Source organism: Malaclemys terrapin, chromosome 23 (genome assembly GCF_027887155.1).
Source record: "Malaclemys terrapin pileata isolate rMalTer1 chromosome 23, rMalTer1.hap1, whole genome shotgun sequence".
NCBI classification, from domain to species: Eukaryota; Metazoa; Chordata; order Testudines; family Emydidae; genus Malaclemys; species Malaclemys terrapin.
In genome coordinates this window covers 8,331,826-8,456,889 of record NC_071527.1, presented here as the reverse complement: position 1 = coordinate 8,456,889, position 125,064 = coordinate 8,331,826, and the positions used below count along the sequence as shown (strand labels likewise).

The 125,064-nt window shown below is 59.2% G+C and overlaps 1 protein-coding gene across 2 annotated transcripts; it reads left to right on the top strand.

The window, feature by feature from the left end:
- Window positions 1-61,887: 61,887 nt before the first annotated feature.
- ITGA5 (integrin subunit alpha 5) lies at window positions 61,888-116,578 on the top strand. Of its 2 annotated transcripts, none has more exons than XM_054012384.1 (30): window positions 61,888-62,134; window positions 79,983-80,113; window positions 84,004-84,116; window positions 84,337-84,460; window positions 84,867-84,928; window positions 85,795-85,840; window positions 86,162-86,287; window positions 87,318-87,362; window positions 88,152-88,195; window positions 89,474-89,530; window positions 90,550-90,602; window positions 93,340-93,548; window positions 94,804-94,995; window positions 97,097-97,142; window positions 97,760-97,867; window positions 99,456-99,511; window positions 100,457-100,611; window positions 100,919-101,056; window positions 101,932-101,999; window positions 103,532-103,682; window positions 104,096-104,188; window positions 105,164-105,240; window positions 105,740-105,820; window positions 106,183-106,288; window positions 106,731-106,883; window positions 109,675-109,776; window positions 110,364-110,477; window positions 112,553-112,654; window positions 112,946-113,068; window positions 114,193-116,578. In XM_054012384.1, exons 1-30 carry the CDS (start codon window positions 61,965-61,967, stop codon window positions 114,274-114,276), a joined length of 3,129 nt encoding a protein of 1,042 aa, XP_053868359.1. In that variant the 5' UTR covers window positions 61,888-61,964; the 3' UTR covers window positions 114,277-116,578. The 2 variants fall into 2 exon arrangements, with proteins under 2 accessions (XP_053868359.1, XP_053868358.1); XM_054012383.1 differs by having other exon boundaries at window positions 79,980-80,113.
- Window positions 116,579-125,064: the final 8,486 nt, after the last annotated feature.

The window sequence follows — 125,064 nt, the reverse complement described above, 5'->3', positions numbered from 1 at the left end:
TCCTGTTCATAGCGGCCAAGGGAATGCTGGGAAATGTAGTTCTTTCCCTGCTCCAGGGCTGGCTCTATAGGCAGGGAGCTAACCAAGGAACTACAGCTCTCAGGGCCCCCTATTGGTTCTCAGCTCCCATGCTGGCTCCCTGCCGGCTGCCACCCCTGCAAATGGGCTGCCCCAAGCACCTGCTTGCTTTGCTGGTGCCTAGAGCCGCCCCTGCTGGCTCAGCCCTGGCACCCGCTGGAAGAGCAGCAGGCTCTCCGCAGACTCAGGGCTCCCCAGCTCTGTGGTGACCCCTGTTGGCCCCAGCAGCCCACATAGAAAGAGCCTGAAGTGTCCCAGAGCAGATGTTGGCTGATAGGCCCCATTCCCCAGCCAATGGGAAGTGGCTACAATTTGCATCATGGGCCCGTCCCTCTGCCCACAGGTTCCTGGCTCTTCATCAGTGCCTCTATTTCCGGAGCTGTCGGCAGCTGGGTGCTAGTCACTGCATGGCCTAGCAGTGAGAGCAAAAGGTCACAGATTCACTGAGTCACCTCAGGCAAGTGCGGGGAATCACCATGGGACCATCCACAGAGTCCTGGTGGCTCCTCCATCACTAACCATTTTTAAATGGAGACTGAGTGTTTTTCTCACAGGTCTGCTCTAGTTCCACATGAATTAACTCAGGGCATTGCCAGGGCCTGTGGTGTGCAGGAGGTCAGGCTAGATAACCACACTGGTCCCTTCTAGCCTTGGACTCTGGGAATCTCTAAGTTCCCAACCCCAACTCAGCCCAGAGGACTCAGGGTTCTCCTCCGCTTCCTGCCCTGAGCTCCTGTCTTGCTGAGCGTCATTGAATACCATCCCAGAGGTGGCTGCATCTTGGCGGTGGGTGAAAGGAAATGATCCCTGCATGGGTTAAAGGAGACTGATGGGGGAGTGCTTGTGCCCCTGCCATGGAGGAGGGGGAGTCATGGGGGCTGCTTGGCCTACCCTGGGAGAGGAGGGGGGCTGTGCCCCCCTAAAGCCCCTGCTTATGCATGGCCTGTGCCTCTGTAAAGATCTGTGCTGCCCTGTGCAGTGAGGCTGGGCCCTTGGAATTCAAATTCCTTATGCATTGAGGAGCAAGGGCTAGGTGTTTGAGCACAGTCCTGGGAGCCCGGACACTTGGGTCCTAATTCCTCATGCGCTCTGCAGCCTTGAGCACATCACATCCAATCAGACTTTCCAAAATGGCTCCCATCTCCAGTTGCCACCAGGATCAAGGACCCGCCCCTCTCCCATGTAAGCTGATCCCGAGCCAAGTCTAGGGGATTCTGCAAAAAGGGTTGGCGTGGGGGGGGGGGTGAGGGCTCTGGCTGGGGGTGTGGGCTCTGGGGTGGAGCTGGGGTTGAGGGGTTCGAGCTGTGGGAGGGGGCTCAGGGTTGGGGTGCAGGCTGCCGTGGGGCTATGGTGGGGAGAGAGGACTCCCACCAGCCCTCTCTTGCCACAGCAGCTCGAGGCCGAGTGACAGGTGCCTCTCCCTGGCTGCGGCAGCTCCGGCAGGGCTGGGCCGGGGAAGGGCTCCTCTCCCTGGCAGCTACAGCGGGGCTGGGCTAAGCTGGGGGAGGGGCTCCTCTCCCTGGCAGCTACAGTGTGCCTGGGCTAGGGGAGGGGCTCCTCTCCCCAGCAGCTCTGGCAGAGCTGGGTTAAGCCAGGGGAGGGGCTTCTCTCCCTGCCTGTATGGCCCTTGAGAGCCTGCTGCACGGCCAAGCAGCTTACAGGGAACTTAGGCTGCAGATCAGTTGCTTTTCGGGGCAGGGACCCGGCAGAGTGCATGCACCGCAGGAGACAATAGCATAGCAATGATGCCCCTGGCCTTTCCGGGCCATTGTTCTGCGCTGGTGCAGCGTGTGTGCAGGACAGAGCCAGCACCTGGGGACTGTTGGGTCACTAGGGATCATTGTCACCCTGCTGATCTGCAAGGGGGGACAAGCCGGGGAGTCCGGCGGCACTGGTTGTGAGTGCTGTGGGTGACTATGAACTCTGGACAGCCACATCGGACTGCGGTGGCCAGTTTGGGTGTGAGGCTTGACTTGACCTTCCCAAAGTCCCCACACCTCCAGCCTGAGCTGAATTCCAGAGCTGACCAAAGAGGGTCGTTGGCTTCCCGAGCTCTCCCATTGAGAACCAAGGGACGGTCAAACGGGTCTAGTGGGGTGAGGTTGCTTGACAACGCAATCACCCAGCAGGGGCCTGGAGGCTGAGCGGCTGACACCGTGGGCGGGGTTGGTGGGGGTGGTGGTCAGGCTGTCGATTGGTTGTTCTGGGTGTTGCTATTAAAGAGTACAAATGTGTTAGAGGTCAGTGTGTGGGAAGCATTTACAGCTGCCCGGTCCCCAGCAGCCCCGCCCCTTGGGGTGGAGTTCTGGGAGAGATTCTGGTTACGCTCTGGGCGTGTCTGAAGGGTCAGTGCTGTGCCCTGGGGATAGGCAGCTGGACAGCGGGGGCCGGCTCTCAGCAGAGGGCGCTAGACAGAGGGTCTGTGCCCTCAGCGGGGGCCTAGGCACCCCAAGACTGGGGCAGTGGCTGGGCTCTGTTCAGGGTCCGGAGGCTTAAAATACCCAGAGACCCAGCCCTGGGTTTCCTCCCAGCCATCCAGTGCGTGACCAGCACGGGGAGTTCAGCTGGGACCTGTTACAATGGGGTCTGGCTTAACAACTCCTGCCCCGGCCAGGAGCCCTCCCAGCTGGTGCTGAGCCAGAGATTGCTGTTCGCTGCACCTCTGAGAACCCATCCTCCCCCGCTCAGTGTGTGGGTCTGGAGCTCAGACAGAGAGCTGGGGGGGCAGAGCATGCTGGGTCCTTACCTGCAAACAGTGGTGCTGGAACACTTTTAATAGTGGGGGTGCTGCAAGCCAGCCCCCTTACCCCTTTCCGCCCCCTCCCCCCAGTTGGGGCCGGGAGCAGGGCTATGTCTCTGAGGGGGGGGACCAAGGCTGGGACCACAGCTGGGGGTGGGCATGGGGCCAGGAGAAGAGCCCCAGGCGCGGGGCTGGCAGCAGAGCCCTGGGCACGGGGCCAGCAGCCGGGAGGGACCCTGGATGCAGGGTGACAGCCAGGACCCCAGGCGCTGAGTGGCAGCCGGGACCCCAGGCGTGGGGCCAGCAGCCTATGTACAGGGCCGGGAGTGGAGCCCTGTGTAAAACCTGAGGTGCTGCTGCACTCCCGGCTCCCCTAGTTCCCGCCCCTATGCATGCAAATAAACATTCTCTCCCCTTCAGGAGCCCATGTCCCCCAGGGCCTTTCCCTGGGGCAAGGACTCAGCCCTCGGCATCTGATCCCCACCTCATCTGACACCACCTCCTGCCGGGGGGGGAGGGACCCCCTGCACAGAGTTCTGTCCTCCACAGCGGCCTGCCCAACCCGGCTGGGGCTGGGGCCAATGAAACCCAGGAACTGCCGGTGGCCCTTGGAGACGGGGGTTCCCAAAGGGGCTGTTCTGAAGGCATCGGCCGATGGAGGGAGTGCCCAGTTTTCATGGGCATTTTACTAGTGCCCTGGGTGCTGACCTTGGTCCGATCTGTGCTGGAGCCACAGCCGTGAACCAGCATGGAGTCTCCACTGGGCCTGCTGCCTGCCTGGCTTTCTTTGTTCCTGTGATGCTCCATTAGCCCCAGGACATCTTCCCCTGCCGTGATTAAATGGGAAACATCTGGACGTCTTTCCCAAGCCTTCATCCCTTTCTCCTACTAGAGGCACATCGCCAGCACTGGTGGAGGACACAGACCCCTGCTCCTCCGCAGCCTTGCCCAGCAGCCTGGCCCTGCCTTCACGGTCCTGCTGCAGCTGGTCCAGGAATGGTGTCAATGGGTCCCACGAAACCTCTTCCTGGGCTCTGCGTCAGGCGGAAGCAGGTAGAGTGAGGCCAGAAGGCTCCCTGCTGCTCCTTGCTCTGGTTCTGCATCACCAACGGGAGCTGCTGGTTCCTTGGACTCCCTCCACGCAGCAGCTGGGCTTGCTTAGCATCCACCACACCACAGGCTTCCCACTCAGGGTGGTCCAGGTGGGACAGCTGGGGATGGGGAATCTGGCTTGGATCAAATCAAAACCAATATGAACCTGTGGCCAGACCCCAGGGCTGTTCTTGGGAGCCTCTGGTAAGAGTTTTTGAGTCCTCTTCTCCTTTCTGGGCTTCCTTCCAGGACCAAACACTGCAGGGGCCGAGGGATGCTCTTCTCAGAGACGCCAACACTAGACGGGCCACTCGGATCATCTAGTCTGACCTCCTGCATTGCATGGGTCAAAGACCCTCCCCCAGGGATTCCTGCATCCAGCCCAGGGACATGTGGGACATTAGAGCAGATGTTGGAGGAAGATCCAGTCTTGGTGCCAAGACTCAAAGTGGAGAGTCTGGGGAAGTTGTTCCCCTGGTTGGTTCCCCTGGATGTGAAACACATGGGCTTTATTCCCAGTTTGGACCTGTTAAGGTTCAGCTTCCAGACATCAGATCTTGCTGTGCCTTTGACTGCTCGATTAGAGAGCACTCTGCTCCCAGAAATCTCTCCCCATGCAGGTGCTTTTAGACCAGTCACCTCTTCGCCTCCTCTTGGGCAATGTGCTTCAGTCTCCGCCGTCGGGCTGGTTTTCCAGACCTCAGATCATTCTTGTAGCTCTTTTCTGAACCTTCTCCAATTTTCCAACCTCCTTCTTACTGTGTGGACCCCGGCTTGCACGTAGAATTCCAGGCGCTTCTTCCTTGGCTCCTTCGAGGACGCAGCAGCAGTCTGACGAGAGCCGGATCTGGTGAGGCATGGAGCCCAGCTTCCAGAGCAAAGTGGAAAACCCACGATAAATCTACACAGCAATTCAACACCTGCGGCAGGCCCGGCTCTGCTGACTCGGGCTTGTGCTGCAGACATTCAGGCTGAGTCTGGAGCCCGAGATCTGGGACCCTGAGAGGAGGGAGGGACCCAGATCCTGGGCTCCAGCATGAGCCCGAATGTCTGCACGGCAACTTTTAGCTTTGCAGCCCTAGCCCGAGTCAGCGGAGCCAGCCAACTGCAGCGGTGGCCAGGTCTGTTATTCCAGTGACAGACCCTGCAGGCTAGAGTCACAAAGGGATTTAGGTGCCCAACTGCCACTTTACTTCAAAGAGGATGGAGCTCGGCTGTTCTCAGTGGTGGCAGATGACAGAACAAGGAGTAATGGTCTCAAGTTGCAGTGTGGGAGGTCCAGGTTGGATATTAGGAAACACTATTTCACTACGAGGGTGGTGAAGCACTGGAATGGGTTACCTAGGGAGGTGGTGGAATCTCCTTCCTTAGAGGTTTTTAAGGCCCGGCTTGACAAAGTCTTGGCTGGGATGATTTAGTTGGTGTTGGTCCTGCTTTGAGCAGGGGGTTGGACTAGATACCTCCTGAGGTCCCTTCCAACCCTGATCTTCTATGATTCTATGATTTAAGCACCTAAAAGCCAGAATCAGGCCCCACTGGGATTCACAAAGGCCCCGGTCAGCCGCCACTGAGGGCTGAACTCACTCAGCACCTACCTTTTTGGCAGTTCCCAAAGTGCCATTGTGCTGCCGCTGGGCACATGCCCTCCAGCCACATGCCTGGTGTGCGGACGCCTAAGCCCAGAGCCATGCATGTCCCAGGGGGAAATGGATCTGCCCTGCAGGGCCCCTCTGGCAAGTGGGCTCAGTGCTCGCCTACTGGATCGGGCCCCTGCAGAGAGCCTCAGTGCCTAATGCCAGGAGAGGGCTCACAGCTGAGAATGCCAAGCAGAGGGAGGCACCTCCCTGCAGCCAGGACTTAGGCACCTGGCTTGGGAGGTGCCTAAGTCCCTTGGATCAGCACCCCGCATGAGGGACCTTAGTGAGGAGCTGCCCGGCCTGCTGGCTTTTGGGATTCCCATTCAGAGACGCCCGTCACTGCACAGGGAGCCTAGAACGCCCAATTCCAGCTTTGTGAATTCCAGTGATTTTCTAGGCGCTGTGATGCTGACCATCACCCTGCCTAAGCTTCTCTGGGGACGCTAGCCTTGGGTAGCCACCCCAGCCGCAGCAAGTTCGGGACCTGGGACCTTCAGCACCAGTGCACAGACCATGGCCACTTCAGTTAAGCAAGTGACTCCATGGAGTTGCGGCACTAGTAGACTGGTGTCCTCGATGTGGATGAGCCACAAGAAGGAGCTGTGACTCAGAGACTGGCGGCATCGTCTCTGGGGTTGAACTGAGGGCGAGATCCACAAAGGGATTCCAGTGGGGCAGAGCCTGATGCTGAGGAGCCTGGTGCCCTGTGGAATGCTCACCCAACGCGAGGCAGACGGAGGGAGGAGAGGGAGGTGCCTAAGAAAGCGACTCACAGAAGCCAGCCCATAGGAAGTGCCTAGGACAGGGGGGTGGCCTACGCCCCATCCCTCAAGGGGAGGGAGACGCCGCAGGATGCACAGCTCTGAACACCTTTCCCATAAACACCAGAGTGAGGGGCAGACCCCCTGTTTTCAAATCCCTGCTCTGCCGCCTTGGAGAAGGGACTTGAACCTGGGCCTCCCGTTATGTAAGCAGGCGATTGGTACCCGCTATTGTGGGGAACTTTCCGGCTTATGCATGACCCCTGTGGAATGGGCTGGTGAAAGGATCCGAGTCCTCGCTCCCACTGCCTTTACTCATAGCCCTGTCTGACCTCGAGGACTCCCCTTGCACTCTCCTGTGGCAGAGTCCTCGTAACCCCGACAAGGCTGGGCCAGGATTCCTGGGGGGCTCCACCCCCAACCTTGTGGTGGTCACGTAGGGCAGGGGCGAGGGTGTCCCTGCTCCGGGATGCTCTCTCTGCTCTGGATGCTTCCCTGACCCACTGATCATCACATACAGTTCAAAGCAAATACAATTTATTAAACAGCAACCAATTTTTAAAAAATAAGGAAAAATCGGGAAAGGTAAAAGGAAAACCCGTTACCCCGCTCCATGGCACGGGGACATCACAACCAGCGTCTCTGGAATGTAAGGGCAGTTCACAGTCCGTCCCTCACACGTCCCAGGCCTCCTGCCCAGGCCCAGATTGTGCTGCAGGGATGCTGCGGGTCGGACACTTGCTCTGACGGTGGCCACACACCCTCTGGCTGTAGGTGGCCGGACCCTTCTTCCCAGCGTCGTCCCGCCCCATTGGAGTTACGATCCCCCTCCAAGTCTTGCCCGCAAGGCCCCTTGGCTGGGGGCATCTCTCCTCTGGCTCTGGTTGCTGCAGCTCTGCTCCCAGCACAGGTCTGCTCCCTGGGCTGCTTCTCTGGTTCTCTCTGGCCTGCGCGGAAGTTTAGGCAAATGGAGCTGGCTTTTCAGGTATTCAGGCACTGAACGATGCCGCTGGGCACCTTGTGGGATTTTCAAAAGCACCTATTTTCTGCATCTTTAGGTGCCTAACTACCCTTAAAGATCTGGCCATGCTCCCCAGCCCTAAAACAGCAACCCAGCCAGGTGCTGGCATCCCTCGCGGGGCAGAGGTGAGGCTGTGCAGAGGCGTTGTGTTGGGACCAGAGGGAAGGGGGCGCTGTTGTGCAGCAGCTGCCTGAACTCCACCTCAGTGAAGTGGTTGTAAGGGGACGTGCTCCTGATTGATCAGAAAATCAGAGCCTGAGGCCTGTGCCAACTAGTAGGCCTACTGTCACCCTCCCCCCACCTCACCCTCCGTTCCACTGGACACTAGATGTGGCATAGCTGCATGCTGCTACCCAGAATGCTCAGCTTGGCGTGCAGGGCCAGGCCAAAGAGGTGGAGTGCAGCCCAAGCTAAGCTGGTGTGTCTGAGCCTGGCCAGCTGGAGCTGTTCGAAGGGGCTTTCTCCTCTTCCCCTCCCTGAGTTTTAGTTTTATGGCCCCAGCCCAAGGTGCAGATGTGCATGTGGAGGCATCCAATGAAAAGTGCGCGGCTCCCTCTGCTCAGCACGCAGGCCTTGCTTAGCGCTCAGGAATTTCGCCCTGAGCCGTTTGGCTCCTCTCCTCCCGTCTCGTGACTCCCCAGAACGGAGCCGCTCAGCAGCGTGCTTTCCCAGCCGGGTGCTTGGGGCCAACACACAACACCGGCCATACCACTGAGTTCCTCTCCGCCAGCAGCCACCTTCCCTTCCCAGAAGGACATGCAGAGCCCTTGGCTCCCAGCTGGGCTCCAGGTGCTGCAGTTTTTGCCCATTTTTTGCTTCCTTAAAGGGATACAATCAATTAACGCTCACTCTCTCTTTTTACAGTCAGTTTCTTGCTGGCGAAAGGTGCCGGCTCTGCAGGGGCTTCCTCCAGCCACCCACCCCCACCCCACACACACACACTTTACAACACAGCAGCACCTGCAGGCCCTGAGCAGAATCGTGGCGCCCTTGTGCCAAGTGCTGCACAGACACAGAGTGAGAGAGAGTCCCTGCCCCAAAGTGCTACAGTCTGACTAGACAAGACAGCCACACACAGAATGATTATCCCCATTTTACAGATGAGGGACTGAAGCATCAAATGCCTTTGCCAGAATCACGCAGGGAGCCTGGCAGACCCAGGCAAAGTTCCAGCCTTGTACCTTAGCCCCAAGCCTGGCCTTCCTCTCTAATCCCTCTAAAATGCATGGGGCTCAGGCACCCCAAGCCCTTGGGGACAGGAATATCACATGTCCCAGGGGAACCCCTAGGAGTCTGGTGCCATTGGGAACACAATGTGTAGGACCCTACCAAATTCAGGATCCATTCTGGTCAATTTCACAGTCATGGGATTTTAAAAATCGTAAATTTCATTATTTCAGCAATTTGAATCTGAAATTTCACATTGTTGTAATTGTAGGGGTCCTGACCCAAAAAGGAGGTGGGGGGGGTCGCAAGGCTCTTGTAGGGGGAGTGCCCCGAAGACGCAGAGCGGAAGGACCCCGGCCACCGAATGCTCAGAGGAGGAGCGCTGCCGCCTAGGGCGGCAAAAACCATGGCGCTGCTCCTGTAAGGATGGCATGATATGGTATTGCCACCCTTACTTCTGCGCTGCTGCTGTGGAGGGGGGGGGAGGGCACTGCCTTCAGAGCTGGGTGCCCGGCAACAGCTGCCACTCTCCGGCCATCCAGCTCCGAAGGCACTGCAGAAGTGAGGGTGGCAATATTGCAACCCCCATAAAATAACCTTGTGACCCCCCTGCAACTGCTTTTGGCTCAAGACCCCCAATTTGAGAAATGCTGGTCTGCTCCATGAAATCTGTATAGTATAGGGTAAAAGCACAAAAAAGACCAGATTTCACGGTCTGTGAGGCATTTTTCATGGACGTGAATTTGGTAGAGCTGTAACAATGTGGTGTTTGCATTTGCCATATAAACTCCAGTCAGTGTACAGATACTTGTGCCCAGTGCACCTTTTGCACCATCTGTTTTCAGAGCATAAACTTCCCTGCCCCCCCCCCCCGAAATACCTAGTCCATCTGAGTCTTCCTGCTCAGTGAAGCTATGCTGGTTACACCACCTGGGAATCTGGTCCTTACAGACCGTGCAATGCTTCTCAGGAAAGAAAACAGGAAATTCCCAGACTAAAAACTCTGTTAAATGGAAGTGATGATTGTGACAGCAAATAATTGAACTTTCATGTTCAGTGAATTTTAGAAAACATTACAAAAGCAGAACACTGACCGATCAAGGTCATTTATAGAAAAATACTATTGGCCTTGAAGTGCCTTTATCTGACCTGTAAACACGGCCAATCTCACTTCACACGTTTCCAGAACAGCCTGCCCCAGACAACCTACATTTCCCACACCCACATCACTAATTACATCCTCCTACCGGATGGTTCTGCTTCTACCTGCCGCCCTTTCCCAGGGCTTGGCTTTGTGCTATGCAAATGCAGACACTTGCTCTGCTGGAGGTTTCCATGAGAAAACCCTGCAGGGAGGAATTTCCTTCTCCTGAGTCAGTAAGAAAGGGGCTGCGGATGCATTTGGGGCTCTGGTTTGCCCTGTGCTCCCCCTCTGTCCCTTTGTCCGTGCTCCCTCAAACCAAAGCCTTCATGCTGCTCAGCCAGATTTGTATTATCCAATAGGCCAGTTCCCAGTGTTTCTGTGCTTTGATTTTCCCCACTTGTGTCAGGCAAAGATTAGGCAGCTCGTTCTTGAGAATGGTAAATTTGCCTCAGCAGCCACCCCTCGCTCCACTCCCCTTCCCAGCCCGCCCCTCCCCCCAAGCTGGACTGAAACAAACAAAACCAGGTCTGTAGGAAACGCCACATGGAGGAAAGCAGGTTTGCTGCCTCCCAGCCCTAGCGGGGCATGTTTGTGAACACGTCTTTGTATGTGTTTACCTGCCTCTTTGTGTATACGTGTCTATGTATATGCACCTCTGCGTGTGTGTACCTGTATTGCTGGGTGTCTGTGTGTAGCTGACTGGGATGGGTCTGTGGGTGCGTGTTCATGACGTGTTCATGCAGCACTCACTCTCTATTCCCTGTTTATCCCCTGGTAAGGGGGGGGAGTGGGCTGTGGGAGGGGGATGCCCAGAATCCTGCAGTGCAGACTTGCAGCGCCTCTCAGCGACAGCGAGAGGCCAAACACAGATACATCCCTGCAGGGTCTCAATGAACTCTCCCTTGACAGCGAGCTGGGAGGTGGAGACACTTCAGGAGCAAACTGTATTAACATGAACATACCTACTCTGCGTAGGTGTCTGGCAGACAGGAGCTGAGTTACTCAAAAGTGATCAACTTTGGCTAGTGTTGGGTTACAACTCACTTTAGTACTGAATGCAGGGGTAGTGAAATGCTATTACCAATGTGATTGTCTTCATTGTATGAATAAAGGGGAGCAGAACTGTGCTTAACCTGGCCCAAATGAAGGGTTCACCCTCAGCTGAAAGGACCTCATTAAGCCAGGGGCTTGAATGCCAGAGCCCTGTAAAAGGGGGTGGGGACAGGTGTGTGAGTTAGGAGGTGTTGACTGTTCCCTAAGGGTCCCTGGTTTGGTTTGGTTTGACTTCAACTTCTTCCTTCCTACTGTTCAAAGACAGAGCTAAAGAGGTTTTATTAGGAACCTTTTGAGTACTCAGTAAGAGCTGAAAACACTTGTAATGAAGCAGTGTTTCTGCCCAGCCTGCTGAGTTTTAAAAATCACTGAGAGACTGACATGCAGAACTCACAGCAGAGAGGCAGGTGGCAGCTGCAGGTAACTGATGGGTAGCTGCAAGCAGTTGGCTGGTGGGCGTGGCTGTCAGGGAGGCTAGGCAGCCAGAACAAGTGCTCAGATGGTGCCTTCTTCCCTGGGTGGGAGGTGAACTCACACAGATGCACCTCTGAACCCTGGGTCCTCACTGACCAAGGACAACCACTGTGAGTGGGATGTGGTGCGGGAGCAGAGGCGGGCACAGAAAAGGAACTTTTGGCTGTAGAACTTAAGAACATGAGGTAGAAGACTCTGCCCCACACACTCTGGGGTGGGTGTTTTGCTCGTAGTTTTACGATTATGAATCCTGCTTGTGGCATTTTCCCTAATTAATGTTGGGTGACTTCCCTCCTTTCATTTAAAGTTTCTTTTCTACACTCAGATCGACGTGTAATTTTCCCAGGTTACTGGATGGGGGCTTGAACTGGTTCTGTGTTGTGTTGTTGAAAAGGAACCCCTAGATATTGAACCTGGCCCCTGGTTGCTGCCGGCTCCACCAGCCAGGAGAGTTACATCTGTAACTTGTCTAGACACTGAGCGGAAGCAGGAAGATATTTCCTCCTGGGTTCACAAAAAGAGCCTGGAAATAGTGTTTCAGGCAAAAGGAGGGGCCATGGGGAACCAGGGGCTGTCCCCATTGGGGGGTGCAGGAACCAGGGGCTGTCCACCCTGGGGGGTGCAGGGGCCAGGGTCTATCCCCAGTAGAAGGGGCCAGGGGCTGTCCTCAGTGGAGGATGCAGCAGGGAACAGGGGCTGTCCCCAGTGGGGAAGCCAGGGGGTGTCCCCACTGGAGGGTGCAGGAGACAAAGGCGATGGAGGAGTTGCAGGCTATCCCCATTTGGGGGGGAGGGGGGCGGGGCGGTGCAGTGGCTGTGGTCTGCCCCCATTGGGAGGGATGGAAAACTCCAGTCCTGGCAACTCACAACCATTAACAATGTCATGGCACTGTTCCCAGAATCCAGGGTGTTAACTCAGAGCCCTGGCCTGATGCCCACACTGCTCGTCATGTTCCTCCGCCTTCAAATTCCCCTTGCAGTGCCAGCTGGATACAGGATTCCTCTTGCCTCTCTGTTCTGCCCTGCTGTGCAGCACTGCTGTGCTGCTCCCTACAGTGGCTGTATTTCAGCCGCAGGTAAGAGGTTCATGTGAGCATTCTACATAGTGCTCTGGAGGCCCTTGAAAGATAGTGGAGAGATGATGCATTTGCTTGTCTGTGACTCCAAACCTGGGAGATGCTGGCTCTGTGAGCCTGTGATTTCTAGTGCTATTCATTTTCTGTATCACGGTAGTGCCCTGCAGCCCCACTCATGGACCAGGCTCCCATTGTGTTGGGTGCGGCACATTATTAGTGTGATGGGATCCCCGGGGTACAACCTGGAACTGGGGTACCCCTTAACTCTGCAACCTGGCTGTCTCTCACAATGCTTTGCTAGTGACAAGCAGTAAACCTCTCCAGGGGCTGTTACCACTCAGTACAACCACAGGTGGAGCCCCACACCCAGCTAGATGGCATGAATCCTTCTTGAGACACTCACAAATCACACAAAACAGCAAATCTCCCAAGCCCCAAGCCATGCACCCCTGGAATATATTGTCTTGCCGTGTTCAGAAGCTGACCAGTGTAAGTTTATCACCTAATCTGCTCCTACCTCGATGTGGAGAAGACACACACTAGCCTTTGTAAACTGAGCGGAGATTTCCCAAGCACTTAAAGCAAAACACACTGTTTTAGGTAAAATATAAAACAGATAGATTTTAAGTGGTAGGCACAAAAGGTCAGAGATAATTATCAAAGAAAATAAAAGGTAAGTGCATGGTTTAAATCTTAAACCTTATTACACTAGACAGTATTTGGATCAAGCAGTTTTTCTCACCCCACTGGATGTTGCAGGCAGGTTATAGTTCTTAATACACAGGCCGGGCCAGCTCCAGGGTTTTTGCTGCCCCAAGTGGCGGGGAAGAAAAAAAAAAAAAAAGCCGCGATCGGCAGCAGCTCTACCATGCCGCACCGCTTTCTTCTTTGGCGGCAATTCGGGGGCAGGTCCTTCCCTCCGAGAGGGACCGAAGTACCTGCCGCCGAATTGCCGCTGAAGAGCCCGACGTGCCGCTCCTTCCCCTTAGCTGCCCCAAGCAGCTGCTTGCTCAGCTGGTGCCTGGAGCCGGCCCTGTACACAGGTTTCCCCTTTAAGCCTCGGACCAGTCTCCTCAGTACAAGTCTTTGTCTTCCCAGCGTTCTTGTTGCTTCCAGCATAGGTGATGGAGGAGAAAGGTAAAAACATGATGCCACTGTCCCCTATTTTATAGTCTTGGTCCATGTCCCTGGAAAACACTAGCCCAGACATGTCCCAGTGAGCCTTGCGGTGTCACAGAGTTGAGCAATCCCCGTTGTGTGGTACTTCTCTTACAGCATTGTAAATGTAATGGTCACTTAAAACCTTCCTGGGAGTGGATCACCTCTTTTGTTGTGACTGGAGAACTAGCAGTGGAAAACTCCCAAACTTACAACATATTTCAGTAACAACCATACTGCAAAATCTCATAACTTCACACACATTAATGATATACACATTTTGACAGAACAATGGGTTTCAGCAGATCATGACCTTTCATATGATATCTTACATGGATGCTTTGTATGAAATATATCATAATCATATGACAGGAGTGAATATGGGGGTTCCAGGGTGCAGTTTTGAGGTACAGAGTGCCACAATTAGATATAATATGGTATGTTTTTAGAGAACTATCCACAATGACTCCAAGATCTCTTTTTTTGAATAGTAACCGCTAAATTAGAGACCACTATTTTATATATATAGTTGGGATTATGTTCTCCAATGTGCATTACTTTGCATTTATCAACTCTGGATTTCATCTGCCATTTTGTTGCCCAGTCACCCAGTTTTGTGGGATCCTGTGACGTTGCACTCCATATGATTTTATGAAAATATGCTAATGAGTGTGAATATAATGTAACTGGAATATGCTTCATGCAAAAGGTCTCTTGTAAGGTATCATTACAAAGATTATAATCTACTAAATGTGGTCATCCTATTTATATAACTGTATCGTTCTTGTATCTAAAGCTAGAAATATGAAGTATAACTCTGAGCTCCTATTGTAATTATGCAAAGTGTGGGCCATTAATGGTGGTTTGGAATCTTGATGGCTCCCATCAACTAGGACAACTGGTTGTAAATGGCTCTGTTTACTTGCTAGCCTTCCTGTGAGTCAGGCCAGGAAGAATGAAGGCTTGGGGTCCCACAGGACATGTGACCATGTCACCTGGTACTGGAATCCATCTTAAACCTGGTGCTTTTCCATTTAGAAGGAGGGGTGGGGACCCAGAGAGACAAAAGATTCCCGCCTTGTGCCAAAGCTATATAAGGAGGTGGAACAGAACAAAGAAGGCTGCAGTCATGAGAAATCCCCTAGCTACCACCTGAGCTGGAACAAGGACTGTACTAGGGAAAGGGTTGGGCCCAGACTAGAAAGGAGTCTAGTCTGTGAAAGAAGCTTATTGGAACATCTCTGAGGGTGAGATTTACCTGTATTCAGTTTCTTAAATGTATTCGGCTTAGACTTGCTTGTTTTATTTTATTTTGCTTGGTAATTTACTTTGTTCTGTCTATTATTACTTGGAACCACTTAAATCCTACTTTTTATACTTAATAAAATCACTTTTGCTTATTAATTAACCCAGAGTAAGTAATTAATACCCGGGGGAGCAAACAGCTGTGCAGATATCGCTATCAGTGTTATAGAGGATGGACAATTTATGAGTTTACCCTGTATACGCTTTATACAGAGTAAAATGGATTAATTTGGGGTTTGGATCCCATTGGGAGCTGGGTGCTGGAGACAGGAGCATTTCTTAAGCTGTTTTCAGTTAAGTCTGCAGCTTTGGGGTGCGTGGGTTCAGACTCTAGGTCTGTGTTGGAGCAGACTGGCATGTCTGGCTCAACAAGGCAGAGTTCTGGAGGCCCAAACTGGCAGAGAAAACAGGCTCAGAGGTAGTCTCAGCACATCAGGTGACAGTCCCAAGGGGGTTTCTGTGATCGAATCGGTCACAGATCCCTTTGTATCTCTTTGCAGTCAGCTTTGGAGATAATTATCTTGAGTAATTTTGTATCATCTGCAAACTTTGCCAACTCTCTGTTTATCCCATTTTCCAATCATTTTGAATACATTGAACAGCACCAGTCCCAGTAAAGATCCTAGAGGGATCCCTGCTATTTACCTCTCTCCACTGTGAAAATTGACCGTTTATTTCTACCCTTTGTATGCTATCTTTTAACCAGTTACTGATCCATGAGAGGACCTTCCCTCTTATCTCATGACTGCTTACTTAAGAGCCTTTGGTGTGGTTGTTATTTTTTATGTCTTTGCTAGTTGTTCTTCAGCCTCTTTTTTGGCCTCCCTAATTATACTTGGCTTGCCAGAGTTTATATGCCTTTCTTTTCTCCTCAGTAGGATTTGATTTCCAAATTTTAAAGGATGTATTTTTGTCTCTCACCACCTCTTTTACTCTATTGTTTAGCCATGGTGACATTTTTTGGTTCCTTTTACTGTTTTTTTATTATTACCGTATATACTCGTTCAGAAGCCGAATATTTTTGGCAAAAAAGTGACCCATTAAAGAGCAGGGGTCGGCTTATAAATGGGTCTACACCAAAATTTGATGATTTTAAACTCTGTGGAATCATTGAATTGAATATCTAATACCTTGTCATTTTGTTTACCTGGAGTGTCTGCAAGCATGGAGCACCTCAGCTCCCTGTGGCCATGGTTCGCCATTCCCAGCGCCACTTCCTGCAGCTCCCATTGGCTGGGAATGACGAACCGCAGCCACAGGGAGCTGAGGGGCTCCATGCCTGCAGACGCTCCAAGTAAACAAAACGTCCCGACCCGCCAGCGGCTTACCCTGACAGCCAGGAGCCAAAGTTTGCCAACCCCTGAAATAGAGGGTTAGGTTATGAAAGAGTCATACAATTTTTGCTATTTTTACCTAACCATCTTGGGGGGTCAGCTTATAAACGAACGGGCTAATGAACATGTATATACGGTATTTTATTTGGGGTATACATATAGTTTGAGCCTCTATTATGGTGTTTTTTTAAAGTTCCCATGCAGCTTGCAGGCATTTCACTCTTGGGACTGTTCTTTTTAATTTCCATTTAACTAGCCTCCTCTTTTTTGTGTCATTCCCCTTTATGAAGTGAAATGCTCCTGGGGTGGGTCTCTTTGGTATTTCCCCCCCTACAAGGATGTTATATTTAATTACATTATGGCCTCTATTACTAAGCAGTTCAGCTATATTCACCTCTTGGCCCAGATCCTGTGCACCACTTAGGACTAAATCAAGAATCGCCTCTTCCTATGTGGGTTCCAGGACTAGCTGCTCCAAGAAGCAGTCACTAATGGTGTCTAGAAATTGTATCTCTGCATTATGCCCTGAAATGGCATGTTCCCAGTCAATAGGGGGATAGTTGAAATCCCCCATTATTATTGGGTTTTCTGTTTTTGTAGCCTCTCTAATCTTCTTGAGCATCTCACAGCCACTGTCACCATCCTGGGTGGTCAGTAGTATATTCCTACAGCTATATTGTTATTATTCAAGCCTGGAATTTCTATCCATTTCTCTCTGTACATTGCTGGTGAGCCCCAATCCTGGACTAGGATCCCATTGTGCTGGGTGCGGTACATTATTATAGTAGGGCCCAGCCGCTCCAGCCATGGACCAAGGCCCCGCTGTGCCAGACACTGCAGAAATACATTGTCTGATAATCTCCCAGCATTCACAGCTCACCCGGTGCACTCTGGGTATTCGCGCCACACAACAGATTGTTCATGGCTAAAGCAGAGACCAGTCCCAGAGGGAAACAAAATGGGATCTGACTATCTCAACCTAAGCATGCGGTTGCTCGCTGAGCTTTGTATCTGCTCTCCATACCCGGCACCCATCTCCCAGCAGCCTGTTAGTGACATGTTCGGCTTTTCCCGGCTGGTGGCGTAAGTGGGCTGCAACTCTGCTTGAAACGGTTTAATGGCTATATTCTGTTCTGCACCAAATTGTGGGCAGACCACAAAGGCATTCATCTGGTTTTCAATTGCACTGTCAAATGAGCAGAACTGTCAGTCTGTTATTTAAGGGTATGTGAACCTCTGGGGCTGGGCAAGAGCGCATGGATTGAGCCCTGGTCTGCACTGCAAACCTGCATGGGTGTCACTCCATCACTCAGGGGTGTGGAAAATCCAGTTATATCGCCCCTAACTCCCGGGTAGACAGTGCTATGCCAACAGGGCCTGTCCCGCCAACGTAGCTACCGCCTCTCGGGGCAATGAGTTCACTGCACCAACAGGGGGAGCTCTCGCATCAGAGTAGGCAGCTTCCTCACGAAGTGTTACAGCTGCAGGCGCAGCTGTGCTGTAGTGTCTCGAGTCTGAACTTCTGCGGGGGGGTGAAGTGGGAAAATGTCTTAGAAACCCCACCAGGACCAGAAGAGACCTGCTACACACGCGCGTGCGCGCGCACACACAGACCTGCTACACACACGCGCACACACACAGACCTGCTACATACGCGCGCACACACACAACAGAGACCTGCTACACACGCACACACACACATAGAGCCAGACCTGCTACACAAGCATGTGCACACACACAGAGCCCAGACTACACACGCATACACACACCCACACAGCCCAGACCTGTTACACACCCACACTCACTCACACACCCACAGAGCCCAGACCTGCTACACACACACACACACACCAGACCTGATACACAAGCATACAAACACACACAGAGCCCAGACTTGCTACACATGCATACACACATACAGCCCAGACCTGCTACACACACATACACATACAGAGCCCAGACCTGTTACACACACACTCTCTCTCTCACACACACACAGAGTCCAGACCTACTACACACTCCCACAACCCAGATTTGCTACACACACACACTGAGCCCAGACCTGCTACACACACACAGCCCAGACCTGCTACACACACACACACCCACACAGCCCAGACCTGCTACACACACACACACACACATACACAGCCCAGACCTGCTACACATGCAAGAGACTCACAGTATAAACAAGGGTTTTTTAGATTGGGGGAAAAAATCAACATAAGCCAAAGTATCCTTGAGAGTGAGCAGGGCAGGCGTGTCTCCTGTGTAACAGTGTTTATGTGGGTGTGTTGTATGTTTGTGCACGTGTTCTGTAACATGCTGTGTCTCAGCATGTGTGAGTGTGCATGCGTGTGTGCTGTACGCACTTCCTCTGAAACACTCCATCAACTTGGCTTCACAAAATGGCAGAGCACATGGAAAACATATTCCCAGTAGTTGCATAGCTGCAGATGCACTAATTAACCCAACCCCAATGCCTCTCACAAGCGGACAGGTGGGGAAGGTGACCTAGTGGGCAGAGCACAGGAATGGGACTCCAGGGAGCTGGGCTCAGCATCTGGCTCTGCCACAGACTTCCTGTGCGGCCTTGGGTGAGTCCCTTCATCCACCCTGAGCCTCAGTTCTTCTTTAGCCAGGGAAGTGCTTCCCCTTCCCTCCCCTCCTCATGGAGCTGATGGGGATGCGGGGAACAGGGGCGAGATAAAAATGATCATTTTCATCACAATTTTCAATGAGGAAAAAAAATCAAACCTTTCCTGCCCAGCTCTGCTCATTACGAGAATCGTGTTGCAACAGGGCCCTCTATTGAACCAACTTCCACTGTGACAGAGCAAACAGCTGGCAGCTACTTGTGAGGAGCCCTGCCCCTGGAAGCTGTCTCCTCCCCAGATGTTCTGTTATGTGAGCTCTCTCCCTGTCCCCTCTGGCCTTGAGTCCAGCAGCCCACAGGCCTGGGCCCATGGTGGGAAGAGAAGATTCCTGATTTTCTCCAGGCCGGGTGTGACTCACAGCTGGAGTGTGTGAATGGGAACTGTCCCCTGAGCTGGGTGAGAACCCAGGAGGGCATGGGGGAGGGGCAGTGGAAGCCCCCTGCTTTCCCACGTGTAGCCCTGAGCACCTTTGCCAATGGGAAAAGGGAGGAGGTGATCTGCATCTCCCCAAGGCCTCTTCCTGCCCTGGGATACAGAGAGGGTCACGAGGAAGGGGTGAGGACACCTCTCTCCAGGGGGCTCTGCTGCCTGCGGGGACCCTCTGCAGCCTTCCTGCCTCAGCTCCTGATCCCCCAGTCACAGCTGTTTCCAGTGTTGTCTTTCCCCTCCCCAAATCCACAGGCAGGTCAGCCCCGCCATGGGTCGTGGGATCTGGGGACTTCTAAACTCGGGAGGCAGGGCCCAAGCAACTCTGGGATTGGTTTAAAGGTCTCGGCCCAGAATCCCCTCGGGGTCCAGCCTCTGAGCCTTTCAGTCCTGCTGGGGTCAGTTCTTCAGTCTGTTCTCCTCAAGCAGGCGACCTCAGCCCCTGCCTGGTCACACACAGGGGAAAGGGCTTGGAGTGACATGGGGAGGGTTTGGATGGAGTGTGGGGGCAGGGATTTGGGGGTGATATGGGGACAGTTTGGGGGGGAGTGCACAAGGAGAAGCGTTGGAGTAACATCTGGAGGGTTTGGGGCAGCATGTGAGGAGGGGGTTGGGGTGACATGTGGAGGGGTTTGGTTGGAGGGTTGGCATCAGTGCTTGGGGAGGGTTTGGGGTGAGTAAGTGGCAGAGATGGGGGAACATGTGGGGAGGGTTTGGGGGGCACATGGGGTAGGTGTGTGGGCACCGTATGGGAGGGATTTGGGGGATCATGTTGGAAGAGTGGGGGGCCTGTGGAGAGGGTGTGGGGGTACCATGTAGGGAGGGATTTGGAGGAGCATTGGGAGGCACAGGGAGGGTTGGGGGTTACCATGTAGGGAGTGATTGGGAGGAGTATTGGGGAGTATAGGGAGGGTGTGGGGCACCATGTGGGGAGGGATTTGGGGGAGCATGTGGGGAGGGTGTGGGGGTACTGTGAGGGGAGGGATTGGGGGAACACCCTTCCTCTGCCCCTGCTCCCCACACTGTGGCTCCCTGGAGCTCCTGTGGAACACTGAACTGGCCGTGACCCCACCCCCAATTCCCACTGCCCCGGCCTGAAGTCATCTTGGTTACCAGTGTGTTTGTTTACCCTCCTCTCTTAGGGCGGATGCAAGTCCTCCCCTTCCCTGCCCGTCCCCGCACCCGGAGCGGGGAGCAGGACGGTGGAGCAAGGGCTCCTGGTGTGAGTTATGTGGCGGCCAGGGGAGCTGGTGCTGAAGGGCTGGGAGGGGGAGTCCCAATTAGCCCCAGAGCCAGGGACTCCTGCCATCATTCCTGCCTGGCCACACAGAGCAGCAGGGTGCAGGCCCTGGGTCCCTTCCCCAGCTCCCACCCAGGCACTGGGGCAGGTCACCACAGCAGGGTCACTGGGGGATACAGGATTGAATCAGAGTGGATGAAACCCAGCGACCCACCCTTGTGTTTGGAATTCAGCACATGACCCTGAGCCTGCCTTGGAAGCCTCAGTGCTGGAAACGACCCTCCTGTTTGTGCAGTAGTGCCTAGGGTTACCATATTTCAGCAAGCAAAAAAGAGGATGGGAGGAGCCCTGCCCTAGCCCTGCCCCCGTCCTGCCCTAGCCCCGCCCCTGCACCTTCCACTCACTCCCACTTCCCGCCCCTCTCAGAACCCCCAACCCTCCCCCCGCTCCTTGTCCCCTGACTGCCCCCTCCTGGGACCCCTGCCCCTAACTGCCCCCCAGGACTCCACCCACTACCTAATCCTCCCTGCCTCTTGTCCCCTGACTGCCCCCTCCTGAAACCCTCCCCCCCATCCTAACTGGCCCCCTAGAACCCTACCCCCTACCTGTCCCCTGACTGCTCTGATCCCTCTCCCCACCCCTGCCCCCTGGGACCCCTGCTCCTAACTGCCCTCCAGAACCCCACCCCCTACCTAAGCCTCCCTGTTCCTTGTCCACTAACTGCCCCCTCCTAAGTCCTAAGACCCTACCCCCAACCTGTACCCTGACTGCCCAAAACCTTATCTACACACTCCCCAGAAAGCCCCCCCCCCGAACTCCCGACTCCCCCCCGTCTCTTGACTGCCCCCTCCAGAACCTCCCTGCCCCTTCTGCGACCCCCTGGCCCCCTTACCCTGCCGCTCGTCCCGGCACGCTGGGGAGCTGGGGAGGAGCTCCAGACTGCAGGAGGCGATCTGCGAACGCAGGGAGGGAGGGAGGGAGTGATCTCTGCTGCAGGGGAGAGGAGGAGGGGCTCTCTCTGGCTGTCAGAGACCCATGTAAGTGGCACCATCCGGCCAGCTGCCCTGTTAGCCACGTGCGCTCTGCATGGTGGGGGAAGTCCGGACATTTACAAATTCCCCCCGGACGCTATTTTTAGCTCAAAAAGCCGGACATGTCCGGGGGAATCTGGACGAATGGTAACCCTAGTAGTGCCTAAAGGCCATGGCCCACCCGTCTGTGTGTCTAGCACAGGCTGTGACTGCAGCGTGCTCAGGTCCCGCGGCAGTGATTGGTACCGAGTGACGGCTCACCAGCTAGCGCCACGTCTCCTCTCGAGCTGCAATGACATCCAGGGAAGCAGCCGGGGTGGTGTAAAGGCTGCCTGGGTCGTGGGAGCTCCCAACGTGCAAATCCAGGCTCCAGCCTGTTCCTGAGACTGCCAATCAAAGAGCTCGCACTGATTTGGGTGGGTTACCTGGGACCCTGAGCTCACTGCACCAGCTGAGCTAAGCCTGGGGGCCAGAAAGGAACCTCTGCCCCATTCCCTCCCCCACTACATACAAGAGCTCTGTGGCCCTGTGGGACGGGGCAGAGGGAGCAGCCTGGGCTGTGCTCTGATGGACGCACTAGGCAGAAACCCATGTGCATTGTCAAAATCTCTTGCCAGGCATTTTTATCACTGTGGGGCCGAGCCCTGGGTCTGCCCATGCCGGGAAGTGACGGCTCCAAACCTGCACTGCGGCTCCACCATTCCCAAGGGGCGGATCGCTAGCTACGTCCCCGTATCCCAAATACAGTATGAGCATGTGTACATAGCGGGGGGAGAGATCATGCTGCACCTTCTCCGCTGCTCTGCCTTTCTGCCTCTCACCCGGTGAGAAGGGGCCATCCTGCCAAGCCCTAATCCAGGCCTGTGCTCAGGCCCAGCCTGCATGGGGAGAGCTGCACAGCCTGAGCTGACTCCTGTGCAGCTTCAGGCACATCATGGCACCTCTGTGCCTCAGTTTCCCCCTCTCTATAATGGGGCCATCAATCCTGCATGGGGACAAGGTGGCTCTGCAATGGCTACAGTCACCTCTCAGATGCAGATACTGCCCCATGGCAGCAGGCTTCTGTCCCAACCATATGGGGCCTGCTTTGCACTATTGGGCCTGCACATGCAAATCAGCAGTGAGTGTGCACAGCCATGTGGAAAACTGGGCCGACTAATGGAATGTGGAGAGAGGCAGCTGGGCGTGACGCTTGGGGGCTGAATGTGTCCGTAGCTTGGTCAGGCAAGAGATGCCGGATCGGTCACCCAGCGTCCCCAGGGGGCTGGGCCTTCGCTCCCCTCCCCAGCCCCTGTAGCACCACCCCGGGTCCGAGCTAGGGCCTGGGGCTGCGAATGCAAACAGCAAGCCATTAAATGCGCTACACTCCTTAACTAGCCCGGTGGGAGCGCAGATTAATTGGGTAATGGATGTTAGCAGATGGAGCCCAGACCACAAACCTCCAGCCTATATATAGCCCCTTGTTAGCGGCTGCACGGAGGGAGCAAAGAAATCAGCCGCTCACATGAGCCTGCTCAGCAAGGACGTGGTGGGGCGCAAGTCTGCCCAGCCGTGGGGGAGGGGGTTAGTGGGGGCTGGCCCAACAGGCAGGAGGAGGAGGAAGGGCGCGAGTGTGAGGTGGGAGCCAGGGTTACAATATGCTCAGCCAGGTGAGGAGTCGCTTGCTCAGGCTGGGGGTGTCTGGGCTGGGCCCTGCTCCAGCCATGCCAAAACCATCAGCTCCCTCCAACATGCTTAGTGTGTGTGTGCACGTGTGTGTGTGTGTGTGTGTGTGTGTGTGTGAAGGGTGCACACAGCCCCCCACAGGCGAGAGAGGACAGCCTGTGTGGGTGTGCGCATATGTCGGGCCTTGGAATCTGTGACGCTATGAACCTGAGTGGAACATCCCAGAGTTGGGTGGGGTCAGACACGGGCCTTCCTTCTCTGGAACTGGCCCTGGGCCAGGGCTCGGGTGTGCCTGCCCCCAGCGTTCCCCAGTGTCTGGCTCTGCGGTTTCAATTCATGCCCATTTTAGTATCAGTTGAGAGCTACTGAGCCCTTTGGTGAATGCAGCTGCCGGGGCCGACTCAACACCTCCCCCCCTGCCACTGCCCGGCTGAACGGGGCTCTCCTTGGGCAAAGCAGCAGAGGCCGTCGGGGTGCCCCAAGGGCCGCACCCATGGACAGCGTTCGGGGCTAGAACACGTGTGGGCTGTAGCTGATGCCCGTGCGTTTACAGGGAGCATTGGTGGTCCCTGCAACGGGGCAGGTGTGCTCTCGGGGGCCCTCGCCTGTAGCCCGGCCTGTAACTAATCCCAGCCGTGCTCTGCTCCCCCCACTCCACCCCAGGATGAGCTGCCTACACGCCACCCAGAGCTGTCAGGGTGAATCCAAGCAGGCAGCACATAATACAAGTGTCAGGGGCCCTTTGACATCCCTCTGAGGGGCCCTGATTTCCCTCCCAAGTGCTGCACAATGCCTGGTGCAAGGTCAGCGACCACGGGGAGTCACGCTAGCGCAACAGTCCTTGGAGCAGACTATGGGCGTTGGATGATGATGCAAAGGATATTCCTGCCCACCGCGACCCCTCTTGGCACCATTTCCCCTATAGCTTTGCTGGGATGAACTCCCTCCACCTGCCGAGTCAGTGGCACAGTCCCTGTTACGCAGCTGGGGAAGGCCCTGGGGGGCCAGCAGCCTCTCCTGCTGCTCTGTCTCCAACACAAGGGAGCCAACAGGAGGTGAGAGGCCCCATGGTGTGACTGTGTGTGTGTGTGTGTATTTGCACGCACAGTAGTGTGTGTGTGTATCTTGGGTGGGGTGTCGCCCCCTAGTAGCCAGGTCCGCAGGGATACAAATAGGCCGTTCCAATCCCCAGTGCTGGCTGCTGTGGCTGTACCTCCCCCATCCCCCAAGGAGAGCCCTGCCTTCCCTTTTTGGGCAGTGAGGTGCTAGACATTGTGCTGCCTGGCAAGGGGCCAGCTCTCTCTAACGGCTCCAGTGCCACAGGTCCTTTTTGGGATGCAGCCCCTGGAAACGGTGCTCCCTGTTCTCTGGCAGACAAGAGCAGGGTGCCCAGCCAGCAGCCCCGGGGGGAGCGCAGCATGGGGCCTGCCAAGCAGGCCTCTCAGCAGAGAATCCCTGGCACCCGGGTCAGCTGTGTGCTCCAGCATGTTTCCCTAGCCCTGGGCAACACTCGGGTGCCCCACAGGTCAGACCCTGGTGTGAATAGTGCAGCTCACCCAGAGCAGCTTTTACTGGGGGAAACTGAGGCAGGGCCACCCGGGGGTCAGTGTCAGATCCTGGCCTGCCTGGTTCCCCATTGCGCTCAACCTACACCTTCCGCAGCTGCCCCGAGGGTCCCAAAATCCACATGGGGGATTCTCGTGAGCTGGCCTTTCCCACAAGCTCCCTGCTCCTAGCCAGGGCAATACCATGGGCATTCTCCAGGCACAGCCACAGGGCCCCCCAAACAGGAGAGCATTAAAAGGGACTGGACATACTGGGGGGGTCCCATTATCCACCGCTTCATCATCTGCCTGGTCACATAATCATCTGCCCCCAGGAAAAATGTTGCCGGACTGTGCCCAGCCTCCCTGAGGGGCAGAGCAGGTTCCTGCTGGGTCCAACTGCATAGAGAGATTGGCCTAATGCAGATCCATCCACCTCCCGCCCCGATCTAGGGCTGGACCCCAACTGGGCAACTGTCCCCAACCTGCCCCAATTGGCTGAGCCAGGACATCCCCCACACCCCAAACTCCTCGAGAAGTTGAACCGAGAGCCCAGCCTGCCCCCTCGGCAGGGGGGCCTGGACCGCCTGGAGCCCACGATGGTATTCCTGTGCGGCCCCCTGCAGCCACCCCCCGGTACCCGCACAGCCACAGGCAGCGCTGGGCACCCCAAAGCTGTAACCGCCCCAGGGAGCTCAGGCTGCAGCATCCCCTATGAGCCAGCTTCTGTGCAGGGCCTGTCCCTGAGCCTTGCAAAGCCGATGGCCCCACTACCAAGCACAGGGAACCCTGGTACCAGGGCACCCTCAGCTTCCTACCCTGACCCAGGGACATCCCCCTCCTTGGCCCAGGGGCTCCCTTAATCCCCCTCCCCAGCTCCCCGGCCCAGGGCTGTTCCCAGTCTCTTCCTCAGCCCAGGGCTAGAAAGAGTTAAACATCCTGCAAAATAAATAACCCACAGAAGGGGTGGGGGGGAGATAATGTTTGTGTTTTTGTGTATTTACATATGTATGGGTAGGGTCCACAATGTAATCAACAGTCCCTGTATTTTCCACTCCATTCATCTGATGAAGTGGGTTTTAGTCCACGAAAGCTTATGCCCAAATTTGTTAGTCTCTAAGGTGCCACAAGGACTCCTCATTGTTTTTCCTGTCTATGCTGTATTCTGATCATTCAGAAGATCCTAGCCTGTAAATGAATTGTAAACTCAGCTATCTCGGTGTCACCGCGATGCTCTGGAACTGCTCCCCACAAAGCCAGTCAGGACTTTGGGGAGCCTTCTCTCCCTCGGAGCAGACCATCTTCAGGGCAAGAAGCTCACATGGCTTCACCTCCTGGGTCTCTCCTGGGAGCATTCAGCATATGCCCCTCCGTGCGCTTCCCACAGCGAGTCCGCCCCGGCGGGGTCCTGGGGAAGCCAAAAGGTTCTGCACCCCCCACTTCGCAGTCAGACGTGCCTCTCAGCCAGCCAGTAAAACAAAGGTTTATTAGATGACAGGAACACGGTCTAAAACAGAGCTTGTAGGTCCAGCGAACGGGACCCCTCCACCGAGTCCATTCCGGGGCCCAGCGAGGCAGACCCCTGTCTGCCCTCCCTTCCAGTCCCCAGCTAGCTCCAAACTCCCGTCCAGCCCCTCCTTCTCTGGGCTTTGTCTCTTTCCCAGGCCAGGAGGTCACCTGATCCCTTTGTCTCCAACACCTTCAGTTGGCACCTTTGCAGAGGAGGGGCCCAGGCCACCAGTTGCTAGGAGACAGAGTGTCAGGCATTTATGTACACTGGCCCTTTGCTCTGCAGCAACCATACACCCTTATCCCATCGCCTAAATACTTAAGAACTGCATAGGGGAAACTGAGGAAAACATTAAGAACAGTCCCACTTCACACTCGATATTCATCTCTCTTTGAAATGTACTGTCAATGGTGGAGGAAAAAGCAAATGGCCTTATGTTAATTCGTATAACTAAGTACGGACCTCCTTCAAAGTCATCCTAATTCCCTTTTGTTCCCCAGGAAATCCCAACTTGTCAAAGAGGACATGAAATTGTATAAAAGATCGTTGGGTCCTGATTCTGTCATCTCACATCTGCTTAGACTTCATCAGGGGAAGTTTGAGTCGCAAGACTGAGGTCCCAGTTCTGCTGGGACGCCCTGACTATGAGATTTGGACATTGGACTATGACCTATGATCTGAACTCTAAAGGAACTCTTTGCAACTACAAAGCTCACCATCTCTGCTGTGAATCTGAACCTCAACAAATTGATCTCATGTCTGTCTGTATATTGAACTTTTAACCAGACTCTTTTGTTTTTTAATAAATTTTAGTTTAGTTAATAAGAATTGGCTGTAGCGTGTATTTGGGTAAGATTTGAAACATTCATTAACCTGGGAGGTAATGTGTCCGATCCTTTGGGATTGGTAGAACCTTTTCTTGTATATGATGAAATAAGATTTACAGAAATGTTCATCATATGTGATGTGGGTACCTGGATGGAGGCCTGAGGCTGGATCACTTTAAGTAGGGTTACCATACGTCCGGCTTTTCCCGGACATGTCCGGCTTTTTGGGCCTCAAATCCCCGTCCGGGGGGAAATCCCCAAAAGCCGGACATGTCCGGGAAAATAGGGAGGGAGGGACCGGCGGTGCTCGGCCGGGGACTGGAGCCGCTGAGGCCGGCGGTGCGGAGCCGGGGGCTGGCGGTGCGGAGCCAGGGGCCGGGGCTGGGCGGTGCTTGGCCGGGGGCCGGCGCCCCAGGGCCCGAGCCAAGCCGGGCGGGAGACTACTGGGCTGGCTGGCCGCCAAAGGGAGCCACTCAGCCGGGGGGGCCGGACTGGGCCGTGCCCCCCCGCCCCAGCTTGCCTGCTGCTTCAGGTTTCCCGCGAACATTTGATTCGCGGGAAGCAGGGGAGGGGGAGGGGCTGGTGGGGCGAACCGTCCTGGGGAGGGGGCAGAGTTGGGGCGGGGCCGGGAAGCGGCGGGGCTGGGGCAGGGGGCGGGGAAGGGGTGGAGTTGGGGCGGCGCCGGGGCCGGTGGAGTGTCCTCTATTTGGACACTTAAAATATGGTAACCCTACTTTAAGGAAACTGTGCTGTTTGGACTTCTGAGTAACAGGGCCGGCTCCAGGGTTTTGGCCACCCCAAGCAGCCAAAAAAAAAAAAAAAGAAAGAAAAAAAAAGCCGCGATCGCGATCTGCGGCAGCAATTCTGCGGGAGTTCCTTTGCTCTGAGTGGGAGCGAGGGACCGTCTGCCAAATAGCTGGACGTGCCACCCCTCTCTGGAGCAGCCGCCCCAAGCACCTGCTTGCCAAGCTGTTGCCTGGAGCCGGCCCTCCTGAGTAACCAGTAAGGTAATAAAGAAGCTGTTTTGCGCTGGCTGGGTAAATCTAAATATTGGAATATCCACCAGCTTTCTGGGGTTTGGCTGCCCCATTCTGTGCAGTTCACCCTAATTGAGTGACCACAGCTGGCTCCCCACTAGGACCCCGGACACAGTGGCGTAGTTGTGCTTGGATACACATTACCACATTAATTGGGTTTTTGGATCAGAACCACACACTTGTCAAAATTTAATTTTTATATTGGAGAGTTTAAGGGTTAAAAATCAGTTACAGTGAGTGACCCATGATTAAGATCCTGACAGAAAAAGCCGGGAAGAACTGTGCTTACAGAGGGGGTTGTGTTTTAAGCAAAAGGCCCCAGAGCAGCAACTGAAAAATCTATGAATTGCCAGTGATAAGGAAGCAGAGCCAGCGAATGCTTGTGGTGAGAAACCAGCACCTAGAACTTCAACAAAAGCAAAAGATAGCTGATATGGAAGGAGAAGCTGCTGAAAGAGAACGCCTGTGTTTTGAACATGAACAAAAAATGGCATATATCACTGGTCTACAATTTTTGAGAAGTCGTCTGCTTCAGAGATAAAATGTGCTATTTATTATGTATTGTGATGTGCTGAATTCAAATATGACAATTAAAACAACTGATTGGCTACTGTTTCTAAGATATTTAAGTTTTTACATTTTATGTCTATGTATATTGTGTAGATAGTAGAGTTTTAATCATAAATTGTAAACCTAGGTCTTTTCATGTGTTTACGGTTGCTTTACATGATAATATTTCACCAGTCCTGTTTATGTAACACTTTAAAAATCAGCAAAAGGGTTATATAAATAAAATTTATTATGAAACAAAAGGCAAAAAACTATTATGTACATAGTTTAGTCCTATTCAGTGTCTACTCGGCGCTTCTTGGCTTGTCTCTCGTATTCATTAAATGGAGCATCTCTTGTCACTGTCCAGCAATAGTCTGCAAGCATTGATGGGCTCCATTTGCCCTGATAGCTTTTCTCCATTGTTGCAATGTCCTGGTGAAATGGCTCGCTGTGCTCGTCGCTCACTGCTCCGCAGTTCGATGGAAAAAAATCTAGATGAGAGTGCAAAAAATGTATCTTTAGTGACATATTGCAGCCAAGGCTTTTGTATGCCTTGAGGAGGTAACCTGTAGTTGTCTGCTTTGTTGTTTCCGAGAAAATTTATTGCCACTAACTGGAAGGCTTTCCATGCCGTCTTTTCCTTGCCACGCAGTGCATGGTCAAATGCATCATCTCGAAGAAGTTCACGAATCTGAGGACCAACAAAGACACCTTCCTTTATCTTAGCTTCACTTAACCTTGGAAATTTTCCATGGATGTACTTGAAAGCTGCTTGTGTTTTGTCAATGGCCTTGACAAAGTTCTTTATCAGACCCAGCTTGATGTGTAAGGGTGGTAACAAAATCTTCCTTGATTCAACAAGTGGTGGATGCTGAAGACTTTTCCTCCCAGGCTCCAATGACTGTCGGAGTGGCCAATCTTTCTTGATGTAGTGGGAATCTCTTGCACGACTATCCTATTCGCAGAGAAAACAGCAGTACTTTGTGTATCCAGTCTGCAGATCAAGCAAGAGAGCAACAACCTTCAAATCGCCACAAAGCTGCGATGTTGGTCATAGTTTATGCACCTCAAAAGTTGTTTCATGTTGTCATAGGTTTCCTTCATATGGACTACATGACCAACTGGAATTGATGGCAAAACATTGCCATTATGCAGTAAAACAGCTTTAAGACTCGTCTTCGATGAATCAATGAACAGTCTCCACTCATCTGGATCGTGAACGATGTTGAGGGCTGCCATCACACCATCGATGTTGTTGCAGGCTACAAGATCACCTTCCATGAAGAAGAATGGGACAAGATCCTTTTGACGGTCATGGAACATGGAAACCCTAACATCACCTGCCAGGAGATTCCACTGCTGTAGTCTGGAGCCCAACAGCTCTGCCTTACTCTTGGGTAGTTCCAAATCCCTGACAAGGTCATTCAGTTCACTTTGTGTTATGAGGTGTGGTTCAGAGGAGGAGGATGAGAGAAAATGTGGGTCCTGTGACATTGATGGTTCAGGACCAGAAGTTTCATCCTCTTCCTCTTCCTCGTCTGACTCAAGTGAGAATGATTCTGGTGCATCAGGAACCAGCAGTCCTTCTCTGTGGGGTACTGGGCGTATAGCTGATGGAATGTTTGGATAATGCACAGTCCACTTTTTCTTCTTTGACACACCTTTCCCAACTGAAGGCACCATGCAGAAGTAACAATTGCTGGTATGATCTGTTGGCTCTCTCCAAATCATTGGCACTGCAAAAGGCATAGATTTCCTTTTCCTGTTCAACCACTGGCGAAGATTTGTTGCACAAGTGTTGCAGCATATGTGTGGGGCCCACCTCTTGTTCTGATCTCCAATTTTGCAGCCAAAATAAAGGTGATAGGCTTTCTTAACCATAGTGGTTATACTGCGCTTTTGTGATGCAAAAGTCACTTCACCACAAACATAGCAGAAGTTATCTGCACTGTTCACACAAGTACGAGGCATCTCTGCTCACTTTGGCTAAACAGAAATGTGTCCCTTTGCAAAATCAAACACTGACAAATAAGAGAGCATGACACTGTATGATTTCTAGAGCTGATATAGGGCAATTTGTTCAGCGGAGTGATGTAAGCTTCGTTATGATTGCATCATCCATGACTTCTAGGAATAACATGATGCAATTCATATCATGTATGACGCAATACCAGCTTCAGATTGCATCATTCATTGTTTTGCCTAAAAAGCAAGTACTGTCCAAACCCAGTCATAGATTTATTCATAGATCCAGTCAAAGATGTATTTGAGTCATTTCTGGTTTAAATTGAGATCCCTTCCCTTTATAACTCACTTATCCTCCGCCATTCCCAAGTCAAGGGTCGTATATACTGACCCAATAGCATATCTTGAAAACTAGAGCCAATCAACAATTTTAAGCATCATTTTCGTTCTCAGTGACCCAGAATTAGTAAAGTTTGACTACATTTATTTCAGAAGCATTTTGGCTGTAGAGCAGTGTATTCGATTGCAGGAACTAGAAGTTAAGGTAGAAGTATCTTTTCCCTCCGCAAAAGAATAAATGGACACAAATCGGACATCAGGAACGGTAACATACATAAGCCAGTAAGTGAACACTTCAATCTCCCTGGTCATTCTATTACAGATTTAAAAGTCACTATCATTGAACAAAAAAACTTCAGAAACAGACTTCAAAGAGAAACAGCAGAACTAAAATTCATTTGCAAATTCAACACCATTAATCTGGGCTTGAATAGGGACTGGGAGTGGCTGGCTCATTACAGAAGCAGCTTTGCCTCTCCTGGAATTGATACCTCCTCATCTATTATTGGGAGTGGACTACATCCACCCTGATTGAATTGGCCCTGTCAACACTGGTTCTCCACTTGTGAAGTAACTCCCTGCTCTCCATGTGTCAGTATATAATGCCTGCATCTGTAACTTTCACTCTATGCATCCGAAGAAGTGAGGTTTTTACCCACGAAAGCTTATGCCCAAATAAATCTGTTAGTCTTTAAGGTGCCACCAGACTCCTTGTTGTTAAGGTAGAAGTAGACAGACTTAAGCTCCTACTCAGGAGAATAAAGGAACAACAGGAACTGTATCATCCTGGAAAGCCAGCTCCTCTCAACAACAGAGATGGGGATAGAATCTATCCAGTTTGTAACAATGTTGCTGTGTTGTTTCACTCTAAGCAGTTGTCTGTGTGTAACCAAATTTACCCCAACACTGCCACCTTTTATGTAAATTCTTTTACTGTGAGCTCAGGTGATGGTAACCCCATAACTTGTGCAGAGAATGTAAAAGTCAATGGTAAAAGCTGTTTAGGGCAAATTACAGTGTGACGTTCCCCTCTGGGTGGTATCCAGACCGGTGATCTTCTAGGTCACTCCAATCCTTGCCTCCAGGAGCCAGCCTTATCCGGCTCTGCTGTGACAACCCCCACTCCGGGGCTGTTCACGCACAGCCTCTGGCATGGAAACTGCTCCTTGGATTGTGCAACTGAATGACACTAGCCTCTGGTCCCAGACACAACCCTAGGAACCTCCGTCTTGCAGTGTCCGGTTATGCCCGCTGGACGCTGCAAGCTTATATGAGTTCGTTAATTTAACAAAGAAACTGATATGCACCAGGCTTCAAACCAAGCGCACTGCTTCAGCTGGAATAAACCAACAAATTTATTCACTACAAAGATAGATTTTAAGTGATAGGCAAAAAGTCAGGGTGGTTACCAAAAGAAATAAAGTATAAGCATGCAGTCTAAACTCTCAACCCTATTAGTCTGGGCAGCAACTAGATGAAGAAGTTTTTCTCACCCCACTGGATATTGCAGTCCTTCATATACAGGTTTGTTCCTTAAACCTGGGCCAATCTCCTCTGTTGGAGTCTTGTCTTCTTCTCAGTGTCTTAGTTGCTTGCAGCGAAGGTGGGGGCAGGAGAAGGGCCCAGTATGTGTCCACTCTGCCTGTTTTATACCCTCAGTCCTGTTTTATACCCTCGGGGAGCACAAGTCCAGGCATGTCTGGGGGGCATTGCTGAGTCTCTCCCAGCAAGGTTAAACGATTCCCCTGGTGTGTTCTCATGCAGGTGAATCATTGAATTGTAGCTCCCTTGCTAGACAATGATTGTTGATGGGTTGTTTGACACCCCGCCTGGGTGTTGGTTACTTTCCTTGCTGTTGCCTCTGGGGAACTAATATCTGGCTGATTCCCCAACTTACAGCTGTGTAACCACCATACAACACAATGATCATAACTTTATATGCATTAATGATACACATATATGGATAGAGAAATGACTTTCAGCAGATCATAACCTTTCCCCTGATACCTTACAAGGCATGCTTTATATGTGAGATCACGATTATATGAAAATGAGGAATAAGGGGGTTACAGGATGCTCCCCCAAGGTATAGAATATCACATACAGCTTCTAACATCACTCTTGTTAAAGCAGATCTTGTCAAAGAGTAATATTATTTACCAAATAAGAGTGTGAATATTGTAATCTTCTATGAGTTTACTCTGTGTGTGCCTTTAGCCAGAATCCATCTTGAATGGAATGGTGTTAAACATGCAGTGTTATAGCTGGTGTAAGAAAGTTATTGCCTAAGGATCTTTTGATTGGGGATGATATTAAAGCTTTGTTCAGTCAAGTTGATGATATAAACCAGTCACAGGAAAGAAATAATCCTGAACCTGTGTCTACTAGGGGCAAAGATTTGCCTAGGGAGGGTTTCTCCAAATGTTTGTCTGGGGAAGATGGCTTTTTGTCTGTGCAAAGAAGCAGTGCATATGTGGAAGAAATTTCCGAGTGTCGCTCTGGTATCTCAGAAGTGAATCTGGCATTAAATAAGGCTCAGGAAGATGTTTCTCTAGAGCAAATTGAAATTGGTGATCAGGTTAAAGCCCTAACTGAGGAAGGAAGGGGTACATTGTTCGGGAGTGATACATTGTTGGCTAGAAAAGCTTGGAAAAGTAAGCCTGGCCCAGGTAAAAGTGATGTGTTTAAAGGAGCGCAGTGTAATAAGACACTATTTGTGGAAAACAGCAGTTTATCTGTTAAGGGAGGGGAAGGCAAAGAGAGTTTAGATGAGCAGAGGCAGACTTCTGAGCCGATGGCTTTGTCTAATCAGCAGTTTGGGAGGCCAGGTTAGTGGAACATGAGTATCCCTACACCTTACCTGTTACCAGTGTGGAGAATTGTGACAGTGAAGGAAATGTGCCTGTGTCTGTTGGGGGTAATGACTTGCCTATGAAGGGAGCTACCCCAATCTCCAAGCAATTGTCCGTGCACAGCCATGTGTGCTGGTACAAAGGAAAGGATATCCCAAACTGTGTGTCTGTTAAAGGGGAATGTTTCTCCAGCTCTTTTCTGTCTGTACAGCAGACAGAGGAAGCCTGTCAGCCTATGATGGTTGAAAATGTATCAATTGACCCACAGTTGATTCTGGATACAACTAAAACCCAGGAAGGAAGTGGTCCTAAATTTGTGTCTGCTAGGGATGATGCAACATGCTAGGTTGCATCCAGTTAATGTCATAAATAGCTCCCAGAAACCAAGTGATTCTGCTTCTATTTTGCCTGTTGCTAGTGTGTTGCTGGGTAAAGATATGACAACCTTGTCTGATCAGGGTGATATCATAGCCAGGGCACAAGGAAAGCATGAAGGTGATTTGACTGTTACCCACTGACAGTGTGGAAACTTGTAACAAGGAAGAGAATGCTTCTAATTTTTTGATTTTGAAGTCTAGCAGTTTACCTGAAAGGGAGTTTTGTGAAAATCCTCCTGATGGGACAGAGGTGATTCTGGATTTAAGGGAAACTCAGAAAGAGACTGTTGTTGCTCAGGAAAATGTTCCTTTAGAGCAAGACATATGTGAAAAGGATAAGGGCAGAATTTCTGTGAAAAATGGGTTGTTGCTTAGAAAGATTCCTGAAGAGAAAAATCTTCAGGGTAGTTTTTGCAAGCAGTTTGCTGCAACTGATGGGTGTGGACGTGATCTGATTGAGTTAACTCAGGGTGAATCACTGTATAGAGAAAGCAACCGTTTGTTTGGGAGACTTGTTTCAGTTCCTAACTGCCAGAGTCTTTCTGAGCTGTACAGATCCACTGACTTCACTTTGGAAAGGCCCTTTGTGGGTAGCTTTGAGAAGGTTTTAGATGGAATGAAAATTGTCAGGGAATTTGAACGGCCCTATGACCAAGTGGCTGTGCTTGACCAGCTGGTTGGGAAGACAATGTTGTTTGGACAGGAATGTCTCCATATTGATTCTTTGAGTAAGCAGTGTGTGACTCAGGTACTGAGGAAAGATTGGGTTACTGGCTTTTCAGAGCAGAACAGCCTCATGACTGAACTCACAAGGATGCAGGGGAGAGCAGGAAAACTCTCACCCTTAGACACTTTGAATTTGTTTGGTATCTCTTTAAAACAGAGTCCAGTCTCTAAGTTGCTGCTGGTGCTAAATTCACAAGCAAGCATGCAGGAGAGCATCTGTGTAGATCAGGGGTGACCAACCTGTGGCTCTGGAGCCACATGCAGCTCTTCAGAAGTTGATATGCGGCTCCTTGTATAGACACCAACATAGGCACTGACTCAGTGGGTGTTCCAGCCCCCACGGGGAAAAATTAGCAGGTGCTCTGCACCCACCGGCAGCCAAGCTCCCTCCTTCTCACCTCCTCCCCCCAGTGTGCCCTGTCCCCACTCCTCCCCCTCCCAGTGCTTCCCACTCCCCCGCCACCTAACAGCTGGTTTGGCGGTGCTTAAGACTTTCTGGGAGAGAGGGGGAGAAATGGGGATGCAGCGTGCTCAGGGGAGGAGGAGGAGAAGGGGCAGGGGTGGGGACTTGGGGGAAGGGGTTGAATGGGGGTGGGGCAAGGGCGGTGCAGGTGCAGGAAGAGGCGAGGGGAGTCAAGGGCGGGGAGTTGAGCACCCTCCAGGCAGAGGGGAAGTCGGCGCCTATGGGCACCGACTCCAGGGCTGGAGCTACAGGCCGCCAGCTTTCCAGTGTGCCAGGGGGTGATCACTACTCAACCCCTGGCTCTGCCACAGGCCCTGCCCCCACTCCACCCCTTCCACCCCCTCCCCTGAGCCTGCCGTGCCCTCGCTCCTCCCCCTCAGAGCCTCCTGCACACCATGAAACAGCTGATCCGGAGGTGCGAGGAAGGAGAGGGAGGCCCTGATCAGCGGGGCTGCCGGTGGATGAGAGGCGCTGGGAGCAGGGGGGAGCTGATGGGGGGCTGCTGACGTATTACTGTGGCTCTTTGGAATGTACATTGGTAAATTCTGGGTCCTTCTCAAGCTCAGGTTGGCTTGGTGTAGATGTTCATAGCACAGCGGGTCTGCAGTTGCTGAACACACCTAGCCAGCAAAGGAATTCCTGTGAGCAGGAAGTTTCAGTTTTCAACCTTCTAGGAAAAAGACAGGGGGAGAAAGACTTGCCTGTAGCTGTTAGCAAAAAGGACACACCCAGCCAGCCAATGGATTCTGTTAAGCAAAAAAGCTCAGATTTTGACCCTCCAGAACAGGAAGAAAGGGAAAAAGTTTATCATGATAATGAAAGCCACAAGTTAACCCTAAAACGCCAAAACCACAATGGTATTGAGCCAAAGGTGTGGCATGACACAAATGATTGTAAATGTACACCTGCAATACATTTGATGTTAATGCTAATGTTAACTTTTGTGACTGTGGTGCTGATACCAAGAACTGTAAAAATGTACAATGTGCAGGGTCTCTTGAAAAAACCCTTAAACGTGTTAAGAGGGGTGTGTACTAGAAACCCTTATGATTATGCTGTTTAAATCAACAAGAACACACTTTGTATGAAAAAGCCTAATAATGTTAAGGTTTCACAGCTAATGCATAGACACGTTTCTAAAACTTTCCACAGCAGAAAAACCACTACAAGCTTGAACTGCTGTGCACAAAGGGAAACTGAGGTTCAACACCTCACAGCCTTCATGGCTGAATGCCAGAGTAGTGCTCTCTAAAGAACATTAATGGCTATGTTAAGTTAACACATAGACCAAACCCTGGAATCACTAAAGTGTTTCACAAAGTATGGACTAAGATTTTGGCTGGGGCCAAAGCAGGCATCAATAAATTGGCCTTACAAAGAATTCAATGTAAACACAGCTCATATCAATGTTGGAAGATCCTTAAGGTGTATCCAGGAGCTCTAATTTCGCCTTTCCACACCAGTCTCACGTTGGGGGTGTGATGCATGGCTAGAAAGGGTTAAATAACCCTCAAAAGATGTGGGAAAATAATGTTTGTGTTTTTGTATATTTACATATGTATGAGTAGGGTCAGGACAATGTAATCAACAGTCCCTGTCTATGCTGTATTCTGATAATTCAGAGGTCAAGAAAAGATCCTAGCATTTAAATGAATTGTAAACTCGGGATATCTCGGTATTCATCTCTCTTTGAAATGTACTGTCAATGGTGGAGGAAAAAGCAAATGGCCCTATGTTAATCTTATAGCTAAGTACCAGTGATGGACGTCCTTCAAAGTCATCCTAATTCTCTTTTGTTCCCCAGGAAATCCCAAATTGTCAAAGAGGACATGAAATTGTATAAAAGATCGTTGGGTCCTGATTCCGTCATCTCAGATCTGCTTAGGCTTCATCAGGGGAAGTTTGAGTCGCAAGACTGAGGTCCCAGTTCTGCTGGGACGCCCTGACTATGAGATTTGGACATTGGACTATGACCTATGATCTGAACTCTAAAGGAACTCTTTGCAACTCCAAAGCTCACCATCTCTGCTGTGAATCTGAACCTCAACAAATTGATCTCATGTCTGTGTGTATATTGAACTTTTAACCAGACTCTCTCTCTTTTGTTTTTTAATAAATTTTAGTTTAGTTAATAAGAATTGGCTGTAGCGTGTATTTGGGTAAGATCTGAAACATTCATTAACCTGGGAGGTAATGTGTCCAATCCTTTGGGATTGGTAGAACCTTTTCTTGTATATGATGAAATAAGATTTACAGAAATGTTCATCATATTTGATGAGGGTACCTGGATGGAGGCCTGAGGCTGGATCACTTTAAAGGAACTGTGTTGTTTGGACTTCGGAGTAACCAGTAAGGTAATAAAGAAGCTGTTTTGTGCTGGCTGGGTAAATCTAAATACTGGAATATCCACCAGCTTTCTGGGGTTTGGCTGCCCCATTCTGTGCAGTTCACCCTAATTGAGTGACCACAGCTGGCTCCCTATTAGATCCTGGTCACAGCTCAGGACACCTTCAACCTCCTCCCTGGCCCAGGGTGCCCTCAGCCTCCTCCCCATCCCAGGGCTGTTCCCAGTCCCCTCCTCAGCCCACAGCTTCTCTGAGCCCCCATCCCTGCCCGGGGCTGAGCCCAGCTGGGGACGAGGGTCGGTGTGCTGGATGTGGACGGGGAAACGATGGGCTGTAACCCCATCCCAGTGCTGGGGTGCCCACCCTGTTGGACTGGGTCCCCCAGAGTCCCTCCTCTGCACATCCAGCCATCACCTGCCACTTGGGTGCTGTGCTAGCTGAGCGGTCCCACCACGGCTACAAAGGCACTGGAGCCTATCGGGGGATGGGTGGGATGGGTGGCTGGGGGTCTCCGGACGAGGTGAGTTTGGGGATGGAAGGAATGTACAGGGAGGGGGTGTCTTTTCCCAACCACTGGGCTGTTTGATGAAGCAGGACCCCCAGGATCTCACCTTGAGCCGCAGGCCCCCGAGCAGCCCAGCAGGTCTCACTCAGCAGCCAAGGTCTGTCCTGGCCTGGAGCCCCCCAGCCCAAGTGTTGTGAGGGCTGGGGAGACATGGAACTTCCTTGGGTCGCTCCAGGTCGGGCTTCCTGGGACCCTCAGTATAAATAGGATCCGGCTCGGCTCTGGGAGGATGTCCCCAGCCCTGACCGGTGGCTGCTGGGTGCTAGGAAACAAGCCACTCTGCACCCTAATTGCAGCTCTGCAGGAGGCTGTGGGCTCCCCACAAGCCACAGAGCAGCCGGCAGTGTCTCTGCCAGCGCTGGGGATAACAGCCATGCACCCAGCGCTGATCACGAGCTGGGCACCAGCTCTGAGCAACGCTGAGACGCCGGGGTCATTAACTGCCTGCAGTCACCCGGTTCCTGGGGGCAGCTGTGCCCAGACGACACCCTGCAGGGAGTGGGAGCAGGCAGAGGCCATGGAGTGCAGGCCTCCGAAGAGCATTGGGCAGAGAAACCCTGGGGAGTCCCTTCATGGCAGGGTATTCCCTCTGCATTGGTAACCAGCCACCTCTCCAGCCCAGTGCCGGGGACGCTGTGCTGTGCTGCTGGTATGAGCTGCCACCTGAGGTCCTGGCCTTGGCATTATTCAAATATCCTGGTGCTTTTGGAGAATGTTGGGACATGCACCAGGGGCATGACCTCAGGCCAGCTTGGGTCATCACATTCCATCTCCAGATCTCCCCTGGGGTACAGGGCTCCTTCACTTCCTGTCCTAAACTGTGCTGTTGCTGTGTGCTGTCAAACAGCTGCTGTGTCCCACCCCAGAGGTGGAAGCATTTCAGTGAGGGGTGGGAGGAGGTAGGAGATTCCTTGGTAAACACAGCCTGTCTGTTTTTTTGGGAGCCTTGGTGGGAGGGGGGCAACGGGCTGTAGAAAACAAAGAGAGGATTATCACAGTGAGACCGGTCCCCTGACCTAGAAACGGGGAAATGGTTTGAGCACACGACTGGAAGCCAGACTGATCCCGGCTCTGCCACCGGCTTGCGGGGTGACCTTGGGCAAGTCACGGCCCTGCTCGGGGCCTCAGTTTCCCCATCTGTAAAATGGGGATAATGATAGTGACCAATTCAGAAGGGGTTGTGAGGAGGCATCTGTCTGTCCCCATGAACACACATCATCTCTCTCTCTATCTATCCCCATACACACCCAGCAATCTATCTACCCATCCTGTGTCCCTCACCCTGGTGTCTGCCCCTGTGCTCTCTGTGCAGTGGTTGGAGGCTGCCCAGAATTGCCCCTTCAGCAGTGCTGTGGCATGTGTGTCTGGGCTCCTTAGTGGGGGGGAGTGGATGACGGGGGAAGAGAAGTGCCAGCAAGTGAGATAAATCTTGCCTCTCCCGGCCCCACAAGGCGCTGAGTAAGACTCCCTCCCTGGAGCCGGTCAGGCTGCTCCTGTCCTGCGCTCTGGATGTTCCACTGACTAAGGAGGGAAAGGGAATCACACATTCCTGGACTTGTATGGTAAAAGGCAGTGGGTATGGGGGGGCATATGGAGGGATCTGACTTCTGGGGACTCTGAGCAACCAACAGCAAAGCCAAGTGGCCAGAGACCCTTCCCCTGCTCCCAGCACAGGGGTTCTGGTGCCTGGGTACTTTGGGGACAGCAGGGTTTGCCACGTGCGTATGTGCCAGGGGAGTCCGATCTGACCCCTCTCCCCAGGGTCACAGATACCAATGGGGCACACCTGGCAGGTGGGTACTGGCCAGCTGTGCCCTAGATGGAGACGCTAATTCCTGAGACCAGATGGAAAAAACTTTCAGTCACTCCCAGCTTGGGCTATGTGTGAACCAGTGCCCCAGAGGGGAAGGTCCTGTGTCCCATTCCCCACCCCCCAGGGACAGCAAGTCCCCCCACCCTGGGGCCAGATTGGACGGAGGGAAAAGGCCCTGCCCCTGCCCTATTCCCTGCCCCTCTCAGCCAGCAGCGTAACTGAGGTGACGGTTACCCATAGTTAGGAAGGTCTCTTCTGAGCTGTTTGCTAATGGAGTGGGGGGCACAGTCACCCCCAGGCCTAGCCCAGCCCTCTCTGCCCACTGAGACAGGTGGGGCATATGTGTTTAGCATCTCAGGGACAATCTGTGCAAACACCAAAGCCAAAGCCTGCAGGCCCAGACCCTGTGTGCCTCCATGTGGGAGAGCTACAAACAGACTCTAGGGCACGGGGAGCAGCTGGAGACAGGGTCCCCATGAGGCTCTGACAGACCAGAAGGGGCTCAACAGATTCTAACTCCCTCCAGACTGAACCCCAAGGCAGAGCATCCCCGGGGCAAACCTTGGCCTCCCCCAGAAGCAGGGCTGCAAGCTATTGGGGTCCTGGACCCCCCTGCCTGGTACTTCCTGTTGCACAGCCATGGGGCTCTGCCCTTCAACAATAAATCTCACAGCACTTTAGCCAGGAGGTCTCTATGGTCACCACTGCTTTATAGATGGGGAAACTGAGGCATGGGGCAAAGAAGTGACTTGTCCAGGATTATCCAGCAAGCTAATAGCAGACCTAGGATTTGAACACACATCCCTAGGTTAGCTTCCGCTCCACTAGGCCACAGACTCACCACTGCCCCTCACCAGCTGCTGCAGATCGGCAGTGTAAGAACCCCACAGCACCAGGTGTGCAGCGATCTGCTCCCCACGGAGGGCTCCTCCTGACCCCTCACATTAGTAACCAGCTACAGCAGCATGGCTACTTGCCCCTCTCAAAGGCTCCAGTGATGGGTATGCTCCAGACCTACCCACTGAGACCCCTGGAATCTTGCTGAGCTCTTGGCTAGTGGCTCAGCTAATGAACAGCAATGCCCCAGAGCAGGCCAGGGGGCAGGCAGGTGGATTTGATCTGTTAATGATCGGCTAATTAGCAGCTGAATTCTCAGCCACCTAACCAGGCCCCAGGGAGGCACCCCTGAGAGAAACTGACTTGACTTTGCCCTGAGGAGCAGGGCGGGGATGGGGTCAGCAAGTGTGGGAAGGCCTGAGGCACAGGGCAAAGATGCGGCACTCCGGGAATGGACGAGTCGGCAGTCAGGGCCCCCAAGGCAGTGCCAGCCAGCAGGAAAAGCCAGTGATTGTACAGACGGCAAAGAAAAGCAAGAGCAGAATCTGTTCCAGGCCCGTGAGCCGGCGGCCGAGCACCAGCACGGAGCAGCCTTGGAGCTCCTGGCCGGGGCTTGATGTGACAAAGCAGCATTTTGCCCCAGGCTGGGGACCTGCAGCCCCAAAGGGCCTTTCCGGAAGAGGGGCAAAGCGTGGGGGCGTGACAGAGATGCTAGCGACTGATCAGGCTCCCGGCCTTGAGATGTGTCTCCAAACGCCTGGAGTCTTCTCTGCGGCTCTGGTCCCGGTGCCTGGGCTGGGAATTGGGTAAAGCCAGGCTCCCCCCTGGGGCGATGGTGCCTCCCAGAGCCAGGGGGAGGAGGAGCTGGAAGTGGAAGAGCCTGGCCAGAACAGCAAACCTGGCATTTCCAGACCGCCAGCAAGGGCCTGGCATCAGCTGCTGGCTCGTATGTCCCTGTGCTCCCCTTCATGGGTGAGCCAAGAAGCCTCATACGCCAGGATGGGAGCCCGGACGCCTGGGGTCTGTTCTCATTCTGCCACCAATTCCCTATGTCCCCTGGGGTGAGTCCTTTCACCTCCTGGGCCCCAGCCCCCCTCTGTGCAATGGGGAATGGGGATGAGATCTTCCTGGGATGGGTCATTTTTGCAAGAGGTTCCCTGGGGTGGGCCCATGCCCAGTACACACGGCCGGCTTTAGGAAGTGCGGGGCCCGATTCCAACAGTTTCGACGGGGCCCCGACAGGGATGACTTAAAAAAAAAAAACACGTAAAAAAACCACGTGGGGCTTGTACTCACCGGGCCACACTCCTAGTCTTTGGTGGCGGATCCTTCACTCGCTCCAGGTCTTCGGCGGCACTGAAGGACCCGCCGCCAAAGTGCCGCTAAAGACCCGGAGTGAGTGAAGGACCCGCCGCCAAAGTGCTGCTAAAGACCCAGAGCTCTGCCGGGTGAGTAAAAATTAAAAAGCGCCTTTAGCCAGGGAAGGGATTCTCTGCCACTTGTCCCCCACTCTGGGCAGCCCTGCCACTGGGCGTGGGGCCCTCTTAAGCGCGGGGCCCAATTCGGGGGAATTGGTGGAATTGGCCTAAAGCTGGTCCTGCCGGTACACGGGTGTGCTCAGTGTGTGCACGCTCCTACATGTGCAACCCTCTGCCCCGCAGAGCGGCGTGAGCCCCTGACACGAGCAGACAGCCTGGCTTCTGGGGGCTCTGCACCCCGGTGGAGCATGGGGCTCGGCCCCCCCGGCCCTCAGGGCATTCCCAGTGCTGTGGGCCGCCACATACAGACAGATCTCCCTCGCCACCCCCACCCAGCGCACACTGAGGGACATCCTGCCGTCTGGGCGGCGCGTGGCTGCCGGAGGGCATGTCGCCTCCAGTCGTAGCTGCTGGCGACATGAGGTCCTTATCTGGGGGCCACGCTGCCCCCTGCCAGCTTCCCGCCATGGCTATATAGGGCCTGCGCCAGGAGCAGTGAGTCAGCCGCTGTGATTGGCAGGGCCGGGGCCTGGATCCCACCACCGGGCTCTGCTCCGGCTGCAATGACTCAAAGGAAACTCTTTGTAAACACAGGCCGGGGATATGGCCATAATTAGCCGGGCCTGCAGGAGCTCCTGGTGACGGGGGTTCTCCTGTGCTTGTTTCCTTTGGCTGCAGCTTCACCTCCCGCCCCGCCGGCCCACGTCATACTGAGCAGCGGGACCAGGTCAGCTCCAGTCCCAGCTCTGAAGTTCCTGTGAAGAGCTGTTATAGGAGAGCTGAGCATAGCAGCAGACACCAATCCCCCCCTCCCACCGCTCCCCTGCCCCCACATGGCCTGCAGGACTGCTCCCTGGCATCCCACTGTGCCCAGCATAGTGTGACCCCCGGGCCCTGGGGACGGGACCTGGCCCCTGGGGGTCGCCCCCAGCACTGAGCCCTGCATCCAACTGACACATGTCCTAATGGGCATGACCGGCCGGGGGCATGGATCCCTCTGGGCACCGAGAGCAGCGCCTGGCTGGTCAGAGAGCTCAGTGCAGCAGGCCCTGGCTCGGACACAGCCCAGCCCCCTCACAGCCCCAGCCAGCAGGGTGGGCAACGCTGGGGAAGGGCCTTGCCCAAGGGATAATGACAGAGCTGGCTCCCACTGGGCCTTGCCCACCGGGCGATATGGCCAATGGCCTGGCTTCCCGAGATTGCTCTAAGCGCCCCACTCCACCCACCCCACATGTTGGGTAACCATCGGGGCCACTCCTAGGACAGCAGGATGTCCCCAGCTCCAAGCACCCCATGCCCTCCCAGCACGCTCATCCAGCCCCCCTGCACCACATGGCCCTCCAGCACCCTCATCGAACCCCCCTGCACCCCATGGCCCCCCAGCACCCTCATTCAACCCCCTGCACCCCATGGCTCCCCAGCACCCTCATCAAACCCCCCTGCACCCCATGGCCCCCCAGCACCCTCATCCAACACCTTGCACCCTAAGGCCCCCCGGCACCCTCATCCAACACCTTGTACCCTAAGGCCCCCCGGCACCCTCATTCAACCCCCCTGCACCCCATGGCCCCCCAGCACGCTCATCCAACCCCCCTGTACCCCATGGCCCCCCAGCACCCTCATCCAACACCTTGCACCCTAAGGCCTCCCGGCACCCTCATCCAACCCCCCTGCACCCCATGCCCCCCCGGCACCCTCATCCAACACCTTGCACCCTAAGGCTTCCTGGCACCCTCATTCAACCCCCTGCACCCCATGGCCCCCCGGCACCCTAATCCAACACCTTGCACCCTAAGCCCCCCCGGCACCCTCATCCAACCCCCCTGCACCCCATGGTCCCCAGCACCCTCATCCAACCCCCCTGCACCCCATGGCACCCCGGCACCCTCATTCAACCCCCTGCACCCCATGGCCCCCCGGCACCCTAATCCAACACCTTGCACCCTAAGCCCCCCCGGCACCCTCATCCAACCCCCCTGCACCCCATGGTCCCCAGCACCCTCATCCAACCCCCTGCACCCCATGGCCCCCAGCACCCTCATCCAACCCCCTGCACCCATGGCCCCCCGGCACCCTCATCCAACCCCCCTGCACCCATGGCCCCCCGGCACCCTCATTCAACACCCCTGCACCCATGGCCCCCCGGCACCCTCATCCAACCCCCCTGCACCCATGGCCCCCCGGCACCCTCATTCAACACCCCTGCACCCATGGTCCCCCGGCACCCTCATCCAACCCCCCTGCACCCATGGTCCCCCGGCACCCTCATCCAACCCCCTGCACCCCATGGCCCCCCGGCACCCTCATCCAACCCCCCTGCACCCCATGGTCCCCAGCACCCTCATCCAACCCTCCTGCACCCATGGCCCCCCGGCACCCTCATTCAACACCCCTGCACCCATGGCCCCCCGGCACCCTAATCCAACACCTTGCACCCTAAGCCCCCCCGGCACCCTCATCCAACCCCCCTGCACCCCATGGTCCCCAGCACCCTCATCCAACCCCCTGCACCCCATGGCCCCCAGCACCCTCATCCAAACCCCTGCACCCATGGTCCCCCGGCACCCTCATCCAACCCCCCTGCACCCTAAGGCCCCCCGGCACCCTCATCCAACACCTTGTACCCTAAGGCCCCCCGGCACCCTCATTCAACCCCCCTGCACCCCATGGCCCCCCAGCATGCTCATCCAACCCCCCTGTACCCCATGGCCCCCCAGCACCCTCATCCAACACCTTGCACCCTAAGGCCTCCCGGCACCCTCATCCAACCCCCCTGCACCCCATGCCCCCCCGGCACCCTCATCCAACACCTTGCACCCTAAGGCTTCCTGGCACCCTCATTCAACCCCCTGCACCCCATGGCCCCCCGGCACCCTAATCCAACACCTTGCACCCTAAGCCCCCCCGGCACCCTCATCCAACCCCCCTGCACCCCATGGTCCCCAGCACCCTCATCCAACCCCCCTGCACCCCATGGCACCCCGGCACCCTCATTCAACCCCCTGCACCCCATGGCCCCCCGGCACCCTAATCCAACACCTTGCACCCTAAGCCCCCCCGGCACCCTCATCCAACCCCCCTGCACCCCATGGTCCCCAGCACCCTCATCCAACCCCCTGCACCCCATGGCCCCCAGCACCCTCATCCAACCCCCTGCACCCATGGTCCCCCGGCACCCTCATCCAACCCCCCTGCACCCATGGCCCCCCGGCACCCTCATTCAACACCCCTGCACCCATGGCCCCCCGGCACCCTCATCCAACCCCCCTGCACCCATGGCCCCCCGGCACCCTCATTCAACACCTTGCACCCTAAGCCCCCCCGGCACCCTCATCCAACCTCCCTGCACCCCATGGTCCCCAGCACCCTCATCCAACCCCCTGCACCCCATGGCCCCCAGCACCCTCATCCAAACCCCTGCACCCATGGTCCCCCGGCACCCTCATCCAACCCCCCTGCACCCATGGTCCCCCGGCACCCTCATCCAACCCCCTGCACCCCATGGCCCCCCGGCACCCTCATCCAACCCCCCTGCACCCCATGGTCCCCCGGCACCCTCATCCAACCCCCTGCACCCCATGGCCCCCAGCACCCTCATCCAACCCCCTGCACCCATGGCCCCCCGGCACCCTCATTCAACCCCCCTGCACCCATGGTCCCCCGGCACCCTCATCCAACCCTCCTGCACCCATGGCCCCCCGGCACCCTCATTCAACACCCCTGCACCCATGGCCCCCCGGCACCCTAATCCAACACCTTGCACCCTAAGCCCCCCCGGCACCCTCATCCAACCTCCCTGCACCCCATGGTCCCCAGCACCCTCATCCAACCCCCTGCACCCCATGGCCCCCAGCACCCTCATCCAAACCCCTGCACCCATGGTCCCCCGGCACCCTCATCCAACCCCCCTGCACCCATGGCCCCCCGGCACCCTCATTCAACACCCCTGCACCCATGGCCCCCCGGCACCCTCATCCAACCCCCCTGCACCCCATGGTCCCCAGCACCCTCATCCAACCCCCTGCACCCCATGGCCCCCAGTACCTTCATCCAACCCCCTGCACCCATGGCCCCCCAGCACCCTCATTCAACCCCCCTGCACCCATGGTCCCCCGGCACCCTCATCCAACCCCCCTGCACCCATGGCCCCCTGGCACCCTCATTCAACACCCCTGCACCCATGGCCCCCCAGCACCCTAATCCAACACCTTGCACCCTAAGCCCCCCCGGCACCCTCATCCAACCCCCTGCACCCATGGCCCCCCGGCACCCTCATCCAACCCCCCTGCACCCATGGCCCCCCGGCACCCTCATTCAACACCCCTGCACCCATGGCCCCCCGGCACCCTCATCCAACCCCCCTGCACCCATGGCCCCCCGGCACCCTCATTCAACACCCCTGCACCCATGGTCCCCCGGCACCCTCATCCAACCCCCCTGCACCCATGGTCCCCCGGCACCCTCATCCAACCCCCTGCACCCCATGGCCCCCCGGCACCCTCATCCAACCCCCCTGCACCCCATGGTCCCCAGCACCCTCATCCAACCCTCCTGCACCCATGGCCCCCCGGCACCCTCATTCAACACCCCTGCACCCATGGCCCCCCGGCACCCTAATCCAACACCTTGCACCCTAAGCCCCCCCGGCACCCTCATCCAACCCCCCTGCACCCCATGGTCCCCAGCACCCTCATCCAACCCCCTGCACCCCATGGCCCCCAGCACCCTCATCCAAACCCCTGCACCCATGGTCCCCCGGCACCCTCATCCAACCCCCCTGCACCCTAAGGCCCCCCGGCACCCTCATCCAACACCTTGTACCCTAAGGCCCCCCGGCACCCTCATTCAACCCCCCTGCACCCCATGGCCCCCCAGCATGCTCATCCAACCCCCCTGTACCCCATGGCCCCCCAGCACCCTCATCCAACACCTTGCACCCTAAGGCCTCCCGGCACCCTCATCCAACCCCCCTGCACCCCATGCCCCCCCGGCACCCTCATCCAACACCTTGCACCCTAAGGCTTCCTGGCACCCTCATTCAACCCCCTGCACCCCATGGCCCCCCGGCACCCTAATCCAACACCTTGCACCCTAAGCCCCCCCGGCACCCTCATCCAACCCCCCTGCACCCCATGGTCCCCAGCACCCTCATCCAACCCCCCTGCACCCCATGGCACCCCGGCACCCTCATTCAACCCCCTGCACCCCATGGCCCCCCGGCACCCTAATCCAACACCTTGCACCCTAAGCCCCCCCGGCACCCTCATCCAACCCCCCTGCACCCCATGGTCCCCAGCACCCTCATCCAACCCCCTGCACCCCATGGCCCCCAGCACCCTCATCCAACCCCCTGCACCCATGGTCCCCCGGCACCCTCATCCAACCCCCCTGCACCCATGGCCCCCCGGCACCCTCATTCAACACCCCTGCACCCATGGCCCCCCGGCACCCTCATCCAACCCCCCTGCACCCATGGCCCCCCGGCACCCTCATTCAACACCCCTGCACCCATGGTCCCCCGGCACCCTCATCCAACCCCCCTGCACCCATGGTCCCCCGGCACCCTCATCCAACCCCCTGCACCCCATGGCCCCCCGGCACCCTCATCCAACCCCCCTGCACCCCATGGTCCCCCGGCACCCTCATCCAACCCCCTGCACCCCATGGCCCCCAGCACCCTCATCCAACCCCCTGCACCCATGGCCCCCCGGCACCCTCATTCAACCCCCCTGCACCCATGGTCCCCCGGCACCCTCATCCAACCCTCCTGCACCCATGGCCCCCCGGCACCCTCATTCAACACCCCTGCACCCATGGCCCCCCGGCACCCTAATCCAACACCTTGCACCCTAAGCCCCCCCGGCACCCTCATCCAACCTCCCTGCACCCCATGGTCCCCAGCACCCTCATCCAACCCCCTGCACCCCATGGCCCCCAGCACCCTCATCCAAACCCCTGCACCCATGGTCCCCCGGCACCCTCATCCAACCCCCCTGCACCCATGGCCCCCCGGCACCCTCATTCAACACCCCTGCACCCATGGCCCCCCGGCACCCTCATCCAACCCCCCTGCACCCCATGGTCCCCAGCACCCTCATCCAACCCCCTGCACCCCATGGCCCCCAGTACCTTCATCCAACCCCCTGCACCCATGGCCCCCCAGCACCCTCATTCAACCCCCCTGCACCCATGGTCCCCCGGCACCCTCATCCAACCCCCCTGCACCCATGGCCCCCTGGCACCCTCATTCAACACCCCTGCACCCATGGCCCCCCAGCACCCTAATCCAACACCTTGCACCCTAAGCCCCCCCGGCACCCTCATCCAACCCCCCTGCACCCCATGGCCCCCCGGCACCCTTATCCAACCCCCCTGCACCCCATGGTCCCCAGCACCCTCATCCAACCCCCTGCACCCCATGGTCCCCAGCACCCTCATCCAATCCCCTGCACCCATGGCCCCCCGGTACCCTCATTCAACCCCCCTGCACCCATGGCCCCCCGGCACCCTCATTCAACACCCCTGCACCCATGGCCCCCCGGCACCCTCATCCAACCCCCTGCACCCCATGGCCCCCAGCACCCTCATCCAACCCCCCTGCACCCCATGGTCCCCAGCACCCTCATCCAACCCCCTGCACCCATGGCCCCCCGGCACCCTCATCCAACCCCCTGCACCCCATGGCCCCCAGCACCCTCATCCAATCCGCCTGCACCCGATGGCCCCCCAGCATCCTCATCCAACACCCTGCACCCTAAGGCCCCCCTCCGCCAGCAACTTGATCTGACCCCCCTGGTCCAGGAGCCGACTCCTAGTGCGGTCAAGGACCCCACCACACCTGTTACTGCCTGGCTAGTGCAGGGCTGGGCACGCTGATAAGGTCAGGGATGGGGGGAGTGGAGCAGTGGGGGTAGGGGCTGCTTCCTGCTGTTTGTCTGGGTGGATCAAACAAAGGTTAAAGAGCCTCTGGCTGGGGGCAGCCAAGGGAGGGCTGTGCCCGGTAGGAGGGCTTCCTCGAAAGATGCTGTGAAATGCCCCTGCCCCATGGAACCTGGCCAGCTCAGATCCGCTACCCTCCCTGTGCAGACATGACCCCTCTGTTGTGTCGCCGGCGCCTGGGCTTTGATCCTGGCGACAGGGCTGCCCCCGCGGGACTTGGCTTGTGTCACAGTTAGAAGGAGACAGAGCCCGGGAGAGACACAGCGAGAGAGATGGACAGACAGACGAGCCCCAGGCAGTTTCCTGGCTCCTCTCACAGCTCTAGTGCTTTGCAACACGGTTCAGCTGAGTCTCTCGAAGCCCTTTGGCAGCAACTGTTCCCCATTTACCAGTGGGGAAATTGAGTCACATGGCTCCCGCAGCTCACCTTGCAGGGCAGTGGCAGCCCTGGGTCCAGAGCCCAGCAGCCTGGGCTCAGACGCTCAGGGAAACACATACAAGCTGCGTGCGACATGCGGGACGGCTGAGTGAGCTACAGACAGGGCCCTGGTCATGTCTGAGGGCACAGCCTGATTGGGCAATTTGATCACAACACAACCAGCCCCTGGATCAGCAGCCCTGGTGAGAGCCACCGCCACTGCCAGGGACATCAGGAGCCGCCCGTCTGTGAGCCCCCGTGTCCCCTGCAGCCTATTAACAGCCAGGAAATACCCGGAGCAAGCGCATTGTTCCCACCCGTCCCCATCCCTTCCCTTGCCAGGCCCTGCAGGAAACGCTCCCATTGTCTGCTGGGCAGGGGGAATCCGGCTGCCGGAGCCCTGTCTAACGCTGCTTGGAGCCGTCTGTCCCCCAGCCAGGCCAGGGGCCAAGTCTGCCCAGCTGCGGGGGTGGCAGCCACCTGTGGCATTGGCACAGAGAGGAGAGCTCCTGGGAATGCTGCACCCCACCTGAGTTCTGGGCAGCCGCTGCAAGTGTGTAGGGGTCCCCGGGTAGCCATGGGCCCAATGCCCCCGTGTGCCTCAGTCTCTCTCTCCTCCCCGAGGGGCGTTGGGTGAGGCGGAGTGCTTTGTTTTGTAGGGTTTTGTTTATGTTCCTGCAGCCCTTCTGCAAACAGACATGGCACCATATGCCAGGGCCATGGCCCATGGGAGCTGGGCCAACACCTTCATTTGTAGCCCCACTGTGTCCCGGGGCTGTGAGTTCAGGGGGGGCAATTCCACAGCTGGGGGAAAGGAAAGATGTTTCTAGGCCCAGCTGTTTCACCCAGCAGTGGGCTCAGAGGTGGATGTGGCCAAGGGACCAGGGCGCTGGGAAGCAGACAGGGAGGCCTGATAAATACAGCTCCCCATGCAGCTCGGCAGGGAACCCCCTCCCCCGCACTGCCGCATTGCGCATGTGGGAGGAATGTCGCCACCCCAGCCACGCGTGGCTCCATATGTGAGGCTGCCACACCCAGGTGTTGTGGGAGGCCCAGGCCAGGCATCTACAGCCAAGGGGAAAATCTGATATCCCTAGTGCCAAACTGGAGTCAGCAGCAACTGCTCCCCTTGCTGAGACCCACCCTGCTTCCTCCAGCACAGTGCCCCCTACTGCGCCCCCAGCCTGTTCCCTGAAGCACAGCGCCCCCTAGCACCACACTGGGGACTGCAAGGTGCATCCCCAGAAGAATTCACGCAGGGGATGGCAGCAGCTTCAGGGTGTGAACAGCCCAGACTCCAGAGCAAAGGAAGGGCCCATTGTGCCTAGGGCAAGGAGGGACACAGGGCGCTGGGCCAGAGAGACAGGGAGGGGAAATGTCTTGCAGAGAAATCACCCCTGCCCACCTCTCTGAGGCTCCCCCTGCCTCCTCCCCCACAGGCGTGCTCTTCCCCTGGCTCCCCCTAAATAAATTAATGGAGATATCCTATCTCCTAGAACTCGAAGGGACCTTGAAAGATCATCAAGTCCAGCCCCCTGCCTTCACTAGTAGGACCAAGTACTGATTTTGCCTCAGATCCCTAAGTGGCCCCCTCAAGGATTGAACTCACAACACTGGGTTTAGCAGGCCAATGTTCAAACCACTGCACTATCCCTCCTCCTGCCCTACCTCCCCATCCCCCAGCTCCCCCTTCCCTCCCTCCTCCTCCCCTTCAGGTCCCCCTGCCCGCCCTCCCCCAGCTCCATCTCCCTTCCCTCCTCCCCCTCTCCCAGCTCCCCTCGCTCTTCCTCCATTACACCCTCCCATTACATCACACTCCAGCCATGCATCTCCTGCTGTCCAGATTCTTTCCAACCACAAGGCTCATTAGGAGCCCCCCAGAGGGGCTGACCTGGCTGAGGCCAGATTCACTCTCATCCCAGGTGCACGGGCCCATTGGACCCGGTGCCAGCAGGCAGCCCCCAGGGCAGCCCTGGAGAAGTTCAATCACTGAGGTGGAGGGAGCCCAGAGCTAGGGTTACCATACGTCCGGATTTTCCCGGACATGTCTGGCTTTTTGGGCTCCAAATCCCCGTCCGGGGGGAAAGCCCAAAAAGCCGGACATGTCCGGGAAAATCGGGACATGCCGGCCGGCGGTGCGGGTGCTCGGGGATCGGGCCGGGGGCTCGGGCCGGGCCCGCGGTGCGGTGCCTGGCCGGGGGCTCCGGGGCTGGGTGCTCGGGGGCTCCGGCGGGGCCGGGTCGGGTCGGCCGGGCCGGGGCCTCCGGCGGGGCCGGGTCGGGTCGGCCGGGCCGGGGCCTCCGGCGGGGCCGGGTTGGGTCGGGTCGGCTGGGCCGGGGCCTCCGGCGGGGCCGGGTTGGGGCCTCCGGCGGGGCCGGGGCCGGTCGGGCTGGGTCGGCCGGGCCGGGGCCTCCGGCAGGGCCGGGTCGGGTCGGCCGGGCCGGGGCCTCCGGCGGGGCCGGGTCGGGTCGGGCTGGGTCGGCCGGGCCGGGGCCTCCGGCAGGGCCGGGTCAGGTCGGCCGGGCCGGGGCCTCCGGCGGGGCCGGGTCGGGTCGGGTTGGCCGGGGCGGGGCCGGGTCGGGTCGGGTTGGCCAGGCCGGGGCCTCCGGCGGGGCTGGGTCGGGTCGGCCGGGCCGGGGCCTCCGGTGGGGCCGGTCGGGTCGGGTCGGCCGGGCCGGGGCCTCCGGCGGGGCCGGTCAGGTCGGGTCGGCCGGGCCGGGGCCTCCGGCAGGGGGGATCGGGGGCGCCAGCCGGGCCGGGGACTCGGGGGCCAGGCCGGCGGTGCCAGGCCGGGCCGGGGGTGGTGGGCCGGGGCCGGCACCCCAGGGCCGGGGACAGCCTGGACCGCGCCTCCTCCCCCCACACTCCCCCTTACCTGCTTCAGGCTTCCCGCGACTCAAATGTTCGCGGGAAGCAGGGGAGGGGGCGGAGACTTTGGGGAGGGGGCGGAGTTGGGGCGGGGCTGGGGGCGGGGCCGGGCCCCCGTGGAGTGTCCTCCTTTGGGAGGCACAAAATATGGTAACCCTACCAGAGCAGCACTGGGGCAGTCGCGTTTACCCACTTCTCATGGGGGAGTCGGGCCTTTAGTTCAGGTTAGGAGACCCACTTCTTTTTTACGACTGCCTCACTGGCTGGCAGGGGCCTGCGGGTCGGGATTGAGGGGCACAGCTGAGCTGTGACTGAAGCTTGGCTATCTCTAACCTGTGTTTCCCCCTCCCTTTGATGCATTGACGCTTCCTGAGCCCCAGCTGCAGGGTCTGGGGCAGGAGCAGGGCTGAGACCTGAACCCAGGTCTCCTGACCCCCAGCCCCGCACCTGAACCAGCTAAGCATCTGTACAGCCCTGCCCACCCCCACCCCAACATCTCCTACCCCCTGCACCTCCCCATCCCCTACACCACATCTCCTACCCCCCCGCATCTCCCCTACCCCCACATCTCCTACCCCCTGCACCTCCCCATCCCCTACACCCCATCTCCTACCCCCCCGCATCTCCCCTACCCCCACATCTCCTACCTCCTGCACCTCCCCATCCCCTACATCCCATCTCCTACACCCCCGCATATCCCCTACCCCCACATCTCCTACCCCCCCGCATCTCCCCTACCCCCACATCTCCTACCCCCTGCACCTCCCCATCCCCTACACCACATCTCCTACCCCCCCGCATCTCCCCTACCCCCACATCTCCTACCCCCTGCACCTCCCCATCCCCTACACCCCATCTCCTACCCCCCCGCATATCCCCTACCCCCACATCTCCTACCCCCTGCACCTCCCCATCCCCTACATCCCATCTCCTACACCCCCGCATCTCCCCTACCCCCACATCTCCTACCCCCTGCACCTCCCCATCCCCTACATCCCATCTCCTACACCCCCGCATCTCTCCTACCCCCACCCCAACACCCCCACATCTACATCTCCCCTACCTCACACATCTGCTACACCTCCATCCCAACACCCCCCAAATCTCCTACCCCTCCGCCCCACTCCACCCCATCTCCTACACCCCCATCCCAATACCCCCCCAAATCTCCTACCCCTCTGCCCCACCCCACCTCCTACACCCCCATCCTAACAGCCTCCAAATCTCCTACCCTTCTGCCCCACCCCCATATCCTACACCCCCATCCCAACACCCCCCAAATCTCCTACCCCTCCACCCTACCCCACCCCATCTCCTACACCCCCACCTCAACATCCCACACATTTCCTACACCTCCCTCACACACACCCCAACATTATTTGATCAAGTTGGGATCTTTCTCCCTTAACCCCAGAATTCCCACCAGAGATGCCCTCCTGCCATTGACCCTGCTCCAGGGCATGGTGGGACGGAAACATCTGCAAGTCAGCCGAGCACTTGGGGCTCTCCCTGCAGCCCAGAGATGTGGGCCAAATCCTCCCCTCCCCCACCGTCCGGTTCTGTTCACAGTCAGCCTTTCCTGTCTGGTAATAGCTCCAAGCATTGTGAGCAGAGCTGGGCCTCTCCCATTGCTGCAGCCCTGGCCTGTGAGCTGTTGGAGAATCCCCATTGGTGGTGGCAGTATGGGGTCTATGGCACATGGCAGGGCCATAGTAATTCTGCCCAGCAGGGGCCTGCACGGTGACACACACAGCATCTCCTGCTGGGCTGCAGGGGGAACATGAAGGGGCAGGATGCAGTTGCTGACATGTGACTGTGATGGGGGCTGGGCTCAGACCCCCACTCCTGGGGGAGCCATGGGGAAGGCCTTGTCCCCCCAGCAGGCAGGGCCGAGGAGAGTGGGAGTCCCAGGACTCTGTAGCTCAGCTGGGCAACACAGACTCCCCCTCAAAACACAGCCTGGGCGGCTCTGGGGCTGCCCGGCCCAGGAACCCCCACAGCCCGGAGTGGGGTGGCCTGCTCTGGGGACGGCAGTGAGTCCTAGGTGCTGTGTATGGGCCCAGCCTGGGGGCCCTGTGCTGGGAGTGAGGAGGGGAGGCCCTGAGGCCAGGGGGTCAGCAAGGCACCTGGAAGCTTCTCCAGAGCCCGGTGAGGGACAGTGCAGGATGGGAGCCCTGTGCTGGGGGGCTGTGGGCAGTGCAGGGCTGGGGGCGGGGGGGAGCTGGAGGCAGTGTGGGCAGGGCTGCCCAGAGGATTCAGGGGGCCTGGGGCAAAGCAATTTCAGGGGCCCCTTCCATAAAAAAAAAGTTGCAATACTATAGAATACTATATTCTCGTGGGGGTCCCTGCAGGGCCTGGGGCAAATTGCCCCCCTCCCCCCCCCGGTGGCCCTGAGTGTGGGGCTGGAGGCAGTGTGGGGCAGGGACCCTGGGGCCCTGGACTGGGGGAGCTCTCGCTCTGTCCCTGACCCAGGCCAGACGAACCATGGGGCTGAGCTCCGGGCCAGACTCTGGGCAAAAGCCTTTGAACCCAGCAGGCGCCTGCTGATCAGAGACTCATCCGGCCCTTTCGGGTTGGGAGACACGGCCAGCCCCTGTGGGAACGGACCCTGGGGAGGCCTGGACTCCCCCTTAGCAGTGAGGCTGTTCCTACCAGGAAGGTTGGGGGGATGAGGGGGAGGGGTGGGGATGTGGCAGGGGACATAGCGATGGGGCTAGAGCTGGAAGGGACCTTGCAAGGTCATTGAGTTCAGCCCCCTGCCTTCACTAGCAAGACCAAATACTGATTTTGCCCCAGCTCCCTAAGTGGCCCCCTCAAGGATTGAACTCACAACCCTGGGTTTAGCAGGCCACTGCTCAAACCATTGAGCTATCCCTCCCGCTGCTACCCAGTCCTGGGCTGCCCCCATCCCACAAGTCTGCCAGTTCCCCTCAGTCCCGACCTGCAGCCCCTTGCTACCCAGTCCTGGGCTCCCTCAGGGAGTGGGGACTGGGGCACCACACAGGGGCTGCAGGTCAGGATTGAGGGGCACTGGCAGAGCTAGGGGGGGAGGGAAGCTCCAGTGTTGGGTCCAAGGGAGGCTTCTAGACTGAGCCCGGTCAATAAATCAAGGTCCATATAAGGCCCCTGGTTCCTGCTGCCCAAGGGCCTGGGACCAGGGCATGGAAGAGCCACTGCCCGTTGCTAATGATTAAGCCCAAAGAATGCGTCCCTCTTGCAGAGGGGCAGGGGTGCCCCCCCCCCCGAGCTTCCCACGGTCTGAGCTCACATCCCCCCCCCTCCCCGTGTTGTCCTGGCTCCCAGCCTTCCCCACCCCCAGCTCTGCTGAGCTGTGGTGCAGCTTGTGGGGGTGGCGCTGGGGACGGTCCCAGTGAACTAAGTGCCAGGTGCCCAGCCCCCTTTGATCTCCCCTCCTGGCCCCCTGAGCCGTGTGGCTGCGGGAGGCCGAGCTGGCTCCTTGCTCCCTCAATGGGGCTTTGTTCAGGGCCCCCCCGTCACCCTGAGCACAGAGCAGTATTGATCAACCCGCCGCTTTCCCAAGCCCTGCACCCCCCCACCACTGCCTGGGTGCCACTCCCACCCGCCGAGGCTGCCTGGCACCCTCAGCGCAGCCCTGCAGCGTGGGGAGAGGCTTTGGCCCCAAGGGCAGAGAGCAAGGCCCTATCTAGTGCCCTGGATGCAGAGTACAGCCCCAACATGCTCCTTCTCCAGCCTCCCTGCAGTACAGCGCCCCCTACTGAGTCTTACCCCACTGCCTCCAGCACAGAGCCCCTTAGCACTGTGCTGGGGAATTGGGGTCAGCTATGACTGACTGAGAGAGGAGAGAGCGCCCCCTGCTGCGCCCCCACCAGCTCCCTCCAGAACAGCCCCCCCTACTGAGCCCCTCCTCGCTCTGCAGCACAGCACCCTCTACTGAGACCCCTCCCCACTCCCTGCAGCACAGCCCCCCCTACTGAGCCCCGCCCTTCTCCCTGCAGCACAGAGCCCCCTACTGAGACCCCTCCCCACTCCCTGCAGCACAGCGCCCCCTACTGAGCCCCCACCAGCTCCCTCCAGAACAGCACCCCCTACTGAGCTTCCTCGCCACTCCCTGCAGCACAGCACCCCTAGCACTGCACGGGGGCTGGCTCTATCTGCAGCGCCTGGAGGACAGCGTGAGGTTCACCTGGGCTATTTTGGTTCCATGAAGTCATGGGGCCGCGCGGCTGCTGCTGCTCTCTGGCACAGAGCGTTCCCTGCTCTGCAGCCCGGGCTCCCCCTTCCCGCCCCCAGATGTGTGCACAGAGCCCATTGCATCAGTATTCCAGGAATGCAGCCAGCGGTGAGTAATTCCCCCAGTACCCCTCACCCTCCGCAGCTGTGTGTCAGTGCCCCGAGGTCGCCAGGGGTCGCTGGCCCAGACATCCTCTCACAGCCAAGCCCAATGGGGAGGGAGGTGCATGGGGCAATCCCATGCGAGGGGGGGGGCAGGGGTTGGCTGTGGTCTGCCCCTTTCACCCCACTGTTTCCTCAGGAAGAAAACTCTGGCGGGTGAGTCTCCCTGACTGGGCCATCTGGGGCAGGACAGGGGCAGTTTTATTTACTATAGGGTCTTTCCCCCTCGCCCTCCAGGGAGCTGAGCCCTGCCCACTTCTGGGCTTTGCCCTGGGGCTGAGTCCTCGTTACCCACAGAACTGGGCTGAGACCAGCCATATGTCCCTGAGCGGGCGCCTGCTGCCATAGCAACCCCCAGTAACACCCCAGCAGAGGGGAGCCCAGGCCGTGAGCCCCCACAGCCCTTTTAACCCCTGGTGCACCAGCTCCGTGGCCCTGCTTTGACACCATTGCTCTGTGTGCCAGGTACCATGACTGGCTCTGTGGCATCCTGTAGAGCTGAGCTCCCTGGGGTGTTGGCAAAGGTGGGTGGGGGGACCCCTAAGACTTGGCAGTCGGAGTCATTTCTAGCTGTGAAATAGTGATGGCACCAACACACACACACACAGGCAGATGCACAGACATACATAGGCCACTCCCGACACACACTTTCACATCCTCTTGCCCACTATTGCTGGTTGCTGAGGGATACATGTGAAACAGAGACGTTTCCTGCTGTGCCCATGGCACTGCCCTCCCATAACCCATGGGCGCCACAGCCTGTCCGCCTCCTGCATGGCGCAAGCTGATTGGGCGTCCAGTCGAAATAGGCTGGGGGGGGGGCCAAGGCAGATAGGGAATCAGCATCTTCTTCACCCAACGGCAAAACACAGACAGACAGAGTGACGGATGGGCTGGGTGGGGTCTGTCCCTCCTGACGGGGACCCTGGCCTGGAGGTTTCTCTCTGCTCCAGTGCTCGCCCCCCAAGTTGGCACTGCTGCCCGGCGGACTCCGTGCCGCCCTGATGCTGATGCCGGGTTGATTTTCACTGGCAGCCGCTGCAGGGGGAACTTTTTGGGCCCCTTGGCACAGCACAGCCCCTCCAAGGGACTCCCAGCCCCCCTGCTCCCTGCTGGGCTGCGTATCCCCTGAGACCAGCCTCTGCTCAGACAGACAGATGAACACTCATCTCCCAGGCAGAGTAATGCTGAGCAACTTCCCATGTGGGGGTGGGGGGAGACCCGGGTGTCTGTGTCAGCCCTGGTCAGTCTGGGGGGGAGGGGAAGGCAGGATGGGTGGGACGCAGACATGATGGAAGAATGAACTGGGGGAGGAGAAGGGTGGAGGCAACGCCAGAGGGGTGAGGGATGACTGAAGCGAGGGGAGCCCCTGGGGCAGGGATGGGGGCAGTGGCTTTTTGAGGTGGTTTTGCCCCCAATTCTGGGTGAGCTCGTTCCCGTCCCTCCCGCTGGGGCAGCTGCTGCATGGGGAGTCAATGGGGGAAGGGGTACAGCCCCCTCCCAATTGAATCGCTTTTCTAGTTCAATCCTCCCTCCCCCAAACGGGCCATCCCAGAGAGGATCCAGCTGTGACAGGAAAAGCCCTGCAGCTGGCAGCTTGCCCTGCAACTGAGCATCCCCTGCCCCTGCTCCACCTGAGAGCCCCCTGTTGCCCCTCCCCTCTGCCACCTGAGAGCCCTATGCCCATCCCCCCTCTTGAGCCCCCTCCCCCACCTGAGAGACCCCTGCTCCCTGCCCCTCCCCTACCTGAAAGCCCTGTGCCCCTCCCCCTTCCTGCCGCTGCCCCCTCCCAGCACACCCCTCACCATTTGCCCTGCTGCTGTGCTACGGTTGGATGTGCCCCGAGAAACTGGGCCAAAAGGCTGATTCTGCTGCCAGGGGGTTCAAAACCTCATCAGCTGTCCCCTGCTTGTGGCGAGGGCCCAGATTCTGCAGGGATCCCTGTGCCAGGCCCAGGCGGGGCCCCCAACATGTCCCCCCACATAGGTGCTGGAACTAGGGGTGCTGGGGCTTGAAATGGTTTCCATCCTATACAGGATATACAGTTTGGTTAAATAGCTCTCAGCCCCCACACTGTACAAATTGTTCCAGTCCCCCCGTCCCCCCATCCATTATATCCCCCTGGCCACCCCATGGCTATTTATGATGCAGTGGGGATATGGGAATGGGTCATGCCCCTGTGTCGGCTGAGTGCATGCCTGGGCGTGTGCCTGGCTGGGGGAGGAGGGCTCAGTGCCAACAGAGGAGAAACAGATGGGCATGAGGCGGGGAGGGGGCACTACAATTCCACCCCTCTCTTGACCTGGAGACACTCATTGCACGGCCTTCCCTCCCCATGCCCACCAGACCACTCCCCAGCGGGGTCTGGGACTTGGCCTCTGCCCCAGCCACGTTCCCACCTGGGGCATGGCACTGACCAGCCCCACCTTCCTAGCCCATAGTGCAGTGAGCACACCCTGCCTGTCACTGCCAGACTGTTTTCATGGCACCTCCCTTGGTGCAGCTTGCCAAAGGGGCTGGCACCCTGATTTGTTATTGCAGGGTTGCCTGTGTATACTGGGCCCTGCGTGCTGGTTTGTTAGTGTAGAGTCGCCTGTGTGCACTGGGGCCCTGCGTGCTGGGTTGTTATTGTAGGGTTGCCTGTGTGCACTGGGGTCCTGTGTGCTGGTTTGTTAGTGTAGGGTCGCTTGTGTGCACGGGGTCCTGCGTGCTGGTTTGTTAGTGTAGGGTCGCCTGTGGGCACGGGGTCCTGCGTGCTGGGTTGTTATTGTAGGGTTGCCTGTGTGCACGGGGCCCTGCGTGCTGGATTGTTATTGTAGGGTTGCCTGTGGGGATTGGAGGTGTCAGGCTGGGTGCCTGTGCCATTTCCCTTCTTCTAACTCAGAACCGACTGGATTCCCTTGGAATTTCCCTGCAACCGACATCACCTCTGTGCTGTGAGTGGAGACATTCCAGCCCACTGGCTGTCCTGGGGGAGTCCAGAGGTGGGGCTCACCCGCCAGCCAGGAAGTCATGGGGAAATGACTTCTAGCACAAGATTTCTGGCACTTCCTGTTTCCGAGGGGCCAGAAAATAGCACAAAAGCAGCTCTGCTGAGGGCACGGCTCAGCCCTGCTGCCTCTGCCTCCCCAGCTCGGTGGGACTTTGGGGAGTGCCTGGAAAGCCTGGGGCGCCTGCTCTGGGTGCAAGTCAGGGCAGCTTCCAGTAGCCCCAGAGTGTGGGCTCATTTTTCACCCAGCCACCTCCCCTGATCCCTCCCAGGGTCCTTTCCCTTCGTACCCCCTGGGACAGGCTGCCCTGCAGTAGGGGCTCACACTGGCATCATGGGCCCCTGAGAAAAGAACTCCCTTCCCTTCAGCCCCAGGAGAGCTCTCCAGGTGCCTGCCTTTGCTCCCTGTTCATGGCAACCAAGTGAGGCCAGGACAGGCTGCAGCTGCTGAATTCATCTGGACTGAGCTGGCACGAACAACCCTACAATAACACACCAGTGTGTGTACAAGTGACCCTGTGATAACACACCCATCTGTACAAAAACAATCCTGCAGTAACACACCTGTGCCTGTGCAAGTGGCCCAACAATAACACAGCAGGAACTGACTCTTGGGTTCCTGTCCCAGTTATGGGAGAGGTGTGGGGTCCAGCAGGGCAGGCAGAACACCAAGACTCCTGGGTTCTGTTCCCAGCTCCTATTGCTGAGAATTTAAGCAATCACTGACATTAACTTTTGCATGTCCTCCCCTTTGTTCTCCTCTCTGGTTCACACCCTCCTTCACTGGCTGTGAGGGCTACTTGTTGCTTGTGTCAGCGGTGGAGCCCGGGGGGACAGGGGCTGGAGGGCTGGGCTCCCTGCCCCACACTGACTCAGGCCGGCTGGAGTGGGATGTCAGTGGAAAGCTAGTGGGTGGTGGAGGCCTGGCGAGCGCTAGCCTCAGGGCGTTTCTCACCCTGGCCTCCTGTACTGGGATATTGTGTGAGATTTCCAAGGCTTTTGCCTAAGCAAATGTTTTGCACATTGCAGGGTCACCTCTTTCCATGAGCTCAGCCGGGCCGGAGCCGCTAGGACGTGCCCCCAGTGGCCATTCCAGGGGGTCTGGCAAGTGGAGAGGCCACTGGGCTGGGAGCCAAGAGACCTGGCCTCTACCCTGCTTCTGATACGTGCAGTGGTGGGTGTGTATGTGGCCCCCACACTGCAGCTGTCTCTGGGCATTGCCCCAAACCCGGCTGGGGCAGATCCTTAGCCCCAGGCTACAGCCTGGAACTGAGGCCCAGAGAAATGCAGTGGCCCGCCCAACGCACACAGGAGGCTGTTGTTTGCAGTGTTGCTGTAGCGGGCTGGTCCCAGGATGAGAGACAGGGTGGGGCATGTAACAGCTTTTGTTGGACCCACTTCTGCTGAGGACAGAGGCCAGCCTTTGAGCTACCCAGAGCTCTGCCTCAGGTCCCAGGGAGGCTGCAGCAAAGCCGAGAATCGAGCCCCGCTCAGGGCCTCAGTTTCCCTGTTTGTACCATAGGATAATGACCCCAGGGGAGCCATCAGGGATAGAGTCAAAGGGCTTTTCCTCCTCTCTGCCTCCTGCCAGCCTTTTCCTGCCTTCTGCAAAGGACCTTTCCAGGGAGCAGCCCTGTGAGGGGCCCAGCTAGCTGCAGAACCACCCCCAGACATACTTCCTAGGGGCGCGGGGATCAGGTTTTTGCTCACTTGGGAGGGGCTGCTGCTCCCCACAAGTGTGAGTTCCCCCTTTTGTTACTTGCACTCGCATAGAAGCCCCCTATTGTTGAACTCAAGAGCCCAAAGCCGGGCCCGCAGCTCTGACCCTTCCCGGCCCATCGCTGGGGTCCCGGGCTTGCCCCCGGCCCGGCCCATGCCAGCGGTGTCGTGTTCTCCAAAACCGCCCCATCTTTGCTCCGCGAGATCCACCCCGCAGGCAGGGGGTGGGCGCAGCCGCGGCTGGTGACTCCTCCCTTTGGGGGGGTGGAAACACCCCGCGGGCGCTTCCAGGAGGGGTCTCGGAGCCCTGCTCCCGCAAGGTCCTGCCTGCGCGTCGGGAGCGGGGCAGCCAGCGCGCCGGGCTCCGCCATGCCGCCCCCCGGGACCCTGCTGCCGCCGCCGCCGCTGCTGCTGCTACTGCTGGCCCTGCCGCCCGCCCGCGCCTTCAACCTGGACGTGGCCGAGCCGGCGCTGTTCCGCGGTGCCCCGGGCAGCCTCTTCGGCTTCGCCGTGGATTTCTACCTCCCGGAGCCCCAGAGGTGAGCTAGCGGCGGGGCCGCGCTCCTCCCTGGGCTTCGGAGTCTTGGCACCTTGTTGAAGAACAAATTGTATCAAAGGGTCGTTGGGGGCGGGGGGGAGTTCGCGGCCCCCGGTTAGCGCCGGGACGGCTGGGAGTGGAGGGTTCGCGGCCCCTTGTGTGCGGAGGATATGGGGGGGATTGCGGCCCCCTGTTAGCACCGGGGCGGGGGGGATCCACGGCCCCCCGTGGGCGGGGATATGGAGCGGGTCACGGCTCCCTGTTGCCCCCGTGTGTGCCGGGGGGTGGGGGGGCGTTTGCTTCTAGCCCAGCTCTGACTTTCCGGGCTCTGCTCCTAGTCCCCCTGGCGGGACCCCGCCTCTTTCCGCCGGTCTCGGCGCGCGGCCCCGGCGCTGTTTGCACCGTTACCCGTCCTGTCCGGTCCTGGCTCGCTCCTTGGAGCCCCGGCCGCGGCGCTCAGGTTCCCCCGAGCCCCCGCCTGCATTCCTCGCGCTCCCGGGCCCGATCCTGTTCGCGGGATCCCCCCACGGGGAGGGCGCGCGTGGGGACCCGGGGCCGGGTGGGCGACGCTGCAGCCCGAGCCCCGCGCTCCGGTGGGATCCCCCCGCCCCTCGGCCCCGCACAGAACAGGCTGGGAACTGAGCGTTTCCTGTAATCAGAGCTGGGGATCGGCTCCTTCCCTTGTAACTCGGAGCAGGCGGAATTCCAGCGCTGGCGGCGCTTTCTCCTGGCGGCGCAGGGACCGGTGTGTGTGGGGCTCCCTGGGAGAGGGCAGCTGGGCGGAACACCGCTGGGCTGGGGACGTTATTCGTGCTCCCCCGTGGCAGCCCCGAGGGGGGCATAGGAACTGCGAACACTGGGGGAGCTGGAGTCCCTGGCGAGCTGCTAACACGGAGCGATGGGGGGCTGGAGGTGGCGTCTCCCGGACCAGGGCTGAACCGCCCCTGCATTTCCCCATCCCCCTCCTGAGCTGGCCCGTGGTCCACGCCCATCAGGGTGGGGGCGAATCTTTCTCCCCCGAGGTCCTGCTGGGTTGCGTGCGGAGGAAGCAACCAAGGGCTGAATGTGCCAGGGATCGGGACCCTCGGGCCAGTGAACGTGGCAGGGTTGAGGGCAGGACCCCTCCAGAGCTCAGCCGGCTCTGGTTCATGGTGCTGTGTCATCAGGGGCGGGGGGAAGTGGGTGACGCTGGGTATCTTGATACCTAGCCCTGTGGGGTGAGCCACAGCCGTGTTCCCAGGCTAAGGGTGTTAGGGTTTGTCTACACTGGCACTTTACGGCGCTTCAACTTTCTCGCTCAGGGGTGTGAAAAAACACCTCCCTGCAAGTTTCAGTGCTGGAACGTGCCCGTGTAGACAGTGCATCAGCGCTGGGAGCTACGCCCCTCGTAGAGGTGTTTTTTTAGAGCGTTGGGAGACTATGCAAGTCACATTAAAGCGCTGGTGCAGCAGAACTTTAACGTTGCCAGTGTAGACAAGCCCTTAGTCTGTTCTTCTCAATGCCAGTCAGCTCTGACTAGAACCCAGGAGTCCTGGCTCCCAACCCCGCCACTCAAACCACTAGACCTGTCCTCCTCCAGAGACAAGAATAGAACCCAGGAGTCCTGCCTCACAGCTCTGCTGCTTGAACCCCTAGACTCCACTTCCCTCCTAGAGCTGGGGAGAGAACCCAGGAGTCCTGGCTCCCAACCCCCCTGCTCTAATCTCCAGACCTGGGGAGAGAACCCGGGAGTTTCACGCCCCTGCTCTAATCTCCACACCACACTCCCCTCCCAGAACTGGGGATAGAACCCAGGAGTCCTGATTCCGAACCCCACTAGGTCCCCCAGGGACACAGAATTCCCAGATGCTGCTCCTGGGAATCCCACTTATCAAAAAGAACAGGAGTACTTGTGGCACCTTAGAGACTAACAAATTTATTAGAGCATAAGCTTTCGTGGACTTCAGAAGTGGGCTGTAGTCCACGAAAGCTTATGCTCTAATAAATTTGTTAGTCTCTAAGGTGCCACAAGTACTCCTGTTCTTTTTGCGGATACAGACTAACACGGCTGCTACTCTGAAACCACTTATCAAAGCCCCTCTCTTCCCTGCCCTGGCGGTGCTGAGTGGGTGTGGAGCCTGGTGGCTCTGATCCAGTGGGGAGGGTGGAGTTGGGGAGAGCTGTGTCCCGTGGCCTGTGGCAGGCAGCCAGCCCAGGGAGCTTTCCCCTGGAGATGCCCCTCATGAGTGTGCTCTGTTCCATTCATGGTCCCTACTTGCTCTGACTCCAGGAGCTCCCAGCACTAGTCAGACTGAGCTTGTTAAAGCCCCAGCATGGATCAGCCAAGGGGCAGCTGAGAGGGTAAAGCCCAAAGAGCAGCTGTTGCCATTTGATCCTATTGGCCTAACCACCCTGTTCTCCCCCCTAGCCCCCCCATCTATTGGCCAGGAAAGTTTTTCCAGCCCCTGGTATCACTGGGCTGATTGGCCTGAGGGTCTGCCATGTCCAGCCCTGCCCTGGTGGCTCATCCCCTGCAGCAGGGGCTGGAGGTGTAAGAGCCACTTCCCCTCTAGCGGGGTGTTAACCTTTTCAGCTGCCAAGCAAACTGCTTAGAACCCACAGTGCGATTACTGGGATGTGGCATGTTGGGACACCAGGCGCAGACCTCGGGGTGCTGTCAGGGCGAGTAGCAGTCTAGCCCCCATTATCTTCAGCCGAAATCCCTGCCCAGTGGCTGGCAGGTGTGCTGGCTATTGTGCTCTACCCCAGAGGTGGCTGCATTAGAATGGTGCTGGGTGGGTCCCTTTTGGGCCATGTCCAAGCATTCTGCAATGAGAGAGCAGCCCCCAGTGTGACCTGAATCTGCAGGCTGCTGTGCACCTAACTCCCTGTCTGCTCATGGGGTCAGAGAGAGAGGGCCCAACCCAACACCCTAGCTCTGAAACAGCCAACACTCTGGGGCTAAAATCACACCCATCTCTGATCATTCCCAGATACGTGTGCTTGGCTCCTTAGGAGCACATGGTCTGGTAGCTAAAAGTACAGTGGACTGGAAGTCAGGACTTCTGGGTTTGTTTCTGGGTCTGGGTGGCGTGGGGTCTAGCGGGTAGGTTAGAGCAGGGGGGCCGGGAGTGGGGTCTAGTGGGTTAGAGCAGGGGGTGGGACTCAGGACTCCTGGGTTTGTTTCTGGCTCGGGACGGGGGGGGGGGGGTATCTAGTGGGTTAGAGCAGGGGGTTCGGGTTCTGGCTCTGGGGAGCGGGGGAGTGGGATCTAGTGGGTAGGTTAGAGCAGGGGGCCTGGGAGTCAGGATGCCAGGGTTCTGTCCCCAGCTCAGCTCCTAATTCACTGTGTAAATCATTCTTCTGGGCATCTGTTTTCCTCCTCCGTGCCGTGGGGCTATTGGTACTGACCGAGGTGGGGGGTGGCTGATTGTGAGGCTCAATTCCCCCTCCTGGGTAATGCGCTTTGGGTGGCAAGCGTGTTGTCATCCTGAGGTCTAGTTTGTGGATTCCAGGGTTCTGTGATTTTTTTTTTGGGTGGGTCCCATGTCCGGTGCCGCCAATTCTCCACCCCCTTCACGCCCAGTACCACTGTTTCCCAACCCCCTTGCAGCCAAATCGGTGCATCCTGCAATGAAACCTCGCAAATGTCACTGATTTCCTTTCCTCGCTCAACACGTCATCTCTTTCCTGGCCCGGATGTCCTGGTCCCTCACACAGCGCTGATCTGGGCACCGCCTGTTACAGGGGAGGCAAAACTTCCACCTGGCTCACTATTTTCCCCTCCTCCTATTGAAGAGGCTGGCAGAGGCTGCCCGTGGCACTGGGTCTGGGGAAGGGTGTGGGGCTGGAAGCGACTGGCACTGGGATGCTCTGTCCCGGGCACTGGTTTCCAGAGAGGGGGATGTCTCTGGTAGCATTTCTGCTTCACAGCCCTGGGTAATTATCTCACTTAATAGAAGAGGAAAGTGAATATCAGAGCTGGGAAGGGACTCGCTCAGAGTTACACAGCAAGGCAGTGCCAGAGCTGGGAACAGAACCCATGAGTCCTGATTCCCAGTCCTGCCCTGCTCTAACTGTAGAGCTCGCTGCAGAAAGCAGCAGCCAGCTCTGGGAGTCCCCAGCAGCTTTGCCGGGGGAGGGTCTCTGCATGGGGATCCCAGGAAGAGGCCTTGTCGGGCTTGGCTGCAGCAGACATTAGTGCTCCTGATAGCAAGGAACAGATTTCACAAGGTTGGTCTGCTGGATTGAGTGTGGGGCTGGGAGGCAGAACTCCTGGGTTCTGTCCCCTGCTCTGTCAATGACCTCCTGTGTGACCCCACTCTGTGCCTCAGTTTCCTCATCTGTTTCAGGGGGATAATGGTACTGCCCAGTGCAGTGACTCTGTGGCCTCCCAGCCTTGCTGTCCTTCCTGTGTTCCCTGGGGGAGAGGGTGGCAGCAAGCTACACACCCTGCCCCCTTGGAATGGGGGGCATCAGCTGGCTATGCCGGGGGGCTAGCCCAGAGCTCCCTGATACAGAAAGGGGCGGCCCACTTAGCACAGGGTTAAATACACAACTGGAGCCATTAGCTTATTGCCCAAGAGCTCTGCCTGGCCATGGGCCAGTCCATGCCAGTCAGATTTCATAACCCATGTGACCATCCAGCCTGACCTGCACAGCACGAGCCGCAGACTGCGCTGGGCTCACTCCTGCGTGAGCTGGTCCAAACGATTTAAAATGGCTAGTGATGGAGAATCCACCACACCCTCATTAAACTGCTCCGATGGCTAATGCCCCTCGCGGTAACCCATTCACATCTTATTGCCGGTCTGAGCTGATCTGTCTTCAGTGCGTTAGACTTTCTCTGCTAGACTGCAGAGGCCGGGCCCATCAGCCCTGAAATGTCTCTTTGCTAAACTCACTACACTGAGCTCCCAGAGCCTCTCGCTCTCGGGCCCCAGAGGCACACCAGAGAGGGGCTCTTGTCCAGGATCCCGGGGGGAGGGGGAGGCAGGGTCTGGGAACCCCCCAGGCAGGCAAGGCGGGTGCAGGACCCAGCTGCAAGCGGTGGGGGGGGGGGGGGGGGGGGCTCTCCTTGATCTTCCAACCAGAGCAGCCCAGCCCGGAGCTCAGCCCATCTCTGCTCTGGTGTTCACACCCCTTCCCGCGCAGGGGAGAGGGGGGCACTTCCTGACTGACCATAGCACCCCAGCAGAGCCTATTCTGATACTGACTATGGGCACTGAATCACTCCCAGCCCCTCAGCTCCTGGCTGGAGAGCCCCTGTCTCTCTCCATGGACCATAGAGCCCCCATAGTCTCTCTGCTCTCTCCCAGCAGCTCCATATACTCTGGCATCATCCCCAGCATGCCTTGCTGCCCTGCATGGTGCCCAGCTGATGGCAGCCTGCTCCTCCCCAGCACAGTGTGCCTCTGGACAGAGTGGGTTTACCTGCTGGCCCCTGCAGATGGGGAGAGCAGGTCGGCCTGCCAGCCCCCTTGGAAGAAGGGTTGTGGTTACGATCAACTGCTAACCCACAAGGTCCCGGCTGGGGACTGGGTCAGCTGATTCAGGGCAGAGGCTGGGCGGCATCCGGGCTGGGATTCTCCTGGGAAAGCAGCATTCGCTCACACATTGCTCCTGCTCCGTGGTTTGGGCCGGCTGGGAGCCAGGGCTCCGGGAACAGCCTGACTCACTGCGCGGCTTCTGCTGCCAGCCAGAGTGCGCAGAGACGGGAAAAGGGAGAGACAGACAGGAAAGGGATTGCACCGGGGAGCCGTGCCATGGGCAGCCCTGGCTGCTCGGCCATTCCTGTGGGCAGCAGGGAGAGAACCAGGATCCCCCTGTTCCGAAAGCCCCAGTCCCGACTAAGGGAGAATCCCACCCTAGGACGGAGTCAGGGTGAGCAGTGCCGCGCCAGGCAGTGAGGGGCAGTGGCACACACGGGCACACCCGAGCGCTACAAGCCAGACTTTTCCTAAACCCAGGCAAGGCCCTGATGGCTGCATCCTGGTCAGCTCTTTCCACCCCCGCATGCTGCTGCGCCGTGGGAATCAGCAGGCCCATCCCTAGACGTCACAGCTTGCTCCGCACAGCAAAGCCCAGCGGCCATGGGTCAGGAGCCCACCCCACTGGGCACAGCCAAGGACTGGGGGCGGGGCGGGGGGGGGGCGGACAGCCACAACCCTGAGGCTGATGAGCCAACACCAGCTCCTGATGCTGCCTCAGTCCCTGGGAAGCTCAGCTCCCTGGAAGGTTGCGGGTGCAGGGTGTCAGGGGGACGTCACACAGGAGCTCTCTGGGGTCTCAACCCTCCCTGTGTTCCAGGGGGCGGGTGTGTGTGTAGGGTCTGCTCTGGGGTCCCACTACCCAACATGCTGCTTCCATGGCCCAGCTAGCCTAAGCTGCCCCACATGGGATCCAGACCCTCTGCCCCGGGGCTTGGCTGGTCATTTGCCCTCTGGGGCTTTCCACTCTCTACTGAGCTGCTGGCACCCCTGAGCACTGTTGCCAACCCATGAAGCATTCTCTGGCCCCTTTCTCCCAGCTTTGTGTAGATACTTCCCCTGTGCTGCTGGGGACGGGCTCTGTGCCTGGGTGTGAATGGGTTAATAGGCGGTAGGACTTGGAGCAGTGAAAGAGGCAGAGAGGCCAGCTGTGTGTGATGCTCTGAGGGTGTCCGGTGTGTCTTGTGTTCACAGTGATCTTCCAGCTCTCATGAATCCTCCAGCCCATCAGGGAAGGGGAGGGGGAGGGTTATCAGCCCTACTTCGGAGGGGAAACTGAGGCAGAGAGTGGCGGGGACTTGCCTGTGCTGTGAGTGATTCAGTGTCAAGAGTCAGGATCAGAACCCAGGAGTCCTAACACCCACCCCCACCATCCTGCGCTAACCCACCAGACCTCACTTCCCTCTCTCTCCTCTCCACTAATGGGAGATCAGGCCCAAAGCAGAGCCACGGTTCTGGTCCTGGATCACCTTTAAGCTGAGATCTGTCTCCATGACAGACACCTCCCAGGGTGCTGGGTCTGGTTGGGCTGGGGATCCCCGTGTGTCAGCATGGGCGGAGACGGGTTCTGGTGGGTCCCATTCCAGGCGGCTGAAGCCTGGATCCTGGGCTTGGTTTGGGCTGTGGGGCAGTCCTGGGCCCCTCTAGAGCCCCACGGCGAGGACATGTTAGCAGAGGGCATGAGCTGGCGGGCAGAGACAATCGGGCCTGGGTAAGAGGCCAGATGGGGGGTGTAACATCCCCATCCCGCAAGCTGCAGCACCGGAGCCCAGCCTGGTGCCCATGGGCCGGCTGTAGGGTCCAGGCCCTGGAACTCTGCCCCCCAAACCCAAAGGTGCTGTACAATCTGGGCCTGAGCCCCCCATCTGTGGGTGCTGGGGGGCAGCTCTGTCTCTCGCCCCCATGGTGCCTGTGCCCCCCAGTCCAGGGATCCTGCCTCTTGCCCCTTCCCACATCCCCTGTCTCTTGGGGCAGATTCCCCCCAGCCCCTTGGCCTGCCCTTCTCCCACCAGCTCCTGGAGCGAGGGTGTGGGGGCCAGCAGGAGCTTGGGCTGCCTTTGTTCTCCAGGCTAGCTCATTCCCAGGGGGCGGGGGAGGGGGCTCCAGGGAAAGAAACAACAGGTGCCCCCTCCCCCTTCAGAGACATGCGGAGGGCTCAGTCTGGGCCTTTGATGGCCTACCCACCCGCCTCCGGCCCCTTGCTGTGCCCAGCCTCTGCTCTGCTGGATCTCCTGCCTTGGCCAGGCCTCCAGGGTCTTCCCCTCCTTCGCCAGCCAGGCAGGCTCAGCCCAGCTCCCCTGGCTGGGGGAGAGTGAGGGGACAGGCTCCCCAAACCCCTGCCTGTCCCGGGCCGGGTTCGCTGTGCTGCCTGCAGCTACCCTGGGATAGCTGGGCTGAGCCCCCACAGGCTGCAGGGCAGGAGGGGCTGCATCCCCCAACACACTTCCACAAAGGTCCTGGCACCCTTGGGTCACCCTCTATAACTTCCCCAAAGCCACTGCTGGGGGCCCCTGGCTGCTCTTTGAGGGGGTTTTACTCTGAGGGGAGCGGGTCTCCCTCCAGGTCCAATTCCCCCCGGGACCTGCAGAGCTGGGTGGGGCTTGTGCCTGGCCTGGACTTGTGGCATCCTGGACTAGTTTGGCTGCATCAGACACCAGCTGAATTGCCGTTGCCTTTAGGGCCCTCCCCATCTCAGCCTGCCCCATCTGTGGGATCTGCTGGATCTCCGAGCCCTCGGCCCTGCCGGCCTGGATCCCAGCCCCTTTGCGCCAGCCCCGGCCCGTCCACACTACCCTGTAAATGTGATCCCCACTGTGAGGATCCCTGCTGGGCCAGGAAGGGCCCATGGGCAGCAGAGACCCTTCCCCTTCCCTTCTCAGCTTTGTTCATTTTGTCACCTGTTGTCTCCCCAACCCCCATCTGTCTCAACCCTGCTGTACCCTGTCTGCCCTGTGTATTGCAAACCCTGGGGTGGGGACTGTCTGTGCAGCCCCTGGCACGCAGGACCCTGCTCCTGACTGGGGCCTTTGGCACCGTAACCCCAGTGCTGATAGCAATGCCAGGCAGCACGGGTGCAGAGTCGGGCATGTCCCTTTAGCTCCTTGGGTGACAAACATTCTCAACGTGCAACACCTCAATTCACTGCTTCCTGGTTACTGCGCGAGGCCCCGATCTGGAGGCTGGGGGGCAGGACTGAAGGGCATTGGCAGGGCTGTGTGTTCGTGGCCAGCGCAGGGACTCTGTCATGGGGCAGGATCCACGTTGGCAGAGTGACCAGCTCTTGCGCTACCTGCCTTGGCTCTGTGCAGGAGGGACCCATGTAAAGCACAGGAGGGCGTGGCAGGGCCTGTGGTCTGAGTGCTGTCAGGAGCTCTGCTGGGCCCTACCCTGTCTCGGAGGGACTAGCTGAGGGGGCAGCATGTGGCAAGGACACAGGGGAGAGCGGCTGGGGTGGGCTGGGCCTGGTTAGCTGCTGCGGATGGGAGCTGTTCTCCAGGGCCGAGGGTCCTGTTTGCAGCATGCCCAGGAAGGCTCAGTCTGCTGTGGCCTGGTCTCCCTGCCAGCCCCCGACCCCTAGTGGGAGCAGTGGAGGAGCTGCCTGCCCAGGGTGATGCCAGAGCATAGGCACCAACTTCTCCTGATGCTCAACCCTGTCCCTGCCCCGACTCCACCCCTGCCCCACCCCATTCCAACCCCTTCCCCAAAGTCTCCGCCCCAACTCTGCCTCCTCCCTGCCCCTATTGGACTCCTTCCCCAAATCCCCGCCCCGGCCCCACCTCCTCCCCTGAGCATGCCGCATTCCCGCTCCTCCCCGCTCCCTCCCACAGCGATACAGCTGTTTTGCAGCGGCAAGCGCTGGGAGGAGAAGCAGGGACGCGGCGTGCCCAGGGGAGGAGGCGGAGGTGAGGTGATCTGGGGCAGGGAGCTTGGCTGCTGGTGGGTGTAGAGCACCCATCAATTTTTCCTCGTGGGTGCTGCAGCCCTGTAGCACCCCCCGAGTCGGCGCCTATGTGCCAGAGCACTCCCCATCCACATCGGGTGTGAACAGGCCAAGCTCTGGGGCTCCCTGACGGGGAGGGGCAATAGGGGCTCCAAGGGCACATGGGTCGAGATCTCTGCCTATGGGGGCCAGCAGCACTGCCCGGCCCTGCGCCACCCTGAGCAGAGTGTGGGTGCTGGTGCCATCGCCGCGGGGTGGGGGCAGGGCCTGGTTCTGACGGGTTCAGGTAGCTGCCTGGCTCGCTCCGTACAGGAACCCTGAGGCCAGCAGAGGCCCGAGAGCACCAGCCGGAAGAACCGTCCACTGGTATCCTCGGCTGCGGGGCCCTGGGCCGGCTCCAGCTAACGTCGTCTCTCCCTCCTGCCAGCACCCGGCTCAGCCAGGTCCCAGCTCCCCACCAGCCAGGAACTCCCGGCTCAGCCCACGCCAAGGAGCACCCTGCGTGGCTGGACTCCCAGCCCCGGCCCGTCCAGGGATGCAGCTGGAGTCGGCTGCCCCCAGACTCCCTGGCTTCCCAGGAAGGTGCCCAGCCATTCCCTGCACCCCGGCTCTGGAGAGAGCCTGATGTGGGGTTGGAGGGGAGACCCAGAGTGATGCCCCCTCCGCAGCCAGCAGGGGAGCCCTGGTCTGGTCCAGAGAAGGGGGGACAGGCTGTGCCCTGGGAGTGTGCCCCCAGCAGCTGGGATTTTACATGGGGCATTGCCACTGTGCCATGGCCCCCTGAGCTCTGCGTTGGGGGACCCCCTACCCACCAGATCCTGGAGGGGTCTGCTGCTCCTGGGGCCTGGCTGGCAAAGGCAGGGAGCTTCCCCTGGTGCCCAGCTATGAGGAAGAGGGAGGAAGAGAGCTGTGTCTGCGTCTTCTGAGTGCCTGTGTGACTCCCTGCCCTGCGAGGCAGATCGACACGGGGCGTGGCTTTCCTGGGAGCACTGATTGCGCCCTCAGCACTGCAGGGTGGCCGGGAGCCTGCTTCGTGCTCCAGGGAGCAGCCAGTTCTTGCAGAGCTTTCCAGGGGAGGCCCACACTGCTTCGTTTGGCCTGAGAGTCTCTAGCTGCCTATTGTGTGCAGAAAGCCCAGGAGCTGCATGTCCGTTTCCTTTCAGTATAATTATTACATGGCACCCAAGGGTCCCAAAGCACAAACCAGCTGTGAACTAAGCCACACGGCTGCTTGCTAGAGGCTAGTAGAGGTGGGGCCAGCTCATGGGGGAGAAACTGAGGAGTAGTGAGGTGCCCAAGGCTATGGAGAGTCTGTGTCAGTCAGGGCTAGAACCCAGGAGTCCTGGCTCCTACTTCCCCCTGCTCCAACCTACTAGACCCACCCTCCAGAGCCAGGGCTAGAACCCAGGAGTCCTGACTTCGTCTCTAACCAGTAGGCCACTCTCACCATGTCTCAGGTCTTGCCCAGTCAGATTCTCCCTTGTGAAGTGCCCTCCCTTACTGCAGGGCCATGGTCACTAGTGAGGGAGGAGCCTGGTGCCCTGCAAGGGCTGGATGGCACCTCTCTGCCCTGCCCCTTTGCCCTGTGGGGCGCCCTCTCGCTCTGCAGGGATTGACCCAACACTCACAGCTGCAGACAGAAGCTTGTTGCTTTTAACCCCCTTTTCTGTGCCCTACGTGGGGGAGGGGGCAATAATTAGGGGGGCGCCCTCGCCAACAGCAAGTCAGTTGCCTTTTACAGACCAAACCATTCACCCCGGGAGTTGGAGCTGGCCCTTCCAGGCTGGTAGCTTCCCCCTGGGATTAGATGGAGCAGCTGCTCTGTGCCTGGACCCCCAGCCCCTGCTCCACTGAGGTGCTGCCAGCCCACTGCAGCGCCAGCCCCGTTTGTGTGGTGATAGGCCCAGAGCCCCCAGCACTGGGGCTTTCGTGGCCAGCATGGACCCAGCCAAGCTGGACCTGCTTTCCCTGGCTCCGGTTAGAAGGTGCTTGTCTAAGGGGAGCGCCCAGCAGCCCCAGCTGAGCTTGGGGCCCCTTCGTGCCAGACGCTGCATGGACAGACACAGTCCCTGCCCCAGACAGTTCACAGTCTACAGAGACAACAAGTAGGGTGGAGACAAGAAGGATGGTTCTCCCGCGTTACTGACGGAAGCCGAGGCCCAGGTTGTGACGTGCCCAAGGTCACAAAGGGAGGCCAGGCAGAGCCAGGAATTGAACCCCCGTCTCCTCATCCTCCCACCCACACCTGAGCCCTTGGGGAGGTGGGGGTGCATGTTGGGCTGAGGCTGGTGCAGGGTGGGATGTGCTGCTGGTTGATGTTGAGGGTTGCCTGGCATCTCCTGCTGTTCCGGGCACTGTGTTCTCTATCTGACCTGTTGGCATGAGTGCCAGGGGGCAGGTATTGCCCCAAGGGGTCCCGCAGCTTCTCGGTACGAGTTCCCATGGGGAGGCTATGATGGGATCCCCGGGGTACAACCCGGAACTGTGGGACTGCTGTACCCCCTTAACTCTCCTGCCTGAGCTGTCTTTCACACTGCTATGCCAGTGACAGTGCAAGCTCATTAATTCATTTGCCACTGTGACTAAGGGTATGGATCTGCAACAGCCCTTGTTAACCTGAGCTGAGATTCCCTGAGCACTTCAACCGAAAGAAACTACACCGTTAGGTAAAATATAAAACAGATTTATTAACTACAGAGGGACAGATTTGAAGTGATTATAAGTAGCAGGCATTGAGATCAAAGTTGGTTACCTAAGAAATAAAACTAGAAACACAGTTTAAATCAGGGGTGGGGAACCTCTGGCCCATGGGCCGGATCTGCCCCCTGCTTAATTTCGTCCGGCAAGTATCTGCACTGTGGGCTGGAAGCCCTGAGCCTCGGTGCCCCACATGGGGCTGGAGCTGCGAGCACCGGCTCACCCTGCTGCGGGGGAAGCGAGGGTGCCCCTGCAGCCACTAAGTGCAGGGGCGATCAAGAAAGCTCTGAGTCTGTGTCTGCCTATCCCAGCTCGCAGGCACCGCCCCTGCAGCTCCCATTGGCCGGGAACCGTAGCCAATGGGAGCTGCAGGCGGGCATGGTCAGCGCGCACAGCGCAGAGCCACATGGCCACATCATGGCTGCTTCCGGGAGTGGCATGGGGCCAGGGCATGGGGGGGAGCCTGCCTTAGCCCTGCCACTGACCGCGAGACCGGCCGGAGCCCAAACCCCAACCCCCTTCCCCAGTCCTTCCGCTCCCGCACCCTGAACCTCTCATTTCTGGCCCCACCTCGGAGCCTAGGGGAAGCCCCACGCCTCCACGTGACTGATTTTTTTTTGTGGGTCAGTGGCCCCCAATAGAATAAAGGTTCCTCACCCCTGCTCTAAATTCTAATTTTAACAGACTAAGCAAGATTTGAATCAAGCAGTCTCTCATCCTAAGAGATGTTACAGCAGCTCACAGTTCCCAGTACACAGGCTGGATTTCCTTCCCAGCCTGGGACCAATCTCCCCAGTTCAAAGTCTTTGTCTTCCAGATGCTGAGATGGGGGAGGAGAGAGGAAAGTGATGATGTCACTGTCCCTCTTTTAAACTTTCCTCCAGCTGCTAGGAAGATCCTTGCTATGGCGTGGGTGTAAATGCCCTCTCTGAGGAGTCTCTGGGCTGGCCACTGGGAGAGTGGTTTCCCCTTATCCGGCCAGAGACACATGTCAGGCTGGTGCTGATGTAAATCTGTCTCACTAGGTGCTCCTTTGTTGCCACTGAAAGGCCTACTGTGGGCGTTCCCAACCTCACAACATATTTCAGTAACACACACATAGCAAAACCTCATAACTTCCCATACAATGCTAGCACATTACAATCCAACAGGATAGTAATGTTCAATCGATCACGTTTCAATCACACCTCCCAAGTCAGACTTTGTACCAGACACATCACACTTAAGGCTAAGATTTTATCATGTATATTTTTTGTAAAAGTCACAGACAGGTCACAGGCAATAAAGAAAAATGAACCGAAGCCGTGACCTATCCCTGACTCACTAAAAATATCTGTGACAAAATGGGGACCTGTGGTGCCCACACCGCCTGCAGCGAGGCAGCTGCGTGGGGGCTAGGAGCTTCGGGGCCCCCCCAGCCATGACTGGAACTGCCAGGGCCCCTGCTGCCTGCAGCAGCTGGAGGCTGCAGGGTACCCCTGCCGCCCACAGCTCTGAGGTCCCCTCATCAAGAAACTACCAAGCCCAACTATTCCCATCTCTCCAAAAGTCCACAAACGGGACCAATTGTGTCCTGCATACAAAGAGACAGACGATGTCACAGAATATTTTACTGCTTTTGAGAGACTGTGCACAATTCATGAGATTCCCGATGACAAGAGAGTCCCCACCCTGATTGCAAAGTTAACTGGTAAAGCTCTGGATGTATTCAATGAAATGCCAATTCAGGATGCTTTACATTACTGCAGGTTCAAAGAAATAGTTGTGAAACGATTTCAGATCACCTCTGAAACGCAGAGGGTGAAATTTAGAAACCTTCAGAGGGGTGCTGGTCTGAGTAATGGGGAATATGTAAACAGGATGAAAGATCTGATGGGAAAATGGGTGAGGGGAAAAGGTGTTGAAAGTTTTGAACAAGTGTTTGGCCCTGCTGCTCAGGAGCGTTTCCTAAGCATACGTAAAGATGATGTGAAACAGTGTCTATGGGACAACAATATGAAAACTGTGGATGAGACGGCGTCTCTAGCTGATGCCTTTGAGCAGACCCAGGCATCTATTGAGACTAAACCACAGAAAGAGGATGTTTACAAGTATCTTTGGTGCTACTGTTAAACCTCATAATAAAAAAATGTGTTGTTAATGTTAAACCTGATGACAAAAAAATGGGCACTGTCAAACCCCAGAAAAAGAGTGCGATATGCATGATTTTGGGGGAAAGATCTTGCACATGCTAGGAGTGGTAAATAAAAGCTCACCCTGTGTTAAGAGGCCATATGTAATGCTGCTTCTCAGCTAGTACCTGTAAGAAGGCTTGAAGTTTATCACAACAGAGAAACCATAATAAACCTGGTCTGCTGCATGGAAGGGGAAACTGAGGTACATCACCTCATCGCAGGTGGTGGGGGTACGCAGTTGGGTGTTTACAAAGATCTTTAGACTGGCTGGTTGTTCAATATCCCTTGTGTCTTTCAGCTCCTTCCGGAACCTTAGCATGTGTTCAGTTACTGGTTTTTCTTTCCCTTCAGTGTTCCCTTCACTATGGGTTCTCGAGCCTCTCGTACCTTGGGGATTTGGTACTGCAGGGTCTGGTGAGGTGAGGATGTAGGTAGGGCATTCTGCCTATTGGCTGGCCCTCTGTGGAGATGTCTCCCAACCCCAGGACTGTACATATGCAAGGAATCCATCTTCCCTCTCGGGCTTGCCCTGTGTTTGCCACTCCCAGCACTGAGACCTCCCCCACTCCTTTTCCTACAGGGCTGGGACCTGTGCTTTCTGGGTTACAAGTGTTTACTGTTTGGTCAGACGCATCTTGTCCTAGCAGCTTTCCCTCAGCTACTTTTTGTGTCTTACGAGCCTGGAGGAAAACCCCTCCCCTCTGCCAGCCGGGTCCTTTGCATGCTCACAGACAACGCTCCCTGGACTCAACTTCTTGGCTGTTCCAGGCATGGGAGCTGCATCTTGACTTAAAGAGACACAATTCCTTTCCACAAGCATGTTAAGACCAGTGTCCTGGAAGACTGGGGCATGGATTGGGGAACTCTCTGTCACCCCCTTCTCTGTCCCCGAGAAGTTAGCTGTGTGACTGCTCCCCTCCGTAAAGCCAGTTACACAGTTCCCTCTCTGGACCTGAGTTACAGGCTGTGTGTCTGGGTGCACAGATCTGAATCAGCTACTCTGCCGAAGTGACCAGTGAGGAGACAGTCCCATATGTGCTCCCATATTCTTTCCCCATTTTCCTTTTCTGGGTCCAATAGGCTATTAATATTCAATGGATCAAGACTTGGTAAACGGTACCTCCTAAGGCAGACTTTGTACCAGAAACATCACAGTCATATCACCGTGGGGAATATGGGGGTCCAGGGTGCTGCTTTGAGGTACAGAGTGTCACAGAGGCTGATTCTGCATTGTGTTGGGCAGGGCCTAAGCTGACCCTTCAGACTGATGGGACCGGGGGATAACCTGGGTCTGAGTAGGGAGGATACTGGCCCCACAGCCCTCTCATGCCACCCCCTACAGAAGATAGAGGGTCCAGCCATGGGGAGTGGGGTCAGGCTGCGCCCCAGCACCTGCAGGCAGCGCTGCCCAGCCAGTGGAGTTTAGGGAGCACTTGGCTTAGAGGTGGCCTTGCTGAGAGTGTGGTTTTTTTTTTTTGGGGGGGGGGGGGGAGCTGAGCTCATGGCATTGGTGCAGAGACCCATCCCGAGGAGTTGGAGGTGCCCGATCCAGATGTGGAAGTGAGGTGGGAAAGGCCGGCATGTCCCTGCGAGTCGGGAATCGTGGCCGCACCGGAGGACGGAAGTCTCCTGTTGAATGTGGGGGCCTTGGACTTGGAATCCAGGGAATCGGGTTCTTTTGGGGTTCCTGGGGCAGGGATTCTGGTGCCTTGGTCCCAGCTGCAGCCGGAGGGCTAAGTGGTGGGGACCGGCAGCCAGTCGCTGTCCCAACGGAGGCAGTGGTTGGGACCAGTTCTGGCGGTAGTGGCCCGCCCCTCTTCCTCACAGGGGCCTGCGGTCTGGGGTTGGTTTCAGCTCTGTCCCAGGCCTGGCTGGACCCTGGCGGGTGAATCGCAGCCACGCAACTGCTCTGTGCACACCTGGATGCCCACAACAAGGGCCCATTGTTCCAGGCACTGACAAGGGTCGGCTATAGACCCTGCAGCTCAGTGCGGGGGCCCCACGGGGAGGGGGTGTGCAGAGGGCGATAGAGCTGGGGAAAGGGGAGGGGCATGAGGAGTGGGTTTGGGGGGCATGAGGAGTGGGTTTGAGGGGGAGCTCTGCTGCAGGGAGTAGGCTGGGCCATTCTATAAGTGATGCACCCCTCACAGTCGGTGCTGGCCCCAGCGCAGTGGCTAGGGGGCGCTGTGCTGCAGGAAGCAAGCTGGGGTGTTCAGTGGGGGGCGCTCTCCCCTTGCGGTCAGTGCTGGCCCCAGTGCAGTGGCTAGGGGTCCCGTGCTGTTGATTTGCCCCTTGTTGAAGGAGAGGTCAGGCCTGGGAAATCCCTGCGTCTTCTCACAAGAGCACTTCCGCCCTACCCCTCCAGCCACCTGGTCATTGCAGCGGTTCAGCCCTGTTTCAAAGCAGGGGTCCGGGCCCCTGTCGATGCTGCCATCCCCCAGTGGTCCTGCTTCTCCAGACCCCAGCGGGTACCGGTGCTGCTCTGGAGTCTCGTCCCACCCCCACAACAATTCTCTCCCCTCTCTTAAAAGCAAGTCCCTTTTTAAATAGCTCTGGTCCTTCTGCTTTCTGGCCCTGTGCCCTCCTGGCCTTATCAGGAACAGGCAGCCAGTGTTTGCGGAGACCGTGGCTGGTTGTTTCCTTCCTGCTGGCTTTTCCTTAATGAACGAACCCCATCACTTTCCCATGGGATCGTCCCAAGGACCAGCCCCCCACAGCGCTGCTCGGTGACTGCAGCACAGCTCCGACCCCCACCCCACACACACAGCGCTGCTCAGTCACTGCGGCGCAGCTCCGACTGCTTGGTCACTGAAGCACAGCTCCAACGCCCCCACAGTGCTGTCGATTGCTGAAGTACAGCTCCGACGCCCCCATAGCGCTGTTCGGTCACTGAGGTAGAGCTGCAAAGCCCCCACAGCGCTGCTCGGTCACTGCGGCGCAGCTCTGACGCCCCCACAGCGCTGCTTGGTCGCTGCGGCACAGCTCCGACGCCCCCCACAGTGCTGCTCGGTCACTGCGGCGCAGCTCCGACGCCCCCCACAGCACTGGGGCCAGGGAGCTGGTGCCATAGCTGTGCTGAGGGGCGGTATCAATCTCCTGGGGAGAAGATGGGTGGTGCATCCCAGGGGAGGGACAAGCCTCCTGGATGGCACATTGACATGCGGTGAGTCTGCAGCCGGTACCCAGTGAGGCAGCCCCAGCCCTTGCGGGAGCAGGGGAAGAGATGGGGCATCCCCCAGCCCCTGTGCTGTCAGCTTGGTTATGCTAATTCCTGCAGTGATTCCAGGGGGCTCACAGTGGGGATACCGGGGGCAGGGGGTCTCAGGCATGCAGACAGCGACCTCACCTGCAGAACAATCACCAGCGCTCTGCAGACAGCTCCCACAGTCCCTTGTACCAGCCATGCCCATGGAGCATGCGGGGGGCATGGCGGGCGCTGGAGCAGTGGCTCATGGCCCATCTGCAGGGAGCCTGGGAACTGGGAAGGGACCCTGGGGTGGCTGGGGGAGAGGGGCCCAGCTCAGCTGCCGTCTCCGACTCACGGCCCTTTCCTCCTCCCTTTCCCAGCAGTATCAGCATCCTCGTCGGAGCTCCCAAGGCCAACACAAGCCAGCCCAATGTCACGCAGGGCGGGGCCGTCTACTACTGCCCCTGGCACCGGGGCAACAGCAGCTGCACCCCTATTGAATTTGACCAGACAGGTAAGGGGCGCATCTGCCTCATGGGGGGAGGGGCCAGTGTGTTCAATCCAGCAGCTGGGGGGGGGGGGGGGGCTGTCAGCTGTGCTCCTCCCCTTGGGCAGTCTCCTGTCAAACAGAACTGATGGACATCAGCAGAGCTGGGTGTGGGGGAGCCCAGGGCTGGGATAGCAGGGGGCTGAGGGTCAGGATTGAGGGGCACCAGCGGAGCTGGGGGATGGAGCCCAGAGCTGGGATGGCTGGGGCTGTGGGTCGGGATTGAGGGGCACCAGCGGAGCTGCGGGGTGGAGCCCAGGGCTGGGATAGTTGGGGCTGCGGGTCGGGATTGAGGGGCACCAGCAGAGCTGGGGGGTGGAGCCCAGGGCTGGGATAGCTGGGGCTGCGGGTCGGGATTGAGGGGCACCGGCAGAGCTGGGGGGTGGAGCCCAGGGCTGGGATAGTAAGGGGCTGTGGGTCGGGATTGAGGGGCACCGGCAGAGCTAGGGGGTGGAGCCCAGGGCTGGGATAGCAAGGGGCTGTGGGTCGGGATTGAGGGGCACCGGCAGAGCTAGGGTGTGGAGCTGAGGGCTGGGATAGTGGGGGCTGTGGGTCAGGATTGAGATTCTCTATTGTCCATGAGATGACCTATGTAGGGGTGATGCCCTGAGGCCCTAAGCAGGATCGGGGGATCCCATGGGGCTGGGGCATGGAGAATTCCGCTTCCCCCCAGGGTTTGTGCCCTTCTGAAGGTGGTCTGTCCCTTAGGTCAGCCCCCTCTGGGTTCGAAAGCTGCCACATGAGACTCCCCAGCCCAGGCCCATCTCCTCCCGCCCCAGCCAGGCGGTTTCTGTTGTTACCCAGCCCAGCGGCGGTGCCGAGGGGGATCGGGCCCCGTTCTGCTGGGTGCCCTGGCCTGCCTGCGCAACGGGAGCTGAGAGCTGAGGGATGGTTTTTGCTCTTGGTCAGCTCCATGTGGGGCCAGGAGCTGGCCTGCAAGCTGCTATTGCAGCCGGAGTTGACCTGGGACTGAGCCCCTGCGACCCCCACCAGCCTGTCAGAGACTTTCTGCCTTGGAGAAACCTGAGCTGGGGGGAACCTGCTACCGTCTCCCCGCCCCCTCTGCTGGCTGGGCCCAGGGACCTGGCAGTGCAGCCCCACCCTGGGGCCATGGCACCCGACCCTCATCCCAGTGCCGTCTGCCACGCATTCCCATCCAGTCTCACAGCGCCCCCTGCTGGAGAGGCTGGGCTGGAGTAGCTGCGAGCTCCCCCCACAGCCAATGCTCCTGCTCTGCTCCCTACAGCGCCCCCTGCTGGAGGAACAAGGTGGCTCTCCTCACAGCCAGCACTTCCAGTCTGGTTGTTCCTTGCTGTGCCCACCTCCGGTAGGCCCCAAAGTGGATTTTTCTGCTGCTGTAGCTGTACAAGGCTGTTCCCCTCTGGGGTCTCTTGCTCCCAGAGTGCACTGCGCCTGCCTCCACCCAGAGCACTCCATCCCCTTGGGAGGGAACAGCCCTGGTCCCATGGGGCATTGCCCTAGTCCCCGTCCCCCCCCCCGGAGGGAGCGTTGCCCTCCCGGCCAAGCTCCCAGCCCCCTGAGCACCTGCTACAGGTGGAGCTGGGGGTGGGGATCAGGTTGGGGTGGGAGGCAGGTTTGGGGAGGGTGTCAGCCCCAGGCTATCCCAACCCCTAGCTAGGGGAGGCTGAGCGGCCTGGCAGTCAGTGCTCCTGGTAGGGGAGAGCCCAGATAAGCTGTAATCCCAGCCACAGGGGGTGGCTCCTCTGGCCAGCCCAGCCCCCCAGCGCTGCCAGGATGGGGCTGTGCTGGAGTGGTGCTGGCCCCTCCCAGCTCAGATGTTTCCTGTGCCCCCCACGTCTCCCGCTATGTGTTTCCTCGCCACTTCCTTTCCTAAACAACCATCTGCTGTCACCGCGCCCCGCCAGAGGCGGCTGCGTTCCCATGGCAGCCAGCCTGTTCCCAGCATCCTCCTGGTTTTAACTGGGTGATTCCAGCTCAGGCCCTGGCATCACTTTGCGTGGGGACAGGTGGGGTGCAAAGTCCTGGTCTTGCCATTGTGATGGGCACATCCATCCTGCTGTCGCTCCCCCAGGGGTGACGTGCTGGGTCCTACGGCAGTGATCAGTGCAAGGCCGGGGGACCGAGCCATGGGCCGGGGGGCAGGAGGGGAGCTTGTGGCACAGTCAGTGCCATCAGGGGGAGCTGGGATCCCGGGCTAAAGGCTGTGCAGGGGTGAGGGACCCCCTGCTCCCACCCACGTGGGCAGGGCTCTGGCTGCCTCTCACTCTGGCCCAGGACAAATATTTACCCAGCTTTGCAAAGGGAAGCGAGGGCTTTGCGGCTGGATTGCAGAGCTGGCGCCTGGCTGGGGTGACCTGGAGCGGGGTTTCCCGGCTGCAGGAATGCCGGTGCCCTGGAGGGGCCGGCTTGGATGGGGCCCTGGCTGGCTCGCAGCTAGGGGATTTTCCTTGGCTCGTTGGTTGGGCCGATCACGTTACGGCCGGAGAGCAGGACGCGGCCCAACGGGAGCTGTCGCCCCGCGCAGCTCGCACCAAACGTTGTTCTCGCTCCAGCCAGACGTGGCCCGTCTGGCTCCCGGCCCCGCTGACGGATCCGTCTCCAGAGGCTCTCCTGGCTCCGCTCCCCCTCGGCACCCTGCCAGCAGCTGGAGCCACATGGCCTCTTGCTCTGGGGCCGTGATCCCTCACCCTGAGATAAGTAGTTAATGATGAACCAGGTGGCTCTGGGCTCATTCACTCCTGGAGCCAAGATGGGGCAGGGCCCAGGGGAAAGAAGGGGGGATGCAGGAGACATGTGGGGTGGGATTGGGGATGCCCCCCCCAGGAAGTGTGGCAATGTGGGGGGCAGTGGGCAAAGGCAGGGGGTGCGCTGCAGGGGAGGAGGGCTATGGGAGGGGGAACGGGGCAGATGGGGGAAGAAGTCCTGGGGGTTACAGTACAGGAGGTGGGGGCAGGGTGGGGCTGAGGGGGCAGAGTGAGTTGCAGCACAGTTTGTGGGGGGCAGTGGGTGGAGGTAGGAGTGCAGGGGAGGGGGCAGGTGGTTGCTGTGGGTGGGGGCAAAGGTGCAGTGGGGGGGTTGCAGTGTGAGCTGTGGGTGGGAGCAGGGGCGCAGTATGGAGGTGCGGTTGCAGTGTGGGCTGTGGATGGGAGCAGGGGTGCAGTGCGGGGGTGGGGTTGCAATGGGCTGTGGGTGGGAGCAGGGGTGCAGTGTGGGGGTGAGGATTGCAGTGTGGACTGTGGCTGGGGGCAGGGGTGCAGTGTGGGGATGGGGATTGCAGGGTGGACTGTGGCTGGGGGCAGGGGTACAGTGCAGGTAGTGGAGGGTACATGTAGTGGGAGATGGGGTTCTTGCTCTTCCAAGAATTCATCTCTGCTTGTGTTTTTCCTTAAAGCAAAGCTGAGCGAAGCCCCCAGCATGTGGGACCCACCCAGGGAGGAAGTGGGGGCTGCGGGTGGCAGGTGGGACCTGCCAGGAGGGAAGGGGAGGCTGCGGGTGACAGGCGGGACCCACCTCAGGGGGAGGGGGGCTGTGGGCGGCAGGCGGGACCTGACTGGGGCTGGCAAGGGCTGCGGGGAGGGGAGAGACTGTCCCTTCCTGGGACACTTTGGCCAAATGCCCTCTTTCGAGACAGCTCGGAACACGCTGTCCCCTCCCCCGTGCCAACAGCTCCCTCCCGGGTGACAGGGCCCCTGGGCCTCCGGGCCGTGCTGTCCCACAGAGTTTGCACCCATTAGCTGGCTGGCGTGTTGGGTCAGCGCTGCCCTCTGCGGGGCCGAGCTGGCAGCTCAGCCTTGTGTCCTAGGCCCCCGGCGGGGGCAGCAGCTGGTGCCAGTCGTGGAGCCCGGCAGTGACCACCACCACGCTCCTCCCCACAGGGTCCCGCCAACACGACTTCAGCGGGAATGGCACGGACGGGCAGACGCCGGTGGAGTTCAAATCTCTGCAATGGTTCGGAGCGACAGTGCGGTCCCACGGCAGCTCCATCCTGGTGAGAATGGCCCGGGAGGACCCCGGCTGGGTAGTGCCCCCCAGGGGTGGGCTGGGGCTGATTTTCTGCCTGGTTATGGGGCAGGGGGGTTCCCGCCTGGCCCCACGATGTGCTGGGGTAGTTAGTAGGTGGGTGGACACCATCAGGTAACGGGGCCTCCTATGCCTCGGTCGCTCGGTCTCCCCTGTCCCCAACTGTTGCTTGCTTTGTCCCTGCCCAGGCCTGCGCCCCCCTGTACAGCTGGCGCACCCTCAAGGAAGAATCTGGCCGAGACCCCGTTGGCACCTGCTACCTGTCTGTCAGCAACTTCACCAAGTTCGTGGAGTATTCGCCCTGCCGCTCAGGTACCGGCTCAGGGAACGGGGAGAGAGTCCCTTAATGCCCCCTCCTGGGGCTGGGCTGGGGGGCAGTGGGCAGGAGACCCCAAACTCCTTGGCTCCCCCAGCAGCAGATAACCCCTGCTTTGAGGGGTAACCAGGAAATCTTTCCATCCCAGGCCTCCCTCACAGCCCCAGCGCTGGGCTGGGCACACGTTCCCAGAGGATGGGATTAGAGTGAGTGGGGACAGCGTTACCTGGGAAGGCAGGGAGAAGAGCCTAGTGGCTGGTGCAGGGGGCTGGGAGCCCAGAGTCCCACCCCAGGGTGCTGGTGTCCAGAGCCCCCTACCCCCCTCCCAGTCCCGCTCCCCTCCCCCCCGAGTCCCTGGCCTCCGTCCCACTGCTCCCCCCTCACTGGTGTTTCTCTCTGCAGATCTGAACTCGGTGGCGGGTCAGGGTTACTGCCAGGGTGGCTTTAGCGCTGAGTTCACCAAGGTGAGAGGCCCTGATGCCATGCGGCTGCGCCCCTGAGCTCTGGTAGCAGCAGAGTGCCCCCTGCCTGCTGCCCCCAGCATGTGTATGGGGGAGAGCTGGGTTCCTCACCGGGGCCTCCTGCAGTCAGACCCCCCTGAGCGGGGCTGGGGGGCTGGGTCCCGGACTGTAGGCTCTCATACCTCCCGCCCCACAGAGCTGCGCCTCGAGCCCAGACCCACAAACAGGCACCTCCTACGGGAGCGCTCCCCTAGCTGGTAGCAGTTGCAGGTCCCTTATCCTATCTGTGGGTGCCCCCTAGAGGGAGCATGTTCTTATGTGCAACACCTTGCGTGTTGGGAGCTGCTGGATGCTGGGAGTGGGGCCTTGTGAGGAGCCCCCCCAATACCTCCGGCCCATCCCGGTCGCATCCCCCGTGCCCCACAAGCAGGGCATCGCCCTGTTGGGCCAGCTGGGCGGGTCTCTGCCTGCTTCTCTCCCCCCCTCCCCCCCCCGGTGCCAGGGCAGGTCTACGGTGGTGTCACTCATGCCCAAGGGGACACAGAGAGCAGCAGCCCTTCCCGTGTCTCCCCGACTCCTTAGGGGGCAGCACGGGACCCCTCTCTGCCCGTCGCAGCTGGGCCTGCAGACACCAGCCCTGCCCCACTCTGCTATCCCTCTGTGGGAGCCCTCCCTCCCCAGCTCTGGGGTCGGGGGACACTGAACCTGCTCATCCCAGCTGCCTCCCTTGTGGCCAAGGGGGGAGCAGTAGGGGTTTGGTGGGGGAGGGGTGAACCCAGCGACACCCCACTGGGGATAATCTGTCCCCTGCCCCCCAACTCCCAGGCAGGATCTTGCCTTGTGGCTCTGACTGGCTCTTTGCTCTGCAGACGGGGCGAGTGCTGCTGGGAGGCCCTGGAAGTTATTTCTGGCAAGGTGAGTGCCCCCACCCTCAGCTACTGCCCTCCCCACTGTCTTTTCCCTCACCCCACCCCCAGTCACTGCCCTACCCCACCGTCTTTCCCTTCCTCCCTCCCCCTGCTACTGCCCTCCCCCACCGCTTTTCCCCTTCCCCCACCAGCGGCTACTGCCCTCCCTATAGTCTTTCCCCTCCCCCACCATCTTTCCTCTCCCCCCCCTCCCCTCCCCGCTACTGCCCTTCCCATCTTCTCCCTGTTCTACCCCTCCCTGGGGTACCACTCCTTCCCCTGTTCCCCCAGTGCTGGACTCTCAGCCACCCGCCCCATCTCCCCCCAGGCCAGGTGATCTCAGCCACGCAGGAGCAGATCAAGGAGGCCTATTACCCTGGGTATTTAATCCTGGACACCCAGGGGCAGCTGCAGACACGCCAGGCCGCCCCCAACTATGACGACAGCTATCTGGGTGAGTGCCCCGGCTGATGGGGGAAGGTACCCTCTGGGTGGGGGAGGGGGATAGCTGAATGTAGAGAGAGGGCCCCCAGTATTTGGCGGGTTACCCCTTCTAGGTGCCTGTGGGAAGCGAGCCGGGGGTCTTGTCCCAGCTCCCAGCAGACCGAGGCTCCTCACTGCAGGTTCATGGGCAGTCTCGCCCAGGGAAGACGGGGAACTGGGCCTTGCCCAGGGCGGTCCCTGCTCCCCAGGCTTGGGCATAGGCATTGCACCTGGCTGTGCTGCCAGCTTCAGGAGCTGAGACTTGAGTGCTGCTCCCCAGGACCAAACGGAGAGACGTGCCCAAAGCCGGTCTCGCTCGCCGAGTGCCCCCCCCCGCAGGGGTGCATGGTGACACCTGCTGTGGGCTGGGGGAGATGGGGCAGGGGTATTCCTCATGGGGGGGCTGGGGGCGTTCCTGTTTATAGCTGGGGAAATGGAAGCTGTACTACTCCCAAGGACACGCAACAAAGTCAGGAATAGAACCCAGGAGTCCTGCCTCCCAGCACTTCCCACAGCTCCAACCACTAGATCCTACTCCCCGCCCAGAACTGGCAATCGAACCCAGGAGTCCTGACTCCCAGCCCTGCCCTGATCCAACCACTAGCTACCAGTCCCTGCCTCCCAGCCCCCTGCTGCTCCCTGGTGCTTTACAGACAGTAACTAAGGGAACTGCTCCGGGGAGCTCCTCTAGTGCAGACTCGGCCTGTGCCTTGGCGCAGATGGGTGAGTGAGGCATGGAGAGGGACTGAGGCTTGCCAAGGTCACGGAGCCCCCAACCCCGTCACCCAGGGCCCCGTCAAGGAACTAACCCCTCTCCGGGGCAGAGCAAAGCAGCTGAGGAGTGTTTCTGTGTGGTTCCCTTTTAATCCATCAGCCTGTCACTGAGAAGCCAGCTCCTCTTGCCCAGTGTTGATATAGGGCCTAACCAAAACAATTGGGACAGAAGGGCCAGGGGCTGAGTGGTGCGGGAGCCAAACCCCTCTGCTCCTCTCCCCATGCAGGGTATTCTGTGGCCGTCGGTGAGTTCAGCGGGGATTCTACCGAAGGTACTGCCGTTCTGGGCTCTCTGGAGGGGGGGAAGGGAGAGTAAATGCTGAAGGCCCCCCCAAGTTCTGCCCCCGTAGACATGGCAGGGTCAGGCCTGGGGCAGAACAAGTGTTGGTTGGAGCCCAGGTGCTCTGAAGATGCAGTTGCTATGGAGGAGGCTGAGCTGACGCTCCTGGGTCTGGCCAGCCGGGCTAGGAAGCTGCACAGGGCAGGCTGGCTCCCACCGTGGGGCCTGGCTGGGCCCAGCGTAAAAGGCAGAAATGAGCATGACATGCCGCCCTGGGTGGGGTTCGAACCCAGCATCTCCAGCGCCCTGCCCTTAGAGCAGCCGGATAGGCTGTTACCCTGGTGGGCCAGCCGCTATGACATGCTCGCCCCAGGTTACGTGAGCAATAGCCGGACAGCTGAGCTGGGGGTACTTGGGGGGTTGGGGTCCAGGGCTCTGGTTCGATCTGCCAGTCCTCCCGCCCTGAGACAGTGAGTGAGCCATCAGTGGGTGCAAGGTGGTGGATGGATCGATGGACTCTGTGCAGATCTGAACCCTGGCTGGGCTGGGGCTTCAGCCCCCTGGAGTTTGGGCTCTAGAATTCTTCCCCCCACCTCACTCCCCATGTGGGTGAACTGCTTTACCGTGGGATGTGGCGTTGGACAGCCCAGGGTCACACCTGCCTGGGGTGCTGGCCTGGCTTTGTCTGTGTCGTCCATCCCACCCCAGCATCCCACAGGCTGAGCTGCCCCCAGGAACCCGCCTGGAGCTAACGGACCCGTATCTCTTTGCTCCTTTGCAGACTTCGTGGCTGGCGTTCCCAAGGGAAACCTGACCTATGGCTACGTAAGATCCCGAGCTGGGGCAGTAGGGTGGGGGGGTTCCTCCCCTGGGGGCCAGGGGAGTCCCCCGTCTCTGTGCCTGGCTGCACCCAAATGCTCTGGGTCTCTTCTTTTCCAACGACATCGCTGCTAGACTGGGCCCTCCCTCCACCTGCCCTGGGAGCTCACACCCCAGGGGTGTCTGCAGGGCGGGGGGTGCGGTGCTCATGTCATCAGCAGTTGCTTGCAGGATGGCGGGGCGGGGCGGGGTCCACAGTACAAGCTCCCCTACCCCCCAAGCTAAGCCCCACAATCCTGCTGATTTGGTCGTTTCCATAGTAACTAACACACTGCCCCGGGCAGGGCTGAGGGCACGTCTACACTGCAATTAAACAGCCACGGCCGGCCGGGCCAGCTGACTCAGACTAAGGGGCTCTTTAATTGTGGGGTAGATGCTGAGCCCTCCTACCTCACTGGGTCCTAGAGCCTGTGTGCCAGCCCAAGCCCTGACATCTGCCCCATACTGTGATGGAGCGAAGCCTGAGCTGAGACCGGGCGTGAAGAAACGGAGGGTGGAGATGGCGTGGAGGAAGTAGCGGCCCGGCCCGGCCCACCCAGGGCTTTGTGGTCACCCCCACGCATGTGACCTCATCGCCCGCTCTGTCAACATCACAGGCCTTTCCTGTGACCTGCCCAGGAATCCTGCTGTGCGGCAGAGTGACTGCCCGAGTCCTGCCAAGGATCCCAGACTCCCACTGCTTAAAGATGACTGGAGGTTTTAGAGGAGAAATGGGACTTAGCACCCTGGATTCTGCTCTCTGCTCTGGGGGGAGTGGGGTCTAGTGGTTAGAGTGTGTGTGTGTGGCGGGGTGCGCGCTAGGACTCAGGACCCCTGGATTCTGCTCTCTGCTCTGGGGGGAGTGGGGTCTAGTGGTTGGGGGGGGGGGGGATGAGGGCTCAGGACTTCTCTCTGATGTGGTTTCCCATCTATAACGTGGGGAGGGCGCTTAGCTGCTGTGGGCATCGGCCGTAGAGCCCCTCAGAGGGGAGGTGCCAGAGAAGTGGGAGTTGGATTTTCCACCTGACGAAGTTGCAAACACCAGGTGAGATCCCCCGGCTGGGCTCTGGGTCAGCAGAGCAGTGGAGTGAGCAGGGGCCGTCTGGGCCAGAACTGTCCAGAGGAGGCGAATAGAAACCGCCTGGGGGCTGGGATGGGAGTGAGTCCCAGTCAGAGCAGTTCTGCACTGAGGGCTTGGGATGGGGTCTCGGCAGCCGAGCTGTGACCTGGGTTTTCTCTTGCCAGGTCACTGTCCTGAATGGATCAGACATGAAGTCACTGTATAACTTCTCTGGAGAGCAGGTGAGCAGGATGCGCCAGCCACATAGGCCAGGTCCATGTGCTTGGCAGGGGCTCTTCTGACGTCTGAGCAGAGCTTTGGAACAAGGCCAACCCGAGGGATCGAACGAGCCCCATGGGCAGTGGGTGATGCCCACTAGGTCCCTCGCTGGGTGGGAACTGCTAGCTCTTTCCAGGGGGAGGGGCACGGCCCTTACCCAGACTGGGTGTCACTGACCCAGAGGGCCCCTGGGTAGCACCATGGGGGTGCTAGAAGTGCTTCCCGTGTTGGAAATAACCCTGTCAGTGAGGGGAGGAGGGTGAATAATCTCCTGCAGCATGGGGAAAAAGCCCCTTCCCCAGCATTTGTGCCAGTGCCCGAGAAACAGCAGACATGCCACCCGAGCCAGCAGGCGAGGGGCCTGTTGCTGTCTTGGCACGTGGGTGGCGTGTTAATAGAAAGATCGTCTTGCGAGCACTCTCCCCGGGCTGGTGGCCCCACGGCCCCAGCAGCAGTGGCTGCCTCGTAGAGGGGTGACTTTGGCTGCATCCCTGGCTGCAAAGGGGCAGAGCCCAGGGCAGCGATATTGGCCCTTTGCATGGCCCTTAGCAGCTGGGGATGAGATGGGGAGCTGACGCCGTGCGGCGTTGGGTCCCCGCAGGCTCGGGGTGTCTGCGCCAACACTGGGGGGGGGGGCTTTGTCCCCTTGAGGGGAGTGGGGGATTAGAAAGGGAAGTTTTGAAAATCCCTTTGTCCTCCTGGCAGCGTCCCTGTCTCAGGTCAAGGATCGGACACACCAGCTCCCTGCCCCAGCCCCCTGCTCACCACGGGGAGTCAGCCTGGAGCCCCTGTTTCACCCGGCCTGCTGCAGAGCCGGGACCAGCCCATGGCCAGGCCCAACTGGAGGGAGTTCCTGGCCCCCAGCCTCTCATGTGGGCCCCACCCTGGGAGGTTTCCCCACTTGTGGCGGGGATGAGGGGAGAATCCATCGGGAATCTGCAGCCTAATTGCTGAACCCGGCGCTCCCTTTCTCCCCCCCCAGATGGCATCCTACTTCGGCTACGCGGTGGCTGCTGCTGACGTGAACAGTGACGGGTGAGTGCAGGGTCCTGCTAGGGGTGTGTCGGTGCCGTTATTGGGGGTTCGACGGAAAGGGGGCAGTTGGGTCAAGCAGGGAAGGTCTGGGCTGTGTTGAGGGGGTGGGGGTCTGGCATCATAGCAGTGTGTGGGGGAGGGGAGGCACATGGGGGCCTGTGTAGTGCATGGAGGGGTTGGGGGTGGGCAGGGCTCGGAGCCTGCTGACCCAGCAGCATCCCCTATCGTAGGGGATGGGACAGAACAGCATCCCTGAGCCCAGTTCTCCCCTGCCCCCACGTTCTGGGTCACACACTGGGAGAAATCCCTCCACGTCCAAAACCCTTTCGCTTCATTGCAAGATATGGCCATCCTCTCCCCCGCCCCCACCATGGCCATACAGTCACTGCCGTGGCTGCTGCGGGTCTAATGGAGCGGGGCCTGGGCGAGAGCGGGGCCTGGAGGGGTGTGTGGGTGGGGGCCCGGGGGGCTGCGTGGGAGTAGGGTCTGGGGGGTGTGGGTGGGAGTGGGGGCCCGGGGGTTGTGTGGGGAGCGGGGCCTGGGAGCTGTGTGGGAGCGGGGGCCGGGGTGTGTGTGGGCAGGAGCAGGAGCCAGGGTGTGGGTGGGAGCTGGGCTCCGGGGGTGTGTGGGTGGGGGCGGAAGTGGGGCCTGGGGTGTGGGTGGGTGGGAGTGGCAGCTCCTCTCCCCTCTGAGGAAGTGGCTGACCGCAGCCCTTGGCTCCTGGCACCTCCCCCAGCAGGCCCAGATCTGATTCAAACACACACACCCCGCTCGTGCGCACACACCCCCCACTCATCCCCCTGTGTGTGCACCCCCTCCACACACAACTCATCCTCCTGCGTGTGCACACACACACCCCACCCTGCCCTCCCGCACATACCTATGCACACACCCTCTGAGTGTACACACTTAAAGGCTATTTGAGCCCCAGAGGATCCTAGCCCCTGGGTCTCACTAGGTGAAGGGGATAGAGCCAGATGGCAGCATTGGAGCCAGGGGGTCGGCTTCTCCCCAGCCCCGGGGGGGAGCAGGGAGCTCAGCCGGGGCTGTGTGGCCAGTTCTGCCTAGGTCGAGCCTGCCAGCAGGGACAAGGTTAGCACCGCGTGTGACGGGGGGTTGGATGCAGATATCTTCCCGCTGGGCTGCACCCTCGGTTCACCCCTGGCAATGACTGTTGGTGTGTCTGCACTGCAGTCCGATAACCGCCCCTGCCGCTGTCTCAGGCTAAGGGGCTGTTTCACTAGGTCTGTGACCCTCCCACCTCGCAGGGCCCTAGAGCCCAGGCTCCAGCCCGAACCCCAGGGTCTAACCCGCAATGAAACAGCCCCTTAGCCTGAGCCAGCTGGCACAGGCCAGCCATGGGTGTTTAATTGCAGTGTAGACATACCCTGTGGGGCCAGGTGACCCTGCTCTGTGCCCCAGCCCCATAAAGGGGCCTGGTTCCCATGGCTGGAGGTTTCATCTGCCACGGGCAGGTGCCTGTGGCCCCAATCCAGCTACCTTCTCAGGGCTCAGGCAGGGCAACCTCATGGTACCTCCAGCAGGGGCTGGGCTGGCAGAGACAATGTCTGAGCTCCCACCACAACACGCTCTGCCCACACATGCCAGCATGAAACACACGTGCAGCTGTTGCCATGCAGCTGCCCTCTCTGTCCTCTTCTGCGGGTATTAACTGGCTGTGGAAAAGCTTTAAAAACTCACATTAAGTGGCCATCCTTAGGTTTCAGAGTTAACGTGACACAGATGTTTTTTTAAAAAAAGCTTTCTTCCCAGCTTTCAGGGTGAGAGGCTTTATAGCAAACAGCTGTTCGGGTTCTCCAGCACGTAGGTCGCAAGCCCGGGGCAAATGACACCTTGCCCAAGTGGGCACTGGGAAATCAGGGCTCCAGGGTTCTGGTCCCAGCTCTGGGAGGGAGTGGGATACAGTGGCTTGGAGCAGGAGTCTCGTGGAGCGTCAGGACTCCTGGGTTCTAGTCATGGCCCCGTCGCTCCTGAACACGTAGTGAGTTGGGGCGGGAGGGAGGGGGGTTCTAGGTGGCTCGTGGGCCCGGTGTGGGGGAGGGATTATTGGCGAGTGAGTGCACCCCTCAGTGGCAGCTCCTCTCCCATGGGGCTGGGCCTGGCTCCCTGCTCCAGCATGCGGGGTCGCCGCATCATTTGGGTCTGGCCTGGCTGCCCCTCCAGCAGGTTGCGAGGCCCAGAGGGGGAGCCAGCAGGGCCGGCTTTAGGAACTGTGGGTCCCGATTCGAATACCCGGCGGCATTCTGGGGCTTCCGTGGCACTTCGGCGGCGGGGGTCCTTCACTCACTCCGGGTCTTCCATGGTGCTGAAGGACCCCCTGCTGCCGAAGTGCCGCCGAAGACCCGGACCGCCGCCAGATGAGTAAAAAAAATGTAAAAGGTGCCTTAAGCGCGGGGCCCTCTTAGGCGTGGGGCCCGATTCCAGGGAATCAGGGGAATCAGCCTAAAGCCAGCCCTGGGAGCCAGGCTCAGCCTTTGGGGCAGGAGCCCCCACTGTGGGGTGAGTGCGAGGTGAGCTCACTCTCCAAACACCCACGGACACCCCTGGCTGCTGGAGCGCCGCCACCAAGCATCCGTGTGCAGTGAATGTCGCCCCCTGCTGAACATGTGGTGGAAGGGCGAGTTACCCACCGGCTTGGGAGCCCTGTCGACTGCTCTAGCATGAGCCCAGATTCTAAGCCCTGGTCGGTCTCTCTCTCTCCCCCCTCCACTCGAAGCCTGGACGACCTGCTGGTGGGCGCCCCGCTGTTCATGGAGAAGACAGAGGACGGGCGGGTTCAGGAGGTGGGCAGAGTCTACATCTACCTGCAGCAGCCCCACGGCATGGAGCCCAATGCCTCCATGGTGCTGACCGGGCACCAGGAGTTCGGCCGATTTGGGAGCACCATCGCCCCGCTGGGAGACCTGGATCAGGATGGCTATAACGGTTAGCGCAAGCGTGTGTATGATTTTCGCCCCCTGCTGGCTGCAGCCGATGTAGGATTTAAGCTAGGCGTGTACGCCGGTTTAGTTTGACCCCTCCCTGCCACATGTCAGGGGCCTGGTGCTGGAGCCAGAGCGTGCAGGGTCTGGGTTCTGGGATGACATGCCCCCTGCAGGGTGGAATTACCAACTCTCCTGTTATTTCAACCCCGTCAGTAGCTACCAGAGGCAAAAATAGCTCAGGGAAAATTGTAAACACAAGTGCAGACACAGGGGCCTGAATGCTAAGCCTCTTGGGGCGGGGGTCAGCAGCTGCTTGGGGGGTCACAGTCCTGCTAACCTCAGAATCCTTTGCAGGTCTCCGCTGGTGTTGGAGCATCAGCCACACGTTGCAGCTGATGCTGGGGGTTCATTTCATTAGGCCCTAAAGGGGCTGCTCGCCCCGTGTGAGGGATGGGATGGGAGTGGGCACCTGGCTGGGCAGCACCTGGTCCTGCTTGGCATGGCTGGCCTGCTCTGCTAGGCTACGAATGTACAGGAATCCGGGTGCCTGATGCCCACTAGCCTGGAAAGGAGACGCTGCTGGCCTGAGCCGGGGCGTGGCAGGGGCTGGCCTCCAGGTGCTGTTGCTCTGAGTACAGGGGATTCCTGGGCTGCCTTAGACAAGCAGTTGTCAGGGGTGGTCTAGTTCTTACGCAGACCTTCCGTGAGTGCCGGGCACTGGACTAGGAGACCTAGTGAGGTCCCTTCCAGCCCTGTGCTTCCAGGGTTGAAAAGCTGCTTATCACACACTGAGCTGTTCCACTGCCCCCGCCGGACCCCTGAGCTGCCCCCCACCTGTGGGCCAGCCTGGGAGCTAGATCTGGTCTGTGGCGACCGGAAGTCCCTCCCCAGCCAGCCATTCGGGGTCCCCCGGGTGAAAAGAGTTTGATGGGTCTTAGCCTTGTTCTCTTCCATGGCAGCTTCAGCGCCCTGTGGAGACCCAGCGGCCCTCGCCCACCTAGGGCTGGGCAGGGAGGGCAGGAGTGTGAGATAGAAACCAGGGGAAGGGTGAGTCCCTGCAGCCCTTGCTGCCCAGCATTGAAAGGGATGGCTCCACGGATGAGCTTGGCTCCTGGTTGCAGGCTGTCTTCCCCAGCCATGAACCCCCAGGCCCGTTTCCCTGCTGCCTGTGCTGGGGGCGACGGATGGGAGCGGGGTCCGGCTCTTCTAGGGTGCCTCACGCTCCTCTGTTGACCTTGGTGTTTGCCTCCCCCCAGATGTTGGCATCGGGGCGCCCTTCGGCGGGGACGAGCAGCAGGGCATGGTGTACGTGTACAACGGCCAGGCAGGTGGGGTGAACGCCCAGCCCTCCCAGGTCCTGAAGGGGCACTGGCCGCCCAGCAGCTCGCCCGACTTCTTTGGGTTCGCCCTCCGCGGAGCCAAGGACCTGGACGGAAACGGCTACCCAGGTGAGGGCTGGTGCAGGGGAGACTTGGCACCGCCCCCTGTGACTGCCTGGCCCTCCAAGTCCACACGGGGGGTGGGGTGTCAGCCACCTGGTCCCCGGGAGACGCGGCCAGCATCATGGCTCTGAGCACAGATTGTGCCCAGTGCCTGAGCTGGCTGCTTGGAGGCTGCAGTGCTCCCTGTCTCCAAGAGGAGGCGCTGTTCGTCTGTCTCTCCATCCCGGGTTGCCTCTGGGCTCCCCGTTCTTACCTCCTGCACCCTCCCCTCCCCCAGTTCTAGCACTCAGTGAGCATCTGGGACGAGTGCTGCTTCTAGCGCCTCCTGCTGGGATACAATGGCTGACTCTCCCCAGGGGAGAGAATCCACTCGACATCCACTGGGCTATCGCAGCCTGGGTGGGTCCCTGGGCTGTGCTGAGGTGCTGTGGGATAACTTAATGCCAGTTGGAATGGTGCTGAGTGCCGTGGGATAACCTGCCACTCGCCTGCCCCCTTACTCCCATCCCCCTGGCAGCGAGCTCCCTGCTCGCTCCCCCTGGAGCAGACCCCACCCCGTCGCCCTGGCAGCGAGCTCCCTGCTCATTCTCCCTGGAGCAGACCCCACCCCGTCCCCCGGGCAGCGAGCTCCCTGCTCACTTCCCCTGGAGCAGACCCCACCCCATCCCCCGGGCAGCAAGCTCCCTGCTCACTCCCCCTGGAGCAGACCCCGCCCCGTCCCCCTGGCAGCGAGCTCCCTGCTCATTCTCCCTGGAGCAGACCCCACCCCGTCCCCAGGGCAGCGAGCTCCCTGCTCACTTCCCCTGGAGCAGACCCCACCCCATCCCCCGGGCAGCGAGCTCCCTGCTCGCTCCCCCTGGAGCAGACCCCACCCCGTCCCCCCAGCAGCGAGCTCCCTGCTCACTCCCCCTGGAGCAGACCCTACCCCGCCCCCCTGGCAGCGAGCTCCCTGCTCACTCCCCCTGGAGCAGACCCTGCCCCCCTGGCAGCGAGCTCCCTGCTCACTCCCCCTGGAGCAGACCCTACCCCGTCCCCTGGGCAGCGAGCTCCCTGCTCACTTCCCCTGGAGCAGACCCCACCCCGTCCCCCCGGCAGTGAGCTCCCTGCTCACTCCCCCTGGAGCAGACCCTACCCCGTCCCCCGGGCAGCGAGCTCCCTGCTCGCTCCCCCTGGAGCAGACCCCACCCCGTCCCCCCAGCAGCGAGCTCCCTGCTCACTCCCCCTGGAGCAGACCCCGCCCCCCTGGCAGCGAGCTCCCTGCTCACTCCCCCTGGAGCAGACCCCACCTCGTCCCCCTGGCAGCGAGCTCCCTGCTCGCTCCCCCTGGAGCAGACCCCACCTCGTCCCCCTGGCAGTGAGCTCCCTGCTCGCTCTCCCTGGAGCAGACCCCGCCCCGTCCCCCTGGCAGTGAGCTCCCTGCTCGCTCCCTCTGCCCCCTGGCAGTGAGCTCCCTGCTCACTCCCCCTGGAGCAGACCCCACCCCATCGCCCTGGCAGCGAGCTCCCTGCTCACTCCCCTTGGAGCAGACCCCGTCCCCCGGGCAGCGAGCTCCCTGCTCACTTCCCCTGGAGCAGACCCCACCCCGTCCACCCGGCAGCGAGCTCCCTGCTCGTTCCCCCGGAGCAGACCCCGCCCCCCTGGCAGCGAGCTCCCTGCTCACTCCCCCTGGAGCAGACCCTACCCCGTCCCCCGGGCAGCGAGCTCCCTGCTCACTTCCCCTGGAGCAGACCCCGCCTCGTCCCCCTGGCAGCGAACTCCCTGCTCACTCCCCCTGGAGCAGACCCCGCCCCGTCCCCCTGGCAGTGAGCTCCCTGCTCACTCCCCCTGGAGCAGACCCCGCCCCGTCCCCTTGGCAGCGAGCTCCCAGCTCACTCCCCCTGGAGCAGACCCCTATCCCCTTGGCAGCGAGCTCCCTGTTAGCTCCCCTCTGGCGCACATCTACCGTCCCCCTAGCAGTGAGCTCCTGCTCGCTCCCCCGGCACAGGGGACGCACAGTGCTGATGGAGCCCTGCCCGTATGCTGCTTCCCCTTCTCTGTGGGCTCTGGCTCCTAGGGGTGCTGTCCTGCCACGAGCTCCAGCTGATCTGTGTGTGTGTTTGCCCTGCAGACCTGATTGTGGGCGCATTCGGAGTGGACACGGCCGTGGTGTACCGGTAGGCGCTGTTCCTCTCTGTGGGCTTTCCTGAGGATTTGGGGGCTGGTTCCGGGAGCCCACACCGTGTGGGTCAGCAATGCCAGGCCTGCCCTCAGCCACGGGCTGTGGGAATCTAAAGGCACCGCTGCCCCAGCCCACCATGGTGTTTCTGCACACCAGGGCCCTGTGCCCACCTGAACTTCTGCCCCTGCCCCCGGCTGGAGGTTACCCAAGCGGCGGTCCTCTCCAGCCAGTTTGGAACCCCTTTGCTAGAGTGTCAGTAACATTGGGGGATGGCATGGGAGGCAGCCTGAGCCATGGGCATCCCCAGCTTTGGGTATGGTGGGGAGGGGAAGCGGCTGCTCCGGGGGATTCCTGGCCCAACTGGAACAATCTGGAGCCAGATCCTCTCTGGTGTGAATGGCCCAGCCCCGGAGAAGCACAGGGCTGATTGAAGCCAGCCAGGGAGCCAGCCCCTCTGCAGGCAGAAGAGGCAGCGTCCAAGCTCTCTGGCCCCATTTCCCGCCACCCCTTCAGGGTCAGCCCAGGTCCCGACCCTGCTTCGGTCCCTCCAGGCTGTGAATGTAGCATGTGACCATCTTCCCTGTCGTTCCTGGCGCCTGCTGCCCTACACAGAGGCCGCCCCATCGTCTACGCCAGTGCCTCCCTCAACATCTTCCCCACAATGTTCAACCCTGAAGAGCGATCCTGCACACTGGAGGGCACCGACACCCACGTGGCCTGGTAGGTAACGCGCCCCCTTCGAGTCTGCCCTGCCGGCGGGGGCGGAGAGCGCCGGGCGGGACTCAGAGCCTCCCTCCGGACAGGCGCCGCTTCCATAGGCTTGCCTGGCTGTGAGTCCTGGCTGAGGTGACTGGCTGTTGGGTTCTCCTTCTCTTCTTACCCTGCACAGCCATGTCTGCTGCCTCCCAGCCCAGAGGTGGCTGCACTGCAGCTTGGGGTGGCGGAGGGCGCATTCCCTGTGCGTACCGTGCACGAGACTCCGGCAAGGCAGACGGCCCCAGCCCCATCAGAGGGGCTATGCGGGTGGCGGGCGAATAGCGTCTGCTTTTAGCCTTTTTTATGAACTCAACTGCTGGAGCTGGGCTTACTGAAACACTGCCAAGGAACTCAGCTCTGGGGGACCCCCCCCCAATAGACAGCTGGGTGTAACCCCATGTAGCTGGATCTGGTGTGTGTGAATTGCCCTCTGCGGCTCGTTGATCTCACTCCAGGGGGCTGTGGGGGGCATGGGGGGTTAATGTCCCCTGGGGCCTGCTGGGGGTTTGTTTATAGCAAGCTATTTATCTGTTGCTCAGCAACAGGGGCTGCTGGCCGCCTGCCCTCCCCTTCCATGAATGAGCGATTGTGAGGCACTTGCAACCGGCTGGAGGGAGCTGGGTGGCTGGCTATCCCGGCTTGGGGGCGGCAGCTTCAGGCACTGGGTTGGGGGTGGATGGGGGGAGAAGGTGGGGAGGGGGATCAGCACTGTGGGTGGGGAGGGTTCAGGGGGGATCGGCATTACAAGGGGTAGGGCGGCAGGAATGCCTCAAGGGGCCAGTCAGGTGCTGCTCCTGATACCCTTCTGGGTTGTAGCAGCCCGCCACCCCCGCACCCTGGGAAGGATTTGACCTGAAGAATCCGCTCACTCTGATTATGATCTTGCTCCCACCTCCCGGGGTTTGCTTGCCTTCTGTGTTAACTATTAACCGGGGCTTGCTGGTGGTAGCCGGCTCACAGCTGCACCGGGCTTGCTGGTGGTAGCCGGCTCACAGCTGCACAGGGTAGGGTGCGAGATAGGGATAGGTCGGTAACTCCATGGGGGGCTGGAATCTAAGGGCTATTTGGAAGCAGGTGGGGCCCACCAGGAGGCCGCAGCCCTGGAGCTGTCACTGGCTCTGGGGTAACTGAAGATCCTGGGGTCTGGGTTCAGGGCGCCAGGGCAGCCTAGGTCTGTGGCCATAGCGTAGTCCAGGCCCCCTCCCCCCCCCACATTCCCAGCCCTGCCAGTGACTCTGGCCGGATCAGTTCCCTGCTCTGTGCCTCAGTTTCCCTGTTGCACCGTGGGGAGGGCATCTCTCTCCCCCCACCTTCCCAGAGGGGTGGGTAACTAAGGGGAGGGCAGAGTGTGGGACTTGGGGTCAGGACTCCTACGCCACTGACCATCTGCACTGACAACGGGTTGCCGGGTCCGTGCAGGGCTCCCACGCCATTGCCCCCACGGTGGGTCAGCCCTGCCCCTGCACTGGGTCTGGCAGAGCTCTGGCAGGCTCTGCCAGGTGTTGGCCTGCCCCAGGCCCATTGCATGTCTCTCTCTCTCCCGTCTCGGCAGCATAAACCTGAGCTTCTGCCTCAATGCCTCGGGGAAGCACGTGCCCGACTCCATCGGTGAGTAGTGAGCTCGGGCGCCAGTCAGAGCAGCCAGGAGCCCGGTGCTGTCCCCGATCTTCCCAGAATCCCCTGGTCTGGGGAGTCTCACTGTCCTGGGGCACTGGGGAGCCAATGGGGGCGTATCCATCCTACTGTGGGGTAGGTGAGCGAAGCAAGGTCAGGTCTTGGGTGGGAACCCAGGGGGAAGCACATACTGCTGTGGGTGAGTCAGTAGGGGGCGCTTGTCCCCCTAAGGGAAGGTGGCTTCACAGTTGAGGCATGATCCTACACTCAGCTATTCTGCTCCCTTGGGGCAAGTCATGAACCCACTTTCCCTGGGGGGTTGGAGCTCAGTTTGTCGCTGTTCATGAAGTGCTGGTAACTCACTGTCAGTCATTTATTATCTGATTGATTTCTGAACCCATACCCCAGCACGGTGATGGGGCGCTGTGCTGCAGGGAGTGGGGTGGGGGCTCAGCAGGGGGCGCTCTCCCTACACAGTTGATGCTGACCCCAGTACCCCAGTGTGGCACTTGGGGACACTGTTGTATTTCAGATGAGATGTAACACAGGTCCTGGCTATTCGTGGGTATTAAAGATGCTCTGACCCGTTTTCCCGGGTCGGGGTGGCCTGTTTGGTGACCTGTGTCCTCGTTCAGTTCAAAACTTGGGTAATTTCTTTCTGTCTGTAAATTCCCCTTAATTCCAGTGGGACACAGGATTCAGCTTTACTTCCTAAACTGCTTTGTAAGGTTGCTGTGCGCTGTTAAACAGCTGCTGAGCCCCGCCCCAGAGCTGGCTGCATGTCAGTGGTGGATGAAGGGCTCCCTTCTGAGGCCAGCTGGTGCCTCTGTGAAGCAAGGGGGGAGTTAGTGGGGTGCTGCTGAGGCCTGGAGCCGTGACTGCAGCACTGCCCTGGCCCTTGGGCTTTCCACTCACCCTGGCCTCTCCTCCCCCTGACAGGGTTCACTGTGGAGCTGCACCTGGACCACCTGAAGCAGAAGGGGGCCATCAAGAGGGCGCTGTTCCTGCAATCCCGCCAGCCCCACCTGGCGCAGACCATCCAGGTGCACAACGGAGCCCTAGAGGAGTGCAAGGAGATGAAAATCTACCTCCGGGTAAGTGGGGCCAGCCCAGCCGAGAGCCGCAGCCCTGCACTGGGGTGACCCACCTGATCCCCAGGGGGCTCAGAGCCAGCCCTCGCCTCTGAGGAGGGTACAGGGGGCTCGTTGGGGAGGCTGCCAGACCTGTGGTTCTCTCTGGCTCCCCAGCCCACGCTGCCCAGTGCCCCAGGCTCTTGCGGCCACGGAAGGTCTGCGCTGGCCAGGCTGCCATGGCAGTGGGGTGCCCCGGGGGTCCCGGCCAGCACCAGTCCTGGGCCGAGAGCCGCGTCCGTGCTGCCCCTGAGCACTCTTCTCTCCCCAGAACGAGTCAGAGTTCCGCGACAAGCTGTCCTCCATCCACGTGGCGCTGAGCTTCGGCCTGGACCCGCAGGCCCCGGCAGACGCCCACGGGCTGCAGCCCATCCTCAACTACCTCACCAAGAACTACATCGAGCGCAAGGTGCCGGGGGGGCTGCTGCTGCCTCCCAGGGGGCTGGGGCCGCACTGCCCGGGCTCCTCTGTGGCGGGCGCTGAGGGCTCCCTGCGGGAGGCTGGCAGACTCCTGGCTCTGCTCTGGTGGCAGGGCCTGGCCAGGGGTAGGGGAGCCCCAGCTTGGATCTCAGAGGCAGGGGGTTGCCAGCCCGGCTTTGTCAGCAGGGCCAGGCCCTGGGAGGGAGGGATCAAATCAGGACCCCCCAGGGCCATTTCCCAGGGGCTTTTCTGCCTGCTGTGCCCCTGGGAGGTCCCCTGGAGCCAATCTCACCGCGAGAAGGTGCCTCTCCCCAGGCCGCAGGCTCCTTAGCACCCCTCTTTGGAGCCCGCAAACCAGCACCCAGCTGCTCCCTGCCCTGTTCTGTCTCCAACTGGCCCTGGGGGTAGGGCAGGCAGAAATGGACAACCTCCCCTGCCCCCAGCGCTGCCATCCCCACCCCCAATCAGAGGCCGATGCATCAGTGGAAGTGATGGGGCCCAGGAGGGCAACGTGTGTGCACCAGGGGTCTTGGCTTTGTGGTCCCCCAGCTCTCTGTGGGGCTCTGGCTGGCTGTGCTGTGCCCACCCCTCTCCCTTCGTGCCCCAGGGACTGAGGGGCAGAGCGCGGGGGCAGGGCTTTGAGTGCTAAGCTGGGCAGCTCCGTGGTCTGCACCAGGCTCTGGGGTTCACCCTGTGCCGCCCGGGGGGGAGTGGGGGCAGGCCTGGGGCATGGAGGGGGCATACCCCATGACCAAAAAGTATAAAGGGGTATAAAGACAGCAGGGGAGGGGGTACCCCATGACCAAGGGGCACAGGTTGGAGGGCTGCTCACACAGACCCTCACCCCTTCTCTCTGACCCCCAGGCCCAGATCCAGCTGGACTGTGGCGAGGACAATATCTGCGTCCCCGACCTGCAGCTCAATGTCTTTGGGTAAGGCTGGCGGGAGGCGCCTCGGGCAGGGGCGATGCCGGGGGGCATCTGCAGTGACCAGCTCAGAGTGTGGGGTGAGCTGTGAGCAGCAGCCTGGCCAGGGGGAGCAGCCCTGCACTGGGGGGGTGTGGTCTAGCGGTGCTGGCTGGCAGAGACGACTGGTGCCTGCTGATAGCGGGGGGGCACAAGTTAAAGGTCCCCCCCCAAACAACTTGAGTCACACACACCCTCCCCGAGCCTGCAGGCTGGGAGCTAGGACTCCTGGGTTACATCCCTAGCCTCCAGCACCCTGCCCAAGGCTCAGCGAAGGGTCCATGCTGGGACCAGCGCTGAGGATGCGCTGGGAAGCCCGGGCCTACAACCCCCATCAGGCTGAGGGTGCAGAGGGCTGGGAGTGAGGATCAAGGCCAGCCGCCCAGGTGGATGAGACCAGGGCACTGTGTGTGAGTGGGGCGGGGCAGGGCGGGAGCACAGTTAGGGCGAGGGAGGGTCAGCTAGCGCTGGGGGCAGTGCAGGGAGGGGGCCATGAGTGATGATGCTCCCCCGAGCTGGGTTTCTGGGCTGCAGCTCCATCTTTTCTGGGTGCTTGCATGTGGCAGAGGCCCTGGGGAGTCTCTTTTCCCCACCACGAGGTGGGACTGTTCCTCAGGGCACCCGCTCCCTTGGGCTTTGGGGCAGGCCTGCCCAGATCTGGCTGGGACAGCGCAGGAGCGGTGTCTGGGGGGCATGGCTCAGGTACCCTACAGCAGGGTGCCAGCCCTCCCCACCAGCTTCCTTTCCTTTCACCTCCCTCCCTCTCCCCTCTCTGCTGCCCAGGGCACCCAGCGGCCGATGGTGCCCTGCTCTCTGGATCATGGGGTGTGAGAGGAGAGCTGCCCCCTGGGGGTGGGGCTGGGCAGTCCCCAGAGGCCCCAGGTCAGTGGGGTGGGTTGGGGATCACCCCTGTTTGGTGTGGGATGGGAACCTGGGGATGCTGCCCAGAGTGTCCCCCTTTGCTCTGGACCTGCTCCAGTTTCTCCCGGCCCCATGGGCCTGAGGTGGCTGGGTCTGGTGTGGTGCTCCCCCTCCTCCTGGCAAGGCCCAGATGTGGTGAGAGGAGGGCAGGAGCTGATGCCAGCCCCTCCCTCGCAGAGCTCTGAGCCCGGCCTGGAGTAAGCCCGTTGCAGTACCCCAGCTGCGTGGGCGACGTGACTCCCCCCCCCCACACACATGGCCTAACGCAAAGCAGCTGCACCCGCATATGGAAGCCCTTAGCCTGGCACTGAGTGTAAGCAGAGCTGGGCGGAGCACAAGCAGTGCTGGCACAGCCGTGAGATTAACAGGGCCACCCCCCACTAGCTAGTGAATGGGGGCTCTGGCTGGGCGGCGCTGTGCAGGCAGCAGGTAGACTGGCCGGAGCCCCTCGTCTGGCTGTGACCAGCAGGCGAGTCCTGGCCATGCCATGCCGGGGCGGGAGGGGCCGTGTCTCCAGTTGTGGGCAGCGCCAAGGCCAGGATGTGCCCGCTGGTTCTCATGCCCGTTGTGCCCTGCAGGGAGCACAGCGTGGTGTACCTGGGGGACAAGAATGCCCTGAACCTGACCTTCAACGCCCGCAACCGTGGGGAGGGTGGCGCCTACGAAGCCGAGCTCTACGTCATCCTGCCCACTGAGGCCGACTACTCCGGGGTGATCCGCAACCATGGGGTAGGTGGCAGAGACGCCTGGGGATCGGAGCACCCCGCGAACCACCTGGCTCACAGCTGGGCAAGGCCCTCTGCTCTGGGAGTGATGCAGGCTCCAGGGACATTGCTCCTGGCTGCTCCCTCGCAGTGCCGTGGGGCCCAAGTCCCTGGCTTGGGGCTGCGGCTCCTTGGCATGGGCCCCGCGGTGCTGGTCTGAGCCCCCGGAACAGGGTGGCCAGGCGTGTGCTGCCTGCTGTAAGGGGACCCCTGGGGATGGGACTCCTGCAGGGGAGCTCAGGGGTGCCCCCGCTCCCCACAGCAGGGTGGTCCGGGCAGAGGGCCCAGTATCTCCTCTCCCCTCCAGTCCCCCTCCCGTGCAGACCCCCTCCCCCTGCAGCCCTGCTCTGATCCCAGCTTCCTTCCTTTCCCCGACAGAACTTCACCAACCTGAACTGTGCTTACGAGTCGGTGAACTGGACCCGCATGGTGATCTGTGACCTCGGCAACCCCATGAAGTCGGGCACCAGTGTGAGTAGCTGTCCCACACCTGGAGCACCCTGGAAAGCTGGCCAGTGCGGCCCTCACTGGGCAGTGCCCTCTGCCCCGGGAGTGGCCACCTAACCGAGACCTGCTCTGCTGAGAGGCCGGGCAGGACTGTTGGGTGCCCTGGCACTGAGGCATCTGGCCAATTCCCGGGGGCATTGGGGAGGGGTAGGTGTTGGGGTGCCAGGCCTGGGGAGGCCCCTGGGTGTGGTTGGGTGCTAGGGTGGGTGGGTGACTGGGGGAGCTGGGGAGTGGGGCTGGGATGGTGGGGTGCCAGGGCTGCAGGGGGCTGGGGCAGGCAGGGAATGGGACTGGGATTTCCCTTTGTCCCTGGTAAATCTGCTGCTGGGAGTTGCCAACCACCCCAGGAGGGCGACTCATCACAGTCCTAGCCAAGGCCAGCAGGGGTGTCATTTCCTCGGGTTTTCCCTGCATGTGTTGGAGTTGCTGAGGACCCAGCTCCCCCATATGATGTGCGCAGGGGCCGGGGGCACATCAGGGGCGGGCAGGGAGCTGAGCTGTCATGGGGCAGGGGGCACATCGGGGGAGAGAGGAGGGCAGGGAGCTGGGCTATCACAGGGCAGGGGGCACATCGGGGGAGAGGGGAGGGCAGGGAGCTGGGCTGGCAGGGGGCACATCGGGGGGAGAGGGGCGGGCAGGGAGCTAGGCTGTCACGGGGCAGGGGGCACATTGGGGGAGAGGGGAGGGCAGGGAGCTGGGCTGTCACTGGGCAGAGGGCACATCGGGGGAGAGGGGAGGGCAGGGAGCTGGGCTGGCAGGGGGCACATCAGGGGGAGAGAGGAGGGCAGGGAGCTGGGCTGGCAGGGGGCACATTGGGGGAGAGGGGAGGGCAGGGAGCTGGGCTGTGACGGGGCAGGGGGCACATTGGGGACGGATGGGGAGCTAGGTCCTTCCAGGGAGCTGGGAGAATAGAGCCATTAACCCTCCTCTGTCCCTCAGCTCTGGGGGGGCCTGCGCTTCACCGTTCCCCATCTTTGTGACAAGAAGACCATCCAGTTTGAGTTCCAGATCCGGAGGTAATGCCAGGCATCCCCATCCCCTCCCTTCCCCCACATGCACTCTGGGACCTGCCCCCCCTAGCTATGGGGTGGGGTCAGGGCTCCCCACTCCCATAGCCCCATTGCTCCCTCAGGGAGGATCCCAGGCTGGGCCACTCCCACGCAGGAGCCCAGATGCACCCAGTGCTTAATTTGCAATGAAAGAGGTGCTGAGGCTCAAGCAATTTTTTTACATTCTTAACTGATGTGGCAAGTCCAGAGGTGCCGGGGCTCTGACCGGCCAGGCCCAGAGGTGCCGGAGCTCTGACCGGCCAGGCCCGGAGGTGCCGGGGCTCTGACCGGCCAAGCCCAGAGGTGCCGGGGCTCTGACCGGCCAGGCCCGGAGGTGCCGGGGCTCTGACCACGGAGGGGAGCAGGGAGTGAGCCGTGCATGGGAGCAGGCCATCCCATGCAGGGAGCCATGCGGGAGGCATTAGGGAGCCGGGCTGCTCTGTGACGCACTCTGCTCTCTCCACAGCAAGAATGAAAACAACTCCCGCAGCGAGGTGGTGGCGTTCCCGCTGCGCGTCGAGGCCTCCGCCAGGGTCTCCTCCCACGGGTGAGTGCGCCCAAGCCTCAGCCTCCCTGAAGGCCCTGCAGTGCCACAGCCCTGAGCCAAGGGGGCCTGGCCTTGGGCGGGGGGGGGCCCAGCACTCAGCTGGTCCTGCTAGCTGCTCCTTTGTAGCCCCCCAGTGCCCCTCCAGAAAATGGCCCCCTCCCCCAGTCACTAATTCACATCCCGCCCAGGCCGGCAGGGAAGCCATGGCCCAGCTGTGGCTGTTCTGTGGCCCCTGCATGACACGAGCTCAGCAGCTCTCAGCGCAGATCGCCAGTGGCCCCTCGCTGCAGAGGCTGTCTGCAGAGGCTGTGGGGACTGATCCCCAGGGCCAGCAGCCAGTGACCATCTGCGCCTGCCTGCAGGGTCTCCAAGCCTGAGGCCGTGTCCTTCCCCATCTCGGGCTGGAAGCCTGGCAGGAGTCCGGAGAAGGAGCAGGACGTGGGCCCCGAGGTGCAGCATGTGTATGAGGTGGGTGTCATGCGCAGCACAGCTCCCCTGGCTGGCAGCATCGGGGCAGGGAGCAGCGCCATCCCCCCTGCAGGCTGGGTAGGATCAGTCCAATCTTCCAGTCCCTCTTCTGGGGGATACCGGGGGGCCAGGGGGCCAGGACAGCTTGGAGAGGGGGGTTCTGTGGGGCCAGGATGGGAGGAGAGGGGCTGCCTGATCGGGAGGCCCTGGGGGCCCATACTGAGAGGGGATGTTTGGGGGGGTGCACACTCCACCGGGGCACTCCGTCAAGGCCAGCTGGAATGTCCCATTCCCTGCTTTCTCCTCTCCTCTTGCCTGGGGGTCATGGGCACCGAGGCCACTGCACAGCCAGATGGGCTGCCCCATTCCCGGTGAGCCCGGCACCCCGTGGGACACTGCAGACTGGGGCACAGACCCTCCCTTTCCCTCTCCCCCCTTGCAGCTGGTGAATGAGGGTCCCAGCACCATCAGCCACGGGGTCCTGGAGCTGAGCTGCCCTATGAGCTTCCAGGGGAAACCGGTGATGTACGTGACCCGCTACTCGGTGCCGGCCAACTGCACCTCCAGCCAGCCCGTCAACCCGTTGAAGCTGCAGGTAACTGGGACAGAGGGCTGGCCCCGGGCAGGGCGAGCCTTTGTGTGCTGCGATGGGCTGGGGCTCTCCACAGTTCCCTCACCACCCTGTCTGCACAGGGTCCCATGGGCCCAGGGTGACATTCGCAAGGTTGGGCCAGCCACGTGCTGAGTCGGGGTTTCCAGGGGCTGGCAGTTGGGTGGGGGTTGGAGTTTGTTTCAGGAATCACAAAAATTAGTGAGTTGGGAGGGGCAAGCACAGAGGAGGTGAGAACTGCTGGGAAACCTGCTAATGCCCCAGACCCGACCCGACCCGCAGCCCCTGCTCTAGCAATGACCAGGGCCGGTTCCAGGCACCAGCCCACCAAGCATGTGCTTGGGGCGGCGCCTGGAGGGGGCGGCGCAGCGGGGCCCCAGCCGGGCTCGCCGCCCTCCCCCCGGCGCTCTGGCCACCGGGGGCTCTCCACCCTCCCCCCGGCGCTCTGGCCGCCGGGGACTGCGGAGAGCCCCGGCCGGGCTCGCCACCCTCCCCGCCCGGCTCTCTGGCTGCCGGGGAGAGCAGAGAGCCCCGGCCGGGCTCAGCGCCCTCCCCTGCCACGGTGCCGGGGGGGGGAGGGGGGCGGCTAGGCAAAAAAGTCAGATCCAGCCCTGGCAACAACCAATGGAGTTGAATTGTGTCGTGTGTTTCTGTAAGGGGGATGCCGTCCCATGCCCCTTCCTGGCTCCTGTTGCCGTTGTCGCTTCGTCTGGAGCGGCTCATGACAGTGAGTGCCAAGTCAGGGCAGACTGTCAGCAGGGCAGACGTCCCAAGCGGGTGGTATGTTCTGTAATTTGATTTCACCAAGCCAGTAACAACTGTGAACTGGATCGCTGTACCAGCCTTACGATGGAGTCACAGACCGTCCCCTGAAACACTCCAGTCTGTCTTGCCACTGGACTTAATGATCACACACACCAAAAATCACACCACATTCAGGTTGCGTCCAGCCCCAGAGACCAGTCACTTACCCCAGATCAACTGGTGTTCTAGCTCCTCCTCCAAAGACAACAGCTGTAGCCAGTTCTTTACTTAGCTGTCTAAAGGTTTATTAATTAGGAAAAAGCAATAAGAGAATTATTTACAGGTTAAAGCAAGCAAACGTACACACCCCATGAGTTACCATCTCAGTCCTAAGAGTGATAGAATTGTAGTGATCTGTCTTTTCCAAGTGTCTTTGAATCCCCTGGGGATCTCTGGCCTCAGTTTAGAGTATCTGGCCAGAGTTCAAACGGCCAAAAAGATGCTTTTTCTTCTTGTCAGGAATGTTTATTCCCTTCCCCCAGAGTTCAAGATGATGGGATGAGTCCAGGTGCATGTCTCCTCTTCCTGGGTGAAGGTGCAAAGTCTTTTGTCTCTGACGTACCCCAGTGGTTTGTCTGGTGTCTATTGGCAGTTTCAAAGCAAACACTTTTACATTACAGAGCAGACACTGAAATCTTACCTTATACCATGGGACCCAGACATTATCAGTGAGATGAATACATTACTCCTGGGGCAATTCTGCGCCAAAAAAATTAAAGTTCTGCACACAATATTTTAAAATTCTGCAAATTTTATTTGTCAAAATAACACAGTATAATCAGATTAGTTCCAATATTTTGGTAATTTATTCCAAAATACCTGTCAGCAAGTCTGTCTGTAACAATACAGACAAAAAAAAACATTTCCTGAATGTTTTTTGACAAATAGTTGCCTTACTAGGCATATTAATACAGAATTTTGAGTAATAATTCATTTAAACTACAATACAGAACTGTATTTCCTGCCCTCCTCAGAAGCAGTGCAAAGGCTGGGGGGAGTCGGGGTAATAGAGGAGCTGAGGGGGATGGAAGTAATTCCTGGGAAAGAGCCTGGGTGTGAACTTGGAGGGTTGTTAGGTGTGGGTAGGAAAAGTATGGAATAGGTTTTTTCTGGGGGTAAGGAGGATTGTTAGGGAGCCTTCCCCATGCAGACACTGGCTGACCCCTTCCCCCCATGTGTCCCTGCACCGTTTGTCCCCCATGTGTCCCTGCACCCTTTGTCCACATGTGTCCCTGCGCCCTCACTCAGCCACCCCCACTCCCATTCAGCCCCTGCTCCAGTCTCCCCCCCCCACTAGCCCATCTAAATCCCAGTCTGAGGGCCCCACCCAGCAGCCCCATGTGCCACACATTGTCCATCCCCCCATAACCCATGCCTCCTGGCCTGGCCCCATAAGGCAGGGCGCTGGAGGAATGCAGCCTCTTCTCTTCCCTATCTGCAGCTGGGGCTGCTCCTGCCTGGGAGCAGCTGCTCTGTTCTCGTGCCACAGCGGCCCCTGGTTCTCGTGCCACAGCACTTCTCAGCAAAATGTATTTTATGCTGAGAAAAAAAATCTGCGCGGCACATGAATTCTGTGCATGTGCAATGGCGCAGAATTCCCCCAGAAGTAATACATGCAGCAACATACAAGTATTTCATAGAGTCTAGACACTAAAAACATTCTTATAAGACTAATAACTATTTTGAGCAAAACTAACATACAGGTGACCTGGTCTGGTCTCCAGCTACAAGGCCGTCAGTTAGTGCCTGCAGCCTGGGCAAGGGCTGGCATCTCTCTTGCAAGGGTCACAGCTGGATTGCAGTCAGAGGGGTTGGCAGCTGTGGGGCAGGTCAGAAGTGCTTGCCTTTACTAGTGGGGGTGGGATTTAACACTGGCCTTGCAGGCCTGGCATCCCCACCCTGCCCCTCCCTTACACAGGGCACGTGGGGGGCCACGCTAAGGTGACTGACTCTCCTTGGAATGTGTTCGCAGCTAGAGAAGAATCCCACCACCTCTCCCAGCCCGGAGCAGCATTACCTACAGAGATGGGACGCGGCACGGAGCAGTGGAGCCTCCGGGAGCCCCCACACCCTGGTCAGTGCTCTCTGAAGTCTGCACAGCCCAGGCCAGGGGTCGCTGATCTCCGCGTGCAGCTGCGCCTAGGGTGCCCTGTGACTGCTGAGGGCACAGTGCACAAGAGTCAGTCTCTGCTCGGCCCTGGGAGTTGAGAGTCATCAATCAACACCCACTCCCCAGGGCCTACGGGCCTGGCACGCATGGGCAGAGTGTTACCCGTGTCCTTGCCCTGTTCTAATTCAGGAGCATTTGGTGCACCCAGCCCCCTGCCATTGCACCTGGATTCAGATACTTCTCCCATTCCCACGCAGCACTGCTGTGTGCTGTCCCACCCCAGAGGTGGCTGCATTCTGGTTCTGCCACTGCTACCAGCCTCCTTTTCCATGCAGAGTCTGGCGCCAGCAATGGTCGCTCTGCCTTTCAGAATGCCGAGGCCAACCCCAGTCATTGGGCTGGGCTGTCTCTGCCCAGCCCCCATTCCTAGGGCTGCTTCCCAGTGGCCGCCGGTGTCCCAAGGTCTAATGTTGGAGATGGTCACTTCTATTCTGCTGGGCCCCAACCCCTGCTGTGTCACTGACCCTCTGTCCAATGGTCTCTCCCCACAGAAGTGCCCCGAGGCCGAGTGCTTCCAGCTGACCTGCCAGGTGGGGACGCTGCAGAGGCAGCAGCGGGTCAGCCTTTGGCTTTACTTCCGGATATGGGCCAAAACTTTCCAGCAGGTGAGTGCTGCTCTGCCCCTTCCCACCTCCATCCCCCAGCTCCCTGCCCCCAGGGCAGCCATGTCTGGGAGGCCCCACACATGCTCCCCATGCGGGCCTGGTCTGGGGCCTCAGCTTTCCTGTCAGCAGGGGCCTCCTGCGTCGCTGTCTGTCCCCCAGGGCTGCCGGCCCTTTTTAGCACGTCAGTCCTCTCCAGCTCTGGGTGTCTGCGTGGCTCCCCGTCTGCCAGTGTTTGGCAGGCAGGGGGTGGGGCTCCCCTTTCCCTGCTCTGAGCAGGTGGGCTCCGCCATCTGCCTGTCTGCACGGAGGCCCCACGTTGCAGCTCCCATTGGCTCAGCCCTGCCCTGGGGTCTCTCTAGGATTCTCCCCCACCTCCCAGGGGAGCCGTGACCTGGATTGCAGCAATGTGCGGGTGGCACATGGCACCAGCCTGCCCAGCCCCCAAGTAATCCCCAGCAATGCACCTGCCTGCTCAGCCCCCACCAAGGCCCCCAGCAAAGCACCGGTCTGCCCGGCCCCCCAGCAATGCACCTGCCTGCCCAGCCCCCGCCCAGCCCCCCAGCAATGTACCTGCCTGCCCAGCCCCCGCCCAGGCCCCCAGCAAAGCACCGGTCTGCCCAGCCCCCCAGCAATGTACCTGTCTGTTCAGCCCCCGCCCAGCCCCCCAGCAATGTACCTGCCTGCTCAGCCCCCACCCAGGCCCCCAGCAAAGCACCGGTCTGCCCAGCCCCCCAGCAATGTACCTGCCTGCCCAGCCCCCGCCCAGGCCCCCAGCAAAGCACCGGTCTGCCCAGCCCCCCAGCAATGTACCTGTCTGCTCAGCCCCCGCCCAGCCCCCCAGCAATGTACCTGCCTGCCCAGCCCCCGCCCAGGCCCCCAGCAAAGCACCGGTCTGCCCAGCCCCCCAGCAATGTACCTGTCTGCTCAGCCCCCGCCAAGCCCCCCAGCAATGCACCAGCCTGCCCAGCCCTCTCCCAGGCTCCCAGCAATGCACCTGCCTGCCCAGCCCAGCAATGCCCTGGCCTGCCCAGCCCCACAGCACACGCCAGCTGGGCTCCTTTCTGCCAGCCTGTGTCCAGATGTGAGGTGATATCACCACCTGGTGACCATCCCAACGCCTGCACTCTCCCAGCTCCATTCCCCTTTGCAGCCACAAATTCACATCTGTTTGCCCAGGACAGAGCCCACAGTCCCCTGACTGCAGCCTGGTCAGCTCGTCCTTTCCCTTCTCCTAACTGGAGCCGGGATCCCTTCGCTGTGACTGCGTCTGGAGTCACCCGTCGCAGCTCTTTCCGGTGCGGCGCCAGCCCTGCCGTTGTGGCAGCCCCAAGGCTGGGAGCTTAGAGCTGAGCTGGAGCTGTTGCGTGCTGCCCTTGGTGCCTGTCGGGCCTTTCCAGCCGAGCAGGGTCAGTCCTGGTCAGTGCTGAGCTGGGAGACTGGCAAAGAGCACCCAGGGTGTGCAGGAAGCACTGGGGTCTGCTCTCCCCTTACTCAGTGCTGACCCCAATGCAGCATGAGGGGGGGCTATGCTGCAGTGTGCGTGCCCCCAGGGTGGGTGCTGCGGGGGCAGGTTGGGTGCCAGGGGGTGGGGGGCTGACTGGGGGTAGTGGGGGAAAGGTGTAAAACCGGGGCCATTCTGGTGGAGACTCAGGGCACCAGCCCTGCTGGCCTGGCCGCTGGGGCTGCTCCAAATGCCCTGTGGTTCCAGCTAACTGCAGGATTCTTCTCCATGCCGTGCCCTGCCCTGTGGGGTGGGTCATCTCCCCACCCCAGAGGTAGCTGCATCTTGCAAAGCCCCTCCAGGGCTGTTAGCTGATCTCTGTGTTACCAGCTCCCACGGGGCTTACTGGACCTGAGGCCAACAGAAGCAAATTGTCCCAACATCTGGGCCATGCGTGAGCTCCAAGGGCTGATTGCTGGCAGTGACCAGCGCTGTCCTGAGCCAGCCCTCGCCCAGCCGCGCCGTGGCGCCCGCCCTCTCCCCGCGGCCCTCGCCCAGCCGCGCCGTGGCACCCGCTACTCTCCAGAATCTGTTGCTGTATGTTGCCAACCTGCCCTTCTGGGTTTCCCTGCAGAAAGAGAACCAGCCCCAGGCCCTGCAGTGCGAGGCCGTGTACCAGGTCCACAGGATGCCCTACAAGATCCAGCCCCAGGATTACCCCAGCGAGGCCTTAAAGGTCAGTGGCTGCCCGTGGGCCATGCAGAGCAGGTGGGGCTGAGGGGGGCACACAGGGGACGCCTGGGGCAGAGTCAAAGCCCACCCCCCCGCCCCCGGCCCAGTGACTGGCTGAGTGTGTGTGGGAGAGCTCCTTACCCTGCCGCTCTAGGCCGGTCAGCTCTCTGGGCCTGACTGCTCAGCTCTGGGAGCCCAGGGGGTCAGGAGAGCAGGCTGCTGCAGGCAGGGGGGAGCAGAAGGGGTGGGGGGAGCCCAGCCCCCGGCGGCTGTCTCACTCTCACAGCGTTGGCAGGTGTCCACAGCGATTCAGTGGGTGAAACCGGAGAACAGCCACGGGGTCCCGCTCTGGATCATCATCCTGGCCATCCTGCTGGGGCTGCTGCTGCTGGCACTGCTCATCTATGTGCTGTACAAGGTGAGTGCACGGGGCCGGGAGCGGCGGGGCTGGAGCTGGAGAGCACCTGGGCTGGGGTGAGGGGGTGCCCGGCAGCCTCCGGAACCAGCCCTGGGAGCACAGGCCTGGCTGTCCCCCACAGGCACGCTGCACCGGGGCCGGCAGGCGTCCCTCCGCTCAGCAAGGCTCACTGCAACATGGGCCATCAGTGCCAGCTTCCCCGGGCATGCAGTTGGGGAGCAGGCACTTCTCACTGCCCATGGGCATCCGTCCCTCCCCAGGCAGGGAGCAGGCACCAGCACCATGCAGGTCCTGAGCCAGCCAGCTGGGGTCTCAACCCCTGTGAACATCCACCAGCATCTGGTGTGGGGCCTGCCCTCTGTGAGGAGAGAGCTCTCCACAGGCTGGGCTAGAGGGGCAGTGCCAGGGTGGGGCGATGCCAGCACGGCAGGCAAGGGTCTCCCAGAAATAACTCCACCCAGGACTGGAGTTACAGCTCTGTAGCTTGGGGATCAGTGGCTGGGGGGAGGGCTGGGAGTCAGGACTCCTGGGTTCTATGCCCAGCTCTGGTGGGGAAGTGGGGTCGAGTGGCTGGAGCAGGGGGCCTGGGAGACGGGGCAGGCACTCTCCGGGCCATTGGGGAGCGCTGCCGATGCCAGTTGTCACGGAATGTGGGGGAGTCAGGGCCCTACACCCCTCTCTTCCTGCGATTCACCGTGACTCTCAGCCAGCCAGTAAAACAGAAGGTTTATTAGATGACAGGAACACAGTCCCAAGCAAAGCGTGTAGGTACAACCAGAACTCCTCAATCAAGTCCTTCTGGGGGGTTTAGGGAGCTTAGCCCCCAGCTTGGGGTTCCCTGCGTTGCACCACCCAGCTCAAACTGAAACCAAACCCAAAACTCCTCCAGCAGCTCCTCTCTTCCCGCTCCCCCCAGCTCCTCCTCTCCTTTGTTCAGTCTCCCGGGCAGGTGTTATTTCTCCCAACCCCCCTCCTGGCTCAGGTTACAGCTCAGGTAGCTTCCTTCAAGGGAAGTCCCCCAATCCCCAATGCAACCCCCCTGCAACATTCCCAGGTCAAATCTGCCTGGCTCCCTGCTGCCTTGTGCGCTCACTGCCCTGCCTCTCTGCCTCTTGTCTCTGCAGCTGGGGTTTTTCAAACGCTCCCTGCCCTACGGCACGGCCATGGAGAAGGCTCAGCTCAAGCCACAGGCGGCCTCTGAGGCATAGCGGGGCCAGGGCCGCCCGGCTGCTCTACGCGTCTGGGCTCTGTCTGTCTATCTGTCTTGTTTGCTTTTGCCGGCGTGGCTGCCTCAGAGCGGCATCGGAGAGGGGCGGCGCAGCCTGGCACAGCAAGGACGGGCTGCTCCCAGCAAGCTTGCCAATGGGGCAGAGACAGACCCAAGGAAGCCCCACCGTGGGGGGCCATGAGTTGAGCTCCCAGGACTTCAGCAGCAACTGGAGAACGCCCTGCCTGCTCTGTGCCCATCGGGGTGGCATCTCTGCCTCCCCTCGGCACCAGACCCTGGCAGCCGCCCACTGCCCTCTGCGGGTGCCTCAGCGGGTCAGATGCTGAGGGCTGCGCTCTTCAACCATGGGCAATACTTGAAGGCTGCTAGGAGGCCCTGCTGGGCTCTGCGGAGCCGTGGACTCCTCCCGCGGCACAGCGTGAAGTGCCGTCCCGCTGTCCGGCCGGCCGGTGTTGGCACAAGGTCGTGGAGTCTGAACTGGACAGTTTACAAGCTGCCCGTCCACTCAGACATGCCGGAGCTAGGCCGGACAAGCACAATCGCCCCATGCAGCCACTGCCATGGAACTGGGTGGGACTTCCTGCCTTCCCCAGCCCACTTCCTGTCTGAGGCAGCTCCCCCGAGGACATGATGGACACTTCCAGCCAGAGGTTCTCGGGGTCACACTCAGCAATGCCAAAGATTGCAGCATAGGAAGCCGAAGCCATGGCCCGCCAACTGCGCCTGCGCCAGCCCTGAGCTCGCAGCCTGGCAGGTGGGGCAGGGCGGCCCCAGGGCTACGGCCAGGATTCTGGGCTCTAATTTAAAGTCTCTCCAAGTGCAATAAACCCTTCGACGTCAGTATTAATCTTCTTAATTATGATCAGGAATTTTCTCGTGTGGTTGGAGGTCTGGCCCAGGTGCTCCCCGCTTTGCACTGACCCCACGCTGTAGGGCCAGCCCCCTCCCCCGCCCCATACCCCCTCCCCTCCAGCCCCGCTCGCAGTGTCTCTAAGTTATTATGTTATGTCTCCTGTCTGAAATCCGGGGGTGGCCCCGAGCTGGCCCTGCGCTGCCCTCCAACGCTGGCCCTCAGGGATGGCCAGGCTGCATTGGGCGCAGCCTGGCAGGACCCCCATGGAGAGCGCTGGGTTTTGCCTGGCATTCCTGTGCAGCTACCCGCAGTCTGAGCAGACTCCGCTATGGAGAGGGGGTGCTAGAGCAGCCTTCTCTGCGGGCTCTGCCCCATTGCCCCCTGGGCAGGCTGCCCCACGCGCTGGTGCCTAGCCGGGTACCTGGTCTCGCTCCCAGATGGCACTTGCTATTGAACTGGCCCTCGCCGTTCTCGGGGGAGGGATGTCTGAGGGGGCACTGTGTGGACAGGGCAGCTGTTGCCCTAGTGGACCAGCCCAGATGCCAGCAAATAGGACAGCCAGGCTGCTGAAAGGACCGGGCCGGGAGCTACCGTGCAGCTAGACCCTCGCCCGGAGCCCCCATCCCGTCATTGGGATCCTGGGCAGCGCACCCTTCTCAGGGCTGGGAACCCCTCGCTCTGCCAGGCTGAGCCAGAGCCCTGGCTCCTGACCCTACCTCCCCCAGGGCCGGAGGGGCTCAGATGAGACTGAAGCTTGAGCTGTGACTTGTGCTCCCGCGGCCGTTCAGGGGTCCAAGCCGGGCCCTTGGTGCCCCAGGGCCCGAGAGCTGGCTAAGTGGGGGCCGAGTCTTCATTCCTCTCTCCTGCAGACCATGGGCAGGGGACCGAGGGTGGGGGGTGCTGGGGGTGGGGCTCTTGCAGCTGCTGGCTTCTCACTGGAGCATTGCCCATGGCCACTCCCAGGGCACGTGCAGCAGCCGAGAGTCGAAATTGCACTACAGCCAGCAGCCCCTGCCCAGCCGGGGCGGGGGAGGGTGTCCTCTTCTTGGTATTTATCCTTCCACTTTATATTGGCTGTTCCAAACAGCCCCCCATGGGGTCAGATCCCAGCTCAGGAGGCCAGAGCCCTGGTGCCCCTTGGTGCTGTGTACTGGGGGGACAGTCCTTGGGACTGGAGCTCTCCCCATGGCGGACACTTTCCCCTCTTTGTTCTGTGTTGATTTGCTGTTGGTTTGAGAGAAGGGGGGTGAAGGGTTGGAAATTTTTGGTGAAAAACAGGTCATTCCCCCCCCCCCCCCTCCGCTCAAGGGAAAGTGAGCAGGGGGTGGGGGAGCTGATGTCACTAATTGGTTGGGGGGTATCCAGCTTCCTGCCTCAGGGAGGCGCTCACCCTCTATTGTTATTTTATTATTAAATGTGTTCTAAAGACCCTTCCTCGCCTGGTCATTGATGGCTGCGCCTTGGTCGCGATTAGTGGGTGCGAGCAGCATGGCGTGCACTGGAGAGAGGGAGAAAGGATGGGACCTGTGTGTGTGTGCCTGTGTGCTCCTGCCTCCTGCTGGTCAGGATGGGACCTGTGTGTGCATATGCACCAGTGCCCCCTGCTGGAGCACATGGGACTGGTGTGTGCTCCTGCCCCCTGCTGAACAGGATGGGACTTATGTGTGCGGCTGCATGTGCTACTCCCCAGGCTGGAGAGTGTGGGACCTGTGACGCTGTGTGCACCAGCCACTCAGCATCCCCGGCTCCCTGAACAATCCACGTGGGGGGAGAGAAACCTAAGAACAAGCTCCCCAAACGTCAGCCCGCCAATCAGCTAAGCCAGCCAATAGCAGAGACCAGCGAGGGCAGGGGGGTCCTCTCAGGTGCCCCGATCCAGGCTGCAGGGGGCACCTCTCTCTGCTGGCCACTGCCCAGAGCCCCTCTCCTGGAGTCCAGCCCCAAGCTGGGTCTTGCATGAACAGCAGCAGCACATGCATCACTCCAGCTTTTAACCCTCAGCCCCAGGGCTTTGCACATTCACCCTGGATGTGGGAGACCCTGGTTCAATTCCCCGCTCTGACAGGGACGCCAATCCCATTCCTTCTCCCCATCACCCAGGTGAGGGTCCTAGCCCCTGGGCTATGGGGTATTCAGGGTGCTCTCAATCTCCTCCCCACTCTACAGCCCAGTCACTCAGTGCACTCACCTGGGCAGTGGGACATCCCTGTTCAAATCCCTTCCCATCAGGCTGAGGGGGTCTCCTACAGCCCCAGTGTGTGCACTAGGCTAAAGCTTAGATCTCCTACAAATGTAGGGCTGGAAGGGCCTTGAGCTGCCAGCTAGCGCAGCGCCCAGCTGAGGCAGGACCAAGGGAATCAGGGCCGGCTCCAGGGTTTTGGCCGCCCCAAGCAGCCAAACAAAACAAAAAAATTCGGCGGGAGGTCCTTCGCTCTGAGCAGGAGTGAGGGACCGTCTGCCGAATTGCCGCCAAACAACTGGACGTGCCTCTCCTCTCCGAAGTGGCCGCCCCAAGCACCTGCTTGGTAAACTGGTTCCTGGAGCCGGCCCTGAAGGGAATCTAGATCTTTCCTTTCGAAACCTTCCATCCTTTTTGTTACTGTGCTCTGGACTATCCTGTTTGCATATTTTCTGAAGTGCAGCACCCAGAACTGGACACATGACTCCAACCGAAGCCTCACCCATCCGAGCAGAGCGGGACAGTCACCTTCCGTGTCTTACAACACTTCTGTTAATACGCCCCAGAACGACATTGGCTCTTTCCCAACTGCATCGTGGTGCTGACTCCTATTCAACTTGTGATCCACGCTAACCTGCAGGCCCATTGCAGCAGTATCACCACCAAGAGTCTTCCTTCCTAAGTGAAGTACTTTTGCTCCTGGGGAAATTCTGCACCACTGCAGACGTGCATCATTCACGAAAAGACATTTCTGCCCAAGAAGTGCTGCAGTTTCACCTTTCGCCCACTAGAGGTCACTGGTGCCAGAACAGCCAGCAGCAGGAACCACAGTGGCCTCCGGTGAGAAAAATGTGGAACTGCAGTACTTCGCGGGCAGAATGTATTTTCTGTGGAGGGAAAAAAATTCTTTGCATGCCCAGTGCTGCAGAATTCCCCCAGGCCAGGAGTAGAAGTTCATCACAGCACCCTGCCCGTGGAGCCAGGTTTGGACAGAGTAGGGTACACGGGGCTGCTGAGGAATCACAGATGGGTTCAGAATGGCTAGTGGGGGGGATAGACTGGAGTGCAGGCTCAGAAGCTAGTGGGGTGAAAGCGTTGAGCCTAGGGACAGGGGAGATGGGCTGCAGGGACACATGGGGACAGAGGCAGATGTGCCTGCCTGAATGGTAAAGGCTTTTACCAGAATCTTTTTCTTTTTGGTCTGTATTGTTACGAACATACTTGCTGACAGGTATTTTGAAATAAATGACCAAAATAATTGAAACTGGCGTGATTATATTGTTATTTTGACAAATCAAATATGCAGAATTTTAAAATATTGCGTGCAGAATTTTTAATGTTTTGGCCCAGAATTCCCCCAGGAGTATACTCTGCACTCGTCTATTGAATTTCATCTTGTTCATTTCAGACTGTCTCCAATTTATCGAGGTCATTTTGAATTCTAATCCTGCCCTCCAAGTGCTTGCAACTCCTCCCAGCTTGGTGGCATCTGCAGATTTCATATGCATCTTCTCCCTTCCTTTAGCCAAGTCATTAATGAAAATATTGATTAGTTCTGGACCCAGGACAGACCCCACAGGACCCCCCTAGGTATGTTCTCACAGTTTCATAGCGAACTCTTTGTGTTTAGGCTTTTAACCAGTTGTGTGCCCACTCTCATAGTTTCAGGATAACTGCATCTGCATTCCCCCTCGAGGGAACCCTCTCAAGATGTCGTTTGCAGTTCTCTTCCTCCTGACCGTGGTTTTACAGATGTGCAGCTCCCAACCTTACTCTGTGATATCCCCAGCCAAGGGCCAGCAGCTGTGTGTTGTGTTCTCTCCAGGAGCTACGAGCAGCGAACTGCCAGCAGTTACAAATGACCATTCAGTGCTTCTAAGCAAGCACATTAATTCTTACATAAAAGCACTCCAGAGAAACCCTATGCAAACAATCAAAGTGCCTACACCCACGCTGAGCGCTCCCAGAGGTCCCCCATCAGACTTACGGGGTCCTTGTAGGCCAGAGTCTTTCCAACCTTATGCACGGGTTGGGCCTCCTTGGGCAGAAGGTGCCCCCGGTCGCTGGGCCAGACAGAAAGCCTGCATCAGTTTGAACCAAGCCTTGTTATAGCAAAAGCCCTTTTGTTGGTTGGGCTCTGAAAAGCCCAGTTCGAACCAGGCCTCCACAGGATGGCACCTCTCTGGCGGTGTCTACATCCTGATTGATTCTCTTCTGTGTCCCCGTCCCCCCCCCCCCCCACACACACACATACCCTGTTTCATACAAGCCCTGGCCACAGCACTACAATGCGGGCCCCAAAGCTCCTGCAGCAGGTGCAAGGACTGTCCCTGCAGTGTCCCTGCAGTGAGGCCAGCCGGGCCACTGCCCAAGTTTGCTTCGGAGAGCAGCACAAGGGGCTGGGTCAAAAGCTGATCTAAAGCCCAGAACAATGCCAGTTCCAGCTCATGCGTGGGGGGGGGCTCCAGCCACCTTGGCCAGCCGCTGTGCGTGGAGTTGGGCGAGCTCAGAGTACGCACGCTGGCTCAGGCCGGCAATGCTGGCTGTGCCTGTTTGTGGATCACGCTGGGGCTTGGGCAGGAGCTAGGCACCCAGACAGCTCGAGGGAGGCGGAGGGTACGGGCCCAGAGCCAAGAACATAGGCACCCAGGGGCGTTCACAGTCAGAACTGAGGCACCAACATCCATTTGTGAGCCTGGGCCTCTCGCCTCGCTGTGTGGGTGAGAACCAAGGTGCAGCGAGCCCAGGGGACTTGCCCAAGGGCACACACGGTGTCTGTGGCAGAACTGGGAACGGACCCCAGGTGTCCTGCATGCTAGGCCAGTGCCTTGATCCCTAGGCCAGCTGGTGTCTCATTGCACTTGGACCTGCCCTGTGCAAAGCGCTGCCTGCTGCTGAGCCTGGCTGTGCCAAGAGCCCCTGTTGGCAGGACAAGCTGCAGTGTAAAGACAAGCCCAGCCCTGGGGTCTCTGGCAGGATGGGTCTGAGTCTGAGCTGCCCACTGTGACGAACTGGGCCTGTTCTCACTGTGGTCTGTGAATGCTGACAGGGGAGTGTGCTGGGATAGTCTGCATTGTAGGATGGGATCTGCCCAAGGGCGCATACCTGAGTGTGTAACATGAGAACCCAGGAAGGGGTTGAAGGCAAGGCGACTCCTTAGCCCGGGAAACTGAACAAAGGCTGTGGGAGGGGTCGCTGGAGGAAAGTGCTGGAAGCAGGCTGGAAGAAGGCTGGAGAGATGGCTGGAAGGCAGGGATGGCTCTGACCCCCCAAAGGGGGGTGGGCTGGCATGCCCTGGGACCCCAAGCTGGACCTAACTGAGGGGGGGCCCTGTTGTCTGTGCCTGCAAGACCTGTCTTGGACTGTATTCCTGTCATCCAAATAAACCTTCTGCTTTACTGGTTGGCTGAGAGTCATGGTGAATCGCAGGAAGCCGGGGGTGCAGGGCCCTGAGTCCCCCAATACTCCGTGACAACTGGTGGCAGCGGTGGGATCTACTGCACCCCGTGGACGGCGCTTCCTGCAGTAAGTGACTGGGGAGCAGTAAAACGAAGGGGGATTGACGGGGACCAGGCCTGCTAAAAAGTGGGAGAAAGACGGTTATTACCCCTGGAAGTGTGTGACCAGCGAAAAGGACTTTTGCAGTAACAGGGTCCCCCGGGGGGATCGCAGCGAGTGGTCCCAGGGGCGGAGGAGTCTGCAGCTCGACCCTGGCAGAGAGGCGGTGACCTCGAGAAGGGCTGGCACACTAGGGGTCCCCCTGGGAATTGTGGGGAGCTGTGAGCACACAGGCCGGTGAGTGGCCAGCAGAAAGATGTATGCCAAGCGGCTTAAGAGCGACCTGGTGGAGCTGTGCAAGCAGAGGCGGCTGCGTATTGGGAGGCTCACCAAAGAACAGCTCATTGCCCAGCTGGAGGCGGAAGATCGCGCGAATGAACTGATCCCTGTGTCTCAGGGAAGCAGCCTGGCAAATGCAGCGCAGGCACCAGTGTCTGTCCCAGCTGGGAGTGGTCAGCCGGCTGCTGAGGGCTTCCCGAGGCCCCTCCTTCCTATGCCTAGGGGAAGGGTGGGGAGGAGCCCAGCAAATACCGAAGGCGCCGTGACCCCCCCGGCCAGCAGGGGGTCCCCCCGGCGAAGCCCGCCGGCCAGCAGAGGATCCTCCCGGCGAGGTTCGGCATCCGGGAAGCGGAATTGGCTGAAATGGGAAAAAGAGCTAAAACTGAGGAAGCTGGAGGATCGTGAACAACAGAGACAGCATGAAAAAAGACAGCGTCAGCATGAACGGGAGGAGAAAAAAAAACAGCATCAGCGTGAACGGGAGAAGAAAGAGAGACAGCATCAGCGTGAACGGGAGGAGAAAGAAAGACAGCATCAGCGTAAAGAGAAACAGCGTCAGCAGGAACGGGAGGAGAATGAAAAACAGAGACAGAAAAATAAAAGACAGCGTCAGCATAAACTGGAACTGGCGAGATTGAAGGGCAGCGAACCCCCGGCTGCGGTGAGTAAGGGGGAACCCAGGACTGCACGGAGCTTTGATAAGTGCATCATGGCCCCATACAAGGAGGGGGAGGACATGGATGACTTCCTGGAGGCCTTTGAGACAGCCTGCAAGCTGCACCGGGTTGATCCCGCGGACAGACTCCGGGTCCTTACCCCCTTACTGGACCCCAAAGCCGTGGCATTGTACCGCCAACTGGAAGAGGCAGAGAAAGGGGACTACGAACTATTCAAAAAGGCCCTGCTACAAGAGTTTGGGCTGACTCCTGAAATGTACCGGGAAAGGTTCCGGAGTCAGGATAAAACCCCTGAGATCTCATATCTACAACTAGCCGCCCGCATGGAAGGATACGCCAGCAAGTGGGCTGATGGGGCCCAGACGAAGGAGGACCTGGTCAAAGTGCTGGTACTGGAGCAACTGTATGAGCGGTGCCCATCTGACCTGAGGCTGTGGTTGGTGAACAAAAAGCCAGAGAACCCGCGACAGGCAGGCCGGCTGGCCAATGAGTTCGTAAAGAGCCGGTCAGGAGATAAAAGGGAGGAGTCCCAAAGAAGCAATCCCACCACAACGCAGAAAAAGAGTCACCATGGGACCTCCCCGTGGGAAAATACAGAAAAACCCCATCAGAGGGGAACATCCGGCATCAGGACCATCCAACCCACTCAAGGGGACCCATGGGACATGGGCTGCTACCACTGTGGCCAAAAGGGCCACATACGGGCCCAGTGCCCCAGGCTCAGGGACAGACTGAGCAGGCCGAACCCACAGAGGGTTGACTGGGTAGAGACCCAGCCCGGCAAGAGGCAGCATTCCCAGGGAAGGGGGCCTGGCAGGGTACCACCTGCTAAGGAGGGAGGAAAGCCCCAGGCTAGCTTCTCTGGGGGGCCAGATGCTCCGGATTCAAAGTTCTCCGTTTACAGGGTTGGCGCGGGGCTGTCCCTGCGGAGCGAGTGCCTTGTTCCCCTGGAGGTGGATGGGAAGGAAGTTTATGGTTACTGGGACACGGGCGCAGAGGTAACACTGGCCCGGCCCGAGGTGGTGGCCCCAGATCGGGTGGTGCCCAACACCTTCCTGACCCTGACCGGGGTGGGCGGGACCCCATTCAAGGTTCCCGTAGCGAGGGTGTGACGAACTGGGCCTGTTCTCACGGTGGTCTGTGAATGCTGACAGGGGAGTGTGCTGGGATAGTCTGCATTGTAGGATGGGATCTGCCCCAGGGAACATACCTGAGTGTGTAACATGAGAACCCAGGAAGGGGTTGAAGGCGAGGCGACTCCTTAGCCCGGGAAACTGAACAAAGGCTGTGGGAGGGGTCGCAAAAGGATAGTGCTGGAAGCAGGCTAGAAGGAGGCTGGAGAGATGGCTGGGAGGCAGAGATGGCTCTGACCCCCCAAAGGGGGGTGGGCTGGCATGCCCTGGGACCCCAAGCTGGACCTAACTGAGGGGGGCCCTGTTGTCTGTGCCTGCAAGACCTGTCTTGGACTGTATTCCTGTCATCCAAATAAACCTTCTGCTTTACTGGCTGGCTGAGAGTCATGGTGAATCGCAGGAAGCCGGGGGTGCAGGGCCCTGAGTCCCCCAATACTCCGTGACAGAGGGTACACCTGAAATGGGGGGCCAAGGAGGGCCCCAAGGACGTGGAAGTGCACCACCATTTGCCCACTGAGGTGTTGATGGGGGGGGACCTAGAGAACTGGCCCAGCAGCCCCCAGACCGCCTTAGTTGTGACCCGCGGTCAGAGCCGGCGAGGGGCACTGCGCCCTGGCCTTGGGGGGGGTGCCTTGCCTGAGGCGCGGGACCCTAACCTGGTGGGGAGGGAACGCCCAGGGACGCGGCTCAGGGAGGCTGCAGCTTCGGACCCAGCGGGCAAGAAAGAGCAGGTGGCCATCCCCGTCCCAGCTGCTGAGTTCCAGGCCAAGTTACGAAGAGATCCCTCCTTGCGGAAGATAAGGGACCTGGCCGACCTCAATGCGGTACAAACCATGGGACGAGGTGGCCGAAAAAGATTCCTGTGGAAAAAGGGGATCCTGTACCAAGAATGGGCTCCCCCAGGAAAAATGAAGTCAGGGGGAATCAGGAGGCAGCTGGTGGTACCCCAAAAGTATCGCCGCCAGCTGCTGTGCCGGGCCCATGACATTCCCCTCTCAGGGCACCAGGGAACCTGGCGTACCCAGCAGAGGCTGCTACGGAGCTTTTACTGGCCTGGGGTCTTTGTTACTGTCCGACAGTACTGCGGATCCTGTGACCCCTGTCAGAGGGGGAGGAAGGCCTGGGACAAGGGGAAAACAGCTTTAGGACCCTTGCCCAGAATAGAGAATCCTTTTCGGAGGGTGGCCAAGGTAAAAAGGGCGGCTCTAAACCAAGAAAGCCCAAAGCACAGACCTCCAGACTGGAGCGCTGGGAGAAGACCACAGCCCAGTTGAAGCCCCAGAGGTATGGGGGTGGGAAAAGGGCGCAGGCCGCATAAACCTTCCCACATGCGAACTGCGAGTGCCATCAAGCACCCCCAACCTAAGGGGGAGCGTGAAACTGGAGGGGCCTGGTGTAATTCTCACCAAGGAATGGAAGGGATGCGGGGGCATCCATGGGAACGGGGGTAGGTTCGAACTTCCCCGGGTCACTGGCTAAAGTGACCCTGCTCAGTTCGGTCTCGAAGGGGGGAGAGATGTGACGAACTGGGCCTGTTCTCACTGTGGTCTGTGAATGCTGACAGGGGAGTGTGCTGGGATAGTCTGCATTGTAGGATGGGATCTGCCCAAGGGCGCATACCTGAGTGTGTAACATGAGAACCCAGGAAGGGGTTGAAGGCAAGGTGACTCCTTAGCCCGGGAAACTGAACAAAGGCTGTGGGAGGGGTCGCTGGAGGAAAGTGCTGGAAGCAGGCTGGAAGAAGGCTGGAGAGATGGCTGGAAGGCAGGGATGGCTCTGACCCCCCAAAGGGGGGTGGGCTGGCATGCCCTGGGACCCCAAGCTGGACCTAACTGAGGGGGGGCCCTGTTGTCTGTGCCTGCAAGACCTGTCTTGGACTGTATTCCTGTCATCCAAATAAACCTTCTGCTTTACTGGTTGGCTGAAAGTCATGGTGAATTGCAGGAAGCCGGGGGTGCAGGGCCCTGAGTCCCCCAATACTCCGTGACACCCACCCCCAAGCCAGAATCACACACTGAGTCCCCTGGACCCTTTGTCATTGCTCCATGGGGGTCTGGCTCCATGTTGGCTGGGCCAGCCATGGGTGTCC

Coding starts and splice junctions, on each gene's coding strand:
- ITGA5 (XM_054012383.1), top strand. CDS start 61,965: ATGCCGCCCCCCGGGACCCTGCTGCCGCCGCCGCCGCTGCTGCTGCTA. Junction 84,461..84,866: donor GTATTCGCCCTGCCGCTCAG/GTACCGGCTCAG, acceptor TTCTCTCTGCAG/ATCTGAACTCGGTGGCGGGT. Junction 84,929..85,794: donor TTAGCGCTGAGTTCACCAAG/GTGAGAGGCCCT, acceptor TTTGCTCTGCAG/ACGGGGCGAGTGCTGCTGGG.